The 144,179-nt window shown below is 33.8% G+C and overlaps 6 protein-coding genes and 2 long non-coding RNA genes across 8 annotated transcripts; 4 read left to right on the top strand and 4 right to left on the bottom strand.

The window, feature by feature from the left end:
- Positions 1-10,257: 10,257 nt before the first annotated feature.
- Positions 10,258-12,503, top strand: LOC123669606. Its single transcript, XR_006745778.1, has 4 exons — positions 10,258-10,720; positions 10,878-10,979; positions 11,650-11,779; positions 11,896-12,503. It is a non-coding gene; the product is annotated as an uncharacterized LOC123669606 (long non-coding RNA).
- A 31,142-nt stretch (positions 12,504-43,645) lies between these two features.
- Positions 43,646-46,641, top strand: LOC123668064. The gene is made up of 4 exons (XM_045601861.1): positions 43,646-43,656; positions 43,850-44,079; positions 44,245-45,550; positions 45,660-46,641. Exons 1-4 carry the CDS (start codon positions 43,646-43,648, stop codon positions 45,958-45,960), a joined length of 1,848 nt encoding a protein of 615 aa, XP_045457817.1. The 3' UTR covers positions 45,961-46,641.
- A 3,260-nt stretch (positions 46,642-49,901) lies between these two features.
- On the bottom strand, positions 49,902-58,727 carry LOC123669604 (WD repeat and FYVE domain-containing protein 2). Its single transcript, XM_045603203.1, has 9 exons — positions 58,500-58,727; positions 58,084-58,264; positions 56,591-56,757; positions 56,062-56,175; positions 53,985-54,110; positions 52,973-53,169; positions 52,575-52,716; positions 52,175-52,283; positions 49,902-50,920 (listed from the first exon to the last, which is right to left on the bottom strand). The coding sequence occupies exons 1-9, from the start codon at positions 58,658-58,660 to the stop codon at positions 50,861-50,863; spliced, it is 1,257 nt and encodes a 418-aa protein (XP_045459159.1). The 5' UTR covers positions 58,661-58,727; the 3' UTR covers positions 49,902-50,860.
- Positions 58,728-61,280: 2,553 nt separating this feature from the next.
- LOC123669603 (nucleolar complex protein 2 homolog) lies at positions 61,281-65,728 on the top strand. The gene is made up of 6 exons (XM_045603202.1): positions 61,281-61,484; positions 61,559-61,779; positions 62,411-62,597; positions 62,928-63,757; positions 64,317-64,532; positions 65,169-65,728. The coding sequence occupies exons 1-6, from the start codon at positions 61,430-61,432 to the stop codon at positions 65,703-65,705; spliced, it is 2,046 nt and encodes a 681-aa protein (XP_045459158.1). The 5' UTR covers positions 61,281-61,429; the 3' UTR covers positions 65,706-65,728.
- A 301-nt stretch (positions 65,729-66,029) lies between these two features.
- Positions 66,030-119,135, bottom strand: LOC123668055 (hydrocephalus-inducing protein-like). Its single transcript, XM_045601851.1, is given in 78 exon segments — positions 66,030-66,217; positions 66,538-66,718; positions 68,955-69,100; positions 69,754-69,975; positions 71,318-71,542; positions 71,735-71,902; positions 72,054-72,206; positions 73,103-73,238; positions 74,095-74,240; positions 74,496-74,628; positions 75,610-75,779; positions 76,636-76,816; positions 76,947-77,193; positions 77,785-77,972; positions 78,541-78,707; positions 78,835-79,056; positions 79,355-79,547; positions 79,672-79,964; positions 80,064-80,232; positions 80,510-80,699; positions 81,194-81,473; positions 82,119-82,229; positions 82,376-82,553; positions 82,750-82,859; positions 83,274-83,464; positions 83,988-84,172; positions 84,423-84,526; positions 84,656-84,798; positions 84,868-85,189; positions 85,266-85,514; positions 85,594-85,885; positions 85,974-86,153; positions 86,237-86,479; positions 86,639-86,838; positions 93,266-93,492; positions 93,597-93,765; positions 93,849-93,972; positions 94,056-94,187; positions 94,271-94,436; positions 94,509-94,743; positions 94,820-95,074; positions 95,243-95,442; positions 95,544-95,615; positions 95,690-95,730; positions 95,811-95,972; positions 96,178-96,410; positions 96,553-96,728; positions 97,065-97,271; positions 97,368-97,508; positions 97,590-97,687; positions 97,753-97,815; positions 97,901-98,050; positions 98,121-98,338; positions 98,434-98,575; positions 98,699-98,838; positions 99,134-99,343; positions 99,559-99,741; positions 99,986-100,156; positions 100,232-101,043; positions 101,981-102,191; positions 102,262-102,704; positions 102,781-103,046; positions 103,181-103,374; positions 104,084-104,233; positions 104,767-104,953; positions 105,572-105,693; positions 105,933-106,166; positions 107,352-107,572; positions 108,406-108,473; positions 109,117-109,321; positions 110,075-110,312; positions 110,500-110,708; positions 111,307-111,489; positions 115,936-116,060; positions 116,714-116,852; positions 117,047-117,245; positions 117,809-118,018; positions 119,040-119,135. Coding segments are annotated over 78 exon segments (14,880 nt in total). The 3' UTR covers positions 66,030-66,082.
- LOC123669605 lies at positions 115,150-115,713 on the bottom strand. Its single transcript, XR_006745777.1, has 2 exons — positions 115,668-115,713; positions 115,150-115,443 (listed from the first exon to the last, which is right to left on the bottom strand). It is a non-coding gene; the product is annotated as an uncharacterized LOC123669605 (long non-coding RNA).
- A 6,371-nt stretch (positions 119,136-125,506) lies between the features above and the next one.
- Positions 125,507-138,596, top strand: LOC123669601 (E3 ubiquitin-protein ligase lubel). Its single transcript, XM_045603200.1, has 20 exons — positions 125,507-125,711; positions 126,633-126,781; positions 128,101-128,187; positions 129,083-129,400; positions 129,598-129,925; positions 130,280-130,711; positions 130,797-131,311; positions 131,410-131,538; positions 131,623-131,805; positions 131,956-132,306; positions 132,411-132,534; positions 132,635-135,108; positions 135,204-135,401; positions 135,499-135,726; positions 136,003-136,143; positions 136,757-136,908; positions 137,003-137,198; positions 137,314-137,456; positions 137,639-137,807; positions 138,443-138,596. Exons 1-20 carry the CDS (start codon positions 125,522-125,524, stop codon positions 138,470-138,472), a joined length of 6,537 nt encoding a protein of 2,178 aa, XP_045459156.1. The 5' UTR covers positions 125,507-125,521; the 3' UTR covers positions 138,473-138,596.
- LOC123669602 (pre-mRNA-splicing factor CWC25 homolog) lies at positions 138,595-142,882 on the bottom strand. Its single transcript, XM_045603201.1, has 4 exons — positions 142,635-142,882; positions 142,315-142,521; positions 140,612-140,899; positions 138,595-139,567 (listed from the first exon to the last, which is right to left on the bottom strand). The coding sequence occupies exons 1-4, from the start codon at positions 142,650-142,652 to the stop codon at positions 138,707-138,709; spliced, it is 1,374 nt and encodes a 457-aa protein (XP_045459157.1). The 5' UTR covers positions 142,653-142,882; the 3' UTR covers positions 138,595-138,706.
- Between the last annotated feature and the right edge of the window lie 1,297 nt (positions 142,883-144,179).

Genomic DNA, 144,179 nt, shown 5'->3' with positions numbered 1-144,179 from the left:
ACAAAATCGATCTATTTTTTGCATTAGATATGTAGCTTAATTACGAGTGTTAAAGAAGGTTAACTACTGGTACTAAGCTACAGTATTATGGTAGCGGAGCCCTACCGGTGATTTTAGGAGCGACTCGAACGCGTTAGAATAACATAATGGACGTATGACCTTGTGAAGTACTCCAACCGTATTTTAGCCCTTTATTTAGTGTCGATCGTCTTGGGCAACCAATCAGATTAGTAAAAATGTCGATTGTCAGGAAAAACTCGAGCGTGTCAGATTATTATGCAAACAGTTTATCTTGATGTTCTCTTCGTACTAACCCAAAATGTGGAATGAATTCCTTAATCTGAAGGTTTGAAAAAAAATCTATTCCTTGTACAGTCACAACCACCAAACCGGCAGATTAATATTTTTCCGTTATTATCCGGTCACCTGACTCACCAACAGGAACATAACACTGCTTGAAAGCAGTATTATTTAGCTGTGATTTTCTGTAAAGTCGAAATACTACCCCAGTCGGGCTGCTCCATATTTGAGCAGGAAATTTCCTGCTGTGCCCCACCTCAGTCAAAATATATTATTAGGCAAATCGTTTCCCCGTTGAATCACTATGCCGGTTTTCTGGCCAAAAAATGCACTAGCCTTCTTGTCACAAGTGGAGGTAATAAGATGATTATGACGAATGGAACATTCTAAAGATTGCTTATATCTCAAAACCTAAGATTCATTTGATCTGATTTGTCATATAAACCAAGAACTATATATATATAAGCTAGTCAAAATGAAACGGCTCCAACGATTTTTACGAAATTTAGTATGCAGGGGAGGAGGAGATAAATAAATCTGGCTAGGATTCATTATTAGAAAATGTCGTTTTATCCCAGTTTTTAGACAATGAAAAAATGGCTACAATATCGTTAGAGTACGAAGGTAAATTTCGCGATTGTCAGTAACGTTTTAATAGCTCAAGTGGGCCGGCCGGTCGCGATCGACTGAAAAGACCATTGTTCATTAGTTTATATTAGTTTTTCTTTTTTTTCTCACTTTTATTGCACTCGTTATTTTTTATTTAAATAGCCAGTTCTTATTTTTTAATCATTTTTTAATATCATATCAAAATTGACCGCTCCAGCAGGCTCTTATTTTTTATTATTGTCGGTAAAATCGAAAAATATTATTCATATTTTATCATATTTACTAATTATTTTTTATTTATTTATTATTTTTTATATTTATTTATTTTTTATTATTGTCGGTTAACAAAAATATTATTCATTTTTTATAAATATGTAATTCGTATTTAAATATGGTTTCCAAAAAAACACGATTTACTAAATACCGAGCTATGCTCGGTCACCCAGGTACTTAATTATTAAGATTGGTATAATTAATAAACTTCTTTTGTTTTGGTTTCTATATAAACTTACTGAACCAAACAATTATTTCCAACAACAACAACAACAGTTTTACAGCTTGGCAAAATTCGCGACCTTAAGAAAGAATATGTAATCATTACATACCTACTTAGTATAAAACAAAGTAGCTTCCCACTGTCTGTATGCTTATATCTTTAAAACTACGCAACGGATTTTGATGCGGTTTTCTTTATTAAACAGAGTGATTCCAGAAAAATATTTACTTTATATGTATAATGCATGCATAAAATAGTAGAGGATCACTGATAGTTTTTGCAACCGTGCGAAGCCGAGACGGGTCGCGAGTATAAATATATGTATGAAACGTATACGACCAATTTATAATTTCTCTACTAAGAATTATTAGACGATACGTTTAGAGTTATAATCGTTCTTAGACATTAATGATAACAAGTGTGATCATAACACATTACGTAGTAAAAACTAACAAAAGTATAAAACAGGTATCTGTAAAATTAATCCACATAAACGTTGCATGATGTAGAAAAACGTTAATCAATCTATTTTAAGATATTAAATCATCACGTTTGTCGTTCAGTCATCATTGCATCATAAGTGTACATAAATTCTTTTTTTTAAATTCAAATCAGCTATCCAAAGAATTTTATAAGAGCTTATAATAATTATATAATTTTAAAAGTAAATTTGTTTTTTTAATGAATTATTAAACCCAGCCTAAAAAGCAACGCAAAATTTAAAATACAGAAAAAAAATTAATTCGTAAATAAGCCCACTATAATTTATTTATACGCAAAGTGTGAATTATTATTGACATAATTCTGTTTTTTAACCGACTTCCAAAAAAGGAGGAGGTTCTCAATTCGACTGTATTTTTTTTTTTTTTTTTTTTTATGTATGTTACATCAGAACTTTTGACCGGGTAGACCGATTTCGACAAAATTTATTTTAATCGAAAGGTGGTGTGTGCCAATTGGTCCCATTTAAATGTATTTGAGATCTAATCACTACTTTTCGAGTTATATCTAATAATGCGTTTTTACTTGACGCTTTTTTCGTCGACCTACGTTGTATTATACCGCATAACTTTCTACTGGATGTACCGATTTTGATAATTCTTTTTTTGTTGGAAAGGGGATATCCCTAGTTTGGTACCATGATAAGGAAACCAGGATCTGATGATGGGATCCCAGAGAAATCGAGAAAAACTCTCGAAAATCCGCAATAACTTTTTACTGGGTGTACCGATTTTGATAATTTTTAATTAAATCGAAAGCTGATGTTTATCATGTAGTCACATATAAATTTTATCGAGATCTGATAACTACTTTTTGAGTAATCTTTGATAACGCGTAGTTGCTTGACTATTTTTTCGTCGATCTACGTTGTATTACTTGTCGATGTAATTGAAGTCGGTTTTTTTTTTCGTTTGCGAGCAAACACAATTATAATGTCTTTTAAAGGCTTTTTTTTTAAACAATGAGTTTTTCTATAAAAACAAAGTAGACAAAATTTGTTTGAATCTTTGAAAAAAAAAATGTTGGTTTTACTTTCGTTTAGTTTTTTTTTTTTTTTCATTCAACCATCATTCGTAAATGCTCGTACCGACATTTTTATAAATTAGGTATAGTTTTTAAACAAAAAAAAATTGAGCCTTATTTAGTAACTATTTGTTTATGTTCATTTTTCTTCACTGTCAACGTAAGTAAACATTTTAAAATTCATACTTTTAAATACCTTACATTTGAATGCATCAAGGGTAAAGGATTGTTATAAACGGAACGCATGTTCACCGAGGCAATGAAAGTAAAAGGAGTCACTGCATTTGTATAACGAATGCAGGTGTTGAGCATTCAATTGTTAGGTTTCTCGGGACTGCTCAAAAACATTGCCAACTTCCTCACAATGTCGAACAATACTCCAATAATTAGGTACGTTCCGTTTGTTTTCAAAACAATGAAAGTACTCTTTAAAAAATACACGAGTTAATTTTGTTTATTTTCGTACCAATGGTCGGTTAATTTTTGTTTATTTTCGTACCAATAGTGGTTAAACATGACTTATACAATATTTTAATTTAGTTATTAGTTATTAAATGTTTTCAATGTATATTCCTCTATCCCGTGTATATTCTTCTTTCCCGTGTACCTCTCCGTAAAATTTTCAAGCGCGGAAGGGCAAAGTGCGTCGCTGACACATTTGACGTGACTAGTAGTCGTATGGTAGTAGTGACCGACCGGAACGAATCGTATCGGAAGTCCTTTATCCACGGTCGTTCACTCGGGTGGAGCATTGACATCTAATAGGATTTAGAAAAGCCCTATAAATTTGTGTCCATACCGTTCAATGTGTGTTTTGAATGTAACAAATAATATCAATAATACCATTCTCGTTCATTTTGTTTTGTTAAATGTTTGTAAATTACATAATAGTAAATTAAAAGTATAAAAACCATTCTTAAATAATATCTGATGATGATCTTTCATAGTCACTAACACTATGTGAAACCGATTTTTTAACATGTTTCTTGGCGGTAGGAAAGTTTGAGTTCCGGAATTTTGATACTATTTATTGCAAACGCCAAGCGCAAGAATTGTTGTTGTGTTTATACTGTTTAGTCACTTACCATGAACGTCACATTATATCTAAACGAGTTGCGCGTGTCTTCATAACCTAAAGTATGCCCAAATCGAAAGTTAACTATTTCACAATATTTTAAAACGACCTAGGTAAGAGATAAACCTTTAAGTATAACAACAAAATATATTTGCACAGACCCAGCTTGATAGATTTTATTTAATTTGTCGGTTCATTGGTAACAGAAACGTTCCATATTTGTCACAAGCCGGGCCGCTATGTAACGGAAAGACGAGTTACTGAGACAGGTTGTTTAAACAACCTCATAGTTTGAAGCCGTTCCTCGCCTTATCACCGCTTTGAATAAACAATGCCGTGACGATAGGAGAAATCTCATAGGACTTACTGTGCCAAGGTTGTATAGCTTATCGACTGTAAAATCACTTTTAATTTTTTTTAAATGACATTTTTAAAGGCTATTATATATTTAAAGTAATAATAAATTAAATTGTATATAACCCTAATAACACCTATAAGACATAGCAAATAAAAAAAATAATATCATTAAAAGTTGTTTTTATAAATGTTGCGAAATAATTGTATGTTTTATACAAGAAAATACACTTGTTCCTCCTGTGATGAGTGATATAAGTAGAGTTATACTCTTGTTTACGTTTTGTACCTCCATTAAAAAAATCGTCGTGTTATTTTTACGCAAAAATAAATAACTACCTCCACTACCTCCACTGATAAAACCCGATGGATCACTAGCCCACACCGCTGAGGAGAAGGCAAACTTGTTTGCAAATCTCTTTGCGGAATCCTCGCGTCTTGACTTAGGAGGCGCCACACCTCCAACTTCTTCGATTCGATGCGAGACGTCTATGTCTGAAGTCCGAATCCGTCAAAAAGAGGTCCTTAAAACCTTGCGCAATCTGGACGTAAATAAAGCTAGTGGTCCTGACGGAATACCTGCCATAGTACTTAAAACTTGTGCGCCTGAGTTGTCTCCAATCCTGACACGTCTGTTTCGTCTCTCTCTAGCGACAGGACAAGTGCCGAAAGCCTGGAAGCAAGCTAACGTGCAGCCTGTGCCCAAAAAGGGCAGTCGAGCTGACCCTGTCAATTACAGACCTATTTCCATAACGTCCATACTCTGTAAGAGTATGGAGCGTATACTGAATAACCGGCTCCTGGCACACCTTGAGAAGAACGATCTCCTTAGCGACCGACAGTTTGGTTTTCGCCGTAATCGGTCCACGGGTGATCTTCTGGCGTATGCCACTCACATTTGGAGTGAGGCTATCGAGAAACACGGGGAAGCCATTGCGGTCTCGCTCGATATTTCGAAGGCATTTGACAGGGTCTGGCATGACGGCCTTATTAGCAAACTTCCTTCATACGGCCTACCCGCTTCTCTCTGTGTTTGGATATCTGACTTCCTGAGGGATCGATCGATCCGCGTAGTCATAGACGGTTGCGATTCCGATCGTTTGGCCATCAATGCCGGGGTTCCTCAGGGGTCTGTACTCTCGGCAACGCTATTCTTGCTGCACATCAACGACCTGCTCAAACCCGGAACCTTTGGGTATGCAGATGACAGCACCGTTGTCGAGCGTTACGTGTCCAACGCACGAGCGAGTGGGTCTGAGATCCAATCGCTGAGGGAAGCTATGATTCAGCGTCTGAACTTGTCCCTTAAAGCTATCTCCGATTGGGGTGACGCAAACCTGGTCAAGTTCAACGCCTCTAAGACCCAGGCGTGTCTTTTTTCGGCAAAGCGGAGTCCTTTCCATCTGACTCCCTCTTTCCGAGGTGTACCCGTGCCCATAACCGGCCGCCTGGAGCTTCTTGGCGTTACTTTGTCATCCACCCTCAATTTCGGCTCATACATAGAGACAAAGGCTCAAACAGCTGCCAGAAAACTGGGCGTCCTCTCGAAGGTGAGACAGTACTTCACTCCGGAACAGCTTCTAAATTTATATCAAGCGCAAGTTCGATCATGCATGGAGTACTGCTCTCATCTTTGGGATGGCTCAGCCAAGTACCAGCTGGAGCTTCTCGAGTCGATTGAGAGACGAGCCAGGAGGCTCATCGGTGATGATGCACTGGTCGCTGCAAAGCTGCAAAGCTTGCATCATCGACGGAGGGTGGCCGGCCTGTCGGTATTTTATCGGATACACTTCGGAGAGTGTGCGCAGGAACTCCATAACCTGATTCCCCCTACCCCCTTCCATCATCGTACAACCAGACGCTCTGCCTTACGCCACCCTTATATGGTTGACATTCCCCTTATACGCACTAAGCGATTCGCTAATACATTCTTGATCCGTACAGCCAAAGAATGGAACTCTCTACCAGCGTCTGTGTTTCCGGAAAATTATAACCTGGGGATCTTTAAGTCGCGAGTGAATAGGTTACTTCTAGGTAAGCGTGCTCCATCTTAGACCGCATTTTCACTTATCATCAGGTGAAATAGTGGTCAAACGCAAGCCTATCATTGTATAAAAAAAAAAAAAAAAAAAAAATAACGGTACTTTTTTACTGAACTTGAAGATGTAATCAAAAAACTAATACCGACAAAATGTACAAAAAATTACTTTTAAAAATTTATTACCTTAAAACTAATAGACGTAATTAGACTAAAATAATTTTTAGTCGGCGCCAAGCAAACAAGCGAACTGCGTAATGCATAATACTTATTATTTATGGCACCAAGTTAGGTTTTTTAAACAGAATCTCACATATTGTTCCTTACTTTGTTTGCATTATTTTGCCAAAATTTAAGCTTTATTAAAATAATAATTTTAATTATGATGTACTAAAACTCACAAACCGTACCTGCGTAGTTACAGAAACAATATTATAGGTAGGTACTTACTTGTATGACAGGAATTATAACAAATATTTATTAATTTGTTAACTTAGTAGGTATAGAGATATGCGTAGCAAAATTTTGTGATTCGTTTTAATTTAAATTTAAATAACTTTACAAGTTAACTTTTAATAATTTTCAACTATAATTCAATGAATTATTTTAATCGGGTAAATTTTTTATAAGTTTTAACTATTCATTTAATCATATCAACAATTATCTTACATATGGCATACCAACAGTAGGGCAAGGTGGGGGCATATATTGTAGATTTTAATAAGGAAATTTTAGGTAGATAAAACCTCCGCAAGCTAATATTGAAATAGTGTAGTAGATAGTGGACGTAAATGAAAAGTTTTAGTAAATATAAAGCATTTTTTATTTATACTACATACATGGTATATAGTTTTTGTATTTTTCTGTTTGTGCCCCACCCTCACATAATTCTGGGTAACAAAACAACAACGGTTGGACGTATTTTTAAAATATTTTGTAACATTTTCGGCAAAAATCCTATAGAAATAAAGACTGTATAATAAAAATGGACTGGTTAATAATGCCTGATCATACATAAAATACATAGAAGTAAATAAGTCGAATTCTATACACAAATCTTCTATCGTCATTAAAAATGAATAAATCAATTAAAAATAGTCAATCCCGGGTTGAAACAATGTTAGCTGACATTTTACATAAGCATTTGCTTTGATACTGTAACTTTTGTCTCATAAGGTCCATAAATTTACATATGCCTAAGTGTCCTTATTTACTCAAGATCAAAGATCACAAAAGTATTTAATTTTCTAGTTCTTCATTTCTTGCATGTTCCTAAACTTATTTAATGAATTAACAAATATTTCTATTATAAACATAGTTATTATATTAGTTGTGAACAAATCGAGTGTTCGTGTCACCTGTCGGCAGTGCCTGTTACGGGTGAGCGGGAATGGTCGTATGCGTGAACGCAAGTTCCCTCGACAGCATTTATTACGCATATTTAGACAGAAGTTTGGAATAGGGACATAGTTTATATTTAAACAGATTATTGATTCCTGCTCAGTTTGTGTCGCGTGGTGTCGGCTGAGTAGAATAGCACCACCTCCTTTCTTCCCGTGGGGGTTGTAAAAGGCGAGCGAGGGATAAACCTGGCTCAAAATCATCAAGGTCCTGAAGAAGGAAAACTTCATTTGAAACCCGGAATGGGGTCTCTGTCAAACATTCGTGGCATAGCTCTAAAATGCGAAAGACTTTTGCAGCCGAACTGGCTCCACGCGTATCGACTCGTCGTTCCTGTGGGCCTAGCCAGTGAGGTCGAGAGGGTGGTGCAGAGAGCTTAGGCAACTCTGTGTTTTCCTGAAGAGTGCCCTAGGTGACACAGTCTCTGTCTGACACTGTCTAAATCTTCTGCAATTAGACGGACTATGACCAATGACTCAGATTAATGTTTCTATTGGTCATATGAAGATTTTATGATCTGGTTATTAGTGTTATAGTTTGGAGATTTGAGATTATTTCCATTCTCCCTGTGGACTGTTAAAGTAAAGTCCGTGACATTAGTTTAATCATATTTTTTAATCTTATAGCATATTTTAATTTATTTTTATTTTAAAATTAAAATTCTGCAAATTTCAATCAAGTAATTAATATCGTAAAATACTTTATTTCTAGGAATTTTTGAATCAAGTTTATGTTCCTTCATCAGTAATACATTTTTTATCAGAAAATTTAGTCTATTTATTCGTTTAATTTGTAGATACTTTATTCAAATATGTCCAGTACTATGCATCCATATAGGGCAAAAACATTACAAAATACATACCGCCTACTAGACTTGTAACACTTCGTAGAATAGCGGAAGAGTCAACGAAACACATTGCTGCACATATAAGTTGGTGTGTATGTGTATATATGTGTACATATTTTTTACATATTCGTCCATTGCTCAATATTAATGTGGTTTCATTTAAATTCTATATGATACACCGATAAACCTTTTTGAATATTTAATCAATAATATTACAAAAGTAATTCATTTAATCTACATTGATTTAGCAATCTTTAAATAATATACACTTTAAATCTCAAAAAAAAGCTAGTGACTCCAACTTACTCGTAAGCCGACATTGGAGTTATTTGGAGAAATTACCCTATCAATTGATCGATTGAAAGCCCTCCCTTGAAGGTATTTACAATATTTTATTTTATTTATTACAATTTTATTGCACACAAAATAAGAAGATACATTTTAGAACCATTAGAGACAAAAACAAATAAGTATGCAAAGGCGGCTTTTGTTGTTTATAACGATCTCTTCCAGGCAACCTATAATGAAAGTAGTATAGGAAAAATATGTCGGTAATATAGTGCGCAATCAACAAGGCAAGTTTATTACATACACATAATTAAATCAATTTATAATACTAAACAAAATTATATATTATAATATTCATACATTTAAACGGTACATACCTACATAATCATATACTCATACACACACCAACATACACACACACACTTCAGCCTATTCAGCAGTCCATTACTGGACGTAGGCCTCTACAAGTTCGCGCCAAAAATAGCGTGAACTCATGTGTTTTGCCCATAGTCACCACGCTGGGCAGGCAAGTTGGTGGTGGTGAAGTGGTTGGTGGCTTTGTCGCACCGAAGACGCTGCTACCCGTCTTCGGCCTGTATATTTCAAAGCCAACAATTAGAGGGAGAGAGTTATCCCGCCATCGGTCGGCTTTATAAGGAATAATATTAATAATCATATACATACATATCTAAATACATAAAAAATATATGTAAACAATCATACAAATAAAAACAATACACCAATAGAATTCATATATTTAAGACTACTTTGAGAGATTTATGTTATGTAGTATTAGTGCAAACGATTCTAAAAAATATTTATAGCCTCTGCTTGACGGATATTAGTGGGCACGGAATTCCAAAGCTTGATCACTTTAATAGTGAAGGAATTAGCATACGCATTGAGCGACAGAGGTTTTATTTATAACTTAGCAAAATAATTTTTGTAGGGGAATACTTTCAAATTCAAATTTATGTTACTGCGAAAATACATATAATACTCGTAAGTATATAATAATACGCATACAAATTCATAGTACAAGTACAAGTATGTATAAGCTACATTCAGCCGAGCGCTACACGTATTATCGTTGTTAAGGGGCTACCCGGCCGAATTTACTGTTTTTACATTCCTTATAGTATGCTTGAACGTTGAATAAACAATAAAGTTCTAAAGACAATATTTTAGCTTGATAATTGATCTGTAATTGTGTCTACTGATATATTGAAAAATTTACCTTATCACGAGAAAATGAATTTTTCGTGAACGCTTTTCTTGGTCTAAAATCCGTATAAACTCGCTAATTATGCAACGCATAGACATGAAACTTTAACCAGTAGTGAATAATGCATTACTCTTCAATACTGTCTGCCAATTTTTCAATTAAATAGATAATTTTTGAGAAATCTGTAATATTGAATTTCGTAAGTAAACCGGGCAAGCGGGTGTCTGCGCGGGCGACGAGGAGCATTCGCCTCTCGGCCGTTGTATGAGGAGCTTGTGTCGTTTGATGCGACGCGCGCGCATTTATTGTTTATTATTTTATTTTTATTGACCCCACAATTTTGACATTTGTGTGATAGGACACTGTAGACACTTTAGTTTTACAAGTGAACGAAAGGACGCATTTACTTATTTGCTTGTGCAAATACTGTTTATTTAGTTTTATAAGCGAGCGAAAGGACGAAATAACTACCTATTTGTTTACTTGTGTAAATTGAATATGCCGAAAGTATCAAAAGTGAAATGATATCAGCAACAAAGGCTCACGGAAATAAAAATCGCAGTGTAAGTACTTAATTACGTACTGATTTTTTATCGTAATTTTATATTGTATTGTAAGTTTATTACAATACAATAGAACGTATTAATAAAATTAATATAATATCAATTAAATTTACTAAAATTTACAATATAAATAATCATCTTATTATTTTATTTACAGAGCTCAAAGAAAAAGACAGGTACTACAACAACTCGATGTAAATATAGAAAACCAAGATTTAACTTCAGAAAATTGTCAACTTCGAACTTGCGATGTCACACAGTAAGTAAAATATGCTAAGAGTCACACCGCATTATTAGACACTTCCTGACTGGGCTTTGCGGACTTGGTGCGGTTATAAAAAAAGTAAATCGGTATGTGAACCCGACTGCTTAAATCGCTGTGAGTGATTTAAAATCAAGTCCAGTACTCAGTATAGGAATCTAGATTGAGTACTGGACTTGTTTATCTTTCTTTTCAGTTTTTATGCAGTCGGTTTTTATTTATTTCTTTTAATTTCCTTTTTTTACTTAGGATTAGTTTAAATGAAAAATGAGTACCTAGCCAGGAAGTGACATTTTAATCGTAGGCATCGATTACGTAATAGTATAAGTTTTGTGTGTTATATGTATGTGTGTATGTAATTAAGTATGTATGTATGTATGTATGTTATATTGTGTATTCTTTTTGTCTTTATTCATACTATCTAATGAAATGACAGACCTACTTATAATCGACGAATAAAGTATTTGTATATGTATATTATTTATGAATGTATGTTTTAGTGTGTCAAACATACCTATATAGTACCAAAAAAAAAATGCAGCAATAAGTGTACTAGTATTTGTTTGCGTGGATGTGTGTGTAGATATGTGTCTTTGTGTTATCTTAATTCAATGTGTACAAAATGTAAAATATGTTATTATCTTAGTAAATGTATATTTTTTTCTAGGACTACCTTCAAAAAAGTGCCACAAGGTCTAGATTTAACTACGCCTATGGCACATAAGAATAAGTTTGCAGAGTCAACTAATGGGTTTAATTCAACCTATTGTCATGGATTAGAAAGTGAAGAAAAAGAGGTATTTCCATTTTAGTTATCACTGTATTATTTTACCTTTCACATTTTCATTCTGGTAAACAAATAAAATATGTGTTCAACTTTTTGTTCTCGATTCAGTTATTTTTTTAATTTCAGTATACTGTTACTACGGAACCGGAAGAAATTATATCCGATAAACACGTCGGAAGGAAGATTGTGGCCATATCTCAATTCAAAAATTACTCAACTTTTGTAAACATGGCCATCTAGCGTATTCATCGAATGATATAATACTAACAGGAGAAAATCAAAATAGTCTGATATCATTATTTACTTTTCAGTGTAAAATGTATAACGTAACTCTTACAATCGAAAATGATATTATTATGAATTAATTTGAATGCATGTGCAGTAGCTGGTACCATCGCAATAGGATGTGGCCGGTCACAACTTGAAGAAGTGTTGTCAGCTATAAATTTGCCTAGTTTCACTGAAAATACATACGACCACAATCACAAGGTTATTGGCAAACATCGTCATCTCATTGAGGTGAAATGTCCCATTACAGCGCATAGAATCGGCATAGACGAAGCTATCAGGAAGACAAAAATAACCGTCTGGAAAATAAATAAGAATGGTCAATACCACATTAACAAAAATTGGTATTACCAAATTCAAGGTCAATTACATGTAACACAAAGCAAAAAATGTATATATGCGGTATGGGGCAGTGAAAATGAATCGCTTAGAATCGAAATTATTAATAAAGACGATAATTTTTGGCAGAAGGAAATAAAACAAAAGTTGACAAAATTCTATATTGACTGCATACTTCAAAAACTGATTGATCCGAACACATTATTTAAGAAATATACTCAAATAAAAGCAAAAATGTAACCGATTCATATTTAAAAATAAAAATCACAATTTTAAATCAATGAGTGTATGTTTAATCATGTGTACTCAATATAATAATTGTGTTTGCAGGCAAACGAAAAAAAACCGACTTCAGTTATATCGACAAGTAATAAAACGCAGGTAGACAAAAAATTAGTCAAGTAAATACGCATTATCAAAGATTACTCCAAAAGTTGTAATCAGATCTCGATGAAATTTAAATGTGACCACATGATAAACATCGGCTTTCGACTAAATCAAAAATTGTCAAAATCGGTACATTAAAAAGTTATGCGGATTTTCGAGTTTTCCTCGATTTCTCTGGGATCCCATCATCAGATCCTAGTTTACTTATCATGGTACCACACCTAAGATATCTCCTTTCCAACAAAAAAAAAGAATTATCAAAATCGGTCGATAAACGACGAAGTTATCCCCGAACATACATAAAAAAATATATACGGTCCTCCTCCTTTTTTGAAGTCGGTTAAAAAGAGTAGGATTTTTTTTAATTTATTCGGCCCGCTGACTAGTGGTCTCTTTACAATCGACTATTTGGCTAGTCGGCCAAAGCTATAATCAGCACATCTATACTAATTAAATTACTTACCAACAAATAGATATCCAGGTATTTCTTTTTAGTCCATCCCTATTTGCAAATTAACTCTGTAGCGTATTTAAATAATTTGCAAAGTTAGTATTCACATATATTTAGAAGTGAATTATAAATAAAATATATTTAGGTATTTTAATCTGTTTGCGTTATCAACTCTCGGCCTATAAAATCGATTGATGATTGCGCGTTGTAATAATACGCAACAAATCCGCTAGATGTCTTATTTTACCTCACGCGCTTAAATACGTAAAAGTTGTCAGGTGAAGAGCGGGAAGGGGGCGGTCAAGCGAGTTGAAACGCGCGAGGTCATTCAGATAGGGTACGCCCTTAAATATTCTATACTAGCGACCCGCCCCGGCTTTGCACAGGTGCACACAATGCAGATACTATATATAAAATATAAAATAAATATTTGCAATGCAAGCGTAAAAAATGTGTTTATTTACGACAATACATTAGAAACCTCTAAAACTATCAGTGTTCCTCTACTATATTATATATGCATGTATTATACATATATTATACCTTTCTCTGTTACTCTATTTACCAAAGAAAACCGCATCAAAATCAGTTGCGTAGTTAAAAAGATCTAAGCATACAGACAGCGGGAAGCGACTTTGTTCTATACTATGTAGTGATAATATTGAAGGTAACATAAAAATATGATTATTGAATAATAGATGCATAGAATATAATTTGCGCTCCAAGCATATCTTATTTATAGATAGTAATTATAACGGGCAAAATATAATGAAGTTTTACGAAACAAATAAAAACTAAAACTGTAGTTTTTGATGTCACACATCACACTTAAATAAAAAGGTAAGATTGTATGTGTAGTTTCCTTGTGGAATAAGCAATTTCTCAACGTGTTTTGAAAGAAAACGGTAATTATTTAATTTATTATTTGTTCGTTATACCGCAAGCCGGTGAAAGCATATTATAGCAGAGAATACCTATTTTAGAAAGAAAGTTTGTGTGTGGGATTTTTCTAGGCCTCCAGTGAGTTTCTTTTAGATCAATAAGATTTTAATTAACTTGTTATGTGGTACAATGAATGGTAAACGTGACATTAAAGGAGATAACTGTTTACTAATTTAATATTTTATTATGAAGATGTTATCGTTTTCGTTTTTAAGACACTTATTCTCATAAGAACAAGTGTTCAGTAAAAATTACACAAACAATTTAATTATTGTACTGCAAAAAAATTACAAATTTAAATAATTAATTACACAAATTTTTGTATAAAATTATTATAAAAAATATTAAACATATTCTGACTTAGATGACATATTTTTAATTTTGTAAATCAAATTAATAATTTAAAACATCAATTTTATATTGACTTGCTTTAGATACATATGTAGGATGTAAAAATAGGTACTGTTCATTTATTGTGTATATTTCTTACATCCTACATTTCATACATAATTTACTAGACTGGATGATAAGAAGCAAAGATTATAGAGCTCCCTTGTAGAGTAAAAAATAGGAACAAGATACACAGAAGATACAACAAAGGTTTTTTAAATAGCTACTTATATTTAGATGCATGAATAACTACGTATTACATTTCACACTATCGTATTACTTATAATAACAAATATTCCCGTCTTTGGATTTAACTCTTTGTTGAATTCTACCTTAATATAAAGTATTAATTATCATTGCTAATATATAAAAAATAAAATAAAATATTACACAGCACTTCAGCCTATCGCAGTCTACTGCTGGACATAGGCATCCCAAAGTATCAGCTGCATCCCCAAGTTCGTGCCAAAAATGGCGTAAACTAAGTACTCAGTAAGTGCAACACCAAGAGTATTTCCAGTTACTCCTGACCTTCTCAAGAAGCTCTGGCGCTTTCACAGGAACACAATACTTGAGATCAGTATTATTCAGCTGTGACCTCTTAATTGTAACACTAGTATTTCCCCAGTCGGGTTACTCCAAACTTTGAGCTTCATATTTCCTGCTGTGCCCCATTTCAATAACATTTTGTAAAAAGTAAGTAAACAAATCAAAAATACAATGTTATTTGGCTATTATATATCCAAGGCAGTTTAAGAAACAATCGCTTCAGCCTGTAATATGGATAAGGATCAGAGCTTAATCCGCAAGGCTGCTTTAATGCAGGTTGGCGGATATATTCCCTACTATGAGTAACGATCGCTATCAGGTGTACATGATAACAACCGGGACTGACGGCTTAACGTGCTCTCCGAGGCACGGTCGTGAGACCCACAAGGACTGCTCAAACACCCAGACCACGGCAAACACCTGTATGGCCAATACAAATGTTTGTCATGTGCGGGGATCGAACCCGCAACCGCCAGCGCGACAAACGCGGCAGAAGTAAGAAACAATATAAAATGAGAACTATATTATGTGAATTTAATGTGAAGTCCAATGCGTAAATATAAGTTTATGAATTAGCATTAACATGATAATTATGTTTTTATGCGACCGATATTGCATACAGAAATTCAATTAGCTCGATATGTTTGCATATTTAATAATAGTGTTTAATACAATGTAACGAGACGAAAAAATAGTATAGTAAAAACGCGTTATCAAAAATTACTGAAAAAGTAGCCAGTTCCAGATCTCAATCAAATTTAAATGGAACTAGAAAACAAGCATCTGTTTTTGATCAAACTAAGAATCATCAAAATATATAATACATCTTACGTCGACAAAAAAATAGACAAGTGAATACGAATTTTTAGATATAACTCAAAAAGTGCTCATTTGATTTCAATTAAATTTAAATGGGACCACCTGACACGCAGCACCTTTCGATTAAATCAAAAAAAAACCGACTTCAATTACATCGACGAGTAATATAACGTAGATCGACGAAAAAATAGTCAAGTAACTGCGCGTTATCAAAGATTACTCAAAAAGTAGTTATCAAATCTCAATAAAATTTATATGTGACCACATGACAAACATCAGCTTTCGATTAAATTAAAAATTATTAAAATCGGTACACCCAGTAAAAAGTTATTGCGGATTTTCAAGAAGTTCCCTCTATTTCTCTGGGATACCATCATCAGATCCTGGTTTCCTTATCATGGTACTAAGCTTGGGATATCTCCTTTCCAACAAAAAAAGAATTATCAAAATCGGTACATCCAGTAGAGTTATGCGGTATAATACAACGTAGGTCGACGAAAAAAGCGTCAAGTAAAAACGCATTATTAGATATAGCTCGAAAAGTAGTTGTTAGATCTCAAATAAATTTAAATGGGACCAATTGGCACACACCACCTTTCGATTAAAACAAAGTTTGTCGAAATCGGTTTACCCGGTCAAAAGTTCTGATGTAACATACATAAAAAAAAAAAAAAAAAAAAAATACAGTCGAATTGAGAACCTCCTCCTTTTTTGGAAGTCGGTTAAAAATTATCAAAATCGGTCCACTCAGTCAAACGTTCTGACAAGAAATACTGATTTAAAAAAAAAACAATATAATTGAGTATCTCCTCCTTTTTTGGTAGTTCGTTATAAAAATAGTTGATTTATTCTCTTTCCTTCCAGTATTTCGTTAATAAAACAGAAAAAATTAAATAATAACAGTTTCAGTAAACCAGTACGAACAATGAATAACGTAAAAAAAAATACTTTGATAATGAGATAACTTTTACATTGTGATGCATCCATACCGCAGTTAATCTTTATGCAAAATACGTTATGTAACATTAATAACATTTACGAACAATACGAACACCGGTAAATGTTGGTTTTTGAAAAGGGGTTGGCGCAGTGATCACAACTGGCTGCACTAGCGGTCGTGGGTGACCACATTTATCAAAAATATATAGTCTATACAGACATAGTATATAGACTACAGATTTTTCAGGTGATAACATCTAATAAATCGATGAACGCCGGCGGCACGCACGAAAAAGGATGACTCATCGTAGCGTTACGCTCATTGTATGCTTGCGCTGCATCTATCTCTCTTCCACTCGATTGGCCTATGCGTGCGAGGCGATGTTTTGTCATGACGTTGTCACGTTAAACTATCGTCCGTAAACCAACATTACAGACAACCTATTCTTTTTTATATATATCTAGGTCGGGACGGCACGGTACGGCTCAGGCTAGCTATGCTAGCGATTACCGTAGTCTACCTGCAGAAGCATTGCAAGCGTGCATCAAATATTAACGTCCAATGGACAACTACACTAGTATATTGGTACACATGACAAATCGCGTTTGAAGTCTAGTATTATTAAACGCATATCGCAATTATGTTAAACTACACCTGTGTTACTATGTGAAAACGTGTTGCGTCAATGCAGCGACGTTAACTATTTACATACACTGATAGTTTATGCATGTAGTTATCGTATCTGAAAATACACTAACTGCGACTAAGATATTACAGCTTTAAGTATTAAAGATGGATATTTAATTACAGTCAGAAAAAGATAATACATTTCTTAATACTTGTTTTCCAATAATAATATGTAATATATTCATTTAATAATAATAAATTTTGTAAATATTTTTTGTAATTATTATTATTTTGCTTATCGGTACTGATAACACGTGTTTATTAGATCATAATTTCATGAAAAATTAAAAAAAAAGAAATTTATACACGAAAAAGTTAAAGCACGGTGATCTTTTCTATGTTTAAAAAAATACTTTTAAATTTAATAAAATTGTTGTTGTGAATTGTAAATAATTTAATTTAATTATTTTGATACTTTAACACCATGTTACGTTACGTGAGAGATGAGCAAAAACAAAAAATATCGTTATGAACAAAATAATCTTATAAATTTCAATTATACCAATTACAATTTACGATAACTGCAATTTTTACGTAAGTTCCGCCATGTAAGTGTGTATACAGGTTAATGTCTAAAATTTGGCTATAGAGGATGGATAAATACTTAAAGATTCACATTAATTTATATTCTTTAATTTCTTTATTTCATTAGATTCATGTGAGCTAGGTAAACGTTACATAAGAATAGCGTGATATAAATTGTACGCGAATTGAAAAGGAAGAGAGACACCAGTACTTAATATTTTTAAAATTGATAACATTGCCAATAGCAGCGCCAAATTATCTTTTAAAATTTAAGTTATGGTATTACATGAACAATTTAAGATATATATAAACTGATTTTCTATATGAAATCCATTCGAAATGAAGTTCTATGGGATTAGTTTCTCTTTTTGAGGCTGTAAGCTATGGCGGGATAAAAAGTAATTAAAATGTTTCAAAAACAATAAACTTTAATAATTGCTTTCCTTATGACCCAAAAGAAACAAATGGTACTATATGTTTCTACCCTCGGTATGATTACAATTGGTCAACCGATTCTTTTACATGTGTGTACTTAAATATATACTTAGATATGGGAGTTGCCAACGTGTGTATTATAGTGGTTATAATTACCACACATTTTTTTTTTATAGAAGAGTAGGCAAACGGACAGTTGGCTCACTTGATGGTAAGTGATAAACAATATCCACAGACACCGGTACATCAAAGGATTAGCAGGCGCGTTGCCGGCCTTTCAAAAAGGAATATGCTCTTCTTTTGAAGGTCCCTAGGTCGTATCGATTCGGAAATACCGTAGGTGGCAGCTGGTTCCATAGAGGGGTCATGCGTGGCTGAAAATAGCGCAAAAATCGAGCTATCGTAGACCTCCAGACATCGAGGTGATGTGGGTGAAATTTTGAATTTTGACGCGATGTCCGGTGTTGGAATTCTGCTGTAGGTATTAGTCCGAACAATTCCTCAGAACACTCCCCGTGGTAAATACGGTAGAAGATGCAGAGTGACAAGACATCTCTACGCAGCGCCAAAGAATCGAGCCGATCGGAGAGAATCCTGTCGCCAACGATTCGAGCCGCTCGGCGTTGAACACGGTCAAATGGAAGGAGCTGGTACTGGGGCGCCCGAGCCCATAGGTCAGAGCAGTATTCCATGTGGGGCCGGATCTGTACCTTATATAATTATAGGCGGTGACAAGGCATGAAATACTGCTTCGCCCTACTGAGCACACCAAGTTTCTTCGAGGCTAGTTTCGCCTTTCCTTCCAGATAACCACGAAATTGCACATTATTTGTATATATTGCTATGTAACACGAAGGTTTCTAAATCATTACAAAAAAAATAATGTATTAACATTTGTTCTAGTAATGAACCTCGTCATGAATTAATATCAAGTACATTATTCTTACAATTAGTGTGCAATGAACCAGTATTAAAACGCATTATTACAAGATATGCATTGGTCAATTTTTTTATTAATATTAGGTAGAAAAACGTTGCAAATTAGCCAGCTGATGGTCAGTGGCGTCATTTGGTTGTAGATATGTTATAATATCATTAGTAATAGCTATACTGTTATACATTATATTACTCAGAGATGACTCAGTACAAATATTAGCCAAATGATAAACAAATGTCAGTGGTTTAAATCCGGAATAGAGACATTTCGCTTCGGTTTAATTTTTCCGTTAGTAATCAGGCATGTGAGGAGAGTATGTGTTATAATGCATCGACGAAGTAGTCCATAAGTTAAAGCTTTCATCTAAATAAAGAAATAGAAGATCAGGCACAACAACGTGGACCAATCACTAGAATATTACGGTACATATGCGAGAATATTGTATTGGCGTTGTCAATCATGGAATCTAAGTTCTAATCTAGTTGTTCGTAAGACCTGTGATTAAACTTGCTCTCTTGACCTCACGCGTCAATCATAATTCTGAATTTTTCTATACAATTATTATTTAATTAACTTATAAACTTGTTCAGTTACTTATGCGAATATACAACATATAAGCATTTTATCACAGAAGATACGTTTTACAGTTTTATGTTTATAAATTCCATGTTTCAGCGTCTTATTATTATTTTTTAATTTCCTGGTAATATCTTGATTTTCTGAAGATCAAATTTTTACAAATATAAAAAAAATCAAGATTTTTTTGATTGTCGATATCGTTAAATCAAATTATTATAGTTAATTGTAATGGAATTAGATTTTACGGGTTTTGTGGAATGAGTATTATATTTTTAGTTTAGTTTGACCTTAAATAATCTGTGTATTAGATGAATTAGGTGTCATTAAGTAGGAGTAAACGAAATACTCGGAAGAAGCCTCACAACTGCTATCGGATCGATATCACGAGCAGATTCCTGGATTTAAGTCGCACGCTACCCAGATGACAAACCAGAACCCTACCAGCTACCCAGATGACAAAATGTAACCAAATATAGTATTTCATAGTGCGTGCTCAAACTATGAAAATCATATGATAGGTATATGAAAATTGAGTTCATTGTATTTTATTCCTGCAGAATTTTAAATTGCCGTTTTCGTATGAATCTTAATAACAATTCAAGTCATACTGTCATTTGTTAAAGAAGTGAAGAACAATCGACGTACATTTGACCCCGCGACCCTCTTCCAGCGAAAGTCGAACCGCGTTGTAATTGATCGAACATTTTTATAATTCCCATCGCTATTCGATGGAATTGTTTAGTTTCAATAACCATTGTTTGTTCGATATCTGTTGAATAAAGTAACAACGAGTTATGTAAAATAAAACTATTCAAATATTATAAATCAATTTAGTATTTTTTAATTAAAAATCTTGAATAACCAACTAAAGCATAAGGTGTACAACATGAATGAAATATCGTAGCGACTGGTATCCATAAATATCAATACCTACACAAATCTGCATGGAACGAATGGTCATTACTAAATGACATAACGTATAATATAATATAGCATATTTAATACAACTAGTGGTCGCCCAGTGGTCGAAATCGAACTATAATTAAAAATTTAATTTTAAAAAAATAATGAAAATAAAGAACCTTTTTTAAAAAAATTCAATTTGACTACAGACTTTGACAATTAACAAAAAATTATAATATGAATGTTGTGTTAAATAAATGTTAGTGTGTGTAATGTTATTTTTTATTGACTTATTATATTTTAATGCATAGTTTTAAAAAAATATTAGCATTCTGCACTCCTTCTCTATAATAAACTATAAGTATACGAAATTTCATACTCCTCGGTCCGCGCAATTTTCGTAAAAAGGTGTACAAAGTTTTTGCTTCACGTATTAGTATATAGATAAGTAATTAGAAATTAAATATTGTATTTTCTAATAAAAGCAATATGCATCGAAATAAAAGAAAGAAAAAAGTACTTTTTATTCCAGGCGTTAATTTCTACTATAAATTGTGATGTGTTAATTGTAGAATCAATGAGGTTTTTTATGGCGACATAATTACATGTTATATTTTTTTTTTCAGTTAATTGCTATTGTATACTCTACTTAAGCTTGACTAGTCCGACAGCGCAATTTGTAGTGATTGTGGTTTCTGCTCCGAGGATTGTGAGTTCGAAACCCGTTCTGAGTTTTTAACAACAGACACGTATTTATATATTAGTGGACCCGACAAGCATTGCCTTATCTTGTGAACTATCCATACACGTACCTTGAAATGTGCGTTACGTTTACGAAATGTTACTGAGCAATTTTCTTAATTTATATTTCCCTAAGACCTTCACCTTCTAGAAAATATTAGAAAGCAAAACTTTTAGAAGTAAAACGTCTTTGCGTACACTTGACTTGGAATAAGCTGGTGAATGCGTGACGAAAGTGTTATGAGAAGTGTGATCGGGCGAAGTGAACGGAAGTTAAGAGGGAGATAGAAGTTAGTGAAGATAGAAAGAGAGAGAGTTACGTTTCGTAAGCTTTACTTCAGTCGTGTGGTCAAAAGCACACTCGTTTTATATTATTTAGATCTATTATTTATATATACAGGCTACAGACACAACTGACATAGAATATGATACACAATTTAAGGTGCGCACTAAGCAACTCAAGGCACGAAATGTAACTGGATTCTAATGAGATCGCATTACAACCTGACTATTGGCTTTATTCATATTATTCTTTCACTTTGTTCCTTTCAAAATATTGCAATGATATTTATGGTTAAAGAAACACGCAAGAAAAAATTAAACCGGCGTCGACGACCTTATTTAGAGTGAAGTAATAACGCGTTGATATCTTTTATATGGAATTTTCTTAGACGTTTAATATTCAATCCAAAATATTTAATCTGTTAAACAATTAAATATAAGTGTATAAATAAATATTGACGAAAAATATACATGAAAGAAATAGTATAAATTTACATAGCGTTGCTATTTATTTTACTTGATAAAAATTAGATCATTCTTAAAAAGTTGAAGGTTATTTGAAATTATTATTAAAAGATGATTTTCTTCATAAAAATTCTACGTTGAACATTAGTAAAACTCGTCATGTTTGGTGAATTCAAGAATATCGTATTTTAATAATCCACTGTAAGTACAACTGGTGAACTGGTATCAAAGATTTGGTATAATTCTCTATTGTAGAGTTTCTATTTGAATGGATTTAGTACATACTTGTAATGTACTTTGTAGAGAGTTTAATTAACTTATTTATATAAACGAGGTTGCATTACGGTATCAACTAAAAGTAGTCTGTTAAAAATTCATTGCCTTTATATTCTAAATGGGCAATACAAAAAACTTTATTTTATATGAATAGTTTTTGAATGTTCCGCTGAGTCACACCGCCGTGAATAAATATGTTATAATAATTTTAACTCTCGGTATAGACACATTGTTTCTAACTATTCTCAAGTAATTAGATGTTCTGTTTTTACATCAATAAACAGTGATATATGAACGTCAAACTAACACCAATGTAAATAGAATATATCAATGAAATTGCAATACGATTCTTACGATTAGACGAGTGAAATTTAAGTATGTGAAGTTTTCAAGAAACATGCGTTCTCAACTTTCAGTAGCAATGGTAAACTTCGGGTCTAGCTCGAAAATTTCGAAACTACGATAAATGTAACATTACTCGAGAAATTAGTGTTGACTTACGAGTTACAGCCTCACGCGCATCAACTATTGGTGTCATAATTCACGTGTAAACACCGCTACGTACTACGTGGAAGGTACTTCGGTGCCCACTTTTCTATAATATGTATTATAAAATATATTAAACAATGAAATATCCCTCGAGATAAGCACGACGCTGCTGTAATATATGGACTTCAGTCACCTGACCGCAGAGTAAACAGCGACAGGTCATAGTGTCGGTTAACAAAATTTACCGTTAAGATCCACAGAGTCGCACGATCAAATGCCAGCACCCGTCGTCATATCACAATCACTTTGTAAACTGAACACTGTTGTATCACACACGATCACCGGTCACAAATCCTCAGACATTTTATCGTTAACGTACGATTTCGATGTTGGAGCCGCGGCGAAGAGCGCACAGGAGCACCAAATGCGACGGACCGTGAATGTTAACCTACCTGTACCGCTTGCGTGTCGCCTATCCGTGCCGAACCGGAGCGCCTGCTTTACCGACCATGCGTGCTACCATGTTTATTACAACCTTAAACATAGAAGTCATTAGGAAATTCTAAAAATATATAATTATGCGTCTTTTACAAAATTTGATAACTTTAATCATTTTTCTAAATAACTTAATTTATAAATAGTGAATTCAGAGATAATAAGTAAAGGATTAGTTGTAACTGATTTACCAACACATGCAACGCCATCTATTATTATAAGTATGAACCTGGAAAATAGTTAAGTTGTAGTTAAGTAATATCTACAAAAAATACAATTTTTATGATATATATGATTTGAAAAGTGGTAAAATTGGTTCAACTTTAATATTTTTTTGTAAATCATATTAATTGTATCTTATCGAATACTTATCTATTCTTCATCTTTTTTTAATTCTCGAAACATAAAAAACCAATGAAAGCCTTCAAGTTATCAATTGATGTAATACACACATTTTCCGCTAGATGGCACTATTACATTTGAGGCTTAATAAAATCGCACAGTCAATGTTTACATTCTTCGACTGTTCTAAATTCTTTCTGTGGCACGTGTGACCACTGACGACTACAAGATTAAGTTTACGACATGTTAAAAATATCAATCACAAGATCTATTACACATCCGCATCTTATTTTGCGACTGATGCTCAAGACACTCGATGATCAATAAAATACTTAGAACCGTATATCCGCATATAAGTTGACAATTACATGTGACGACATTTATATAAGTATTCTTTAAAGGAAACTTTATAGAGTAATAACAGCGTATAGTTGCTAAATGGTTACAAAATAACTATCAAGTTTTTCAATAAATATTTTATAGAACAAGAGCCCTATTTGCTAAATGAAATAAATATATTTAACCCTTGATATACCCGGTGACTTCATACATACACAATTTACCTGGTGGAGTCCCCTGGACTCCCGGAAAAAAAATCGTAATTTTAACATGAAATAAATACTTTTTTAAATAAAAATGCTTCTTATATTTATTTATTATATATTTGGTCTAACAATAGCATAAGTTTTTACTTAAAATTATACAATGACAGCCTTTAATTAAGGAACTTCTAGAATATGGCACTTTTTGTAATAAAATTACGAGACCTAACTTCTAGTCTCAACATTTCAAAAACAAAACAATTTTTCAAAGTAGATTTTTAAGAAATATAACAAAAACATAATAAATTTTTATAAAAAAACAAAAAAAAGAACATGGCCCGAACAAAAACAAAAAACGTGCAAGACCTTTTAGTCACGGTTGGTGACACAGTCATTGCTTTTTTTTTTTGCACAGCTAAGGTACACAGGCTTAGTACAGCTATGGCAAATATATGCAGTTTTCCTTTTTAGACGCGGTGGACACAGGTGACAATACTTTCTCTCATTTCGGGGCAGTTTCTGCTCATTATTGCTCTCTACAGGTAAGTGAAGTGGAGTTGGAGTGCCTGTTATCTTCGAAATGATAGCGCGTAACTGCCGAGGAAGTTTGGTATTATATTATACAATCTACTTTTTAGATTGCTTTCATCGAGTTCGGTTGTAATAGCTTTGATGAAATCGAGACAAGATAATTTAGGTAAATGCTGCTGCGATTGATGTACTCCGTAGCAGAGTTGTGGTCTGAGAGCTCGCAGTCATCCTCGGATTCAGACACCACCTCGTTAGGTTCTAGTCTCCTAGTCTGGTTCAACCATCACCATCCGTGTCGCTGTCACTTACTTGTGCGAGCCAGTTGTTTATTACAGACTCAGCGTCATCGTCAAATACGTTTATCGTACTGTGAGACACCATTATATCATCTGAAAAAAAAACAGTAAAAATACTGTAAATAGGCTAAAACAATAATAAATAAATATAAGATAGATATGTATATAGGTACTAGATATAGATATAATACTTATATTCTTTTTTTTGTAAATATATACTTATAATACATAGTAAACACCCAGACAAACACAAACGCTAATGTTCATCACAGTAACATTAATACCCCGGTGGAGTCCCACGGACTCCACTAGCGTGATTACTTACCGATTGGAGTCACGTACATCAACGTCCACTCTCCCCCGCGTTTGGTGCGTCACTGTGTGAAGGTACTGGAACGCACAATTTCAAAATCCAAAAACTAACGATTTTATGAGCGCGTAAAGTTTTCAATGGAGTCCCAGGGACCTACCGGGTAAATTAAGGGTTAAATCTAATGCAATCACAATACCTTATAAAGTTTTTATATCTTTTACGGTTTATAATGTCGTAACAAGATGAATTTTTATCAGTGTCTGTTTCTTAATATTCTTTTAATTCGTGTAATTCTATGAGGATTTCACTCTCTTCTAGTATTGTGAAGGAGGGCAGATTGAAAGAGAATGTGAAAAATCAAATCGATACGAAGTATATTTTATTCAAATATTGATCTAAAAGCACTTTAAATTATCTTCTAAAACAAGGCGAGTATACTATAGCTAACGATAAATACTATCAAATCGAATTGTAAATTCTGCTAACAATAAAAGAAAGAAACATTTGTAAATAAATATCCCTCTAACGACTTTACGAAGTATAAAATTTGGGGTTAGAAATTTATTCTACCTTTTTGCGTTAATCTAACACCCGAATCAAATGTTTTTATCATGATTATCATAATAATAGTAATAGGCATTTGTGATAAGTACCTGCGGCAAATAAGGCCCAGCTAACTTTAAAACTAAAAAACTCTGAAAATATTTTATAATCGTAAAAAAAATAGGTTCAGTAAAAAGATTTTTTTTTTAATTTAAGATGAGAATAAAAGATAAAGAGTAATATAGAAATCAGCATGGAAAGAAATATTTTTTTTTTTAAAACTCTTGTCATGGGCCTTATTAAACTACCACTGTAAATTAAGGCCCAAAAATAATTTTTTTTCCTTTCTTATGAAATTATCAACAAAACAAAGTATTTGGCATTTTCAGCTAACTACTCTAACATTTTTTTTTACATAAACTTAAGAGATAATGAAAATGGGCCTTTTTAACCGCTAGGGGGTAATAAGGCCACTTTTTAAGTTATCACAAAATTTCTTATGTTATGACTTAAATAACGTATTCTAAATCAAACTTTCAATTAGGAATTTCGAAATTATATTCATTTATTAGTAGAAATATTGTACTTCAACGACTAAGAACTTACGAGTAAACAATCAAAATGCTTCAGTGACATTTTTACGAAACTGCCAGCTGGTAAATTGTCACTAAATTCGGGCTTCTGCCTCTTCCCTTTAAATATTATCATTAGCCGAATAACGTTCCTGACAGAGCATTGACGAACATTGCGATCGATACATTTTCAGCATGCTCTGGTGCAATTAAATGTACTCGTCGAGCTCCTTTTTGCACCAAAACAGTCTGTTGATTATGAAAAGTTATCCCTTTTCGTCTACATTGTAAAGTTTTTCCGGGTTTGTTACTATATCCAGTTCGTCATATAATTTTTTAACATATTCAAAGTGTTGGCTTACGATTGGTCTGTTCAATTTTTGTGCACTGGCTGGATTCATGAACTGTGTCTTTCTTTTTGAACGTTCTGGATGCCGCTTCAAAAACATATTTAGCCAGACTTTGCCAGCAAGGCCAACGTCTTTGGTGAAGTTATGTTTTAGCTCATATTTATCGCAAAAGATGAATGCTTGTCTGCGAATAAGCTTAGAGGTTAGTGGTAACGCAACATTTGCAAATATTATGATTCTGTTGACAAGATCGCGTTCTTGAGCTTCATTTATTATTGAACTGCGTCCTAAACGTCATATTATATTTCCACTTTTCAAGTGGGTTCTCAGCGTACGTCTAGGAATGTCATATTGGTCTGCTGCACCACACTGCGTCAACAGCCCTCGTTCTACTGCTGCCATAGCAGAACGCAAGTTTTCATGTGTCCACTGAGCCCGTCGTGGAGGCATATCTATTAAATCTGTTTAACAAAAGTAAATTTAATACCTTGGTATGCATGAAGCCTATAGAAAACACAAACACTGGGTTATCTATTATTTTCCTGACATAATTCCCAAGCTGGCAGGTGTAAACAGGTAGTTTCTGTAGTTACTTTGACCCACATATTTAATAAATAAATCTTACATCAAAATGAGCGCTATTCCATTTTGGGTTGCCTGCTAAAAGTCTGATTCGAATGATATTTCAGGTTGTGCTTAACCTCAATTGAACAACCTAAGTAGGTAATTTACTATTGATTTTCATTTAATGAGAATATGAAATAATGAGAGATACTGTTTATGTGTAATGCTTATTTTAAAAATACATCAATTTCATACATACTTATGACAATAAATAATAATTAAAGGTTTTTATATATACATTTACTATGTACATACCTACACACGAAAACTAAAATTGTAAGTTATGAGAAATTAAAAAAATCTCGTCGCCGTCCCTCATCAATCATTTATTTGGTTTAAATGCTTCTAATGAGGCCTAATAAAGAGCACATAATATGAATTTACTAATACATATTATGTATACGAAATAGTTTGATCGTTGTGGTCGAGGAGGTTGGAACTTAAAAAGCCGACCGGTGGCGGGATAACCATCCAACTGCTGGCTTTGAAATACACAGGCCGAAGACGGGCAGCAGCGTCTTCGGTGCGACAAAGCCAGTAACTGCGGTCACCAACCCGCCTGCCCAGCGTGGTGACTATGGGCAAAACACGAGTTCACGTTATTTTTGACGTAAGCTTGTGGAGGCCTATGTCCAGCAGTGGACTGTATAGGCTGTAATGATGATAATGATTGTGGTCGACGCTGTATAACTGTCGCTAAATTATTAAGTTATTTCGCTTCAACCTGTAATATCCCACTGCTAGGCACAGACCTCTTTCCCCATGTAGGAGAAGGATTAGAGCTTAATCCACCACGCTGTTACACTTATTACGCTGTAATAAACAATTAGGAATCTAGACTTTACTGTAATTGTATTACGTACTCTCAATATGGTGTATACTTTGTTGGTGTTCCAAAAATAAATAAATAATAAATGAGTAGAAAGGTTCGATAGCACAAAAAAGATAGATAATATAAACTGAACAGGAAAATCCTTTGCCGGAACAATAAAACGTTTCTGGCCGTCTCTTTAACTTTAGTTTATTTTGCATACATTTAAAAATACGCTTAATTAAGACTTTTCATGAAAGTACTCAAAATACATAGATAATTCTTATAATTTTGATTATTTTGTCTTAAGAGTTAATATTATAATTAAAACATGCATCATCAATGAATGACGCGAATCTTACAGTCATAAAACTTAAGCACATGTTCCAAAAATACAGAATATATGTATACGAAACAGGATGTAACCATATTAAGCTCGTACCATATGTAAATACTATATGTGATGCTGAATTATTACGTTATTATAATAAAAACCAGTTTAATGGAGCTTCACAAATCATAAGTTTTATATTACTACTTAATTCATTGTATACAAGATCTGCCTGCGATTTAAAATTAAATAGACGTGACAATATTTTTTAATTTGTGTTCAGTATGTATAGCTAGCATAATTTAAAGTTGATGCTTTTCCAAAATGTAAGATTGTTGCAGAAGTTACATCTAGACTTCCTTTCACGATAAGAAAAGTCACATGCAGATCACAACAGACATTACATTTCACGCTTGTTTCGTCATAAAGAAATTAGAAGAAATCACACAATTTGTATTTTCATTTTTCGTTTCAGCCAGGTAGGTAGACACCATTTTTTGGTTGAATCGTTATTTCTATTTCCTAGACTAGAATGAACAATAAGCTATCCTGCCCGCTGAGATGCTGATAATAAATATAAAACTAAACGGGTTAATTTTAACTACTTATGTACATATACCACTTGATCGAAGCGTTCTACGAAGGTTAGATAAAAATAAAACTAAAACGACTTTAAGCTTATAAACAATCGAGATATTATTATTTTATTATTTTTATTTGATTTCACTAGACTTGTCGGCAACATGAGATCCTTCCTTGTATGTGTTATATCTTCACATGAGTTGGTCAATTAATTATAAAAAAACAAAGAGTCAGCCGGTCTATACTCGCGATATGATTAGTCACGAAACTTACGATTGTTATGCAGATTTATGCAACATATAAATATATATAGCAAGTTGTATTGTTGTGCACCATGAGGAACCGGGTTGAGGTTACACAAGTGTCAAGATCGCATCTTTATTGTTTAAACTGTAGTGTGTAGAGTACAATATTGTAACGAAACAAAAAATATGGCATATTTTATACATATATCTTATGATTTAAAAACATAAAGGCATTTTAAACATAAATGAAATAAGAATTCAATCAATTAAATAATTGATCTGATTCATAAATATGGAAATCCGCATGCAAATTATGTTTGGTCAGTGAGAATCAATTAAGTCTAACAAGAAATATGCTGGTGATTAAGCTAAATCGATCTATTTTTTTTATTAACATTAATAATTTAGATAAATCAAGAGTCGTTTGTCAATTATTATAATAAATTAAAGATAGATAGACTTAGTCACATATCCGCAATGATTAAAAAAAATTACACCACCTGTTTTTTTATAATGATTTTTTTATTTATTTATATATCATAATATTGCCTATATTACAATAAAATATATATTTTTTTTGAAATACAAAAGAGTACATTGACAAGCGTATATATACAAAATTCGTAATTAGAGTTCTGAGTTATTCAAAAAAGTTAAAACAATTTATATAATTGTGTTTGCTCGCAAACGAAAAAAAAACCGACTTCAATTACATCGACGAGTAATACAACGTAGATCGAAGAAAAAATAGTCAAGTAACTACGCGTTATCAAAGATTACTCAAAAAGTAGTTATCAGATATCAATAAGATTTATTACATGTGACCACATGACAAACATCAGCTTTCGATTAAATAAAAAATTATTAAAATCGGTACACCCCGTAAAAAGTTATTGCGGATTTTCAAGAAGTTCCCTCGATTTCTCTGGGATCCCATCATCAGATCCTGGTTTCCTTATCATGGTACTAAATTTGGGATATCTCCTTTCCAACAAATAAGAATTATCAAAATCGGTATATCCAGTAGAAAGTTATGCGGTATAATACAACGTAGGTCGACGAAAAAAGCGTCAACCTCCTCCTTTTTTGGAAGTCGGTTAAAAACGAAGTAATACTTACACAAATTACAATACTAATACAAAACACAAATCGGCTGATTGAGTTTATTTGACGCTTTAGTTGATAATTTCCGGCCTAGCATGCATACAACGAGATATCTCTTGACGAGAGAGAGAGATAATGTCTACATCGAGTATTTTCTCGATTACCCTAACATGCGCACTACGAGAGACAAAATTCTCTTCCGAAGACTTCGCCTTGTCGAGTAGAGAAACATTATCAACCATAATCACAACTGAATATCATTCTTATTTCTTATGTCGTAAAGTTGAATTTACAAGGTTATTGACCAATCGTGCCAAACCGGGATGAGCCAACGTTTGTATAATTTCAAACGAGTGACACATGTTTTTAACCGACTTCCAAAAAAGGAGGAGGTTCTCAATTCGACTGTATTTTTTTTTTTTTTTTTTTTTTTTTTTTATGTATGTTACATCAGAACTTTTGACCGGGTAGACCGATTTCGACAAATTTTGTTTCAATCGAAAGGTGGTGTGTGCCAATTGGTCCCATTTAAATTTATTTGAGATTTAACAACTACTTTTCGAGTTATATCCAATAATGCGTTTTTACTTGCCGCTTTTTTCGTCGACCTACGTTGTATTATACCACATAACTTTCTACTGGATGTACCGATTTTGATAATTTTTTTTTTGTTGGAAAGGGGATATCCCTAGTTTGGTACCGTGATAAGGAAACTAGGATCTGATGATGGAATCCCAGAGAAATCGAGGGAAACTCTCGAAAATCCGCAATAACTTTTTACTGGGTGTACCGATTTTGATAATTTTTAATTTAATCGAAAGCTGATGTTTATCATGTGGTCACATATAAATTTTATCGAGATCTGATAACTACTTTTTGAGTAATCTTTGATAACGCGTAGTTGCTTGACTATTTTTTCTTCGATCTGCGTTGTATTACTTGTCGATGTAATTGAAGTCGGTTTTTTTTTCGTTTGCGCGCAAACACAATTATATTTAACAATGTTCTCGGCCTTTTGGCTAAGATAAAAAGTGTATATCTAATTTAAAAAATCTAATATGGAAAATAAAACGGCGTAAGTAAATGAATTTAATTATATATGTAAAACAATATGCTCGTGTTGTGCTTTATATCTTGTCGCACATTAGATAATTGTAATTCTATCACGCATTGTTTTTTTTTAACCGACTTCCAAAAAAGGAGGAGGTTCTCAATTCGACTGTATTTTTTTTTTTTTATGTATGTTACATCAGAACTTTTGATCGAGTGGACCGATTTCGACAAATTTTATTTTAATCGAAAGGTGGTGTGTGCCGATTGGTCCCATTTAAATTTATTTGAGATCTAATAACTACTTTTCGAGTTATATCTAATAATGCGTTTTTACTTGACGCTTTTTTCGTCGACCTACGTTGTATTATACCGCATAACTTTCTACTGGATATACCGATTTTGATAATTCTTTTTTGTTGGAAAGGAGATATCCCAAATTTAGTACCATGATAACGGAACCAGGATCTGATGATGGGATCCCAGAGAAATCGAGGGAAACTCTTGAAAATCCGCAATAACTTTTTACTGGGTGTACCGATTTTGATAATTCTTTTTTTGTTGGAAAGAAGATATCCCTAGTTTAGTACCATGATAAGGAAACCAGGATCTGATGATGGGATCCCAAAGAAATCGAGGGAACTTCTTGAAAATCCGCAATAACTTTTTACTGGGTGTACCGATTTTGATAATTTTTAATTTAATCGATAGCTGATGTTTGTCATGTGGTCACATATAAATTTTATTGAGATCTGATAACTACTTTTTGAGTAATCTTTGATAACGCGTAGTTACTTGACTGTTTTTGCGTCGATCTACGTTGTATTACTCGTCGATGTAATTGAAGTCGGTTTTTTTTTCGTTTGCGAGCAAACACAATTTTTTTTTTTTAATTTTTAAAATTTTTTGAATTTCTGAATTTTTTTTTTTTTGATTATTGGTTTACTTTTATTCTATTTAATTTAATTTTTACTTATTGATTTTTTTAATATAATTTTGTTTTGTTTTTTATTCTGAATGTTGTCTTGTCTTGTTGTACTAACCCAATATGGACTTATACTTTGGTCTGAAATAAAGTATTATTATTATTATTATTTAGAATAAGAAGCAACAGGGCGCAAATACGTTTTTTGTGTCATTATATGGCACACTTCACTCGACTTTTCGCATTTCCCGCTCTTCGTATACCGAAATTATATAATTATAATAGGGAAACGCCATGGTATACAAAAAATAGGCACCCGGTTTTATTTATTTTTTATTTATCGTCTTTCTCGTCGATAATATTGAAAACGAGAAGTTTCTCTTCCTAAAACGACAAAATTCGACAAAATTACGATGTCATGTTAGCTTCCGTAGAGATAAATATCACAGATCACTAAAATTTAATGATTATCTCTTCTATTGACGTAACGAGAAGAGTATCGCGTGCACGCATGTTAGCTACTGTAGACATAGAGAGATAATACGAGAAAAGGGGTAGACAAAATTTTGTCGTGGCGCGCATGCTAGGCCTGCTGGTACACTCACACTCCTATTACAATTAGTATTAATGATATTTAAAATTTTACTTTGTAAGATGGCGATACAAAGGTGCTTTTGAAGCCTATTTGAATAAAGCTAATTTTGGTTTTGATTTTAATTTTTAATAGCGCGTGGTGACTATGGGCAACACACATGAGTTCACGCCATTTTTGATGCGAATTTGTGGAGGCCCATGTCCAGCAGTGGACTGCGATAGGCTGTAGTGACGAAAAACTCGAGTATCTAAGATCTTAGAATTGCACTACTGTTATTTTTTATATATATTAATACGTGAAGCAAAAACTTTGTACCTCTTTTTACGAAAATTGCGCGGACGGAGGTATGAAATTTCGTACACTTAGATATAGTTTATATAGAGAAGGAATGCAGAATGCTAATATATATTTTTTTTTTAATTATGCATAATAATTTATTAAATCAATATAAAAAAAACATTACACACACTACATGTATTTGACACACACGCATATTATACTATTTTGTTGATGTCGAAGTCTATATCAAATTGAAATTTTTTATTAAAAAAGTTTTTTATTTTCATTATGTTTTGATTTTTTGTAATTTAAAATTTTAATTATGGTTGAATTTTGACCGCTGGGCGACCACTATATAGTTTTTTATAAACGACAGAGCAGATGTTTATCTGCCTTTTTAACCGCGTCAAAAAAAAGAGGAGGTCCTCAATTCGATTGAATTTTTTTAATTCATTGAAAATTTAAAATTAAATAAGAAGTCAACGCGTTTCAGATGCCATATCACGTTTTTTCAAGTTTCTTGTAGTTGAAAAGTGAGAATAAAAACCAAAATTGTTGCGTAACTTCACGTATAAACCATAACTGCTACGTAAAATTAAGTAAATATATCAAAATGCCAAAAAATTATTTACATATCTCAAAACGTAACAATCTGCAAAAACTTAACTACAATTTCGTACGTATTTTTCGTAGAAATGTAACTAATAAGCGATCCTAACCGCATACGGATGTGAACTTTCTTGCGTGTGCTCATTGCCTAATAGTGTGATATCAATGATAATGAACCTTTACGCTGCGTCTTCGTCTTCCTTTACTTTTCAATTACCTTTAGCTGCTTCAGCTTCAGTACACTTCACCGCTTTAATCTATTTCCACCTGAGCCATCTTTAAAGATTAAATCATCTTATCATTCCTTTATCTTTTTTTATTTAAACGTGAGTTACATTATACCTTACGCTTAACAAATAAAATAAAATAGAGATGCTCTCTGTGAAATAGTATGACTGTACATATTTTAAACTTACATACTTACTTTTAAGCTAAATACATGAACATAGCATGAAATAGATGAAATATCTATGAGACTATAGTTTCTATACAAAATCTTATGCTAATGCTCTAAGAATTATCGGGCTTATATTAATAATAAGAATTATTTTTTGTTTTGTTTTATTTTATTTTGAGTGTATCGTTACCAATACATAATTTAATTTAATTTAATTTAATTTTGATTATAAATTTATTTCTGAAATAAATGACTATTGTTATTATTAAGTTTAAATAATTATGAATCGTTCATTTATTGATTTTAAGCCCGCTAACGTAATTTTTTAGGACTGATTTTGTGCTTCAGCGGTTTAGTCATTAAATAATAGTTCTGACAAGCCCGTCTCTTATAACATATAAATAAGCTCATTATATCGCAACATCTCAGCTACCTCGCACTTCTGTATTAATTTGTACATCTCATGTTTGGATGCGACGCTATTAATACCTTGACGTATATGGAAGGCTAGGTCATATACAAAAACGAACAAGATCCTGTTTTACGTTTCGTGGAGTTTACACTTTTTATTAAGAATTTGTAGTGACAGCCGAATGTTTATAACATCAGCAGCATTAAGCAAATATGTATTTGAGAAAAGATTGGAGCTTCTCGTTTCGAAGAAGGCATAAAATAAACACTTTTCTTTTATTAATTCAATTTTTTTATTAGACAAAACATAGTGTGCCTGCTTAGATTTAAAAAGGTAAAACCAGCTCTGATGTTTATAACTACGTACCTGTAAATATATAATTTTCACGTGCATAAAGTGTAGAGAAGCATTTATTTCATTTTATACACACGAGTAGGTATGTACATCCAAATAGGTTAATATTACCAATTATTTATCTAATCATCAATCTTCAACTAACTTTTAGTTATACATAATCTGAATAGCGTCCTGTTTAAGAAAAAATAATTAAAGGAAATTATAAAACCTCGACAATTTACTTCCAATCAACATTCGATAGAGTTGGTAGAGTCAATCAAATCATTTCACCAAATCATATTTCTATGCAAATCTTTATCATCATAAAATTCAATAGATGTACGTATATAACATTACATGATACACATATATAAAATACTTTGTGACAGTGTAAAAAAAGTAAAATTAATATTTTTACCATCTGTTCTAAACTGATTGGCACATAAATTATACATTTATATTTGAATTATAAATTGATTATTAATAGTCTTAATCGATGCAGAATTTATTCAATATATAAGGCGACAGGTAATCAACGACTCAAGTTCATATTTTGGTATAATTATAAATAAACTAGACAGCACGTCGCTTCTCTCAAATCCGCGTTCAAACGACAAAAGGTCACTCCATCGGATGTCGGACTTTCAATTTTTTGTTATATAATTAAAGCTTGTTTATTCTACCATTTTCATGTTCTGATGATTCCACAAAGTTTTTTTTACTAAAAAAAAAAACAAATATGTTATAAAAAATAGCAGGTTTCGCTTAGAGTTCTACATGTTCGAGGATAAGGTTAATCGAAGTCCTTAGATAATAATTTTGTATAATTATGTAATGACTTTAGGACAAGCGGCCTCTTGTGTGTCAGTAACATGTGAATTTTAAATATTAACCCGGATCAGAGCGGTAGTTGTAGATGCCTCGGAGCGCGGAACCTCGCAGCATCAATATTTATGAGTTAGGAATGCGCATAAAAACGAAACATCCGCGATATTCCGACTAACACACCGTGTACTAGATTATGTTATTATTTGACTCTTGTTACCTATTCATAGACGTTGTCGTAATAGTTTCGAATAAAGCACACGCTAGTAATAAGTCGAATTATTTTTTTTATTCAAACACTTTTTAATCGTCATTTTGCAATTTAATATATAGGTATTTATAATATGACTCAAAAACTAAATCACGTTGTTAATGATTATGTAACAAGTATTCCGTGAATATAATACACAAAAAAATTATACCTATTCATAACAGATATAGCGCGTTCTGATATTTTTTACACTATGTAAATCTAGCAATTATCATCTCACCATTTACTATTATTATCTCCTCTTCATATTTTTCTACATTTTAATGACTGTGTCGTTATGTCTATATTATGTAACACTATTACAAAACCAAATATATTCCGTATTTCAATGTAGAACTTTGTTTACGTTATAAATCACTTTAATATCCTATAACAGACACGAGTCATTGTAACAATGTTTATTTTATTTATTTTTTCCTTAAACTAGAATAATTTAAATATTAACACAATGTGGGTAGATTGCAAAATATTTTCATGAATTATTTTATATCAAATGTATTAAAACAATATAATATTAACAAAATTATAAAAAAGATAAGGTCATCAATTTTATCTTTGTTTGTAAATGTAACTTCGCTGTTTTCTTCGCTTGTATTATACAAGTAATTACCTAAATATTACATTTCTCGATCATATTTCTAGATGATAAAGTGACTATCATTAGGTATATGTCACTCGCATAAAAAATGTTCTTTGATTATATCACAATATTAAATAGCCGTTGACAAGAGTAAATAAATATAAATAATATCTAATATATACAATTCTCGTGTCGCGGTGTCTGTAGTTAAACTCCTCCGAAACGACTTGACCGATTCTTATTTGAAGAAATTTTGTGTGCATATCGGGTAGGTCTGAGAATCGGCCAACATCTATTTTTCATTCCCCTATGTTATAAGAGGGAGGGGGAGTATTGAGAAGGTTAATAAAATATGTGGCAAAACAACGTTTGCGGGGTCAGCTAGTATCCTATAATATATCCTATCGCCTATTCTATCAGCGTTGTCGTTCTTAGCTTTGATTTCAAACCAGTTCTTAACTTGTAACTTTTTACTAAGGCCAAAAAACTATGTACACCTATAATGTCGAGTTGAAAGAACGGTACACGACATTTGTCGCAATGGTATTTGACAGCGCAAAACTAATACTGTACGATGATTGAGCTTCACGTGTTACGTGAGTTTAACGACCTTGTGCTAACGCTGATAGTTAATCCGGTCCGCACATGAGCTGCATATATGCAATTTATTTCGAGTAGCATGTTCATGAATAAGTCGGATATATGAATACTTGCTCGAGGCCATAATGAAATTATTAAGATTTCGATCTCTATTCGTATCACATATCTGATCAGAGAACGTTATCGGAATTGTTACCGGATATAGGAATCCTTCAAATAGTGTTTATGTTTTTTTATTAAGGCTGTCCGATCTACTACTATCTTATTAAATGTTTATTAATGCGCCTATAGGTACATCGTTTTATTTAAGACTAGCTGCCCGGACAGACTCCGTTCTGTCAACTAATAATAGTAAAAAATTTTTTTTTTTTAATTATTAGTTTTTCTTTTAGTTTTAAAACCTCCCGTGGGCCTTAAGAAACAAGAAAAAACAAAAGTTTAATATATACACATATATACACATAAACCAGTGTTGTTGCCTCTAAGATGTAAGACACACGGTTATTTTCTTCACAAACCTGTCACTAACGCTATATATTATTGTGTACATTTATACAGAGCGATATTGTATTTACTTAACCGTTGATTCAAAAGGGGTAGTTAACAGTCGCACTGAAGTTATAGTAGTTAGTATTTTAATTACGATTCATATGGTGAGTGAAATCTGGACCTAGACTGACCTTCAGTATGTAACTCTTACTTTTCTATTGTTTCTTTCTTTTCTGATATTTCTTTTTTTCCTACATTAAGATCAGTTATCTACCATTACCTAACCAATTTGATGATTTTATGGAAATAACTACAATTGAATATATAATTTGCTAATTAGCTTCAAGAAATTATTTCTAGAAGAAATGTTAAGTTTTATTGTCTTTTTCAGATGGTTTGATATATTTTTTTTATATGTAAGCTGAGTGGCAAACGTACCACCAGTCCGGGTCCAATAGATGTTTACGCACGTTCTATTGATTTTAGCGTAATATTTAAGAGTCGATTAATCTCTGGGATTTTCCAATATCGATAGGTAAATACTTGGTATTGCCGTTGACACAGAAAACATTTAAATTTTCATATAAGTAGCCTTGATCGATACGTTTTTTAAAAGATTAACTGCTGAGTTCCTAGCCGCGTCTTCTCGGCTGAATTTTACACCCCAAAGCGGTAGTAGATTCATAAATTGACTATCATTATTTTGTTAAAGATTAATTTTAATATATAATATAATTTTTCTGTACGTGTGTTGTCACCCAACTTCTCCTAAGCTGTTGGACCGATTTGGTATGAAATTTCGCGCTGCTGTCGGTATGTCACAATCTTTGGTAGCTGCTTTTCCGGTTAGGACAAGGTCTGTCGTGTCCATTACTATAATTTATAAAATTACTATTTAAAAGTGCCTTTGAAGCCTAATTGTATACTGATTTTTTTTTTTTAATTTAAATTATTATCCTGTTGCTGAATATATTTGTTTGTAATTGTCCGCATTTAGATTTAGTTACATGTTTTAAATATTAAATTCTAGATTTTATAATTTTTTAAATTCATGTATCTAAGTGGCCAAAGTTCAGATTTTTCTCTACTTTCTTCATCTGCGCCGACGTCTACAGCTAGAAATATCTTTATAATACATGTTTCGTTTAATTTAAACAAACATGCAACCAGATCAATCCTGTGCTATAAAACAAAACTTGCATTAGTAGAGAAAATATTCAAAACACATTTGTCAAAGTGGAGCAGTACAACGTTTAATCCTACATATGTCGAATAAATTTAGACTGAAATCTGTACAGCCTCTTAGTCATACATAATTATAATGAGTATAGTATTACTATCACGGCATTTAATATGATCGTGGAGCTCGAGTCTCTCTGCGGGATGTTTTTCATAAAGTAGACATATTAACAATTACGTCACAATACGTTAACAACAATATTATGTACATTCACAAGAATATCGATTGTTTTAATATAAATAGTAATAATCGCAGCTTAAACACGAGAAGGAATAACAAAATTGTAACTACAAGTTTCCGACAGCACTAAACAAATGTATGTCTCTTTTTTGGTTTGTTTATTTTAATATTTTATTCGCATGTATAATAAAATCCCACAAACGATATTGAAATCGGCTGATAATAAATTTAAAATTTGTATCAAAAATAAATTAATAGCTAACCCTGCTGAAAATTCCACATAAAAAACGATAATTTGTAATGGAAGCTATTGTAGATAGATAGATCTGATATCTGCAGGCCTAGCATGCACGCCACGACAAAATTTTGTCGACCCCTTTTCTCGTATTATCTCTCTATGTCTACAGTAGCTAACATGCGTGCACGCGATACTCTTCTCGTTACGTCAAGAAGAGATAATCATTAAATTTTAGTGATCTGTGATATTTATCTCTACGGAAGCTAACATGACATCGTAATTTTGTCGAATTTTGTCGTTTTAGGAAGAGAAACTTCTCGTCTTCAATATTATCGACGAGAAAGACGATAAATAAAAAATAAATAAAACCGGGTGCCTATTTTTTGTATACCATGGCGTTTCCCTATTATAATTATATAATTTCGGTATACGAAGAGCGGGAAATGCGAAAAGTCGAGTGAAGTGTGCCATATAATGACACAAAAAACGTATTTGCACCCTGTTGCTTCTTATTCTAAATAATAATAATAATAATAATACTTTATTTTAGACCAAAGTATAAGTCCATATTGGGTTAGTACAACAAGACAAGACAACATTCAGAATAAAAAACAAAACAAAATTATATTAAAAAAATCAATAACTAAAAATAAAATTAAATAGAATAAAAGTAAAATCAATAATCAAAAAAAATTCAAAAATTCAAAAAATTTTAAAACAAAAAAAAAAAAAAAAAACAAACAAACAATGCGTGATAGAATTACAATTATCTAATGTGCGACAAGATATAAAGCACAACACGAGCATATTGTTTTACATATATAATTAAATGCATTTACTTACGCCGTTTTATTTTCCATATTAGAGTTTTTTAAATTAGATATACACTTTTTATCTTAGCCAAAAGGCCGAGAACATTTTTAAATAAAACATGTGTCACTCGTTTGAAATTGGTCAATAACCTTGTAAATTCAACTTTACGACATAAGAAATAAGAATGATATTCAATTGTGATTATGGTTGATAATGTTTCTCTACTCGACAAGGCGAAGTCTTCGGAAGAGAATTTTGTCTCTCGTAGTGCGCATGTTAGGGTAATCGAGAAAATACTCGATGTAGACATTATCTTTCTCTCTCGTCAAGAGATATCTCGTTGTATGCATGCTAGGCCGGCTGGAATCCAGATAGCCCAGAAAAAAACAGATAAAAATTGTATGAAAATTTTGGAATCCTTGTTTCAAACACAAAAGTTTACAGTAACTTCCAATACAAATCATCTTTTATTTATTTATTTAACAATTTATGTACACTAGGATAGCAATAGGAAATAGCTCTTATAAACAATGCTGGTACAAAGGCACTACTTATCCCATGATGGAATCTCTTCCAGTAGTCCTGCCACAGGAAAATTATACAACAGTCGCAAAATTATCGTGTACAATCTAAACATATTGAGAATAAAAATATAATATATAATAAATAAGTACATTGAAGTATTTTGAATAATGATATTTTTGATTTTGATTATGACTTATCTATTCTAACATATATTGCTTCATTGGCACTAGAAATGCGCTGTACAAAAAATTGTATGGATGTCTCAGACAAACTTACTAAGTTCTGGGCTATTGTTATTAGGTTAAATAAGTTACTGAAAATTCGATGATTTTCACATCCTAGTGAAGGCGTTTTAATATTGACCGGTGATAGTTACAATTAAATAATGTAACGTTTTAGCCCTGCGGTCACCAACCCACCTGCCTAGCGTGGTGACTATGAGCACCACACATGAGTTCACGCATTTATGGCGCGAACTTGTAGAGGCCTATGTCCAGCAGTGGACTGCAATAGGCTGGAATGATGATGATGAATAATGAATGTAACGTTTTAGGCTCTAAAACTAGAACTGGAAATATTTCAAAGAAAACTAAAAAAAAAATAAGTGAGTGCTTAAGGACCAACTTTCATCTTCTTATTCTTATTTATAAAAATGTGTTAGTAAATGTGTTAGTAAGCGCATAACTCAACAACGCCTGGACTAATTTTACGTTTTTTACGGCGAGAAAAATTCGAATAATTTCCGTGAAAACCCTAAAACCAGCCCTTTTCTTTTTCCCATACAAACGTTTTCTAACTAAAATGTAGAGTCAATTTAAACTTTATTGCTATTCAATAAAGGTCATGCTAAAAAAATATATTAGGGCGCATTTTACGTAAGTTATTAATGATTAAATTGATCATATTCGTAGAACCACATTTTAATTTAATTTACAATACAGTAAAAATGGTATTAACTAGCTATTTCACATTACTTATTATATTGTTGCGGGGGCGTTAACAATGGAAAATTCCCGTTTTTAAACTATCGACTCCAAATTTGGTACGATGTAGTTGTTGGTATGTGATGTAGAAATGATCGATGAGCGGATTTTAGGATAACTCATACCCAATAAGGATTACGGGGGTGGGCGTTAACAATAAAAATTTTAAATGCATATAACTCCGCAACAACTGAACCAATTTTTATCAAATTTTTTAACCATCTATCATTTGGTCCAACTTGGGAGATATAGGGTAGTTTTTATCTCAATTGAACCCAGTTGGTGGCGTTGCTATTGGTATATAACTCCGCAACAACTGAACCAATTTTTATCAAATTTTTTAACCATCTATCATTTGGTCCAACTTGGGAGATAAAGGGTAGTTTTTATCTCAATTGAACCCAGTTGGTGGCGTTGCTATTGGTATATAACTCCGAAACTACTGAACCAATTTTTATCAATTTTTTTAACCATCTATCATTTGGTCCAACTTGGGAGATATAGGGTAGTTTTTGTCTCAATTGAACCCGATTGATGGTGTTGCTATTGGTATATAACTCCGAAACTACTGAACAAATTTTTTAACAAATTTTGTACGCATCTATAATTTTGTCCAACTTGGGAGATAGAGTAGTTTTTATCTCAATCGGACCTAGTAGGTGCTATCAGTATGTAACTCCAAAACTACAGAACCAATTTTTTTTTTCAAATTTTGTAAGTATCTGTAATTTTGTCTGACTTGGAAGATATGGTAGTTTTTAGTTATGAACTCAGAAACGAGAACGACAACTAAAGTCGAGGTAGTTTTAATATCCTCATAGAAATAGCAAGCACTTGTTAGTATTAAAATAGAATAATATCAAAATAATACTAGATGACAATCATGAAATACCGATCGATAGATAAGACTTTATTGCGACATCCGCCACCCGCAGAGGACGCCCGTGGTGGTTAGCACTTATATAGCATATCAGATAGCATTCCGAACATTCTTGTATGTGATAGAATATCAAGTTTCATCTTACTGGCTTTACGTCGTAATTGTCAACGAAAACTTTTATGTAATGAAATATATAAAAAGAAATAGTAGAAACTGCCCAACTTGCTTCTATTAAGTTAATCCATTAAAGCTGTCCTAGTTTTTGATTACTTCCGTGAACAACTCATACGATAGACACCACGACATATAAAAATAGAGACCCATAATCTTCATCTTCACAAACCGTAAGTATATTATTAATAAGTAAACTAGTATTAGGTATTAGTTTCATATAAGTTACTTATTTATAGTAAAATCATAAACAAGTAGATGAGTGACGACTGGTGTACAATTTCTTAGAGAATCTGCTTCAATACCAAGTACTCATTATATATTTACGTGACGTGATCTTTTTTACAAAGATTCCCACGGATGCGATCGTAAGATGATAACCAAGTAATTGTTAAAATAAAAAAATTATGGATGCTCTCTGAGTTTAAACTTAATAGCTTCAGATATCTTTGAGAGACGTTTGAAATAAAAGCAGATGAAATAGTGAATAGAAAGAAGTGAAATTTTCCCATTTATCTTACATAATATATGCAAAGGTCATGGTCGCAGAGCTATAACTGCGGTCGTTTTCTTTCAGAGGCAGTCGCGAACAGGGCGTGTCTAGATTCCTAGCTCGAAGGCTGCATCCGGGCCACCGCAGGGATCAAGTTACGGCAGGGGCGTGCGAATGTCAAGGAACCCTATACGCGGTGCGTCACTCTCGATGTTCAGTCGCAGCCGACATGTCTGCGCGCGCGCTCGCTTGCGTTTGCCGCCTCGCACTCGTTGCCAACCTGCTCGCCGCCGCTACCGCCGCGATACTCTCAAGTAAGTCTACTATTGATTCTTAAACGTAAAGTAGCTGGAAATATGTATAGAGTCTAAAAAAGTCTTGTACGTAAAGATTTAAGAAATAAGCTTAAAAGTGGAATTATTATAATGTCATACAAGTAAATGTAAAAAATGTTATATTAAAAATAAAAAATATTCCAGGTGGAAAAGACATCGCATGCGTCAAGGACGGACTCTATGTGGATTATGATACCGAATGCCGTGAATACATACGTTGTACAGCTGGCTCAGTGCGTGGCCGCTACGTCTGCGGTCAGGAACGAATATTCAGTGAAGCTGCAGGAGCGTGCGTACCGCGCAGTAGCCATCCGTGTACGCGCCTCGTGTGTGCTCCGGAAGACACCCTCGCCTACGCGACCCCGGGGACGACGTGTCGTCATTACTACAGATGTGTTAATGGGACAGCTATTGATCATGCATGCCCCCCCGGATCGTGGTTCGACCTCGTGACACAAGCGTGCTCTCGCGGAGCGGGAACCTGCTATGAGCCACTGTGTGCAGGGCTACCAGATGGAAACTACCCGGACTCGTCGCATGAATGTCATCGTACGCTGCACTGCCGTGGTGCAGAGCTACGCGCGGTAGTGTCCTGCAACGGAGTGTGCGTTAACACATGTCCACCCCCACGTGCCGCCGCGGTACCGCTTCCCGCCGGTGATGCCGATTTTTGTTCAGACGAAGCTTGCTCATCTTTGTGTCAGAAAACATCGGACGGCACCTATGCAGATCGCTCGACAGGGTGTCGCGAGTACTTTGTATGTGAATCTCATCGAGTCATCCGGCGAGGTGTTTGCGAGCCTGGCTTACTCTTCTCGGGGAGTGGCTGTGAGCCGGCACAAGAAACACTCTGCCCACCCCCGGGACGAAGCCCTTGCTTCAACAGGCAGAATGGCCTGTATAGAGATTGGCGTGACTGTTCATCGTGGTACGAGTGCAATCGTGAAAGAGTCACGTCTCGAGGATCATGCGAATCCGGTCTCGTGTTCGACGGGGTTAAATGTGTTCCAAAGCAATCATTTTATTGTGAAGGACCCAGACGATCCTCAGAATGCGAAGGGATGCCGAGCGGAACTTATCAAGATTTAGGTTCAAATTGTACTCATTATTTTCACTGTGAAGGGCCACTAAAAATAAGTCTAGCTTGTCCACCCGGACAGATTTATGACGGTGCAAAGTGTTCTCCTGCTTCTCAGTATTTATGTCCAAGTTTAGAACGTGATTCGTGCTATGGTCGAGCCGATGGTCGGTACCGAGCCGCCGACGCCGGTTGCCGAGGATTCTACTCATGTGTCAATGGTGAAAAAGCGGTATATGCGTGCCAGCAGGGACTCGTTTTCGATGGCGAATCATGCGTGCCAGCGCATCCATCAATCTGTCCAAGCGAAGATTATTCGTGCTCTGGCCTTGCAGACGGTTACCACGCAGAGCTAGACTCAAATTGTCACAGGTATTTTAATTTACTTTACTATTTATTAATAGGTATTTAAATTAACTTTTTCTTTCGATGTTTTTTTTTCTCGTAGTTTTTTAAACATAAAATTAACTGTTATTTACAGATATTTTTACTGCGAAGGTGGAGATCGACTTGCCACCTTATCATGCCTCGGAGGAAAGATATTTGATGGTCAGGCTTGCGTTGAATCTACGATTCATATATGTGGGGCGGCTCGAAAATCTATCATAGAGAACGGTGGACAGTATTGTGAACGCGATGGTTTCTTTGTGCAACAGGGAACAGAATGTAGGAAATACTACTTTTGCGTTAGCGGCGTACGGACGCATCTAACCTGCCCTACAGGGCACACATTTAATGGCCAAGTCTGTGTGCTCAAAGAACAGTATACCTGCCCCGGCTGAATGTGAGCTAATACAAGCTGACTTAAAGCTGACGCCGGAGACTCGGCGAGGACTACGGGAGAGAGAGAATACTCGGGGAGTGCTTAAGACGTACCTGATTTCAAAGGCTGATCATGTCATTGACATATAAAACTATTGTATTTAATATTTATTATATTATAATGGTTGTGAAAAAATATTCACAGCCTTATCTTATGTTACATTCAGAGACGGTAGGCCTCAAAGTAAAAAATACAAGTAATTTATTCATCATTTTATTGGCATAAAAACTTTAAGCGATCTATCTATGTAGATATATCATATACCTAATAATTACACAGTGACTTTTATCTTACAGTGTTAATTTACAAACACAAATAAGCTCAGTGAATAAAAAAATATTTATCTTTTAATAACATAAATGTAGTTTATTTTTAATATATCTTTTATCCAAAACTTATATAACAAAACACATAATACATAGCGTACCTACATATACAGTATAATATCTGAATTATAAATATAGTACAATAATATTATATAAATTTCAATATAAACGACCAAACTACGAGTAAGACTAGTCCAAACTAAGAATGTTTCATTAAAATTTAGAAATAAAGAAAAAAAGTTTTAGGCGACAATGTAAAATGCGATACATACTATGATTATATTTAATATCAAATAAATGCTATAATTATTAAATGTATTTCTTTATGATTAAATTATTTATAAAGCCTAGTACATGCAGAATATCACACAAAAATATTTTTAAGGATCAAAAGTATGACGCAACTGTCATCGGTATGAACGCAACTTAACAGATATTAATAATAAAATAACGCACGGACATTATTCCGGGTGCAAATATAAAACGATTTATAGAATATTTTTTATTAAGAATTTAATTAATCGTTTGGTCCACACCGATTTTTTTTTTATCAATTGCATAAAAACTGAGTGAACGTTTAATTTTAATTTAATTACATGTTGTATGGTTAACTTTGTAATCGACTACCCGGTGAATGTCAAGTCATTTATATTTTTTATTTACTTATAAATCACATTTGTTTTACCTGTTATATAAGGTGTTCGACTCGTAATCGCGTTACTTCAAATGGGGGGATCTGTAGGTGTATTAGATCACGTTCCGCGTGAAAAAAAGTTAGTATATCATTTTTAAATTCGATTTTGTTTAAATAGACGAGCTAGTTTGATAGACTCGTTTCGCATTATACCTTTTGTGAGCGCGTAAGCACGGCTTTAATTTTTCACGTAGAACATGATACATAACACTTACATACAAAATGCTAATATATTTATTCCAAGATTAATACTCGACGGAATGCGCGGTTTTAAATGTGACTGCAATTTTTTTAATTCCAATTCATTAAGGATGACATATTTGAAATGATTTTTTTTTTTTTTTTAAATATAGCCATACTGAAAATACTATTTCTCAGAGACACAGTTAAGCATAATAAATAATAGCAACATATAACTAAAAAAATTTCAACAATATAGATTTCTGCCAATAAAAGTAACGTCACCTGATTTTAAAAGGTTCATTATTATTAAAGAAATATACCTATATTCTTTGTTAATAAATTTTATATACTTGTATACACGTAATATATTTTATCATAATACATATAAGATTACTTCTATGAAATTTTACACATTTTGACATTTTTTTTTAAAGACAAAATTATACTTATTTAAACCGGTTTCGGTTCGTTTTATTTACGAACAGTTTAATTTCTAACACGATATTTTGTGTCTGGGTACTTACTATCTCGAGAAAACGGTTGGTTTTACGAACTGTTAATTTTCGAACAAGACGTTCTAAATTTCGTTAAATTTAACAATCCGTTGTTGTTGTTCAATCTCGAGCATATCGTTTTTGAAGTTGAACGTATAATGAGAAAACGAAACATTTTTGACTATAGGAAAAGGGCTGTAACCGAAAGGTGTATTGCAACCAAGTTTATAACACGTAATAAATATAATTTTATCGTAATAATAATATATTTTAATACGAGAAAACTTTTACAAACTTACATCAATAAATAGTAGTAAGAGACCATATTTTATTTGGTCTAAACACGTATCCGCGACAATTAAAACCGTCGCGTATGAACACATTAACAACATTAAATTTTTTATTCAAACTATATTTACCTGTACCGGTTATATTACATTAACATTTAACAAAGACTATTACGATTGTCTTTTATTTAAAAATTTAAGCTGTCACCAATAGCGACATTTACAGAATGTTTTCGAGTTTTCGAGTATTTTCAATAAATTAACAATCAAATATACTTCTGAAGTTTGACTGATTATTAAAATACTCTGAACATACATTTACGCGTTTGTTTAGATAACCATATAGATTGTTATTCTTCCATGAAACAGATTGAAGGCAATTGAAATTCTATCGTAAGAATTACTCATATACTGTACCTATACTAATAAGTTACATACACACCTAGTATCCAAGATCTCCTTATAAATATCCTGAATGATTCAGTCTTAATTTAAATAGCTGAAGAAACTAAATTTCACCGAAAACATTCGTTGGACCGTAATACAATATAATCTACTAAGGGGCGATGTCACCGGTTGTGGGTACAGTTTATCTTGCACATAAGTTACGAATAGACTTTAATAACAAGAGGTAGAATAAACCGTTAGGCGATTTTTCTCATCATTTAATAAACAACCAATTTTAAATTCTCAAAATCATTCATAACTTATAAATATAGTGAAAAACGATGGTAAAAAAGAATATTATATCATAAACTTATCTCTTGGATTAACAATTATCCGTCAAATAACGTTATCCACAACCGGTTAAACAGACCCTAATAATTACAAATATATATTTAATAATCAATTGTTCGCAAACTGTGTTCAAGCAATGAAACGACTACATATATTAAAAACTAGCGACCCGCTCCGGCTTCGCACGGGTATAAAATATAATTATAGCCTATATCATTCACTGAAAAAATGATTAAAATCGATCCAGTAATTATGATTTATTCATTACTGCCCGTGGCCCGCTCGCGTTAACTTTAGAGTAAAAGCCGGCCGGAACCGCCGCAAACGCTGCGTACCGCAATTTTTAAATCTGTAATATCTTCGAAAATATTCATTTAAATCATATGCTGTAAAGGGACATATAGATCTATATTAAATCAACAATGTATTTAAGGTATTTAATTAGATAAGGATTAATGCTGTATTGGTTAAAATCGTTTTGAAAATTAGCCATTATTTGTCGTAAAAAGTAAATGACAAAAAAATGTTATTGTGGGATATCCATAAGAGATAGGTATATACCATCGCGGAGTTTTCTGTAGACCTTTTCAATGTGTACAATACTTAGTACATTATTTTGATAAATCTCGTAGGGTTCAGCCTGCGTTTGCAATTTAAGCGAAAAAAAATTTATTATTTACGACATAACATTAGAAAACTCAAAAATAACAGTATTTCTCCACTATTTAATGATGTTATTATACATATAAACCTTCCTCTTGAATCAATCTATCTATTAAAAAAAAACCGCATCAAAATCCGTTGCGTAGTTTTAAAGATCTAAGCGTACATACATGTGCAGGGACAGAGAAAGCGACTTTGTTTTATACTATGTAGTGATATGTCGAAATAACTAACCGAACTTATTAAAAAAAAATTAGCTTTTTTTAAACTATTAATTTTATGATACTTTCAATGGATCTTATCGGATTTTATTTTGGATAATAAGAAGTAAAGGTACCTGTAAACGGTACCTTTAATCCTTTTCGAATTTGATTTACAGTCAACCCAACAGTTGCCATATGTAAATATTTCACAAATTGATAATACCCATTAAGTATATCAATATAAACTAAACACGAAACCGTAAAATTTACAATTTTAAATGACTACAGATCTGAAATAATATATAATGCAAATAGGTTATTAACTATTTTATATATTTACTTAGTTTATAGACTTCTAATGGCGCCAAAACAATAAAAAGGAAACAATACATGTCGGTAAACAGATACAGACCAAAGAATAAAGAGATACTTAAGGGGATGCTGCTTTAGAAGGCGCAAAATTCATTTTATTTATTATTACATATAATAAGAATGTATAGACAAAGTTATATAGGTTAGTTCGAAATATTTTCAAAGATACAGCACTGAACACAATGTTGTATGGAGCAGGTATAGAACGCTCGGGTAGTTTCGCACTCCCATCCCTCGGTCGAATAACTCTGAACTATAATAATAATAATATTAATAATAATAAATTGACAAAGATTTGACGATCGTTCCAAATATTTTGAATTCGTAGACGTGCTTTATACCTAAACTTTAACCCAAGCGAAACCAGGAAAATGCAGATTTCACGGGAATCGATTACGAGTAAATCGGACAGTGCAAAGTACAACGAGTGTTTTTTTTTTCTCCGTGAACAGATATGATATAACATAATCTAAAAAGATCGCTAGAGTTGCTAATTTTTTTTTAACCTAAAACACTCCCCACAAAACGCTTTTTTGGGCCCCCTAAAGCAGAATCCCCCTTAAAGATCGCTGTTTTAAAACTTTCAACATTTTTTCAACAGTTTCAAAAACAACAGAACATTTCAGATCCGTCAATAAAGTTAGAAATTATACAAATTTCGAATAAAATCACAATTAAGAATGTTTTTACGTACATATTAAAACATAGAATATCTTTTAACTAAGAAATAAATTAATATTTTAAACATTTATACTTTCAATTTTTTTTTTTTTAATTTTTTTCACCTCCACTTAATTTTATTTAACTTAGCACAGATTAAACATGGATTAATGTTGTTATCAATGGACATTTAACATGTTTGATTGAATTTCGATGATGTGTCGTCGCCATAAGGTTCACTATTGCTCGCTAGTGCCCGGCTTTGGCGCAGGTGCAAGCAACACGCTTATATCCCATACCTTAACAAAAAAAAAAAAATCTTTCGAGAACTATTATATATTAATACGCTAAGGTTAAGATGTTTCCCTCCCTTTTTAGAAAAAAACCTCACAATTACTCGACGTAAACTATATATCATTTTATAGATAATTGCTTGCTCTACCGGCATCCACAACTATTTTTTTTTTTATTGCTTTTGTAATTATAAATTAATAAATTATCAAAATCAAAATTATACATATGACGGCTTTAATTTTGAGACAACGTCAACATGATTGACGGTCGGTAAATTTTTTACTAATTTAGTGCGAATTATTCGCACGGGTATTGCTATTTTTTTTTTTATAATTGATTGAAGAACTATATTTTTTTTTAAATATCTCTTTTAGTATATCTGTCTTTTAGTATACACACACATTCGTATGTTTTTTTTAAAAGGCAATTTAATGCCAGTGTCATAGGTAACAGGCGACAGATATAGCATTTTTTTATTTGGTGATAAATATATAAACATAAATAACACAGTATGGATGTAGGGCACAGCAGAGTATTTCTGCTCTAAATCTGAAGCAACCCGTCTGGGGAAATACCTTATCAAACTTACAGAAGATCACAGCAACATAATAAAGCCTTTAAGTAGTGTTGTGTTTCTGTGGTGAGTAAGGTGGCCTGGAACTCCTGAGGAGGTTTGTAGGTAGCGTAGACAACGCATAATGCTGCTGGTCTTATAGGTGTCTATAAGCTACGGTAACCGCTTAACATCATGTGGATCGTAGACTTGTTTGCCAAACTAGTCATATAAAAACTTACTCGAGTCGGCTACTGCTGTGTGGTTACGGTAGTAAGAATATAGCCACCACCTCTCTTCCTGTGGGTGTCGTAAGAGGCGACTAAGGGATAACACAGTTCCACTACCACCTTGGAACTTAAAAAGCTGACCGATGGCAGGATAACCATCAAACTGCTGGCTTTGAAATACACAGGCCGAAGACGGACAGCAGCGTCTTCAGTGCGACAAAGCCAGCCCTGCGGTCACCAACCCGCCTGCCCAGCGTGGTGACTATGGGTAAAACACATGAGTTCACGCCATTTTTGGCACTAACTTGTGGAGGCCTATGTGCAACAGTGGACTGTATTAGTACGAAGTGATGATGATGATGATGACTCGGGTCGGGGTGCTCCAAGTCGTTCTTCCGACCGAGTTGCAGAGGGAACATAAACTAAGTTCATTGTAAACTACGCCAACGGTCTAGTCATATATAAACAAAACTGACCTTAATGACGCGATCTTTGCCAGCAGTACACATGCGGCCAGTCGCCTCGTCCACGAACAGCGACGCTACCGCGTGCTTCATGTCGTGGAACGACGCCAGCGACTCGCGCCTAAGAAACAACAAACACACTTAAAATAGTCTATAAATCCAATAATTTTAGAGGAAATCGTTTCGTTATTATATATGATTAGGTTTCAAATATTATCTGGCAAAAAATCAAAAAAAAAAAACGATAGGCAAAGCCGTTATTATGCCCACGCGCTGCGGGAAATCGAAGCCCATGACGGGTAGAGTGACGCTACAGTGTGACGCCACAGTGTGACGCCACAGTGTGACGCCACAGTGTGACGCCACTGTGTAACGCTAGTGTGACGCTACAGTGCGGCGGCGCAGTACTCACGGCTCGTGGCGCAGCGTGTCGTAGCAGGCGGAGCACACGCGCTGCGGGAACTCGAAGCCCATGACGGGCAGCGGCAGGCGGTGCGGGGAGCACGCGCCGCACACCGCCGCGCCGCACCAGCGGCAGTGGTGCTGCCGGAGACCTGAGGACATTCGATCATACTAATGACGTACGGAGTTAGTTGGAAAATATAAATATCGATTTTTTTAATACGTTATTACAATGTGTTTGTACATCATTACAAATTTTTTACATTTAAGCTTTAACTGCTTGTTGTAATAAGCAGAAACTGAACTTGATGTGTCTCTTCCGAATATATATATTCAAAAAGTATCAACGAGACCAAAAACAAAACAATTTTCTTAGAAAAGGCGTCACAAGGAAGAAGCGTCACGCACCCAGCTGCTTCTTCTCCATCATGGCGCGCACGTTCCAGATGAAGGGCGCGCGGCACAGCTGGCACAGGTCGGCCTCGCGCCACGCGGGCGTCTCCCGGCGCGCCACGCCCATCTCCCACACGCCCAGCGCGCCGTCCTCGCCGCACGACACCAGCCGCGCGCAGCCGCCCACGTACCACAGACCCGTCACCTTGTTGCTGGGGAACACCGTACGTTATGACATTAGAGATGTAGTAAAGGCAATTCATTGGAATCCGAGTCGGAGTCGAAGGCAGTTTAAAAGAGGTTGCAGAAGAGAGATTGTTAGCATTTGATTTAAAGACAAATAAAAAATGGTCCTGTCAATTAAATTTTAATTAGAAAGTAATAAATTAATAATAACACGTTTCCAATAACAGTTAACAATTTAAATCTAATAAATTGACTCCCAAAGTAGTATATTTTTTACGATGTGATTTAGACTGTAACATCCCACAACTGGGCATAAACCTCTTTTTCCATATCGGAGTAGGATCAGCGCTTAATACACTATACAATATGCAGTGGAGCTGTATGGATTGGCGGATATACTCCCTACTATGAGTAATATCAAGTGTATATGATAAGAACTAGGACCAACAACTTATTTGGGAGACTCCAACTATTAAGGACATACAACCAGACTGGAAAGAAATATTTGCACAAATACAAAAAACTCTATTAGTAATCTTATGCATAATAGCGTAAACCGTATATAGTGGATTCGTGGATGATTAGTATATTGTAAATTATAAAATGATTTCAGGATTTCGTTTATTTGTATTTAATTTTAAATAAAGTCTCTTTTGTGGGGGCCAATCATTTCGAGGCCCCGGGGCTGTAGACCCGGTCGCCCTCCCCTAAATCAGGCCCTGCAATAATTACTATTTTATCTTAAACACAAAATTAGTTATTTTATTCACATTTGAAGAAAAATAACAATAAATAATATACATCATTTTGAAATAATCATCAACAGATTATTCGTATTTACCTATGACCTTGAAGTTCATATGCTGTTCCTTTCTGACCGCCAATATCCCACACAATAATAGTCTGATCGAAGGAACCACTAAACAGTAGCTGCGGTAAGGGAGCCCAGTTTAAGACACGCACAGATCTGGAAACAGCACAAAATATATTAATATCACATTTACATGTAAATAGAAAATCAACGAATATTATAATGACTCAGCATTTAAACATTTTATTTTAAAACAGTTTGTTTATAGTGAGTGACGCGAGAATTCCGTATTTGTTTTACTGTTTGTTTATTACTAGCTGGTACCCGCGACTTCGTCTGCGCAGAATTAGTACGTACTTCGAGTAGCTTATTATCTTCTCAATATCTATCTTTATACCAAAAATAATCAAAATTGGTTCTGTGACATAAAAATCATTTTGTTACTACCAAATGTGCATTAGAAATATATTATCATTTTTTATTGTATTTATGGTTCACTGTTTTTGCGACAATGGCTTACTCATAAAAAATAGAAATATGCTGTCGCGGACTTTTTTGTAGGACTAATTAAGATAAACATTTATCTTATACATTATATACAGTTTTTGCAGCGTACGCAAGAATATCTCGCAAATGGCTGATTTTTTTCCGACTAACTTGACAATTATCATTATATTTTGGACAATTCACACACTATCTTTTAAAATTATTGTCTATGTGTTATTCTAATGTATAAGCTATATTATTGTAAACTTTCATTAAAATCCATTCGGTAGTTTTTACGTGAAAGAGGAACAAACATCCATACATCTATACATCCATACATACAAACTTTCGCGTTTATAATATTAGTAGAATGTACAAAAATAATTTAATTGAACATTTTTAAATGATAATATTTTAAAGTAGCTAAATGAACTATAAAAATACACTCTTTACTGTAAATATAGATACCGACAACAGTTCTATGCACTGAATATATGTACTCAATTAAGGATCTTATTAAGTACTAGCTGACCTGGCGAACTTCGTATCGCCTAACACAAACTTTATCGTATGGTATTAAAGGTCAAATTGACTTTTAAGTATTATCACAAATCTTTTGTATGGGAGTATAGAAAAGTGTTGTTTTTAGACATTTTCACGAAATTTAAAATTTTTTTTTTAGAATTTTTCTCTCCGTGAGAACCATCCTCGTACTTCAAGGAATATTTTAAAAAAAGAATTAGCGAAATCGGTCCAACCGTTCTCGAGTTTTACGCTTAGCAACACATTCAGCGACTCATTTTTATATTATAGATTATATTAAAGTCTATTGAACCACCTTATTTTAAATATATATTTAAATGTTCAACAATTAATAAAGTCCTATTTAAAACCTACTTCTATTATTCGTTAAAAAGAATGATCTTGATAATATTACAAATACTTGATAGTTTATAAACTTCCTTAATAAATTAATATATAACAAAGAAAGATCTGTTTGGTGTAATAACTACTTATCATCACACTTAAATGAATAAACAAACAGTACTTATTGAAGAAGAAAAAATGCGAGTCGCCGAAAACAGTATCAGTAAACTGACCTTGATAAAACAATTGATTAATATTCATTGGTTAATACCACTGAACTAGGTTTTTATTAAGATTAATACCTTAATGAGTGATACGAAAACCAGAAATAGACAGTTAACATTTAATTTAAGACTTTGTTTATTTAGTGAAAAAAAAAACTTAATAAACTAACTATTCGAAACAAACTTTAAAAAAAGTGCGATCTGTCCCATATGGGTACTAATAAAATTATCTTGATTTCTGCAAACATTATGGATCATTTTATCAATTATGTTGTTGCGTGTTTTTTAAGCCCATGAAAATATAATGAAATACCATTAAATATTCCCTTAAACCTGTAAAAAAGCATTTCACCAGGATTTAAGGTATCGTATATCCTTTTTAGAGTTTCGAAGCTATGTGCATAGTAAATTTAATGGCGGCTAGTCAAAAGGCAGAGCCGAAAAGGTAGTACAAACAAAGTTACATACATATAGTATTCATAATTTCACATATTGTTACAAAATACAATAGTAGTAATATTGTCACCCACCCTGTGTGTCCTTTCAACGTCGTGACTAGGGTTGCACCATTATTATCTAATTTTAACATTGTTATCTGGCCACTGTAATCTCCAATAAATGCATATTTTGACTGCGAGTCAAATCTTTTAAATTATATAGGAAATGTTATCAACAAACAAAAACACAAAAAGGAATATAGATAGATAAATAATTATATACACTAGTACTGCTTAAATTAAAAAAATTTTGTAATCTATGCCACAAAAAAAGAAAGGCCAGAATAAATCTTTAAAAATTGCAGCCAAGAAGCATCTTGATTGCATCAGCTTGCAAACGAAAAAACTACACTATAATCAGTTCATTTATTTAAAAGCCACAGACATAAAGACACATCTGCAACAATACCCCTTGTGTCAAGGCTTAAAAATTACATATTAATATATATATATATTCTTATGCTTCATGTAAGCAATGTGTAGTTGAAGCCATATACATTAAAATAATATAAGAAATAAGAAGATATATTGTACTTTTGTTCTATTAATATTAAAAGGATACTGCAAAGCAGTGCACCAGGCTTCAAACGAGTAGCCACCGATCCTGCGACCAGTTTCACTGCAGTGATAGGAGAACAGCTTATCACGACTGACTGAGAGCACCCACTCACAGCTTAGGGAAAACACCACAGCTGTAACGCGTGCTGTATGTGCTAGATATTCTCGTGTCTTAAAAAAAGAAAGTAAGGTATAAATTATATTGACAATAAAAATTAAAAATATAGAAAACTAGCAACATTATTTCTTCGTTATATATCTACAGACATGACATAAAAATTTTAGTACATTTAATTAAATAAAAATAAATATTTTGATTGTAATGTGTATAAATGTTTCACTTAATAACAACTTTTTTTAATTGTTTGCCGTCTTATCTGTCTTGTTGTTTTAGCTAATCTCTAAAAACAACTGGATCTCTTTTGACAGGATTTTATTATATTAGATGATTTTTCACTATTAGCTGACACTAAAGGACAAATTTGACTTACTTTTATTATCAAAAATTAATAATGGTATACAAAATAATATTACACAAATAAAGTTAGCAGCATCAGCTTGTATAACATTAAACATTTTCTCTTTAAAAAAATTTATATAAATAAAGCCAACAAGGTCAACAACAATGTTATTTTATTTAAATGCTTTAATATTCAATTAACATTTAGCTGATTAAGCCAATTTAAAAAATTAATTATTTACAGTTGATGATTAGAATAAGTAAGTCTGGTACCTACGGGACGGATTAGGACCCAAGGTTCTAAATTGGGAAATGGAAGAAAGACCTGAAAATGATTCTAAGGCTGTTTTTCCTAGGAGTGGCAGCAGACAGAATACAGTGGAAGACATTGGATGAGGCCTATGCCGTGAGGCACACAAAAGGGGCCCCTTTGTAAATACAAGTACCAAAGAAATATATAAACTTTACTCCATATATAAAATTATTTATTGAGTGAAGGCTGTAATATTATTAATTAAGCCTGCATTATATAAGATTATCTCAATTGAGTATGAAATGTTGATAAAACGTACATTATATATTGTTTTAATTCTAATCATTTTTGACAGGAAATGATAAATTTCATTACTATGGCGCTCATTTCTGTTATAATCAAGATACTATTGCACAGTATTACATCATTTATACTGTTTAAAGATCTGATTACAGAAGTGGTGTAAACTGATTACTTAGGTTACTGTGTGGTCATAATGAAGTGTACACAGGGGCACTATATATTGAACAATTAAACCTCATAGGACATATGTTGGATTATTAAGCAATATTTTACTAGCTTTGTTTCTTTACAATTTACTCTTTATAATTATAAATAGATACTGTTTTGTACATTTTTTTTTTTTACAATAACGACAAGATATGTCACATAATTTTTTTTATGGAAAACTTAAAAAAATTAAATTTTTTTTTTTACAATAACGACAAGATATGTCACATAATTATTTTTTTTTTATGGAAAATTTAAATAAAATAAAACTTACAGGATTTATCCTATTGCAGTCTTGTGCCAGTACAAATTCAGAAATGGTTCCATTTTCTTGACCGATAAATAACTGCCTTGTTTCGGGAGTATAAAACATCGATGTACAACCAGAAGGCATGTACTGACAAATACTTGGCCAGTACTGACCTGAATCTCTCTTCAGCCATACTCGAACTGTCCTTCAAACAGTATAATAATTCGCATAAGATCCTTCCACAAATAACGACACACATTACTTGGTAACACATTACTTATAGCAAGTCGACTACCACCTACTTAATCTGAATACTGAAAAACTTTATGTGGGTATATCAACCCACTTGCAAAGGAAGATACTTAAATATATACATATATAACTCAATGACTTTGGTAATTATGTTTAACAGTCAAACAAACAGCTAATTAAACTCTTACTTATCATCACAAACACTAATAACTCCGTCCTCGCCAGGGATGACGACTGCAGCGTTAACATCGTCGGTACAACCTTCTAATTTGCTAAGAAGAGCCGGTTTTTTAGTTGTGGAAAATCTATCGTTAGGTGTCCTTGGTGCAGGCTTTATTTCAGCAGCCATATTTTTAATTTTAAATAGCAAATAAACACTTATTCGTCACTTCTTACTGAAACGAAAACGAAAACGTCATAATAATTTTGACATTCCGGCTTGTATTTCATTTTTAGTGTTGTACCGTGTATGTAGAAGAATCTATAAATCAATAGTAAAATAGTTGTGATTTTTATAGATTATACAACTTCTTTCTTGTATTTCATTTGCAGTTCATTGTAGAGCTTGGTAACGTTACCAATTATATACAATTAATATAATACCGTCAAATAAAGTTAATTTTCTGACACCTTTTATACCATTAATATTTATAACGGTAATTAAGAAACGGAAACGATCGTTAACGTTGTTTTACTGGTAAATAGAATTATAGAGAAACGTTACCTCTGTTTTCACTAAATGACAATATTTTTACTTCTTCAACGCTGCCACTTTGCAACGCCCAGGAATCCCCGTACCCCGTTAAGCCACACAGGGAAATGATAATAGCGGCAACAGCGCACAGCATTAAATTATATTATTGTAATATAGCGTTATACAAACTAATCATACAAATAAATAAATGAATAAAAATAAATAAAGTTCGTAGTTTCGTACTGAAGCCGTTTACTTACACTTAATTCGAACATGAATATTATAATATATAACTAGCCTATTCGCGAGCTCATAAGAGTACAAAACGAGGGTTTTTTTAAATTTCATTTTATAATTTTATTTTATGTTAAGCCCTGGTATATTAATTAATCTACTTTGTACAATAGTCTTGAAAAGTGTATAATATAGACAATTAGACATTCTCTTTGTCTTTGTCATAAGTCTGCTCTTCATTTATTATTACTAACACGGTCTTATTATACAGGTCGAGCAACTATAGTGGTGGGGGTTCGTCGGCTTAGCGACTTACAGCTGCCAGAGGCCTGACGATCGATGGGTAAGCTGTACAACGAAGACAGAATAGCATTCTCGCTCTTTATCTATCACACGTTCCACATTTATGTTTTAAAATATAACAATTACAATCAAACGTTGCCCAATATAACCAATTACAATGAACCGCCACTCGACCGATGTGCACAGAGCGCACTCTACATGACCGCATACATCAATAGCAGTGACGTAGGTACAGCGACTTTGACGCGAACGAAAAGTAGTGATATTATTGCACTAATCTCTCACCGTTGAAATTAGGCTTAGCTTCCTGGTCTTGGTTTCAGTTGGTGGGAGACGTAGCGGAGGGTAACCCACTCCCCGCCCGATTGTCTAGACACTTACCATTTAGCGGTCCCGGTTGAAGATAGTAAGGAAACAGTGAAAGGGTCTGTTTTGTAAATAAATTTTTGTTTAATATTTGTGGTTTGTTTTTTTTTTTTTTTTTTGAGAGAATATTGTCATAAAAAATGAAGGTGTAAAGAGAAAGAGATGGGTGAGTGATAGCAAATAGAAAGAGAAAATATGAAGAGTAGATAGTGAATGAACTGAGAAAGTGGATACTAGGAATACTATTTCGCGAGTTTTTGAGTTATTAATCCTTAGCCGGCAACACCGTAATATTACGAGTACATTCAGCGTCATAATTTTTTCGTCTTTAGCAAAACAGAATAAATCGAATGTCGATTTTTAAGGGTAAAATATTGATTCAGTACTACATATCGATTTAAGAAATCGATTTATTTGGTCCGAGGAATCGATTGTCGATTAATCGATATCAATTCCTTATGCCTATTGCCTGGTTCATAGTTTATAAGTTTATACAACATTACTACGAGGTTATTTTAGCTAGCTACTAGTCTTGGGCTTAATCGGACGTTGTCAGGTGCGCGCTCCATTCGTACAATTCGAAAAATGTACTAGTACACCTTATTAGTACTATTAGTACTTATAGTTTCTGGCTACAAAACAGTGTACAGTTCGAAATACTTTTTTTGGAACGAAGTTCCTTCCGGCAGGCTTGACATTTGGCTGGGCGACCGAACTGAAAAAAATGTGATACTAAAACCGTAAGAAAAATATATAACGGAAGTGACGTAATATCAGTCACACGACTGTATAATATGACGTTTGTAAAACTAAAATATTATTATTATTATTTTGTTTGATTTATTTTATTATACGGTATTTGTTATTTTCTAAAATACTAAATTTCCTAAATACTTTTATGTACTTAATTAAAAACCAATCAACAAAATTAAAAAAAAATCAGGAACTAGAAATTATATATATATACTAGCTGACCTGGCGAACTTTGTACCGCCTTCTTTATTTTTTTCTTAAATATAATAATTAATATATCAAAATAAAATATAGCCTATCTTTCAAGTTGGATCGAATTGCACATGGTGTGCGAATTTTATTATAATCGGTTAAGTGGTTTAGGAGTCCATTGAGGACAAACATTGTGACACGAGATTTATATATATTAAGATATATATATATAATTTCAACATTTTTTTTTCAAATTGTGTTGCTTCTATATTATCCAAAGGAACTTCGTTCCTACCTGGTGTCCCATGACAGTGTTAGTGTTACAGTGTACGATTAGGTCCGAATAGCGATTGACATTTGGTACTTTTACAATTCGTAGTTCGTACCTTACTAAGTAACGTAACCTAACCTAACCTAATACAATCTGTGGGTTATTTTTAAAATTGTTGCACGTGCTCAAAGAGTACTTTGTATATCTAGGACAAATTTATTTATAAAATTTATTTATGATTTTATTAAATTTCGTAATTTACATTTGAAATAGTTAGTATATTTCCTAACACGAATAAACCTACAATGAAAAACAAAAAATCGACGAAACCTACTAAATCGCCCTCGGAAATCGGATCAGGTTAGTAAACGCAGACATTTATTTACGTTTATTTGTTTTAAAGTGGTATTTAATTTGTTTTATCACTTTTTAAGATTCGGAAGAGGAGCTATCGCCAGAGACGCATAAGCAGTCACTGGAAAAGTTAAAGAAAATCGATCCAGATTTTTACAATTTCCTTGAAGAAAACGATGAAAATCTATTAAACTTTGAAGCTGATTCTGATGAAGATGCTTCAGTTAATGATGAACATAAAGATGATAAAGTACACGTACCTGGACCCATCACCGGCGACAGTGATGAAAGTGACTTTGAAGTTAGTATTTATACTATGTGATTGTAACATTCGTAAGCTACAGAAACTAAGCCTACATAAATTTGTTTAATTTTTAAATATATAAAACTTAAAATTATACAGCTTTATCTCCTAGACCAGAGTTCCTATTCGCTGGGTCGCAAAATTCCCTCATTGTTTAAAAAAATAATACCTACTAACGATTTTTACTATTAATGCGTATCATTTTAATTATATTATATATATTAAAATATATTATTTTAATTATAATGGAACCAGTTTGGGTTTGAAAGTATTAAGTGGGTCACAAAGAGGTAGGATAAAAATTACTGGGCCATGGCAGAACATTGTTTGGCAAACACTGTCCTAGACAATAGTACCATAAAACGTAAATGTTACTATGTAACTGTAACAAAAAAGTGGTGTAAAAGTTTTGGATAATTTTGAATATTTTTCTTATTCTTCAGTCAAGCTGACACACGAATTTGCATTGTCACACTTGTATTGTTTATTTCCTTCTCGTACTTTGATAAATGCTAAAATATCCACAGTAAAAAGTAATTTAATTCAAGAATATCTTTAGCATTTATAAGTATGCAAAGATACATTTTAAAATGCATTAAATTTAAACAAAATATTTTAATAATTTCAGGACGAAAATGCCAAAGTTGTGCAGGGTAAAGTTACCCTTAAAATGGTATCCCAGTGGCAGGCAGAATTACAAAGGGAGGGTAAAATAAAGTTAAAGTCTTTGACCACTGTTATCAAAGTCTTTAATGCTGCTATGTTGAGAGTTACCAGTGAAGATGGCACTTCAGATGGAGAGTTTAAAGTTGAAGGTGAAATTATTGTTGTACTTTATTATAATAACTTGCCATAATCTCAGTACTTAACATAAATGTTCGCCCCCTATTCTTTGGTTATAATGGCTTCCAATTGTGCCAAGACAGCACAAATGATTTTGATAATATCACATTGAAAAGATCCTAAGGTTTGAAAATGGTACAAATTATATTTATTTATCCCTTATTTACTGGTCCCTTATTGAATTGTATAAAATTTAAGCTTGATGCACTAAAAATTAAAAATCTTTTTGTAAAGCTTTTTGCTAACATACTCTATGTACATGGTTGTACAACATAATAATTTTAATTTATATATTTTTTCAGGTTCCTCTGTTTTCAATGCTGTCATACAAATGTGTGTTCTGTATCTACCTAGTGCAATTAAAAAGTATTTAGGTATGGAACAGTCTGGTAAAGATCCACAGAAATGCAAACACTTCATAAAAATAAAGGGACCCTTGCTTGCTTACCTCAAAGATTTATTGAAACTACTTAGTGGTGTAACTTCCGACAATATTCTGACCGTACTTCTCAAACATTTACATCAAATGTCAGTTTATGTAGCCTGCTTTAACAGCATATCGAAACAGGCTCTAAAGAAGCTTATCACATTATGGAGTAGTAGTGAAGAAACTGTGCGAGTCCTAGCATTTTTATGCATTTTAAGAATAACTAGAAACCAACAAGCAGCTCTTTTAGATCTGGTTCTGAAGGCTATGTATTTAACTTATGTTAAAAACTGCAAGTTCGTGAGCCCTTCAACTTGGCCAGGAATTAATTTCATGAGGCGATCATTAGTTGAAATGTTTACACTTGATTTGAATGTATCATATCGTCATGTCTTTTTATATATAAGACAGCTTGCCATACATTTGCGTAATGCCATTGTAGTACAAAAAATAGAAAATAGACAGGCAGTGTACAATTGGCAGTTTGTTAATTCACTGCATTTATGGGCTGATTTAATATCAGCTACATCGAATAAACCTCAATTGCAACCTTTACTGTACCCACTGGTGATGGTCATAACAAACACAATAAAGTTAGTGCCGACTCACCAATACTACCCATTGAGGTTCCACTGTGTTGAGATACTCATCAATCTTTCAAAGGAAACAGATACCTTTATTCCCATACTGCCGTTTATAGTTGAGGTGAGTGTTTTATTTCATCTAAAGCACATTATTTATTACAGGACATTTACATTCTAAAGATTCTTATACGCTTAAAAGATTCACCTTTTGTATATTATTTCACATGTAACAGACAGGGCTAACATATTGTTAAACAATATGAAATAACTAACTGTGCCTGCGACTTCATCTGTGTGGACTTAAAAAAAAATTCAGTTCACAGTTACAAAATAAATATCTTTCTAAAATTATAGTAGCCTAAGTTACTCCTTATTACATCGGCTATCTGCCAGTGAAAGTCTCATCAAAATACGTCAAACCGACTGTATACATCCATATGCATTCAGTCAAAAGTAGTTATTTTAATATTACAACAAGACACTCCAATTTTATTTGTTTGTATAGATATAGATATATAATTCTATTATTATATATTTACTCCAATAAAATACTTAAATAACTTCCATTTATTTTTATTCTATTCATTATCGAAGGTTAATGAACTAATGATATATTTAAGGATTTTGTCTCAAAATGATTGAGTGCAGATATAATAACAACTCACTTTTTATTGTTTCAGGTATTAACAACATACGATTTTAACAAGAAGAATAAGAAAGTGTCTATGAAGCCCCTTGATTTTTCATGTATTTTAAGATTAGCAAAATCTCAGCTAATGGAAAATGGGTTTAAAGACTCTGTGATAGACAGAGTTTATGGGCTTTTGTTGGAATATATGGCAAGCATATCACACACCATTGCATTCCCAGACATTTCACTATTAGCTGTTATACAGGTATGAATCTAATACTAGTTTAAACATTTTTATAAATAAGTAGAAAATGTTCAATTTGTACCAAATATTGAGTCTTGCAGTTTGGATTAGCACAGTTAACTTTTAAGTACTACTTATGTTTAAAATTAATCCGCAGAAAAAGTATATTGTAAACAATGTAATCTTTTTTTAGAAAAAGTTCCGAGTCTTATTATGAGATTTTTTTTTTTAAATCTATTACAATTAATAAAATGGTAGGAGAGTCAAAACTGTACATTGAATATATTTTTAAAAGAATACTTCGGGTGTGATCTACAGTCGATACCGAAACCAAAAATATAGTTTTTAGAATTTTTGACTGTTTGTCTGTATGTATGTCTGGATTAAACTCAAAAAGTACTGCATGGATTTTCTTCAAATTTTGCACGAATATTAATAAGAAGTCGGGTCAACATATAGGCTCTGTAACAACGTGTAATCTAACGACGCAAATTTGAATGTTGTTGTTATTATGTTTTTAACCATGCTATAAGCTAGCTTCACATTATAAATAAAGACATTCTTTAGTATATTTAGTATCAGCATTGCAGCCGAGGCGGGTCGCTAGAATTTATTAAAACTAATATAAAAATCTAAATTTTATATTATTATTTGCAGATAAAGCAGTTTCTAAAGACATGTTCAGTTTCAAATTACACAAAAAGATTACGTCAGTTACTGGAAAAAATTGAAGAAAATTCGAAATTTATAGAAAAAGAAAGAGCTCAAGTGAGCTTCGCATTAAGTGACGAAAAAATGGTAGCGGCGTGGGAAGCGAGAATTAAAACAAAAGGTACTCCTTTGCTGACGTTCTTTGAAAGCTGGAACAAAGTAAACAAGATACAAAAACGTAAAAGGATTACCAAGAATGATGAAATAGCTGGGGAGCTGCCCATGATCAAGAGGGCGAAAATAGCTGAAAAAGAAGACAAAGCACCCAAACCTGAAAACAAAGGTCCATTAGTTCTATTCCCATCTGATAGTGAAGATGAAGAGACCAATTTCAAGTTAGACGAGGAAACAGAAAAACCGAAAAAAGCTAAATTAAAAAAGAAAGCTAACAAAAAGAAAGAAAAAAAGAAAGAAACAATATCGGAAATTAATATACCAGACAAAGAAGATGTAGTACAGGATTTCAGTGTCAGTGACTGGTGAAAAATAAATTTTTACTATATGTACATACATTTCTTTCAATAATTTAAACCCTTACCATTAACACAAATATTCCACAAAATTTAAAAATATAAAATCATTAAATGATGTTTTTACTAGAACCTAATTTTATATCACAGAATACTTTGGTATACATATACTGCTATTTCATACTCACTGCATTAAGTATGCATATTTAATATAAACATTATTACGAAATACTTGTAATTTTTTTTTCTCATTTTCGTAAAATAGGTTAGGTTTAAGGTGAATATCTTAAGCAGTTTCCTAGTAGTAAAAAAGAGAAAGGAAGAGAACAAAAACACGTAGACAACAATATTCTGTAATAAAATTAAAAAATTAAAATAAATGTAAATAAATCACAAGACGCCTTGAAGGAAGTACATCCACTGAACTTTTGGCTCCGGCGGCTCGTAAGTCTCGATCGTAAGACAGCCAGTTGGCGGCGATGATAATTTTTGTAATTCGTTTAAAAATACCGTTATTTTCAAATCCTGTAATCAGAACGATATGATTTTATTGTAATACAGACAAGTCAAAACTAAAACGCCTAAGCCTTGAAGAGTTTTTTTAACCCCGTAGGAATTTTGGTTTTAAAATTAGGTAACCACTAATATTATCAAGACCAATAGTAGAATTTAGTTCTTACAGAAATAGTTTTCTACATAATAAATTTTGTATTATATAGTAGTTGTAACGTAGCAGGGTAGCGTAGCTACTAGACATCCTTATTAACTTTTACATTCTATGTATTTATGCCGATTTCTAAAGATGGATGTAGATGATAGGTAAATAAAAAATAGCTCTATATTACCTTCTTAGATTTGATTAGCTCGTATAAAGTTTTAACATGAAACTCCTCTCGATCAACGTAAATCTTAAACATTCTGGTTTCTTCAAATACGTTTTTAAATGTAATCGTTGTAAATCCACCTACTTTTACGTCAAATGGTCCTTGGGGTCTTGGATCTGTTGCCACTCCCTTAATGCTAAAACTGAAGTAAAAAAAAAATGAAACGGTAAAACTTCAAAGTTCCTTAATAATGTATTTGAAATGGTTCCCTTATATTTGTGTTTTTACCTTTTGCATTGAAAATTATGACACGTTCGTCACTTTAAATAGCGTAAGTAGGGGAGATGTAGTTAATGGGGATCACCTAAGTGAGAATGGAAAAAAAAGCAAAACTATTAATCAACTATTTCTTTGTGCTGTGTGGCTACGGCACTAAAGAATTTAGCCACCCCCTCTCTTCCCGTGGGTGTCGTAAGAGGCGACTAAGGGATAACAAGGTTCCACAACCACCTTGGAACTCAAGAAGCCGACCGATGGCGGGATAACCATCCAACTGCTGGCTTTGAAATACACAGGCCGAAGACGGGCAGCAGCGTCTTCGGTGCGACAAAGCCAGTACTGCGGTCACCAACCCGCCTGCCCAGCGTGGTGACTATGGGCAAAACACATGAGTTCACGTTATTTTTGGCGTGAACTTGTGGAGGCCTATGTCCAGCAGTGGACTGTATAGGCTGTAATGATGATTATTTTTCTGTTCTTATTACAAACTTTACTTTCTAAACTATCAATTGAGATCAACTTTCATTACTTTGGTTTACTAATTTTGGTATAATAAAACATTTAAATAAAATTAAGTTCGATCACCATTGCCAACATCGGTTGGCAATTGTAATCAGCATGTGGGCAATGGTGATCAAAATATATCACACACATAATTGTCCGCAGAGTCCCATCTAGTACATTCGGCATGAGCCCAGAGCCCATAAGAAGTGCACCGGTAGCATTTTTCATTGTCTCGTCCGAATTCACCACATACTAGACACAAGTTACTTGCATCTCTTGCATCGTCATTATCGTCATCCTGGCATAATTCGTCTGAGTGCACGTCTGACGTTGAAGTGTCATTGGAGTCCTTCAGAATTTCCTTCTTAACCTTCTCACGATTAACCTTCTGTGGCTTGCTCTTCTTTCCTGCTCCTTTTCTTTTGTTTTTCATAGCTTTTGTCTTCCTTTTATTTTCTTTTTCAATTAGAGTCTTTGATTGGGGTAGATGTTAAAACCGTTGCGTGCTGTTTTTTTCTTCCTTGTTTTGTCTTGACAACAGTTACTTTTTGAGGCATCTGAATGAAATTTTGAATACTTGGCAGATTCGTAGATGTTGATGGTGTATCAAAGAGAGACAACGATGCAATCGCTGGTTCAGAAGTAGTAGAACAAAATGTGGATGTATTTGGAATATTAATATTTTGTTCTGGTTCAATAGTAACATTCCTGGTTATAAAGCCATCAAATCTAACTCGACCAGCCAATCTTGAACTCTTATTAAAATTGTGTTTCAGCATTTGGGCTTCAGCGTATTCCAATGCCGCTCTTTTTATTTGGTATGGGGTGCACCTGTAGAATACGTTGGCCATTTTCTTGATTATACCTGCTAATTCTGTTTCCATTTCAGGAGTGAAGACAGTATTACAGCCGAGACGAGGTGCCTTAATTGTATTTTTTTTTGTACCTCTTGTAAAGACTGGCCAGTGGGATGTTCATGGTCTTCACGGCTTTCCTTATTGAATGATTTTGTTCATCAATGAGTTTTACAGCCTTTTCCAGGTGGTCTATAGTCCAGTTAGCTTTATTAGTCTTTCTAGAACGAACTTTCGGCATAACAAACTATAAACAAACAACAGTATTATTACACTGGTTCATCGAGGTTAGGTAATGTGGACAATGGGTATCACTATGTAGGTAATCGGGATCACCTGATTCCGATTACCTACATTGGCAAAGACACAAAAAAACAATTCTTGACGACAAATTTTAAGTTATCATAACAATATGGCTGCTGAATTACATGCTAAAATGCTATGATTATTACATATTAAAAGTACAAAAATAAATATTTGTTATTTTGTGACTTACCTTCGTATTTATCAACTCGAAAAATTACATTAAACTGACGTAAAAGCTTTAAACACCCACTACTCTCAAGCGCGTCGCGTGAACTGAGGCAGGTACCGGCCGCACACGGGAATGACGTAATACTAGCATGTAGGTATATTAGCGTCGCTTGGTTGCGTTTGGTTTTTGTTATTTTGGGGTGATCACCATTGCCTACTAACTCCCATTGCCTACATCTCCCCTACACAAGAAATCAGTGATGAAAAGGATATTTTAAGTTACATCTTTTTTACAAGTGCATATTTTTAGTTTTATTTATAACTTACACAAATTCTCCAGCTACAGGTGAATCAAAAGATACTATACAGTTTTGGATACCGAGTTCTGTGGGTTCAAACCACGCTTGGAATTTTCCTTTCTCGTAGGCAGCTAAACTGTATTCTTTTTCAGTAATTATTGATGGATGAGTAACCTAGATCAAAAAAGTTTGTTGTATTATTGTCTTATATAAATATTAAACATTCGATATATGAACATTTTGTTTTATATGTTTAAAAACCAATGCCCGCGTAGGAAAAATTACCTAAATACAAAGTTAATTTCGGAAAAGAAGTGTAGGTAAATATGTCTATCATCATCATCATCATTACAGCCTATACAGTCCACTGCTGGACATAGGCCTCTACAAGTTTACGCCAAAAATAACGAACTCATGTGTTTTGCCCATAGTCACCACGCTGAGCAGGCGGGTTGGTGACCGCAGTACTGGCTTTCTCGCACCGAAGACGCTGCTGCCCGTCTTCGGCCTGTGTATTTCAAAGCCAGCAGTTAGATGGTTATCCCGCCACCGGTCGGCTTTTTAAGTTCCAAGGTGGTAACGGAACTGTGTTATCCCTTAGTCGCCTCTTACAACACCCACGGGAAGAGAGGGGGTGGTTATATTCTTTAGTACCGTAGCCACACAGTACAAATATGTCTATATGTTATTCAAAATTCCCGAATAACTACGTAGATACCAAGTTTCGTCACAAAGGGTTATGTAGTTTTAAAAGAGTAATGACAAACATGAATCCATCTATCTACATCTATAAACATTCACTTTTTGTATTTAGAAATGAAATTTACCGAAGCAGTAAAATCGGCCCGGACATCAGATTTATTTTGGACCCTTAGACGTAGTGGTATACAACACCCGAGGGGAGTTGTAAACTCTAAGTTTTTGACTTTCGAGGGTAAACACTTTAGCATTACGCTGTACACGTAAGATCCGACCAGGTCGTTGCTAACTTCCAAAATATCCTGAGATTCACCAACAACTAGGGGTGAATATATCAAACCAACAACCGTCTGAAAATAACGAAAAAAGGTAAGAGAGTTACGAAATCATTACCTATCTTTTAAATTTCTGTTATTATATTGCCTACCTTTCTATACTAATATTATAAAGCTGAAAAGTTTGTTTGTTTGTTTAAACGCGTTAATATTAGAAAGTACTGCTTCGAATTTGAAAACTCTTTTTGCGTTTAGTCAGTTTACCGAGGAAGGCTATAGGCCTATATATATTTATTTCTTAAATTAACGCGTGTGAAACCGCAGGCATAAGTAATAAATAGGCTAGTATTAAGTAATAAAATAACTATCATCCTTAATGCTTGGTGCATAAGGAAGGGAAGGGGGAACGACCTTTTCACTTTTTGAAATCACACCACCCCGGCTTTTTGAGAATAAAAATACGTGCTTTTTCCCTTTTTAACCGACTGAACCAAGGAGGAGGACCAAAAAAAGGAGGAGGTTCTCAATTCGAGTGTTTTTTTTAATGTATGTTTCATCAGAACTTTTGACCGGGTGGACCGATTTCGACAATTTTTTTTTGGTGGTGTGTGTCAATTGGTCCCATTGAAATTTATTTGAGATCTAGTAACTACTTTTCGAGTTATATCTAATAATGCGTTTTTACTTGACGCTTTTTTCCTCGACCTACGTTGTATTTATACCACATAACTTTTTCCTGGGTGTACCGATTTTAACAATTCTTTTTTGTTGAAAAGGAGATATCCCTAGTTTAGTACCATGATAAGGAAACCTGGATTTGATGATGGGATGGAAAAGTTATGGGAAGATCGAGGGAAACTCTCGAAAATCCGCATAACTTTTTACTGGGTGTACCGATTTTGATAATTTTTAATTTAATCAAAAGCAGATGTTTATCATGTGTTTGCTCGCAAACGAAATCAAACAGACTACAATTACGTCCAAAAGTAATACAACGTATGCAGACGAAAAATAGTCAAGCAAATACGCGCTATCAAAGATTACTCAAAATGTAGTCATCATATCTCGATCAAATTTAAATAGGATCACAGTAAAAACGCATTATTAGATATAACTCGAAAAGTACTTTTCAGATCTTAATTAAATTTAAATAAGACCGAGTGACACGCACTACCTTACGATTAAAAAAAAACATCGAAATCGGTCGTCCACGCATGTCAAAAGTTCTGAGGTAACATACATGAAAAAATACAATCGAATTTAAAAATTAGTAACTTTTATCTTGATGATGAATGAACTAAAATGAACGGTACACTAATACAGCTATACCTACCTAACCGAATTTGTTGAAAGTGGTGTAGGATAGGTGTCTACAAAACAGATAGGTTTGGCTATATGTACATGTATAACAACATACCTCAGAGTTCCCGGTAATCTTGACGGTATCAGGGCAGTTGAGTGAATGACAATTAATGTGAAACTCCGCGTCGTTCGCGAGTGGGTTCGCCAGCACGAGATCGCGCCGTTCAGACTCGCGAGCACGACAACAGAACGACAATGTGTCAACGATTTCGCTTGCAAGCACCGACACATCTATGTCGTAGTATTGATATTCCCGTGTAACTTCATTGATGAACATCACCTAATATTAAATAAAATCATTTTTGATACTTAGTGTCTAATTTACCGTTTGTAGATAACGCAATTTGACGGAAGACGGTACAGTTAAAAGTTTTTGATATATGTATCATTCTTTTTATCATCAAATTCTACTATATTTACGAGAATCTAAAAGTTTTAGTATAGTGCTAGTTAAGCAAAAAATGATTCTCACTTTAATTTGCATTTCACATTCTTCATAGCACACAAATGTCCACCGGCAAGTCGCAGCCGCTTCACCCCATACTTTAATATTATCCGGCTGCTTTATTTCGTAATATCCTTCAAATTTATCCGGAATTATTTTTACAACTTCTGAAGACACGACGTAAGACTCTGGGCACTGTATACATAATAATGTAATGGTAGCTTAATATATAAGGAAATGCGTGATAATAATCTCACCATCATCATCATCAATTAACGTCCAGAATGAATACCGCAGAAAAATTTTAGTTGGACGCTACGGTCATGGGTAAAGGCAGAGTTCTTACCTCAGTAATGTTGTGTACGAGTAGTTCCTCGGTGTGTGGTCGCTTGGCGCGCACGGCGAGTACACGCTGCCCACTGGGTCGGGGCGGACCGCTCACGCCCGACAAGCTCACGAATAGTGCGCTCTCGCCCAAAGGAGAATATAGTACTTGACTCTGTTATAAGTTTATATAAATTTCATACAACGATTATTATTTATATTTTTTAAATAAATATTAACTTAATAAGTAAAACGTAACTACTCTTATAATAATAATAAGTACTTAAAACATTACTAATAACTAGAAAAAGACGACGCGTTGGTCTTAAGAAGACGACACGTTAGCGCATTGGTCACAGCACTGGTTTGTGGCTGTGACCTAATAATGTGTGCTTTATAAAAAAAATGATTTAACAAATTTACTGTGTGCTAGTCATTATATTATTAAGCCATCGATCCCGGTTGTTATCATGTAAACCTGATAGCGACCGTTACTCACATTATATATACATTGGATCAGCGTGGTGGATTAAGCTCTGATCCTTCTCTTGCACGGGGAAAGAGGCCTATATAGGCCCAGCAGTGGGATATTACAGGCTGAAGCGTACTAAGAACTTAGTTATAACATGTTTTAAACTGTAGATTTATTATTATGAATACTATATGGAAAAAAAATTGCACTTGGCATCGTTCTGAATGTTGGGACAGTGCTATTAATGTTTTTTTACACACTTGCGGTCTTTAATGTGCCGATTACTATTAAGAACAATTTATTACAGTAATTTTGCTAGGACATATAAATCATAAAATGATTTCATTACGCAATTAAAATAAAATTCGTTCATTTACTTTGTATGGAATTTGGGAAACAATAAAAGCGTAAATAAGTAAACAAAACACAATAAAAGCATAAATAGGTAAGTAAGCATAAATAACACTATCTAAGATTAGTAAAATCAAATGGAAGATAAATTATCCTATTTGTAACTATACCTATATTTTTATTTATGTGGGTTATATGGTAGATTATATTTGTAAAAGGACAAAATGATTTAAAAAAAAAAGGCGCACCTCGTGCTTGCCCATAGTTTTCGGCTTAAAATATATAGGAATATCAAAAGTAGAGTTGGGCTCTATATGAAATTCCTTCAACGTTTCAAACGGTCCGCCCGACACTTCGGAGAGAACCAGCCACATGTCATCGGAACTACAATATTGTAATTATAATATACTTTAACTTAATAATATCGTTTTTCAATCTTCGATGAATTAGATTTTTTTTATCAACCTAAGTGAGAAAGTCAGAACATCATTCATCAATCATTTCATTTCAGCTAGCAGATCAGGTACAATACGAGTATTAATGTTTAAATACGAGTACATAGTAATTTGATAAATAAGGAATTTTATAGGTAATCACTACCTACATACTAAGCTCGCTGTAATATATTTTTAAATAATTTGCATGCTGAAGATCAAGTGATGCACAGCTGGAAATTTCCTGCTCAAAATCTGGAGCAGCCCTACTGAGGAAGTATCTCGACCTTAAAGATGATCACAGCAAAATAATACTGCTTTCAAGCAGTTTCAAGCAGTATTCCTGTTGGTGAGTAAGGTGACCAGAGCTCCTGGAGGGATTGAGGATAGGCAACGCGCTTGCGATGCTTCTCTGGTGTTGCAGGCGTCTTTAAGTTACGGTAATCATTTACCGTACCGTATTAGGTGAGCCGTACGCTTGTTTGTCGACCTAGTTGTATTAAAAAAAATGGTTGTGTGTGTCGGTTTACGGACGATAGTTTAACGTGATAATGTCATAACAAAACATCTCCTCGGACGCATAGGCTATGGATACGCGTAGGCAAGTGGAAGAGAGATAGATGCCGCGCAAGCGTACAATGAGAGTAACGGGACAATGAGTCATCTTTTTTCGTGCATGCAGCCAGCGTTCATCGATTTATTAGACGTTGTCACGTCAAAACTGAACTTAATAATACGATGTCTATTAATAATAATAAAAAAACTAAGGGCTATTATCGAAATACAAAATATTATTGAAAACTTACGGATTAGTGACGACAACGTATTGTGTATCGACTTCTCTCACAGGACATTCGAAGTATAATGTTTTGTTCTGCACATTTCCAGTGTCAACACACGTTGCGTACAACGCTAAATCTAGTGGAGTGTAGTTTTCAATATTACAACAAGCCTAAAATAAACACGTTGTTATTTTGATAGGCAGTACCTACTTTACACTTTAAACTACGTGTGTAGTTACGTATGAATTATGTTTTTAAATATTATAATTAGTATTTTAATTTCGCATTAAGTGTACACAATTAACTTTCTGGTCGATATTAACTTTTTTATCAAAACATCAATTTTAAAACGTACACTGCGTTTTAAAATACAACGTTTAATACTAAATACTTACTACAAAACTACAATATATTATGACACTTACCCAAACTTTAATAAACGGATTATGGTTTAGCGGTCTAAATGTCACTGTGAAAGTAACATTAGTATGCGCGGCTATATTTCCCTGCATAGGCGATATTGTAAACTCATTCGATACCAGCGGTTGCCACCAAAACCTAGTAGGGTATAATTATTAGTGTCCGACCAAAATGGTTTTTCAGCTGAAAAGCTGAAATTGAAACCGGCCTTGGTCTCAGTTTCAGTATTTTAACAGACTTCAAAACAAGGAATTCGGAATCTGTCAGCCCCGGTTGTTTTGTCATCGGTTGACACCTGATCGCGATCGTTACTCGTGGTAGGTAAACTATCCGTCAACCTGCAGTGGAGTAGCGTAGATAATTAAGTTTCGATCCTTTTCCTACATTGAGGAAGAGGAATTTGCCTAGAAGTTGGTTCAGTTCAAAAGAAAAAGTAGAGACCGTGCATATTGTCACAGCTATTGGACAATATTGACGATGCATTGGCGCAGCGGTCACAGCATTGGTGTCACAGCGCTTACGGTCGTGAGTTCGATCCCCACTCATGACAAATATTTATAGCGGGTATGGCTATGTGCTGTGTGGCTACGGCACTAAAGAATTTAGCCACCCCCTCTCTTCCCGTGGGTGTCGTAAGAGGCGACTAAGGGATAACAAGGTTCCACAACCACATTGGAACTTAAGAAGCCGACCGATGGCGGGATAACCATCCAACTGCTGGCTTTGAAATACACAGGCCGAAGACGGGCAGCAGCGTCTTCGGTGCGACAAAGCCAGTACTGCGGTCACCAACCCGCCTGCCCAGCGTGGTGACTATGGGCAAAACACATGAGTTCACGTTATTTTTGGCGTAAACTTGTGGAGGCCTATGTCCAGCAGTGGACTGTATAGGCTGTAATGATGATATAAATGTTTGTCGTGGTCTGAGCGTCTGCGCTTGTGTATTGTGTGTGTTTCCGAACCCCGACAAAGGAGAATCCTACTAATAGTGGTAATTATGAGGTTCGTTGAGTGTGTAGCGTTTATTTATTTATATTAAACCTGTATTAATATTTTTTTCTGATAATAATGGTTTTATATTTATATTATCGCAGATTTCGAATGTCCGGGGGTACGCACCTGGCACCTACATCGCCACTGTTGTGCAGCATAACCTTGAGCACCTTGCAGCCGCGGCGGCGCACGCGACCGAACTGAAGCGACGTGCGCCCGAGACGGAAGCACGCGCCCGTCGCGCGCCCGCGCACGCGCACTAGCGCGCGACACTTCTCCAGTACCGTCATATTTAGCTATACCGACACAGCCAACGTTAAAAGTTCAGTTACTATAAACTAGTAGCTACATAAAAAAATAAATAACAAGTGCAGCAGCCCAACTGCAGAAGTACCTCGGCCTAAGAAGATCACGTCTAAATAATACTGCTTTCAAGTAGTGTTCTGTTCCTGTGGTGAGTAAGGTGACCAGAGCTCGGAGGGTAACTGAGGGCAGGGCCAGCAACGTGCTTGCGATGCTTCTGGTGTTTCAGGTGTCTATAGCCTACGAAATTACCATCAAGTGAGCTGTACGCTTGGTCACCGACCTAGTTGTATAAAAAAATAGGTGAATAAATATCTTTAGCGTATCTGCATGGTCATCTGGTACCTAAGATTGGCAACGTAATGCCTATGCTTTGTTGGTAACGGCCCTCTACTGATTTAGCTATATATATTTTGTGCGATGAAATGTATATACATATAATTATTACATTTACTGCACAAAGGCTCGAAGCGAGAATCGAACCCACAATCACAGACAAAACCTAACCAGAAGGAAGGGTCACTGCACACTGAGCCAATGGGCTAGTCAAATTTAATTAGGTATAAAGTATTCAATTAAGTGTAGTAGTCCAATTAGTACTTTAAATCTTCGCTTTGGTCAAACCCTTGTTTTCGCCTTCACCAGGTATATCACAGATTTAGACTTTTTGGAATATGAATCAGAAAGTGGTATAAGGTTGACCTAAGAATATATATTCTTTTTTACAAAACTTACTTTCATTATTTCACAAATTGGTACAGGTATAAAAGCATTAGTTAGAGACAGTTTTTTTGGCAATCTTTCTAACGAGTAAAGTAATTAAAAAGAGTATTTATTAAAAAATGTAACCTGAACATTTAAATTGCTTATCATTCCGACAGGCTTGAACTGTATTTTCAGAGGCACTTTCATGTATGGTCTAATGGTACATTTAGAGGGGACCACTTTCAGCGATGATAATGAATTTTGAGAATCCATCGCGATCTGTTCGCGTATTTTATCATTCTTGTATTGTTGTAGCATTTCCCCTCTGGATTTATTTTAAATATTTTAAATTAAGTTTTGCTTTGAATAATATTTAAAGAGATATAAAAATCAAAAATTGAATAATAATTTAGTTACAGAACAGTTTAATTTACAACTACTAATATTAAAACTACCTGGATGGCTCCAGATCAGTCACTTGAAGATTCGTAACACTAGGACTAAGGCAGACGCTCGTCCCTTCAGAGTTCGTATTGTCTTCCACGTTAGGAGTCATGACTTTAAACTCGAAATTTGCATCTATCGGCACTTTACTGTGGTTCATCACTTCGATCTGACGAACGATTTTTTCACCCACTTTTACAGCACCAAGATCGAAACTTTTCTGGCAACCTTCGTAGAGGTCAAATAGGAGAGGAACACCTTAAAGTAATCAAACTTTAATAAATAGAATGTTGGCTGGCTTAATTGTTATTGTTTTATCAAAATATTTACGACTGTACTACTGTAGCCTGTAGTACTAGTACTGTAGCCTGCCGACTGTAGTACTAGCTGTTCCCTGCAGTTTCACACACATTAATTTGTGAAAAATATAGTCTATAACCTTCCTTGATAGCCTATCCAACACAAAAAGAATTTTCCAATTTGAACAAGTAGTTCCTAAAATTAGCGTGTTTAAACAAACAAAAAACTTTTCAGCTTTATAATATTATTATATTAGTCTAAGATGTTACGATATTTTATTTATTAAGAAGTTTTATTTGTTTTTTTTTTTTTTTTTAATTATAGACCTATATAATGTATAAATGTAGACTTTATAAATTATAGAGAATAAACTTTTCATAAAAGAACCAAAAAGTTGTTCTCCTTTTTTATGCAATAAATGAAGAGGCTTGTGCTTAACATTAAGGCTTACAAAACGGTACCTGCAAATGTGTGAGTGGCTAAAAACATGGCACCCTGTTACCAATTTTTTTAAAGGCAAAAGTCCTATTAAAATATGAGATCAATTACCTTCTCCCTTAATCCGCACAATTTCTTCACACAATGAGTTCACCCAAAACTGTAGTTCAAATTCATATTCCTTAACTTCTTTCGGTCGAAAATAAAGTGTTATTTTCAATCGTTTCTTCGGTTCGATGCAGCTCTCTTTTTTATAAAACACGACCAGCTCCGGTAAGTTTGAAAAGTTCAAATCTAAACTGAAAGAGTGGAAGTTGATATCAATAAGACGCACAATGAAAAGATAAAGAATCAAATGTAAAAAATATATACGGAATATTTAAATCTATTACATTCCAAGCATTAATAAAGAGTATACGATCACACAATATTCATTTTTAAAACTAGTATTGCATTGAAAAGATACTTTATCTGTTACAATAATTTCACACTAATTTGTAAATGAGCTCAGAGGATATAATTATTCAACAGCCATGGACAACAGGATTGTAGATATTGTTTAATTAATTACATCAATCAGTCTTAACTGAAAATTACTCATGATAGGTGTGTGAATGCATTTCATATTATTAACGATGACTTTTGGAAAAATAGACTCTCGCAGTTAACCATTGTACCACCACAAAAACTCTCTGGTTTATCTTACTAGCGATAGATTTTTGACACAATTTGTATGGTGCCAAAATTATATCTCTAGTATTCAAATTCAGACATAAATAGAGTATTGAAACTGGCCGTTAGTAACACTAAGTTAATACTTGTGTTAAAGTAAATATTTAACTACAAAAATTTGCTATTTTTACATACTTTATAGGAACTTTATCATTATTCTCAAATGATATGTTTTTCTTGTACGTAAAATCAGGTGCGTTAACGATACACCGACCAAAATCGTACTCCATACATGAGAAATGGTAAAGCGGCTTCTCTATTTCAGCGTGTAGATTTATGTTGTATTCTGGACCGTCAGAAATCTGTAGAATTTACGTTAAAACATTTTTGGTATAGTTTTATTTTTATAGGTCGCTAATAGGTACTACGTGTTTTTATATTTGATAAATCAAAAAAATAAAACCCTACATAATAAGTTAAATATATTACCGACAATCTAATAGGAAAATCTTGCACAGGAACAGTTCTAAGTGTGAAATGAAGGACGCATTCCATTTCATTTGCAGGCGACACATGACCACTTTGTGGCTCCACATTCACTTGAAGATACTTCTTTACTGCACTAGCGTTATAGTGCCAATCGAAGAAAAATGACGCAGAACCATCGTTTTTTATTATAAATGGTATTTTACGTTCATAAGTTGAAGCAGTCTATTCAAGATACATGAAAATATCTTAGTAATGATTGGTAAAACTAATTCGAATTTTTTGGACTAAGGGCCTATAAAGGGATGTTTTTTTTTATCATCATATTCCAGTTTCCAGTACTTGTGGGATATTTCTAATCGCAAAGTGCAAATCTAATAGTCGTAGTTTAACAATTGAGGTAAAACAGGCCTTTCGTGGTCTTTTTTAAAATTTACTTTTAAAACCTATTATGAACTTATGTGCAGGTTAAACTTTATCGACAACTGGTTAAACAGGCTCCTAAATATCAAAGTTTACTTACTTGGTCTAAATGTATATTTGTAACAGCATCGCTACTAAGAATATGTTCGTTGCCTATTAAATAATAAGATATCTTTGGTTTTATTGAATAGCTCAAAGCATTCACACACAAAGTGATCAACTTGGTCAAATACGTAACACTACAAAATATCTTGAAGGATAGCGGCCCATCTTGTATTGGTGTGTAAATTATCCTATAAAGTTATTTTTATATTCTTTTTAAGTAGTATTTAATATATAATAAACATGAAAATTATATTACTATATATTTTGTAGCACTTTACATTTATTACTTATTGACTTTTGATAATGACTCACTTAATGGTCGTATCTGATCTCGGTTTCAGTACACCGCAATCAGGTTCCACAATAACCGGAGTTTTTCCTGATTCATTACAAAGAGAATTTCCTTTAAATTCGAAATTCAAACTTTCGTCCTCCTTGTTCCTCAGTACCACTTCGTTATTCGTAGTAAAACCAACCAAAGAGTTTCTAATGATCAGTATTGTAGGAACGAAAACTACTTCTGGCTCACGGACAATACCAACAACTAGCAAAGTCACTACCAGCGAGTGTACGGGTATGACAAACTTCCACTGTGATTCGTATACCTATAAAATAGTTTTTTTCATCATCAATCGCTTGATGGGTAACACTCGTAAAACAATCGTAGGTATTCCGTGCAGTAACGTAAATGTAACAATATTTACCCCAGGTGCAGTAGGAGAGAATGTAAAAACAACTTCAGTCGAAGTGCCTCCCTCGACATAGCCCTTTAACAAGTCACAGTGCACGGGCACCAGCTCTTCCTTCTCGGACATCACCATTTCAAAAATAAATTCATAGCCCTCGCACGTCGGATTTATTACGTCAAATGCCCTTTAATATAATAAAAAACTGAAGCAATTTCATTTTTTCCAGAAATGTATAATACCAAATGACGCTACTTTCTATAATTTACGTCAAATTTTTCAAAAATATTATTATGATGCAGTTTACGTTTCATTAAAATTCGCTTTGAAAATTTTATATCCCTTATTCATTAGAGCTTAGGATTCTGCTATATACGCACAATTACATATTTTGAAGTCTAAAGTACTACCTACTGACATCAGTAGCTTTAACCTAGTATGTTTTTGAAAGATTGATACCCAACTTTTTGTAACAACCCGATCCCAGAACGTTAAACTCAAGCACGGTAGTGTGTGCCGGAAGCGCAGTCCCTGTTATTTTCCGTCTATCAGACGTCAAATAATCACTCTCTTCAATATCGAGGTGGACATACGGGACTAAAGATTTGGCACGTATTTTGCAAGATATATTCTGGTCGTATGGATCCAAATTATCTGTTTAAAGAAGAAATATTTAGGATATAATCTGCCATGCTGATCAGTTACGGGCTAGCAGACTTTTTTTTTTCTTTTCTTTTATTTTATCACTAGATCGGCAAACAAGCGTACGGCTCACCTGATTACCGTAGCTTATAGACGCCTGCAACAACAGAAGCATGGCAAGTGCGTTGCCGACCCAATCCCCCCCCCCTCCCCCCAGGAGCTCTGGTCACCTTACTCACCAACAGAAATACAATACTGCTTGAAAATAGTATTATTTTGCTGTGATCTTCTGTAAGGTCGAGGTGCTACCCCAGTCGGGCTGCTCCATATTTTGAGCAGAAAATTCCTGCTGTGCCCTACCTCTGTTCTTGATCAAGAGTTTTTCAAGAGTCTTTACTATTAATTATTGTAGTGTTTATTGTATAACACTTGGGAACAAATTGGAATAAGACCTTTATAAGCGATAACTATACGTGTACTACTATTTTTCAGAAACATTTATTTACCAATGGAACTCTTTAGTCTAACATTAAACTGGAACGCTTCTAAAGGCGCAAAAGTAACTTTAAACTGTGTACTCTCATTCGGGTTAATGCACTGCTTCGCTGGTTCGATGACAAACGGAAGGTCTGCTTCAAACCAAGTATCTACACTCTCTCGTTCTGAACTGTAGCTATATAACGTCATTCTGCTGGGATCTAAGTTAAATCAAATAAATATTGATTAAATAATTTAACGAAAATATTTATTTGAAAAACGCACGTTGTACGTATACGTTGCAGTAATCTATTTTTTGTTAATTAGATTTTTTTGCACAAGAATTTAATTGCTTTTAATTTCTAAACCTTAAAATAATCTTAAAATAACCTTAGTTTTTATATTCGTGTCGTTTTTATATTTAGAAAAGAGTACACGGCTTCATTGTTATATTTTATTACTTTCTTAATAGTAGAAAAGACAGATAAAAAACTACATGCTTATGACTACATACGATTAAGCCGTATTTTATTTAGCTATTTAATTAAATATTTTAGAATCTATAATAGTATTGTGTGAAACTGATCGTGACGCCTATGTAGTCCGAGCTGTCAATTCCCCGATCATAGCGCAGTAACATATTTTGAAGATGATTTTTAAATTATAAAAATTATTAGAAATAATTTCCCTCATATATATATTATTGCTATTCGTTAAAATTAGTTAAAAGTATTAAAAAATGACTAGATAACCGGTTACAACAACATTTAATTATTTATTAGAGTAAGCCTCTTACAGAATATTTTTTACATTACCGTTGTCATCAGGTTTTTCAACAAAAAGTTGTTCTCCTTTTTCTTCATTAGTCTCAGAATTATCGTCAAGATCCTGTAAATTGCATATAGTCTTAAATTATAGAATATTTACTTTTGTTTAGAGATTGAAAGTACTTACGTTATTTAACTTATCAATTCTAGCCGGATACTCGTCATCTATCATAAAGTTCCATGTAATTTTCATTGGAACTTTACCAATGTTTTCTGCTTTGAAAGTGAATGTTCGTATCTAAAAAGAGTTTTCATTACTAATTAAATAAGAACTAATAAAAAATACTACTATTTTGCCAAAAAATAAGTGAATCTATAAGAATAATTTAAATTCTAGAAAACGATTAAAAAAAATTGCAATTTGTATAAAAACCGAGAACTGACCTGATAAATAAAGGTGTCCTGAATATTCATTTCTCCTTCTAAATCGCACAAATATTTAGTGTACTCCGTGGTGGCAGAATAAATAACAACCATTTGAATAACATCCGATAAATATCCAGGAGTCAAATTAGTCTGTTCATTAACACTGGCTTCATATCTTTCATTTAGATCTACTTCTCTGTAAGAAAGAAAATAGTTCGAAATAAACTAGAAATATGTCTATTTCGTCGAAATCTAAAATTAAAAAAATATTCAAGTAACATTCCAAAAAGACAATAAAATTTCGATACATAAAGAAATAAAAATTTCTTAAAAAATCATCTTAATTACATTCCTTTAAAATCCTTATACAACAAAGATTTAGAAAAAGTTACCCATTGTGTTCGAAAATTGTAACAGTTTGCCGATTATCCCATGTACTTGCTTTGATATCCAAAGTGAAAAAGTCGTCACTTATGGCAACACAGGTTAAATTTAAAAATTCCTGTAAAATTTAATTTTAAAATTAATCTTAACCATTAAAACTTGCTCTCTATTTTACACACTGAAGCCTACACCTAATTAGCTCCCACAACTAAGAAAACGAAGTTGTGGAGAGATTGCGCTAAGCAGTTGCCATTTTTTAACGTGTCACTGTTTGTCCTTGCAGCCTTTCCATTGGAAAATTATTGAGACCCAGCCATAAAAAATCGAAACTCGTTAGAGCACAGAATGAACGTTCGTCCTCAGGGAGTCTCCTAGCGAAATTGCACCTTGGCTCATAACGTCGTCAGAATGCACGCATGTCGAAACTATTATTTACAAAACCTTATCAAAGCTTTGCTTTTCAACTAACAGTAATATAAAATACTTCGTATTGTAGAATAAATATGTTTTCACTTTAAAATGATTAATCTACCTTTTTTATTACAACTGGTTGTGGACAGAAGAAGACTATCTCTATATCCTTCTCTTCTCCCGGCGATATAAAACCAACAGACGGCTTTACAATGATGTGTTCAACGGCATCCCATTTAAACTTATATACTTTCTCGGAATTGTTTACCATAATCACGGATCGTCTATGAATAACACACAGTTCACAGCCACCTGAATGCCATAACGTCGCCATTAGGATTTATAAAAACTAACTTAAAAATAAGAGTATTTATTTGAACATTTCAAAGAAATAACAAAGTAATTTAGAGACTAATTTATGTATCATGATGTAGGTGTAATCATAATTTTCTCTGGCTTGTCATTACAACATATTTTCCATTACTTTTTAAATCATTTTTTCTATACAATGTATTTGAATCGTCGAAACATATAAACGCATATAAATTCCAAACAATTGTATAATTCTTTTTTTGTGTTCGTCATTGTCAGGACAAGGTTTATATTAAAAAGAAATTAAAATCTCTGCTCTTGTACGTCCTAAGGTTGGCTGGTAGAGAATGCTTTTAGCATTAAGCCCGCCTTTTGTACGATTCTTTAATATATTGTGCAATAAAGTATTAATAAATAAATAAATAAATAAAAATCAATCGATAAAATCACCAAAACAAAAATATGAAAAATGAAATCCGCCGGATTCAACTATAGTTCAAAATAAAAACTATTGATAACAAACCAAAGTTCAAGACATATTTGAGTAGGGAGTGTTCGAAGCTCGTTGCCGTATCACTTGCTTTCACAGATGCTTGTGATGCTTTTTTAGCCCTCTTGCTTACAAGTTGTCTGGATTTTCTCTTCTCGATTGGTGCACTTCTACTTTTCTTCCTACTACTATCCATAGTTGACACCGTTGACAAGGTCCTTTTCATAATAGAGATAATTTCATCAAGTTTCATCACAAGATAAAGTTTTGACGAACTATGTTTTTTTTTTTTTCAAAAAACGCTGCACATTACAAAATAATTATCATAACCAATACACTTAGAATTTAATAACTATTCAGATGGAATTAATTTAGCTCATTTAATTATTAATTAATTATATTATTTCATCGTTCCGATAGATAACAAAAAGTTCTACTTTTCTCTTCTAAGAAACTCTTGTAATTTACCCATCAGCAGAAGCTTTATAAGCATCTAAATCGATGTCCATAGAGAGCATCTCCAATCCTAACAATATGACATCTTCCATAAACGCCTCCGCTTCACACAGAACCTGAAGTATTATTTATTTAAATATACAAATAAGAAATTGAAAGGTAGTTGTAAATAGTAAACAAAAACATTTACACATAAAAAACTTTCACTAAATTTATAACTGTATTAAAACTAAATGCTTATTAACCGTAAAATATTCGTAAGGATTTTCAAAAATTGTAAATTTGATATCGCAAGATGTCCTTCCTTTTTTACTAGGGTTATAGTGAACATATAACGTTGCAGTTTCATCTGGCTTCAAAACAACCTTCATTGTTGTATTCATATCATCTGAAAAACTTAACTGTTTAAAACAATATTACATCAAGATAAAATGCATACAACTAAGCATATGTTTACCATTGTTTCCCAAAATAACCATGTGATCGCTAACTGGTGCTGAAGTTAGCCAAAATATAGACCGATCCTCATTGATTGGAAATAATACATCTGCTAAGACTACAGCTTGCACTGAACTGATATTTTTAAAAGTTATTTCTTTGTATGATATTGAACCTAAGCAAGTAATAGGAAAACGTAGTACTGCCAATCTTTGATGTCTCAAATTTGGAGTAATCAAACCAACCCTCGGTATTACACCTTCACCAATCAAACAAAGCTTAAAAGACTTTTCTTGATTTTGTAATAATTTTAGTCTAATTTCTAAAACTGCCCTATATTCCTAAAAATAATTATATAGTGAAAACTTATTAAAATACACATAAAATACATTATAAGATTAAGAATTTTATTATTACCTCTAGAGCTTTAGGTGTGAATATAATACCTAAATTTTTGTGTGACAATGGTTCAATGTGAGTTTGATATTTATCCAGTGAAAATATGTCTGGACTAGAATTACTCTGATAATGCAGTTTCATGGTCAATGCACATGCAACTAAACCACTGTTATAAAGATCAAGAATAGCCACATATCTTGAATTTACAGTGACACAGAAAAAGTGCAGCGTAACAGAATCTTCAACAAATACGCAATGAGGAGACGACTAAAACATATTTATGTTATTAGTTTAAACACTAAGTAAACTCATGTTTTATTTTTAATTTATGTGCAATATTCGGCACCTCATGAACTTTATATTCCAAAAGATTTTTGACTATCAAATGTTCACGGAAAGTCGTTTCCAAATTCCAAAGATCTAACGTTGGCATTGCTCCAGTTCCAACGAGTTTCAACGGGACTCCTTGACACTCAGCGGGGCAAGTATCGCTTATTATAAAATTAATTGTTTCCTCAAATGTTGTGGCAGACGTGGCAAAAAATTGTATCTGTAGAGTCCTACTAGTGCCAGGCGCAAGAAGGTTATCATCGTTTACGATAAGAAAATTTCCACATTTTAATGGAGGATTCTTTAATCTGTTAAATAATAATGGATTAATTAAATTAATTAAAAACTTCAACAAAACTAAATGTAAAATAAGTAAAGAGTTAAAAAGTAATTCACTTATTATCTTTTAATTTAGTCTGTGGTTGGTCTTCTGGATTGATTCTATATTTTGGCGGAAGAATTATTTCGTAAGTGATGGGGCATTTGCTTGTATTGTTTAAAATAACCTCTCTTGTTACTCCACTTCCCACGGGAATTATGTGGAAATTTAATTCTCCAAGAGGAAACAACGTAAAGCTAAAAAATATTTTCAAAAACATGTATGAAGTATTAATAGAAAAGTAAACTATCATACATCTGTACAATATAACTGAACTTACGTGTTGTAAAAAGACGCGATTGTAACACAAACTGGAAATTTTGCAACAACGACCTGCTTCTTGCTGCCATCCAATAGCGAGCAAATATACGCAGGTACGTTTATCAAATTTATGGACGTTGTAGGAGTACATTCAAATTCTATAGTTACGAGTTTTAACGATGGTGGGATTATACCATATTCTGGTGTAGCGTCAAACGATCGCAGTAAAGACGGTTCAGGGAAATTTTTTACTTTTTTTAATCTAGAACAACAATAATAATGAATTGTTTGTACGCAGATTACAACTTTTGAAATATATTTGCAAAAGTCCTTTTACAGTCACATCAATATTTAGACGAAAGATTATTTTGTGATGTACTTGAAAATAAATATTCAATAACGTTAAATTCTGTGCACTAACTTGTAGTAGACATTATATCTTCCTCTATTTAATAAATACATCTCTCGATAGGCAGTCGAGTTAACTTTAACATTGCCGTAGTTAAGGAAGTTCTCACTGGGGTTCTCGTGAGCACATTCCACCATCACATCATAGCATTCGGCAGACAAAAATAAAGAATCTGTTAACATTGGATCTCCGCGACCTTCTGCGTCATATATCTAAAAACTTACTTCCCCTTAATATTTTTAATGGCTTAGAGAAAAAAAAACTTTGTACCTAGGTTTTGCCTATAAGAACCCATAAATTATAACAAATATTACAAGTTCAATGTGGACTAACAGTTGACATAACAAGTGCTAGGATTTATAATTTTTGTTTATTTTATTACTAGCTGACCCCGCAAACGTTTGTTTTGCAATATATGTTATTAACCCCCTTAAGTCCCCCCTTATAACTTCGGGGTATGAAAAATAGATGTTGGCCGATTCTCAGACCTACCCAATATGCACACAAAATTTCATGATGATCGGTCAAGACGTTTCGGAGGAGTTTAACTACAAACACCGCGACACGAGAATTTTATATATTTATATTAGATCTTCTTATATAAATAAAAATGAATGTTGCTAAGCGCATAACTCGAGAATGACTCGACCGATTCCGCTAATTTTTTTTATATGTTCCTTAAGTCCCACAGGCTTTTATAATAAAAAAAAATTAAAGTCATCACTCGGAAAACGTTACATTTATTTTATACTAACTATTGACAGAACAAAGTCTGTCTAGGCAGCTAGTTAATATACGAAGTGCGTTTTTAAGTTCGCGGAATGAGAGGGTTGGAGGGGGGTAATTAGGCTCATTAGGATCGTAATCGATCGAAAAGTGAAATATGGAAAAAACCGAATATCGTGCCGTTATAAAGTTCCTTACCAAGCAAGGAAAATCAGTTGCGACCATAATGGATGAGATGTCATCGGTTTACGGTGACTCTTGTCCAGGAAAAACTATGGTGTACAAGTGGCACAGTTTGTTTAAAAAAGGAAGGGAATCCCTGGAAGACGACCCGAGGCCGGGCAGGAGCATCGAGGCGACCACGCCAGAACTTATCCAAAAAGTCGAAAAACTTGTACTCAACGATGCTCGACTAAAGAAGAAACAACTCGCAGAAATGGTTGGCGTATCCGATACAACCAGTTTTAAAATCCTGCACGATCATCTTGGCATGACTAAGGTCAACGCAAGATGGGTACCGAGAATGCTCACGCCGCCGCAAAAACAACAACGCGTAGAGTGTTCACGTGCATTTTTGGACCTCTGCAATGAAGACAAGGATGGTGTATTGAGTCGAATTGTTACTGAAGACGAAACTTGGGTTCATCATTATGAACCTGAGTCGAAACAAGACTCTATGCAGTGGCATAAAAAGGGCACAGCACCCCCCAAGAAGTTTAAGGTGTCACAGTCAGCTGGGAAACTCATGGCAACGGTCTTTTGGAACTCAGAAGGAATATTATTGATCGATTATAAAGATAAAGGTGTTTCAATAACCGGAGAATACTAGGCTTCAATATTAGAGCGATTAAAAGAAGCCATTAAACAGAAAAGACAGGGAAAATTGACGAAAGGTGTGCTGTTTTTGCCTGTCCACAAGAGACGCGTTGCGTTGGCTGCCCTGTTTAAAGTGGGCTTCGATATTTTGAACCACCCACCCTACAGCCCAGACCTGCCCCCGAGTGATTATTACCTCTTTCCAAAAATGAAGAAAGAGCTGCGGGGTAAAAAATTTACCACCGATGATGAAGTTAAGGAGGCAGTTTCAGCGTATTTTGAGGACAAAGACAAAATATTTTTTTATAGAGGGTATAAATAAATTAATTGAAAGATCTGAAAAATGTGTCCGTCTTGCAGGTGAATATATTGAAACGGAAAAATAATTTGGTTTTTTTATTTCAACCCCTTACCCTTCATTCCGCGAACATAAAAACGCTCCCTCGTATAAATGTAATATAACATACATGTATTAATCTATATCTATCTATCTATAAGCTATAATCTATAATATATATAAAAGCGAAAGGTCACTCATCACGAAATCTCCGAAACTATAACACCTACGAACTTGAAATTTGGCAGGTAGGCTCCTTATAGGACGTAAACATCCGCTAAGAAGGGATATAAATGATGAGAAGGTGTTCAAATAATGTATATTTAGAAATCAACTCCCTTTTGGGGCTAAAACGGGGGATGGTAGGTTGACTCACTCATCACGAAATCTCCAAAACTATAACACCTACAAACTTGGAATTTGGCAGGTGGGTTCCTTATAGAGCGTAGACATCTGCTAAGAACGGATTTTACGAAACTCGATCCTTAAGGGGGTAAAACGGGGGTTGGATGTTTGTATGAAAATCCTATGTTTTCGAAGTAAGAGACTTGAAACTTAAAATGTATGCTCTATAGAATGGTGAGTAGGTGTCCAAATAATGTATCTTTAGAAACCAACTCCCTTTTGGGGTTAAAACGGGGGATGGTAGGTTGACTCACTCATCAAGAAATCTCCGAAACTATAACACCTACATACTTGAAATTTGGCAAGTAGGTTTTGTATAGGACGTAAACATCTGCTAAGAACGAATTTTACGAAACTCGACACCTAAGAGGATAAAACGGGGGTCGGAGATTGTATGAAAGGCCTATGTTTTTAAAGTAAGAGACGAAATTTAAAATGTATGCTCTATAGATGGTAAAAAGGAGTCCAAATAATGCATCGTAATCTATAAATATAAATAAGAAAGGTCACTGACTCACTCATCACGAGAACTTAAAAACCGCTGGATGGTCCATCCATCCAGGATGGACAAAGATGAAATTTAGCAGGGAGGTAGATTATAGTTAGTAGACGTCCGCTAAGAACGGATTTTTTGATATTCCACTGCTAAGGGCGTTTGATTGGGGTTGATAGTTTGTATGAAACATATACAGCAGCTATAATTTCGCCTACTAGGTTATTTATACTGCAGCCTGAAAATAAAACTAAAAATGTGGTGTATAGAGAGGTTTTATAAAAATAACTAATAAATTATACTAAATTGAGCCTTTTAAAAAATTACTCAGCGTGATTAGCATTTCAAGTGACTGAAATAAAAAAAATAATTTGCTTAAACATCTTGATAGTAATGCATATCTTCATAACCACGCAAACGTAGTCGCGGGCAACAGTTAGTGTATTATTACAATAAGTCCCCAAGTGTATGTGATCGATTCCCTCAAAATTTACTGAACGACTTTTCATGCGGTTTTAAAAAAGGATGCTTCAAGAGGAAGGTTTACGGAACGATTAAGCCGATTTTGATGAGATTTTGAGTTTCACTGGAAGTTTGCCGGGAAAACTTTGTGACTCACTGATTTAAACGCGGGCGAAGCCGCGGGCACAGCTAAATTATATATAAATATATTGTTATATTGCAGAAAAGCGGGATGTCTTGCGCAAACTCAGTAAGACCTTTGTCCAGCAGTGGACTGACTGACTGACTTGATATAACGCTTAAAGAGATAGTCGATTCCGTGTTCATTATCATAATCATCATCTTCACTTTAGCTTGATACAGTCTACTGCTGGACATAGGCCAAGTACAAGCTCCTCATGTGTGTTTGCCATAGTCACCACGGCGGGCAGGCGGATTGGTGACCGCAGGGCTTGCTTTGTCGCACCGAAGACGCTGCTGTCCGTCTTCAGCCTGTGTATTTTAAATCCAGCAGTTGGATGGTTATCCCGCCACCGGTCGGCTTTTTAAGTTCCAAGGTGGTAGTGGAACTGTGTTATCTCTTAGTCGCCTCTTACGACATCCACGGGAAGATAGGGGGCGGCTATATATTTTATTGCCGTAACAACACAGAGATTTTGTCCAAATGAAAGTCCAGTAATAAAATAAAAAATAAATAAAACAACTACCGCAGGTTAGCTGTAAGAGACTTCTTCTAGAATTATCTCTACCGGCTTTCTACATATAAATTATATAATGTGTATAACACCTGACTGAGCGCAGTAGTCAGTGGTCGTCGTCCGGGCTACATCTGACGCCCGTTAGCAATCGTTTTCATTCATTACTTTTGTTTCATTGCATATTGGAAAATTACTAAAATCGGAAACATCGACATTTTTTTTATTGTCCGCTTAACTTAAACACGCCAATACGCCAACACGCCACATACCAAAACTCCAACACGTCAACACTCCAACACGCCAACACGCCAACACTCCAACACGCCAATGCGCCAACACGCCAATACGCCAACACCCCAACACCCCAACACCGCAACATGCCAAAACCCCAACACTCCAACACGTCAACATGCCAATACGCCAACACGCCAACACGCCAATACGCCAATGCGCCAACACGCCAATGTGCCAATACGCCAACACGCCAACAGTCCAACACGCCAACACGTCAACAGTCTAACACGCCAACACGCCAACACGCCAATACGCCAATACGCCAATGCGTCAACACGCCAATACGCCAATACGCCAACACGCCAATACGCCAATGCGCCAACACGCCAACACGCCAATGTGCCAATACGCCAACACGCCAACACGCCAACAGGTCAATACGCCATTACGCCAATGCGCCAACACGCCAATGTGCCAATACGCGAACACGCCAACACGCCAATACGCCAACACGCCAATACGCGAATACGTTAACACGCCAATACGCCAACACGCCAATGTGCGAATACGCCAACACACCAACAGGTCAACACACCAACAGGTCAACACGCCAATACGCCAACACACCAACAGTCCAACACGCCAACATGCCAACACGCCAACATGCCAACACGCCAATACGCCAATGCGCCAACACGCCAATGTGCCAATACGCCAACACGCCAATACGCCAATGCGCCAACACGCCAATACGCCAATGCGCCAACACGCCAATGTGCCAACACGCCAACACGCCAACACACCAATACGCCAATGCGCCAACACGCCAACATGCCAATACGCCAATACGCCAACATGTCAATACGCCAACACGCCAATGTGCCAATACGCCAATACGCCAACACACCAACAGGTCAACACGCCAATACGCCAACACGCCAACATGCCAACACGCCAATACGCCAACACGCCAACACGCCAACAGTCCAACACGCCAACATGCCAACACGCCAATACACCATCACGCCAATACGCCAATGCGCCAACACGCTAACACGCCAATGTGCCAATACGCCAACACGCGAATACGCCAACACGCCAACACGCCAATGCGCCAACACGCCAATGTGCCAATACGCCAACACGCCACACGCCAACACGCCAATGTGCCAACATGCCAACACGCCAACACGCCAATGCGCCAACATGCCAACGTGCCAATGCGCCAACACGACAGGACGCCAACAAAAATAAAAAACCTGTTTAATAACGAACCGTTATTATGATATTATATCTGTCCAGGTCCGGAAGAAGCCACTTCGCCATCTAAGGACATCGTGGCAGGATAGGAAATTGACTTACCCTTTTTGCGCTTGATAAAGCTCCAAAAAAGTTTAGGGTTTGAAGACAAAGTTGTTTCCAGGCTATTCAAATACAGTTTATAGTTTAGATTATGAAGCTTCTCGCAACGCTCCCTGAGCAACTTAAAAGTAATTAAATCACGAGGGTTGCCATTTTTACAATATTTAAATTTTTCATTGATGACTTTTATCAGTGCTGCAGAAAACCATAGCGGATATTTACTAGACCGTGTTGTGGATTTGGGCACATGTTTAGCAATGATAATTCTCAGAACAGCAATCATAACTCGACAATTTCTTCTCCCAAGAATATTATTCAGGGCACTTGTAATTTTGTCATAGTCAGCTTTGTAGAAGCGGAACCTAGCCCCAATACAAGATTCGAGCTTTTCCTGAAAGTTAATTTTAACGGAAAACTCAATAGGAGGGTGTAATGTTTCTATCCCGGAAAGAGGGTCCTTGCTTTCGCTCAATTGGGAAATAACCAGAGAGCTAATTACTAGGTCTAAAACGCGATTTTTATTATTTTTTACAACAGTTATACTGTGTAAGAGCATTTAATGACATTAAAACAGTAATCATGTTATTCAACAAATTATTCGTTGTTATCGGAGTCAGTGCAGGGCCAGTCGTCTAGTTATCTAATATATAAAATTCTCGTGTCGCGGTTTTTGTAATTAAACTCCTCCAAAACGGCTTGACCGATTCTCATGAAATTTTGTGTGCATATTGGGTAGGTCTGAGAATCGAACAACATCTATTTTTCATCCCGCTAAATGTTAAGGGTAGTCAGCCCCAATTTTTTTTAATTTTTAGAGAAATTATTCATTTTTTATTTTATAATGATTTGGCGTCGAAAAATACATACACCCATAAATTTTCACCCTTCTACCACCAACCCCTATTTTTAAATAGCGCTTAGCGGCAAGACAGCGTTTGCCGAGTCAGCTAGTATTAAATTAAATTTGAAGTCAAGGTGTTTTCAAGGGTAAGTAAGTATTAGTGAATGAAACAGACATGATTCTAAATACATTTGAATTTTCACAGTAGAGTTCGAACACAGTTAAATAGAAACTGCGAAAGCGGGTCGAGATAAATTTAACTAACATCAATAGTTAGTGCTTTATTCGATATAACGCCCACTCTGGAAGCTATGTAGGTAACTGGAACAATCTGGTTGTCGTTCCTCGCTACTACTCCGGTCTTTTGAGCTATTAAAAAATCTTCTACGAAATCTTCTGCATTGCGAATTTTCCACTTAATGGGGAGAATAGAATCGTTTTTCACGATTAATCTATCATCTTCGCGACGATACAGCAAATGCTTTCCAAACTCTGCAATGTATTAAACTATTTTTCATAATAAGGATTTCTACGCAGTAATATTACTAAAATAAAACTAAACATTAAAATGTATTTCTAATTGTAAAATTACTTACCAATCATTTTAGTTAGTGGAAGAATTTCGACATAAGGAACTACTCCGCTACAGTTTATTGTTATCATAACTATTTCAGGATTGTCTTTGATGCAGAACATTAAAACCGTTGTATGTGTCCCGACTTCAGTCGGAGCGGCTTTTAATACTAACTTGCCTCGACATCCTGGCTACAAGGCAACAGTTTTAAATTTTAACCACGGTAAAATCAACGTTACGAGTATGTTATCGATTTATTTAAAATACAACTCACTTCTAAACTTATAAAAGTTTTATCAAGTTTAAAAATAGTTGTTTCCTCAATAAACTCTATTTCTATATCTGTTGTTATCAACGAAGCATTCCGTAAGTCTATTGTGTATTTTTCTTCATATATCCTGTACCAAAATTACGAAAAAATAACAAATTAAATATTATGTGAACACCTATCTCTATGTAGTAAAATTTCATAATCCTTTACCTGTTACTTCCAATAAATATAGGCCCAAAGTCAAACAGTTTGTGGTCGTCTAAATATGCGCCTTTGTAAACTTTATCTTCTGCAGTTCTCCTCACAAAGTTTTCGAACATTTTCTTTGGGCGCCTATCTAGCCTTGTCAATACAAATTAAAATTTATCAGTTTATAAATTATTAATAGTAATAAATATCGTAGTTTCGTAAAATTTTTGAAATACCTCGGGAGATCGCATATACCAGATACTGTTATATCAACACGTGATTCTGGCCAACCACTAACTTCAACAAATCTCCTTACATTGAAATTTCCTTCAACTTGAGGACTAAAAGTATATTTACACCTGACCAGATCTCCAGGGTTTAATACTATACGTGTATCGCGATCTAAAATAATCCGGTACTATAAACAACTTCTTCATTGAATTATTTTTACAACGGACATAGACATTCGATTACCAGGTAACGATTTTACACTGTGCAGAGGTAAAGGATAGTTTACGTCTATTTGACTTTCTTCTACCAATACTCTTTCTATTGAAGTAGATGGTATTTCGCTTGTAGATGTTTGGGAGGACGTCACCTTTTTACCGCAAGTACAATGCCATTTCGATAATATATTTAAAACGTTATCTTGATTTGTATCATCTAATAAATTTAAATCATTGACCTGATTACACTCACACTTTTTGATCTATCAAAATAGAAATGAGTTAATATTAACAAAGGTTATTTTTTTTCACAATAAGATAAAAATCTATATTTCATACCGGTTCTTCATCTAAATAGTACCAACGTAACGGTTCTTCGTGAATTATAACTGGAAATATTTTAGGTAACAATAAAGAATATGTTTTTTTAATAACAGGACATTTTAGTATATCGTACTTTTCTTCTTCTTTAAGAGCGTCTTGAACGAGGACTGATCTAGAGAACATGTTGACCAAAGCCTGCTTATACCGCAGACAAGCACATGTTACTATGGTTAATGGAAATCCTCTTTCAGAAAAACTGACATCTGAAATCTGTGAAAACAGAACGTTATAGGATTATTGTTTTTTTTTTATCATTCACAAGTCATTACAATTTTATTTTATCTCTCCAAATAAATTAAGATATTTATGACTTTTAACGCAAACATATTTAAATAACACTATATACTGACATATAATGGTACCGAACTTTTTTTGTACCTGTATTTGTACTTCAGATTTTCTCCTAACTTTCTTTTGGGAAGAACCAAGTAATTGTCCATTGAAACCGTATAACGGACTGCCGACGTCCCCGAGGTCAAACACCCAATTGTTTGCGATATTTATTAAATTTTCATATGTATTTTTGAGATATTCGTTGTACCTTATATTCATGTTTAAGTATTCACTTGTTGGTTTTGCTAAAACAGGAGTTATAAATTATTGATAATTTGTTAGTAGCAACGAACGAATGAAAAATCTACATATCAATTCTAATGAAAGTTATTTTCTACAGACTTACCTTTAACATCATCTTTTTTAATTTTCTTTCTAGATTCTGATTTATCCATTGCTAAAACTGATTTACTGTGATCTGAAAAAATTATTGTTTATTTGAATAAGCGACGATATTTTGGTAAGGAATTTAAAAATAAAGAATCAAGTTACCTCGAGCACTTTTATCTTTAGATATTACACCTTTAGGATGACTGAAATAAAAATTAAAATGAATTGCACCCATTACCATTAAGTCTAATCATAACTAAATAAAAAGCAATTCACTATGTACCCGACTTTTTCGTAATATTTGTTACGCCTTTCTTCCAATCCATATGTTATATAAATATATTTTAGTTCTGAACTGGAATTTTCAAATTCTTCTCCGTTCATATCTTCAAAAATTTTTACAATATCAGCTATTTCTGTTTCATCGTAAATTTTGGTCACGTCGCTAAAATATACGCGTCGCTAATAAATAATTTAAATAATTTACAAATAAAATTATTATTAGTTGTGATACTAGTAATTTACAAGTTTTAGTTAAAAATAATGAAGAGCAAAAGTTAATTTCTTCCGATGGTCAATAAATATAAAAAAGCGTTATCACTCATAAAAAGATACATATTAAGAAAACATTTTTATAAAATTTCACTTACTCATGATTTAAATCAGCATCTCTCTGACTCTCTTCATATGCCTGAGCCCATTTATTAAAATCAGACTGACACAAGACCATGTGGATATTCCTTATACTGTTTTTACATTTAATTACAGTAGTGAGAACAAGAGGAGCATTTTTTATAACGATACTCGTTAATGTATCGACTACAAAGCCTCGATCGAATCTAGGTAGTTTAAAAAATTCTGTCAAGAGTTCTTGTACTAAATCCTGTAAAAATTACATTACTATACCTAATAATCGAACTTTTATAGAATTATTAAATTTAAAATAATTGAAAATAGGTCTAAATAATTATTGACAGAAAATCGTAGTCACAAGCAATATTAATTAGTAATGTTTATTTCTCTACCATTTGAAACATTGTCGAAGACCCAATTGCTCCTACAGCGGTGTGTGATACAACAGAAGAGGTCGGCGACCTTTTCTTCTTTTTATCGCTTACTTTAGATCGCGGAGTAACATTTTTATTGCTAGCCAAAAATTCTATCTTCTTAAATATTACTTCAAAGTTATCATCGTTTATATCTGAAGAAGCTGCAAACATAATGTAAATCACATTAATTTATAATTAGTTAAAATAGTCCGTACATTTGTTATTTAATTAGAATAAAATTCTGTTTAATAGCAGATTAACTATAAAAGTTTCTTATATTTAATACATCACTACTGGAGTTCCCTAGTGTAGCCATTTAGCTGAATCTATCTGGACTTATTAAGATTTAGATAATAATTAACATTTCTAGTACTAGATGTGAATTAAAATAACCTACTTTTGAAGTTTAAATAACGATTTAATTTTTTTTATATGATGTGATGTCAAAAAAAAACTTTTTACAGACAGTCTTTATTATCCTTAGATACCTTCAGCTTCTGCTTCCTCTCCTTGAGAATCAGTTTTTGTTACATTCTTACGTGACATTTCATACATTTCGTTTATTGCTTGAATTAGCACACATTTCGCAGAACAATTGCAAACGCATAGAGCCTCAACAAAGCACGAGTCTACGTTAATTGTTGGCAGTCCTAGAGCTTTACCAATTGTATAGGCCATTTCTTGACACTGTATTTCTAAATTGATTTTTTTATCGTTAAATTCCTCAAATTATTCTGATTGTAAATAGAGGAAGATTGTAAATAGAGGAAGAATAAAATACAAATAACAACCTTCACAAGGAGATCCGTGCATAAAAATTAATATTCCAGTAGAGCGTTTAACTGTCCCACTATCCGTCGATGGAATGTCAAAAATCTTCAAACATTCTTGTAATGGATCGATATTTTCTTCCTTCATTTCCTTAATAACGTCTGTAATATATCTAATAAAATACCAATTTTAAAACATAAATTAAAAAAAAGAATAATAAACTAGTGTCAAGATACTTAAACCCATTATAATTTCATTTTCAGTCCGACATATTTTTGGAGCTGCTGCTTCCTTTGAAGCTGTAATTGTTTTAGGAATGCTTTTTGGACTTTTTGTTTTCCTGCATTAAATATAAATTATTAAGCGAAGTAAATCATTTACATCATAACGTATGTAGACTCTTACCGTGAAGAAGCCGAAGCTCGAACTGTTGATGGCTTAGAAGATTGAGCTTCCTCGTCTTTGCACCTGAAACAACATTAATAATTCAACTGATTTTACTCTTTTCATTTGATCAATTCAGTCGAAGCTAACTTATGAAATCGTAACTAACTTTTTCACTCTTTCCCTAAACTTCTTGTAGAAGTTGACAATCTCTGCTGGTATTCCAGATCCAGGAGTTACAGCTGGCAATAACATCTCTTCAGGCTTATTGTAATATTTATAAAGTAATTGATATATTTCTTCTTCATCTTTCCATTGCCTGTAAAGAATTTAAACAATAGTATTTGCTTTATATTAAAATAATAACAAAATAAATTTAAGTATTTTACTTGTCGCTATGAGCTATTATAAGTTCAATGGGAAATGGACAAGGATTCGTTAAACCAAAATAAATTTCACTTCTTTCCGCCCACGGTAGTGTCGGTGGGAAGCTGACATTCGGTCCAATAATGTGCACTTGAGGTACAATGCCTTGACCAGTTATGGGTATGATTAATCTGTTGGGGTTCATATGAAATTTAAATATCAATATACCCTCATACAGCATCTGAAAACGGAACGATTATTACTATCAGTATTTTTTTGCTAATATTTCCTTGGTATCTTCAAAAAAAAAAATAATGTAAATATAAAACACATTACCTCTATTGTAGGCTTAAAAGCAATACTTAACCAGCCTCCTTCACCAGGTTCATATTTTCCAGAACTATCATAAACAGTCATAACGTTGGATCCGGGAGATTTCAGTTTTAAGGTCACAAACCAGATGCACGTCGGTTTTCCACTAAAAATTTTAATTTTTATCTGCGTTTCGTGACATTTTTTTTAAAGTATTAAAATTAGCTAATGTCATAATTGTAATTCAATGTATATATATATTTTTTTAAGATTGACTGAGTGGTCTTACACATTTTTTAAAGAAATGGAGCATACAACTTTGTCACCACATCTAACTGAACCAAAATCAATTTCGTTGACGTTTGATGCTAAGTAAGGTACTGCGCATAAAGCTTTAATCCGAACTGGGATCGTCACTCCATAAGGAACCTTTTAGAATAAATAATAAAAATGTAAGAATATGTAGACATAAATGGTATATTTAGTGCATCCATATTTTCTTTGTTTCTTATTCTTTGGAGAGTGACGAATTAAATTAAATTAATTGATTTATCCCGATATCAAAAAAACAACTAAATAATAGAAATTTGTAATAAGTGTTTCATATTTTACCATAAATAATTAGGCAGATAAATTAATATATCGAATAAGATAGGTCTATGGGATCTATTCCATTTATACCAATTTGATAAAAAAAAAAAAAAGGTACGTTAACGATATTTACCTCTATATTAAAGGATGTTTCGACATTTTGCTCCAACTCAGTGATATCGGCTGATGTTGGAGCAAATGTAACTTCAAGCTTTCCTCTTTCTCCGGGACTCAATTTTCCACATAGCTTTAATCCTAACCAAGATGGAATATACGTTCCTTTTGCAATATGCAACTTTGTAACTATAGGCCCATAGTTAATAACTTCAATACTACATTGAATCTATAATATAAGAGCATATTTACACTAAAAAGAATTTTAATTTTAGTTGCAATTTTCACAACAACTTAGCCAAAAAAAACATGAAAAAATGTATTTTAGTAAACAAAAATGTTTACGTTAGTGAGTCCGTTATAAAATATATTTATGATTTGTGTTCAGTTGCGATCTAAATTAAAATAAACAGCACTTTATTGTTTAAATAAAGATAAACTTACTGTGCTACCAGTTATTACAACACCATAGTCAATCATGTAAGGTATCGTGCTAAAACCAGGAATGGGTCCGATTTTTGAAGTTGTCTGTAATGTGTTTATTAATTCTTGGTGTAAAGTTATATAATTTGTAGCTAGCATTCTTTCTATCGACAATTCTATGTCCATAATAGAAGGATATGCATCCTGAAATAAAAAAACGCCTAAATAAGTGCCTACGTTATCAACATAATTTTTTCAACGTCTTGAAATCATTCAATAAATGCGAAAACTCAAAAGCAATATTTGTATTACCATCTTTATTATTTTAGCTGATAGACGCAAAATTAAATAAAGTGACAACTTTAATTTATCATCAATAAAAAATATTTTAAACATAAATGTGATGTTAGATTATTTAATATATTTAAACAATTTTTTAAATATTTACCCAAGCAGAACATATATGCCAATCATATTGAAAATGTGGATCTTCAAAGCATTCCTCTACTAAAGGTGTATTCAAATGTTCCGATGCACACTTAGAAAATACTTCATGAATAGCTTCCAAATAATCAGACGTGAGTGTAGGTATTGCTTGATAACCCAATTCATCATCGAGCTGAAATTTGAGTTGAAGAAGTAAAAGTAACAAATCATTTCATTTATTAGATGATTTAAATTGCAAATAGTTAACCTGTAAAATATCTGGTCTTGGTAAAGATAAATACACTTGTGGAATCACTCCCCATCCAAAAACTTCAATTGGTAATATAGGGAGATGGCCAATTTCTAAAATAAATATTCGGTGGAAATAACCCATTACACCGGGTCTCATTTCAATTTTAATTTCTGTTTCCTGTTCTGGTTCTAATACTTGTTCAGAGGGCACTATGTCGATAATCCTACTGTACAGATTATTTTTTAGGCTTGGCTCATTTACGTACGTTTTATATTCAAACGGCAATTGCGCTATATTTGTTATTAACAATTTCTCTGTAGCATTTTCATTATAGGAACGAATTTTAAAGTTTATTTTATGATTATTTATTTTATACAGTAATTCAGAACTTTGACCACTAACGATAATACTTTCCGGTGGTCCTCCTAATACTTCGCATTCTAAAATTGCGCGTACATTTATATTACATTTTGGTCTAAAAATAATGTTGACATATTGTACTTCATCAGGTTTTAACATTCCAGAATGAGGCACGAGTTGGAAAACGTCATTTATTCTGACATGCGATACTTTATTAACCTTTGGAAATTTATATATCCACTCAAATCGGGAATCATATCTTGTATCCAACATAGGTGCAATTTTCTTCATTATAATATTTTTGGACAAGTCTGCTTCATCATTTTTCTCATGTGGAATTTCAGAATGAATACCAATTAGATTCTGAATAATCGGTTTACTGTCATTACCGTGTTTCTCTGTAGTCAAACCCACGGTTGATCCCATTGGAGTTCGACACGCTAAAATTTCATGAAGTTCTCCTCCATCTATTGGATTTGATACATATAATATTACATAGAACCTTTAAGATACATATTTTCATCATTCTAAATAAAACAGTTGAACATACCACTACGTTGAGTTTCTGTTGTAGAGGTCTTGTAAACGCTAATATTACTTATTGTCTTGAAAATATCAGGCTGTTTAGGAAAATAAATATTTCTTTTATTATTATTATTATGATTATACTACTAGATCGGCAAACAAGCGTCCAGCCCACCTGATGGTAAACGATTACCACAGGCCAATAGACAGTTGGAGCACCAGAAACATCGCAAGCGCGTTGTCGACCTTACTCCGAATCATTCCTAGGAGCTCTGGCGGACTTACTCACCACAGAAACACAAGACTACATGAGAGCAGTATTATTTAGCTGTGATCTCCTGTAAGGTTGAGGTGCTTCCTCAGACGGGCTATTTCAGATTTTGAGCAGGATATATCTTAAGAACAGACGACCGTATGTATATGTTAAAGATATATATTAAGTACCTAGTGGTCGGGCGCGCGGTGTGTGCTAGCCTCAGACAGGCGCCGCAAAGCGCGCTCGCTTCCCATATAAAATATTATGTAGATATTCAAATCGTAAATAATATGTATTTTTAAAATAAAATAAATAAATAAAAAATAACCAACATTTTTTTAGTTGGTTAAGGTTGAGATGTAGTACCTCAACCTTACAGTTAAATAATGAATACTACTCTCAAGTAGAGTGCTACTGTAGTGAATAAGGTGACCAGAGTTCCTGGAGAGGGTCGAGGGTAAGGTTGGCAACGTGCTTACGATACTTTAATGTTTCATGCGTCCATAAGCTACGGTAATCGCTTACTATCAGGTAAGGTGAATAAACAACGATAGTTCTTACATATTGTCTATTAAATACAAGAGTTATTTATGCTTTCAACATCGACGGCAGTTAAAAATTAATTTGTCTTATAACGTTAACACTGATACTGACTATTGATGTGATACTGCATTTCTTCCAGTTGAATCTATAACAAACCAAAAGGGGTGTCACGTTTTGAATTTTAATAATTCTACTTTCAATACTTCCGTTTAAAACACATTGAAAATCAACTCTTGGAGACAGGACCGATAAGTTGGGGAAGTTAATCTTTCCTATAAGTTTTATGGCATCCTACAAAACATAAAAGATTGATGTTTCGAAGTTAGATTACAAAAATTATTTATTCTCGTAATTCGCATACTTTATTTTTATGTCCTTTAAATTTAATTCTCATCAAATCACAATACACTCGAGACTTAAGTGACAAATGCTTCGTCGTGTCGAATAAAATCTGAATTTTCATTACTTCTTGGTCTTCTAAGCGCTCCTCTATCAAATGCGTAAGATTAAAGGCCCACTTAATTTTGTTAATATCTTGAAAGAAGTGCAGAGGACCTTTTCGTGAAGGATCAACTGGTTTAGATGTTAGGTAATCTATAAACATTTTCGATTGACGTGGTCCAATCTCATTTAAAATACTTGGTATATTTAAATCAGATTCGTTGTAACATACACAGCCACAAAACTCTTCTTCTTCCGGATTAATCTTGTAAGAACCATACTTTTGAATAATCGCAAACGGAGGCTTGACGCTAATTTCGAAATTCAAGGGTAATTTGGACACATTCTTAATCGTAACCAAATCTAAAACAATTCACTGACTATTTTATTTTATTATAAATTATTAAAACAAATTACAAAAACAATTATAAATAAGCACCTGTTAATTTATAAAATTCACTGTATGGACCATAGTCATATTGAAATTCAATAACAGACGCTGACATTTCAATTTTCGGATCAACGAATTCTGCAACGACCTGACACTCCAAAAGCAACTCTTTCTTATTTATGCCTTCTACACTTCCCACTAAGTACCACATTTCTTTAACAGTCGTCACTTTATGAGACAAACCGGTTATAGACAAATCCATTTTTTCTCCTGGTCCCATTTTAAATATTCGCGGATTCATATTAAAGAATCCACTGCTAATAAACACAACACAGCATATTATAGTTTTATTTCAAGCAATAATAGGAAGAAGACGCAAGAGGCAAAACTACAAGATATACTTGTAGATAATATTCATAAACAAAAAAAAAATTGTACAACTACTAACCTAGCATGTTGTTTAGTTTTAGGAGCTTTGTAATGTTCGCTCCACTCCAGCGCATGCATGCGCGTTCCACAGTTCTCTATTATCACCTTGCAGTTTAATGGTATTTTTGTGAAATGGCGACCAAGTACCACTCTATCTCTAAGATCACCAACTATAATACTCGTTCCAACTCCAGTCGCTGATAGTGGTACTAGCTGAGAATTACACATTGAAATTATACATAAATGAGGGGTTTACTAAAAATGAAGTTATGTCCTGAATGTGAAATATTTCATTTAAATATAAATAATTTATTTAATAACGGTTGACGGTTGATGGGCAGGAAAACGAACGTTTGGGTAGCTTCAATTTTCGCTCAAGGAAGACATTTGTAGTTAGACAATATTTGGTTCAGAATTATATTTAGTGTGAACCAAATAATTTACTTTTATTCCCTTTTACATTCATAACTGTTTCCGACTGCGCAAGGTAAACGTCTCTTTTTTGGGTTATGGTATTCGCGTGTATAACAAAATTCCACTAACGATGTTGAAATCGTCTGAGAATAAATTTAAAGTTCATATTTATTAAAAAGGAATTAAAAGCTAAAGCTTAATAATTAGTGCAGGAACATAGAATCACAGATGATAAAGATGTGTGGACTTAGTGACGCTGTATTTCATTCAAGATATTACCAAATTAGTATAAAAACACAGTTATATATTTTTTAAGAGTAACTGTGTAGTTTCTTGCCTTTTCTTTTCTGCATAATCTGCATTCCGAACTAGTGATAGCTTCACTTTTAAAAATAGTTAAAGTTTTAATTTGAAAATGACGATTCGAAGGTACTTTGGAAGCCTATATGAATAAAGATATTTTTGATTTTGATAATAAATAAGCTGCACATAAATGAACAAAACTCACTATGTCTTTAACTTTCTCCAACTGTATAACGGCTTTGTTCGTATAACTGTCGGCATCTATTAAATACAGAGTTACATTCAACTCCGTCTCTGATTCCGGTTCTATTTGTCCTTCTGTTGGAGATATTTGCCATCTTCCATCGCGATTAAGCTGATCGCCAGGTTGAAAGTGAATGTGTCAATTGCAGATAGTGGTTAAGGTTGAAAAAAGGTTAAGTTAATAAATAAAATTTCTATCCAAACATTCAAAAACGGAATGGAATATTTAATATCTTTATTTTATGAAAATTAAACATATATAATAAAATGAAACAAAATAATAAAATAAACGCTTCACACTCAACGGCCCCCAGCAGGATTTTTTTTTCTGTGTCGGGGGTCCGAAAACACACAATGCACAAGCACAAACGCCCAGACCATGACAAAAATCTACATGGCCAATACATTTTTATTTTGTCGTGAGCGCTGATCGAACCTGCGACCGCTGGCGCAATAGCCAGAGTTATGACCGCTGCACCAACGCGCCGTGGATAATACATAGCAAAATACTAAAATAACCATTTTTTATCTACATCAAGCCATGAGCAGGCTGAAGTTAACAAATTTAAAAAGATTCTGTTATTCTACTTATCCCATCTTTACCCAAAAGAAAAACATACTATCAATAAAAGGTGAGTTCCATACCAAAGAAACTTTAAAATTGACAATGACTGGGGAATCATTGCACAGCGTGAGAGTCTTATATGTCCTTGTCAGCAGCCGCACTTGACCCCAATGCAACACGGCGGGTGCGCACGTCACTATAGGCCGCACGCCGCACCCCGAGATACGACATACTTCCACTTGCTCCGTGGAGCCGAAAAGATTTAACCTTGGCCAAACAAATACTTTTATTTCTTTTCATGAAAATGTTGCTGACTTGCCTCATAACAATTTTTTTTTTTTTTTTTTTTATATCACTAGTTCGGCAAACAAGCGTACGGCTCACCCGATGGTAAGAAATTACCGTAGCTTATAGATGCCTGCAACACCAGAAGCATCGCAAGCGCGTTGCCGACCCAATCCCCAATCCCCCCAGGAGCTCTGGTCACCTTACTCACCAACAGGAACACAATACTGCTTGAAAGTAGTATTATTTAGCTGTGATCTTCTGTAAGGTCGAGGTACTACCCCAGTCGGGCTGCTCCATATTTTGAGCAAGAAATTCCTGCTGTGCCCTACCTCAGTTGTTACTTTTTTTTTATTAGACAACTTAGCGTAACAAACATTAATTGAAATGTGTATCATTCTAAAATTAGATACAATATGAGGGCTACTAAAATGTAGTAGTAATGCTATCCACGTAAAAGTGTTTCGCAGCAAAAGAAAGTTTAAAAGAAACCTCTAGCCAATAATAATCCTAAAGGCTAATAACAGAAATTTTTACCAACTTTTAGATATTTTCAAATAAATATTACATTAAACTTTGGACATAAACAAATTAATTTACCGAACAACATGTTTTTGAACTCCGAGAACGCTCGTTTTTATCGCTACAGGTAGAACAAGAGTACTGTTTGGCTTAATCAGTCCTTCTTTTAATGCTACATCTACCTCCAACGTGGATTCTGTCTAAATAGTTCAAAATTACTTGTATTTCACTTAGTTAATAATATATTATACATATCTGCCTTTTTATATAAAAATCACTTTAAAGAGATTTTAAAACATAATTATGAATACATAAAAATGATGCAAACTTTACATTTAAGGTTATTTTATTTATTAGCGAAATGATTAGTGATCAATTGGAATATATTATTTTAGGTTTTTGGATACTTAATGTTATGGAAGCTACCAGTAAACTGTACCTCAGATTCATCCATTGTAAAATATCCCCAAAAATCTTTACATATTACATGAATCTCCTGCTTGTAGGCAAAATCTAGAAAACACGCTCTCAGTTTGATCTCCGGAGCCGGAGTAATAATGGGTATGTTGGCGTTGAACGTTATTGGAAGAACTATCGGTGGACTATCAGATTTATCCAGTTCCAGTTCAAGAAAGGTCTGATTAGCTCGTATTAAGTTAGCCGTCAATGTTACCTACAAAATAAACATAGGGATATTTTTAGTTGCACATCAAAAAAAACATTACCCAGCAATATAAGTCCGTCGTTTAAATCATTTTTACATAAAATATTTCATACCAAGTAAAACTATTGACTATCAAAAGTAACACCACAAATATTTCGAAAAATAACATCAATAGTTGCTTGTATTTTTTTCTCACAAGGTAGACAAAAACAAAATATCAAATATACTGTTTGCAAAGCAAATTAATTATTCTTGCAGAAGATAGGTATAAATATAGTTGCAGCATATTTCCAATTAGCGTATAAAGATATGCTAGCATAAAATATTTAAAATTCCAAATGCGTTGTTTGAATAAGTGGATACGATTGGATCACTTTTGACAATTACAAATTAAATTTATTCTTTTGTAGTATTCTTCAATCTGTTCTTCTGTCACCTGCTCTTACAATTCAATAATATTACAGATAAGTATGCTAGTATGCTAGTATTTTCTTACTATTCGTATACTATTTTATAATTCATTGTTGATAGTAAGGTTTAATAAGTAATTATTATTTTGTTTTTTTTTCAAATAAAATGCTGTTCCACTTAGATAAATTGCAGTTTCTGATAAAAAAATAGAACCAAGGGTTCTCTATAAAATAATGATGTAACAAGCTTACTGTGTGCTCGGCATTATTAGAGGTACGTTCATTAAAAAGCTTTAAATTTAAATAAATAGCGATTTATTCACCTCGAACATTAATTGTTGCTAAAATAATAATATTTGTTTTAAAACTGATTTGTTCTTAGTACAAAATGAACATTTTTTGATTTGCAATTAAGTACCATCAATAAACAAATTGGACGATTCATGTAGAGCATACTAACTAAAACTTAATAAACGTATATCTACTTTTTGAAGTAAATAAAATATTCAATTATTTTATATTTTTCAACACCACGTAAGTTTTTTTATGCACGTATGTTTTTAATTTATTGAAATGCTTCCTTTTCTTCTTTGTTACCCTACAAGTCATCTACAGTAATAATCTCTGCAATTAGAGTCTTAAAATTCAAGTCCCAAAAATTTTAAATTGTGTTATATTAATCATGCACCTGACATTACTTTAAAATTATATTATTTACTTACTAATTATACTGCAAATTTGTCCGTATTAAATTAAAAAAATCTCAATAATTAATATTTAGTACCTGTAGTGAAATGCTAGATTCAGGTGCAATACTGATTTTATGTGGTTCGATATCAAACTCTTTTGGCCACTGAGGTAGCGGTGGTTTAGGTTTGTCAGCCACAGAATAATCTCTTAGCGTGATACTTCGCATTTCAGGCCCGTCTGAAGATATCTTCACATTCGCGTCAACGTGAACAAGGGATTCATTTATAACATCCAGTTCTAACGTTTTAGGTACACCTAATTACAGAATTTTATTTTCAGAATAGAATTTAACAAAAAAGTTATTACTCAGTTCGCCGAATTATAAAATAAATAAATTTATAAAATAAAAGTACTCTTTACTTAACCTTACCTTTTTTCTTTACTTAACTTTACCTCAACACTTACTTTTACTATTTTTTTACGCCTTAAGGTTGACTGGTAGATAAGGCTGTACGGCCTTAAGTCCGCCTTTTGCGCAACGTGCTATCTTGATGTGTTGTTATGTTGTTTTTTTTTTTTTTTGGAGTTGTGTAATAAAGTTTGAATAAATAAATAAATAAATAAATAAAAAGTAGCCTAAGTCACTCCTTGGTACATCAGTTATCTGCCAGTAGAAGTCTCGTCAAAATCGGCTCAGCTGTTTTAGAAATTAGCCGGAACAAACAGACAGACAGACAAAAGTTGTAAAATATATTATTTTGCTATATATACCTGTGTATACATCCATATGCATTTAGTATAAAGCGGTTATTTTAATATTACAAACAGACACTCCCATTTTATTTATTTATATAGATAACTTCATTATTCTAATAACGATTTGCAGACTTCAACTCAAAAGGTTGAGCAAAAAGCCAAAGATCTTCTAATGAAACTCTACTAATTACTCCTAATTTCGTTTTTTTAATTTAATTCGGTTCTTATTTTAAGCGGACATTTATCTTTAAAACACATATGGAGAAAATATAAAATTACAGTAAAATACAGGATATGTGGAGACAAACAAAATTTATATTTTGATGTTATGTATATTCACCACAGAAATCTAAATAATATTATTTAGATTTCTGTGATATTCACCGACTTACCAAGACTAACATTTCCAAAATCGAGGCAAGGTTTGCTAAACATCAGTGAAGGATATACAACAACGCCCCTGAAAAACATTAAGCGTTAGAAATAGTTTAACAAATCTTAATATGCCCGGAATAGTGTGAGAGGAATAGTGTTTGCGAAACGATAATTTTGGCAATATTCGCAAATGTTGACGTGTAGGAAAAACTTTTTAAATCTTAAAATACACCTCTATATGTCTTAGATACTCCAAGACTGAAATCTCAGGAAATTCATAGTACTATATTGAATAATTCTGTTATTAATTAAAAACGAGTATGCTTTAGATCACACCACTCAAGTAAAACTTTTTTAGCTTACTCTCCAAGTCAAGCGTCCGTAAAGAAGTTTGATTTTAAATATATTCTTAAAAATCAATAACATTATAATGAAACAACGTTTTCGGATTATATCGCGGCTTATTAAGTTAAGGATACTTAACAGCAACTATTATCTCCCGTGACCATGGTTGCATTAAAGTATCCAAAACATCGGGAATCTAAAAAACTTAGTAAACCGCGATGAAATCTGAAAAAAATGTTACATTATAATAACTGAAATTCGAGTAAACATTAGAAAACAATAAATCAACAACATTTTAAGCAATATATATAATAAGTTTCAAACAAGAAGATACATTCCTAATTTATTATACGTTGTACTTATTTGAATATTGTATATCTTACTTTAAATAAAGTTTTATAACAACATTAGTTTCTCGGATAGCAAAATGCAATTCTTCAAAGAATGGTCCTTGATTGGAGTTGCAGAATGATATAACAAACATTCCTTTATCACCAGGTCGTAAGCAATGAATTTCAGGATTACAATTTATAATGCTTCCGAATAAAGGAGCCACGTGTTTATAAACGATCACCCCGTTAATATGACCTATTAAAATGGAAAATAATATGATTATGCACATTTGTTCATTAAATTTACTATGCTTAATCTTAGAGATTAGGATATCAACGGAAACGCGTTCGCTAAAAAAATATACTTATCAATCATTCTTAAGAAACGATATTTTATTTATTACAAAACTGCGCTGCTTAATTTATTGTTTTTTTTTTTATGAAAGGGCTAAACATAGAGATTGAATCAGACCTATACATCGCAGGTGATATTATATATGTCTACAACATAGACAACAGAAACAGTCAACAGACACATTAGAAAAGTAGCGATAAATTCTATCACTGGCGAAACTGCGATATATATCTAATTTATGCGATGTCCTAATTTTAAATAATAAATTGGACTTTATTGGACTAAAAATACTGTACAATTTCATAAGCCGCCAAACTGCGTGACAGTTTATCGGTAAAATATTATTAAGAGATTAATATTAAGAAACATATGTATATATTTATATATGTCATCACTTCAGCCTATCGCAGTCCACTGCTGGACATAGGCCTCTCCAAGTTCGCGCTAATTTGCCCATAGTCACCACGCTGGGTTGATGACCACAGTTTTTTAAGTTCCAAGGTAAGTGGTGAGGTGGAAGGTAGTGGAACTGTGTTATCCCTTAGTCGCCTCTTACGACACCCACGGGAAGAGCATAAATTACACAATATGAGCTAATGATAAAATGATAATTTTTTTGTAGTCTACAATTAATATTATGCAAATCTACGTAACCTTTGTTCATAGCAACAATTTCATAATTATAAGTTTTGTTTATATAAACCCGGTCCATATCAAGAGTTTCCAAGTTCAGTGTTATATGAGGTGGTAGCGAGGTACCGACTAATTTTAGTGGTAGGCGGTCATTTACACCATCCACATCTAAATATACCGTCGTCTCAAATTCTCCAATTTCTTTAGGTGCAAATGTGATAGTAACTTCCGTTGTTTTATTTGGCCATAGCTTTCCTTTCTTAAAATAATGTATTAATGTATAATGTAAATTAGTAAAATAATGTATATAATCTAAAAATAATGGTCGTTTCATATCTATTGTGTCATATTAACAAATGTTTTACTTGACGTTTGAACAGTTTAATTTAGTTAAGTTTTTTTTAAACATCATATTTTTTAGAGATATTACAAACCTCGCTACTTACAATAGGTACAACAGACATGTGCGTATTCTGAAATTGCAAAGATTCGTCCGCAACTAAAGCCTGTATCTCATCGTAGAATATCCTCGTGTACACTCGCTCGTGCTCAGCACTGGTCAACACATCGTAGTGAACCAATTTGTTAGACTTGGCCGACTCGCTTTGTTTGAAATTGTAAAATATTGTAGCCAATTTGACTTTATCTTCGAAATCTATATATCACAAAAGTTTTTGAGTAATAGTTAACCACTTAACATTATTAATGTGCGTAATTCGTAGACCTGTTACGTTATAAACTGCAGTCTACGAATGTTACGTGACGCTCATTATTGACCTTTCTACTGTTTTTTGTAAAGTATAACACCTATTTTAAATCCATAATACCGATCATGATTTGGTCTCAAAACGGTGACAGTTATTAAAAAAAAGTATATAGTATACAATCAGTCATCAGTGAATTTAGTTTGATTTTCATCTATTGGACATATTGTGTTTTTGTATGATGACGTAATTGCATAACTTTTCAGAAAAAACGATCTAAGATTTTTTATAAACTCATATTTGTTATTTAATTTTTAATACACGTATATTCAAAATATTCTGGATGAAATATTTCAAACAAATAACTCTTTTTGTTTAATGTGAAAAAACATTATACTTTTAATTTTTACAATTTATCTGTAATTTTAAGATAATAAAATTAGTACATATTAAAAGAAGGTCAAAAAGTGCCGAATTGATGGAAAATAGGTGAAAAAATTGTCTTAACAATTTCTATTACAAATGAGTTAAAAAAATATGACTTCTAACCATTATAAACGCTGTTGTTTTTCATGCACATGTATGTTAGCGTGTGGTTAGATTTATTAATTATTTTAAAAGTCTGCTGTCTTGCCATCGTGTTATATGTGTCGGGAAATCTGACGACTTGCTTCTCTAATTCTACACTTACAGTATACGATGAACCCGACACTTTTATATCAAATATTTCACCTGGTAAACACAATAATTAGTGCATTTACAAATTTAGTCATTTTATTTATTCGACAGTGTAAGCTAAAAAAAATAAGTTTTATGTTAGCGATAAAATGTTTTCAAACTCTTATCTATATTAATATTATAAAGAGAAAAGATTGATTGTTCGTTTGTTTGCATTGAATAGGCTCCGAAACTACCGAACTCATTCGAAAAATTATTTCACTGTTGGGAAGCTATACTATCCGCGGGTGACAAAATTAGGGGAAAAAGTTATTTTGAATTTTTTGTTAAATACCCATGGAAAGCTGGGGTGGGATTCTAGTGGTATAATAAATTAGTTTTATATGCCCACGCCCAACTAAAATTATTAATCGGTGGCATTTTTAACAAATTAACTGTTAATTTGTTTGTCTTCTTAAACATTATTTTAAAATTTTCTTAACACTACTTTTAGAACAAATTAAATATGCACAAAAAAAAAGTGAGTAAATATATCAGAAAAATAAAATACAAACGTACTACTTCTTACTTATACGATCTTTTTTGCAATTTGAATTACATTTTTTATGACTTCAATACCCAAAACGCATACAATATAGGGGAAAGGCGTACAAAATTTTTTTTTTTTTTTATTTATTTATTTACAGAAAAAAAATAGATACAATTTATGTGATAAACAGTGCAGCAAAAACAATGAATAGTTTAACAGTGCACTGTGTTTCTAAAGTAATAATACTAAAGTACATACGATATTATATACTAACATAAAAAAATATGATATAAAGCTATACAAATATAGATTATTATACATGTGAATATAATTGGAAAGAAAAAAAATAACATTAAGTGGTTAAAAAATAGTAATAATCATAATAAAAATAATAAATGCGGTCATGTCAATCTCTCTCTTTAAGTTGGTCTAAAAAATGACATACTAGTTACTAAATCAGGCATAATATCTTTATTTATTAATCATTTTCAACCTTTCATATATATATTTATAAATTCTTCGGTTCATTACCTAGTTAGAGTTAGGGAGATCAATCAACTTAATGCAATAATAAAATAGTTATTAAGCATTTCATCTTAATCATCAAGCAGAATTGGGAGTATCTTTTGTGGGTGTGGATTTTAATGAAATGGTTAACATGTTTTACAATTTTTTGCATGAAATTATTCGGGGATGTATCCCATTACATAAATCAAGGTAATAAGATGTTTGAAAGAAAAGTATACTTTAAGACATGGTTACAAAAATACAGTAATCCCATGAATCACCTTCAGCTAAAATTAGTTAACTGTAAGCGTTATCAGAAACTTGCCATCTCATTGTATAATACTTATTTTGAATACAAAGAGTGAAAATCAAAGAAAATCTAAAATTGTTATGTACGCATACAGAGAAGAAACGTGGTGGTACTAGTGCTTACCCTAAAAGTATGACTGACGGATTAAGGGTATTATCGGATAGCGTTGAAATATCCAACCTATTCGCGGACTAAGGACTACTTTTCTTGAATGTTTTCCGCTTAATTGGAAAAGGACGTCACATGCTCAGATGATTTCTTAAACTCACTGCGCAGCAACAATCAAGTTTTAGACATACCGAACACAGGTTCAGGCTTAAAGAATTGTGCGAAAGAGACTAGAGGGCATTGACTGTAGTAAGGGCGCTGTCTCTAATAGGATTTCACCAATTTCCATTAATTCCTGTGTATCAGCTCTTGCACTTCTCTGTCGTCGGGTATATTTTTTACTTGGATTTTTGCATGTGGTGTTACCCTATAAGTGGTTGCTGTATTTGTATATATATGATATATATACAAATATCCATAATAAATAAATAGCCATAAAACCGCCTCTTGTACTGCTCATTCTTAAGTTGATAAGATTCAAGCTCATTCTTAAGATGATAAGATGTACAATAAAGAATAAATAAATAAATAAATATATTCTTAATGCTAATATAATATATAGTTAGATCTTTAAAACTATGTAACGGATTTTGATGCGGTTTCAATAGATGAAGTGATTAAAGAGGAAGGCTTATATGTATAATACATGCATAATAAAGTAGAGAAAATCTGATAATTACAGAGGTTTCTAATGTGATGTCATCTCTCATTGCAAATGCTGGCTGAACCCTACGAAATAGATCAAAATAATGTCCTACAGTATTGTACACCTTAAAAAGTTCTACAAAAAAGTCCGCGATGTTATATGACTATCTCTTAGGAATAACCCACAATAACCATTTTTTTTTTCTTTACTCTTTACGAGAAATAATGGCTTACTAGCAAGACCCGTTGAATTATTGCACTAAATAAGTAAAAAATTTACCGACCGTCAACCATGTTGACGTTGTTTTAAAATTAAAGACGTCATATATATAATTTTAATAATTAATTAATATATAAAAACAAGAGCAATAGTAAATTTTTTAGTTGTGGATGCCAGTTGAGCAAGCAATTATCTATAAAATGATATACTTTACGTAGAGTAATTACTCTGTGAGGTTTTTTTCTAAAAAGGGAGGCAAACATCTTAACCTTAAGCTATGTATTCATTAGCAACATTTAACGCGTAACACATGACGCTCAACATTCATTTCAACATGTCGAGCGACGACGCGGAACTTTTGCTTAGCAACGTTGCCTGTCTAATGGATGGTTCAGTCACTAACAACATGTCGCCTGACGAGCTAGTGTTGGTCTCAGCTGCGTTTTTTATAATATCATCGCATAAAAAAAAGAGGAAAAAACGTTGGTGGGTTAGAAATTACTTAAGAAAGTTCCACGTCGTCGCTCGACATGTTGAGATGCGTGTTAAGCGTCATGTGTTGCGCATCAAATGTTGCTAATGAATACATAGCTTTAGCGTATTAATGTATATGATTTACGAAGCGATTTTAAGCAATACAGCATTAATCCTTGTCCAATTGAGTACCTTAAATGCATTGTGCATTAGGATCAATACGGACCTTAACAGCATGTAATTTTAGTGAATATTTTCGAAGATATTACATATTTAAAATGCAGGGACCTAATTTGATTATTAAACTGCATTTATAGTAAGTACATTAGGTTGGATAGAATAAGACTAAAACCATAATTTATCAATTCAAGAGTAACCTTTAATGAAAAAATGTTTGGATTGACTAATGACAAAAAAGCTGTAAACGTTACATATGAAGACATTCTGTAGTATATTAAGTATCAGAATTTCACCAGTGCGAAACCGGGGCGGGTCGCTAGTACCTTGTAAATAAATAAATAAAAATCCAAAAATTTAAAATAAAACCGTTTTGTTCACCCTGAGTCGGTAAAATGACAGTTTAATAAATTGTAAACTTCTTTTATGTGTACAATAAAGAGTAAATTAGTATTTTTATTATTATTATGTTGTTAACAAAATGGCATACCAACTTTGTGTTAAAAGCCAATTATATGCAGAGTTTACTAAACCTACATAAACACAAATATATTTTGTCTTTTGAGGAATATCTGCATGTGATGCATGAGCCCATCTTTTGCAGCTCATGCACTTTAACTAAACCTCTTTTGGCTTAGACCTTGAATAGCAGTCATCGTAATATATTCAAGGAAAATCTTGATCACCAGCCAGCTTGATTGTTATTTCGTATAGAAGGGAATTCATTTTCACTGAAAAAACCTATTTTTTTAGCTTTGTTTATTTTATTGTCACAGGTACAGAAGCCGATTTTTCCTCAAATTTGGTACTATCATTAACTACAAAATTAAATAATATCATCCTAATATGTGGGTAACACAAAAATAAAATCGTACAAACTACAAAGTTGTTGGTTTCTTAAGTGCTTCCTTTTCATAGAAGTTTTATCCTAACCCTGTCGGTTTCTTTTTTAAGTATAGTTGCGGGGTATTTTGCATGTACGACGTACTATGACATTTTTTCCTACCAAGCACCATGTCATTTTGTTCATTGTATAACCTAGAGTAAAAATAAACCATTACACATAGTTTATTTTTAAAAAGAAATTAACATAAAAATACATACACTTGCGAAGAAAAAATCAATGTAATATTCCAATATGTGTAAACTCAAGATTTCAAAAATCAAACCATCACTCGACTGAATGGATGCGTCTGGCGACCTCTACCTTATTAATATGACTGTATAATTTTATAGAAAATACAATTTTCCATTTTACCCACCTATATAATTTTGTACGCCTTTCCCCACCAAAGCACAAGAATAACTAATTAAGTCACTTTGAATGAATAAAATAAAAACAAAATTATTACGTAACCAATTTTTACATATATACTACGAGCATGATAACCAAAATTTCCACAGCGCGTTTTCGTAGCCGCATACTACTGGTAGAGTTTAATGCAAATTTTATGTCGGCTGTAACTTTAATTTACCTATACGAGATCTAATGAGGAAACAGTAAAATACAGAGTTTAACTAAAACGTTACCAGTTTCAAAAACAACGTTTATATTTCCTTGTGTTTCACCAACATGCATCGTTTTGAATCCAACTCTGATATCTATTTTTTGGTTTGGATTAACATAAGCTGATTTGGGTTGCACCGAGAACGGACTAAAATGAAAAAAATATATTGAATATTTAATTTGTTAAAATAATGATAGTATAGTTATAGTTTTTTTTCCATTATGAAAAAGAATAATTTGATTTCTAGATAAAAACGGAATGGAAAGAATTTGTATACGACAAAATATGAACAAACATACTAGCTACTAACTACACTAGATTTTACGAGACTTATTTTCTCTCATAGTAACCCAGTCTTTTTTACTGGACAACTGTAGTACACAACAAGATATTAAGACTGGTAAAATCTAATATATATAAATCTTGTGTCACAATGTTTGTCCTCAATGGACTCCTAAACTACTTAACCGATTTTAATCAAATTTGAACACTGTGTGCAGTTTGATACAACTTAAAAGATAGGCTATATTTTATTTTGATATATTATGTTATTATTCAGAAAAGAATAAGGTGATACGAAGTTCGCCAGGTTAGCTACTTTACTATAAAAAGTGTTTAGCATATCAGTATTTTGAAAATAATGATCAAATGCCTACCATTGTAATGATATGGTTATCTAAATTCTCAATTTATACAAAATTCATGTCTATAATTGAGTATTAAATCCATTAATCAGTCGGGATTATTTTTAACACTTCGCACCCACTATAGCTATCTTTAATACTTTGTATCATACAAACCATTTTGTGCGAATAGTAAAACCCGCAGGTACTACTCCAATATTGTGGATTGCCAAAAACACATTATTCTCAATTTTTAGTGGCACTTCAGGTATTTGCACGTGGTCCGGGAAATCGAATACCGATCTTGGTCCCATAGCTAGAGTTAATATAATTTACGGTTAAAATAATTTTCTTAACTATCAAAAAATAAACTGACAAAAATTAAAGTACGGCACCAAAACTAAATTCAAAAAATTTATAATAAAGTGAAGATGCAAGCAAAATTTTGATGAATGTGTAGCAAATCTAATGTCTTTTATTATTTTTTTTTTAACATTAATAGTGTCTCACCTATCAAAGGTAGGACATACTGATCAACGTCTGTATAAAAACTGACTTTATGCGTGTAGTCTTCGTATTGAACTGGTTGGAATGTGACAGCGAATGTCACGCTTATTCCAGGAGCGAGCCGTGACAGAAGCTGCCCCCCACATGGTTTTATAGAAAAATACGAAGATTCCTTGCATACCATATTTAAATATGTTGGAGCCTATGAATGTGAAAGAAAAGTAATAAGATTTATTTATTTGAAAAAAAAAAACGAATTTCCACGTTTTATATATATTTAAGGGTAAATAAAATATTTAAGGCATGTGGATAACCAACAACTATACCTAAATATTAACTGATTTGATAATGATTGAGATTGCTTGTGGCAGCTTCAGTAGACATAATGCATGGGATGCGATGCACCCGGGTGCCGGTTCTTGCAGGCCGCCGAGAGCCGCACGCAAGGATACAAACGCGCAAATCGATAGATATCGTTGATATTTGTAATTAACGAAATATCGATATTCGACGTTTATTTTACGATATTCCAAGTGTCATTTTATAATACTTTTCATAAAAAATTTAAGCCGAACGTTTAGGCTAACCTCTTTTTTTTTCTTAAAGAAGGCGCTAATTTAGTTAACGAAGCTAAGGCGTATTGAATTGCACCGGGCCCTACACATCGGCTAGATGATTGATTTCTGCCGCCCCTGAATATTTATCCCAGTACATTTCAATTTCCATAGTAGCCACAGTAATGTAGAAATATCAAAATAATTTTACCTTACATATATTCTTTACAGAAAACTTGGCAACTATTTTATCGTTTGGTTTAAAGTTCTGAAATATTATTATTCTTGGTGTAAACGATAGAACCACTTTGCTGTTCGTTTTGTCACAACCTACAAGGTTGTCCACTACAATAGTATTCAAACTTTGTAAACGCTCTTCAGTGGACATACTCATTTCCTTTTTATATTCTGATGGAATAATCTGTACAATATATACGAATATTAATAGGTTTACGTTCTTTTATTATATTGTATTATACATTTCGCGTTTCGTTAATTTTACTAGTTAAAATAATTTTATAATAATTGTGTTTGCAGGCAAAACGAAAAAAAAGCGACTTCAATTACCTATATCGACAAGTAATAAAACGTAGATAGACGAAAAAATAGTCAAGTAAAATACGCATTATCAAAGATTACTCCAAAAGTTGTAATCAGATCTCGATGAAATTTCTTTGCTTTTGATTAAATTAAAAATCATCAAAATCGGTACACCCAGTAAAAAGTTATGCGGATTTTCGAGAGTTTCCCTCGATTTCTCTGGGATCCCATCATCAAATCCTGGTTTCCTTATCATGGTACCACACCGGGAATATCTTCTTTCCAACAAAAAAGAATTATCTAAATCAGTTTATTAACGACGAAGTTATCCCCAAACATACATAAAAATAAAAAATAATAAAAAATAATAAAAAATATATACGGTCGAATTGAGTAACCTCCTCCTTTTTGAAGTCGGTTAAAAATAAAGAATTGCTATATCGTATGACAGACGAAAATTAAACCTAAACTAAATAAGAAATTTGTACACGGCTACTTTAAATAACATCAACAATATTACTTATAACATAACAAGAAAACATATTACCTAGCAAATTAGAAATAATTTTTGTCTTGTTTTTCAACCCCTTCGCTACATTTTTAGCAAATAAAAAATCTATGCAAATTCACTTTACGGGGCAAAAACTATGTGCCAAATGCATGCAATTTAAATGTGTTCTTAAAGATTAATTTATTGGCAATCTAAGATTGTTTTTGTTTATGTCTACACATGAAGACATCGTATAATGAAAACCACTATTCACGATTACACTTCAGCCAATTCTAAACGTAATCAACTTTGATTTTATTATTATTTTTTATTTGCATACATTGCTATCACTCCACTCGCCGATCTCTCGGTTTGCACATATATTGATAAAAGTTGAAAAATCAAAAGTTACCTTGTCTGATGAGTTCGAAAGATGTTTCTTGGCGAGCAAATGATACAAATCTGCCGTGAAATAACCATTTTGTTTAAATTTATGCAAAATCTCCATTGTTTAATAACAAACCCTTTCATTTGATAAACACATGTCACATTGATGTAACAATATTTAAAAACATTTTATTTATGTAGTTCGTTGCTAAGGACGTGCCAATTAAAACGTTTTAAGACAGTTTAAAAAAAGAAATTTTAGTTTTAAAAAGTATAAACTCAATAACTCGTAATTCTACATATAACTCTGCTAAAAATAAACCGCTTTTGCTAATAGCTAAAAAACTTATAAAATAGACCTAATGTGACAAAAAAAAATGGCTGACCCACCTTTGGATACTTAGTTTACAACTATACACAATTAAAATTTAATATTTTTGTGAAACTATTTTAGTATAAGTTATTGCGTTTAGGGGGAATACAGTTAACAGGGTAACCTAAATGTTTTTATATACCTAGCCTGACGACCCATCAGTTGTAATGGTGCGTGTCCCGTTTTGGCGGCGCCTAAACACCGACGATCGCAGGTTTGATTCCCGCTCGGAGTGGATATTTGTATTTATACAAATATTTATTTCCAGTTTAGCTCTTAGTCCTAAGGAGAACACGTTAAGCTGTCAGTCCCGATTGTTAACATGTACACCTACATGTAATAGCAATCGTTATTCATAGTAGGGAATATATCCACCATCACGCATTGGATCAGCGTAGTGGACTAAGATCTAATCCTTCTACATGGGGAAAGAGGCCTATGCTCAGCAGTGGGATATTACAGGGTAAATAAAGCTTATACTTAACCTACAATGCGTATCATAATCTAATTCTCTACTATTCTTATAAATTTCTATATATTAATATATATTTCTGTACAGTTACTAATAGTTCAGAAAAAATATTTTCATAACATACGCCTAATACATATGCCTAATAAGGATTATGTTTATATAAAAATATGAAAACGACCACTTAAAAAACAAATTTGCAAGGTACTTGACGAGCGCATTGAGTCGAGTGCGGAAATAGCAGTGCGTAGTAATTTTAGTAGAATCAGGGCAACGCGGCCGCGGACAGAAATAGAGGAGAAGGCGGCGCACGCGTCTTCGCGCTGTCAATTTCATCCGGATAGGGCGCCAGATTAGCGGACACCCGGACGCAGTAGAGTCCGTGTGGCAGCGCCGCTCAGGGTGCAACACCTGTCGCGAGTGCTGTGCTCATCAATCTGTGATGGTTTATAATGTTATAACCGATAAAAATTCAGTGTAGTTCATTTTAGTGTGTTCTGAAGACATTTTCCAGACACGGTACGTATTATACTCATTCGCCAATTTATAAAATTATAGCATTATTGTCTAATAGCATTATTGCAAAATGATTTTCTAATATTTAGTACATATATTTTAATGAGTAAGTAAATGCTTTCGATATTTTGGGATATGAGAGGCGGAATAAATGGGTCGACGAGCGCTTGCGACGCGGCAACGCCCGCTCTATCCCGGTCACAGCTGCCATTTAGTTTGCAAAGAAGTATATTATGCTATTATTAAAATTTATTTTATTTTATAACAAAAATTTTATATTGTTTTATAAGAAGTCTTTGCCAACAGGAGAATATTTACTGACTCTAAACATTTAAATATTATCGATTACGATTCAATATATTGTAAAATGATTTAGCCCAAAATAAGTCTAATAGGATCTATCACTGTCCACAAAAAGATTCGTTGTAAGTACAGTGTAAAACAAATCGTAATGTATTCTGTGAACCGTTGGGCAATTTTTGTATTTTTACCCACTATGTTGATAGTTTCTCATGTAAGTGACTGTTTGTTGTCAATGAGAAAATAAATATTCTTTAAACCTAAAGAATGATTCTATTTATAATACAACGTTTTTTTCTTTTCGTATTTTATTACCACGATTTAATCGGCATGTGAATAGTGAAATTTACTAAGTATAACAACCGTAACGGTACAAAACGTAACATAAAAGTAACGAACAGTTTTTAAAACAACTCGTATCGCTTGTTTTTCATGTGAGCATTTCTCTTTCACAATTATCTATGACAATTACTAGAAAACATAAAATTCTTTAAGAACAAATGAAAGCATTAATGACGAACATTCGAAGAGCCGTGTATATTTGTGCTATTTATATACTTATAACGATATTTTATCTACCTTTGATCCAAATTCATAGTTCAAAATACTATTTTGAAACACAAAGAAATTTCTGTTTACTTCTTACGTCTTATTAAACTTTAAATAGCAACCATTTATCGTCATTAATTACTTTGATTTGCTTCATATACATAGTTACTAAACACACGTAAGCTTTTTCTTTTACTTTAATACAACGTATAGTGCATTAACACCTTTTTTATGAAACAAAATATTTTATCGCCAATTTTTCAACATCAGAAGAGATAATTAATTTTTTTCCATTATTTTAAGTCATGAATTCATTTCAGTTACTAAAGAGATCAATGACCTTAGAACGCTAATCGCTAATACTAATAACACTAATACTAATACGCTAACTTGTCAGATCTCAATTAAATTTACCACAAGACATTACCACCTTTCGATTTAAAAATAAATAAAAATCGGTCCACCCAGTCAAAAGGTCTGAGATAACATACATTAAAAAAATACAGTGAAATTGAGAACCTCCTTTTTTGGAAGTCGGTTAAAACATAAAATATTCCAATAATGAACACGTCGGTCATTTATATGAAAAGCACTTTTTAAAAATATAACGTTATTGCTACAACTTGAGACAGTCATTAGCGACGAATCATTTTACAGAAGCTAAGTTGTTTGTTCATTTTTTAACTGTTGACATTGGAAAATACAAAAATAAACCGAACTTAAAATTAAAACACCAACCAAATATTTATATTACCTTATATGCACACAAAATTTCATAAAAATCGGTCCAGCCGTTTCGGAGGAGTATTGTAACTAACAATGTGACACGAGAATTTTATATACAGTATGTCCGGTCACAACCTAGCGATAAAATTGAAGGTTACAAAATATATCTAATTTCATCGACTAAAACACCCATATTTAAGGGGTTTACCCCCCCCCCCCCCTCTCGGAATGGCCGCCATTTTAATCATATACAGGTGTCCGGTAATTAATGGATAACCCCGCAGGTGCTTGTGAAGGGGCACAGGGCCAACCCAGAAAAAAATAAAAAGTAATCTATCTGCAACGATCTAAGGTAAAAAGTAAAGTTTGAGCACCTGTGGTATAAAAAAACGTAGGAGGACCTCGGTGGCCTATAGTTTAAAAAACATGCCTACTTCATGAAGTTTCTTAAATGGTATTTTACTCAATTTTTTTATTGTCAAATTACCGAGTTATTGCTACCTGTGTTTCTCTAGCCCTATTTTTCTTATAACCAAAACAAATAATAAAATAAGAATTTTATTTCGAAAATCAGTGAAAGTCTATTTTAGGGTGGTTGGGATGTTGTTAATAATTTAAACAACAATTTCAAATACGTTGTTTTATAATAAACGTTCAAATTGTTTGACACCTAAATACAGGCTCTACATCTTCTTATGAACGACTTTTTAATAGGCGCGAATACCAATTTCTCGAGCCACATCCAAAACACGTCGTCGAAGTTCCTATATTGTGGCAATTGGTTTTTTGTATACTTTTTCTTTAAAGCAGCCACAATAAAAGAAGTCTATTGGGTTTAGGTCGGGCGATCGTGGTGGCCATAAAATAGATCCTAAGCGGCCGATCCATCTTTTGGGATACCGCTCGTTCAGATAGCTCCGTACGGGCGTAGCGTAATGTGCTGGGCACCCATCATTTTTCACCACGATCATCACATCAGCCTATCGCAGTCCACTACTGGAAATAGGCCTCAAAACAAGTTCGAGCCAAAAATGGCGTGAACTCATGTGTTTTGCCCATAGTCACCACGCTGGGCAGGCGGGTTGGTGACAACGGGGCTGGCTTTATCGCACCGAAGACGCTGCTGCCCGTCTTCGGCCTGTGTATTTCAAAGCCAGCAGTTGGATGGTCATCGCGCCATCGGTCGGCTTTTAAGTTCCAAGGTGGTAGTGGAACTGTGTTATCCCTTAGTCGTCTCTTACGACACCCACGGGAAGAGAGGGGGTGGTTATATTCTTTAATGCTACAACCACACAGCATCCGTAACCACACAGCATTTCACCACGATCGCCTGTTGACCCGCTGATTCAGAGCGTATATTAGAGTAGGTGGCAAACAATCTGAACGTTTATTATAAAACTACGTATTTGAAATTATTGTCTAATTTAAGTAAGAAATTGACTGCTTTTTTATTTTTCTTAACATACCTTAAAAACTGACTCATTGATACTAAATTTTTAATACTATCCTAATACTTAAGGATATAACTTACAAATTAACATTAAAATTATTATTTGTAATTGCGTAACTTGAGAGTTATGGCTGATTGAATATGACCCTTTTGCGAGAGAATAAGCGCTATTAATTATCGATAATGGATTACATAATAGTAGATTAGTAGCCAAGGGCTGTAAGGCATCAATTGCAGCCCGAGATATTTAGGCGCACGAGCGCAGCGAGGGCGTCTATAGTTCGAGGGTGCAATTGATGCTTACACCCGAGTTAACTATTCTGCTTTTTACCGGCCGGAACCGGACCGGAATTACAAGATTAAAACATTTTATCATTAAAAACACTTTTTTTTTCAAGATCGAAATTAAGCTTCGCCGTTCGATATTTAAAATTGATGACTATCATACTCACACGAAGACAAGGCTGAATAGCAAAGTGACCTCTTTGGTCATTGGGCTGAATGCATGATGTCTATTGCCAGTATGATGGTTAGATATTCGCGAACTTTTTTTTATTACTTACCGCCCTAGGGCTTTTCTAGCTACATTATTACCCTAGAGCGCTAATTAGTCACCTACAAGCAACATTTGGAGTTAATAAGAACCTACTTACCGAACATGGGAGATGTAAAAACACAATACGTCACTAACGACTAAGCGCCGACGCAAGCGACAGCTCTGCTTCTAGTCGTGGCGACAAATCGCCCAGTTTGCGGTGGCACTAAGATTTACTTCAGCCTTTTTTTAAAAATTTCTGCTGGAAACTGGAATACTAATTTATTTAATATGCAATCAAAATCCAAAAAAAATTCTTGCTTCTAACTTACATATAACGGCCATACTTTAAGATATAGGCGGTAAAATTCGATTAAGACTGGAATACCTATTTATTTATTAATCAGTAACAACCGGGTTTAATAATAAATCTATAACAATAAAATCAGTAAAAAATAAAGGTTTATGCAACTTTAAAGTTCAAATGCGCTTTCACACATAATGTCAAGCCTTGTTTTACCATTTTAAAAATTGAACTTCAAAAATACTAAAATTCATGTATTTATCATCAAAATCCTAAAGATCAAATTTTATACTTTTAACTCCCGCATTAGCGCACTTTCAAATTAACTTATATACTAATATTATCAAACTATAGGTTTCCACAAAGCCTGGAACACACTTTTACTCATGATGAATCAGTAGCCCCAAAAAACAAAGTTTCGTATTTATAATATTAAAACAATTGAACAAACTTTTATAAAATCTTCAATCCCTAAGTAGTTCCCTCTTCTTTAAGGGTAGAATTTTCGAAAACGCTTATAGGTACATGTATTTATTTCTTTTTGATGACAAATCCTTAAAATAAATTTCTATACCTTTAACACAGAAAGTGACGAATTTCTTTACACATTTTGATTCCTTATTTTACCCACGTGAGGGTAGAATTTCCATAAAAAATAAAATTTTGGCTATTTCATATCTATTTCCCGCGAAAATTCTAATCAGGCGGAAATACCAGGATAAAAAGTAGCCTATATGTTGCTCCACGACTGCTTCTATCCTTCACTGAAAGTCCCATAAAAATCGATTCAGCCGTTCCAAAGATTAGCCCGAAAAAACACAACGATGACGATGAGAAAATGAAAAGAATATTTACTAAGCATCTACAATATTTTAGAAAGTTGTACTATCTTCTTTAAATTATTTAATGATTGATTTATTAGATGTTTATTCATTGCTATTTTAAAATAATTTATATACACATACATAGAGAAGTAGGGAAGGGGCTAGGAGGGTCTGGGCCTTACTACCTATTATTTCAAAACAATTCTAAATCCAACCACTTCCCAACCTCAGATTGCCCGTAATTTTTTTCTCCTATCATTTTTGTTTTCCTATCATTCTCTTCCTTTTTTCCAATGTGTTTTATTCTCGTATATATATTTTTTTACTTTTTACCATTTTCAAAGGCATAAGCTCTGGTCTAGTATCATTTGATTAATATTGTTGTGCTGTACCAGAACAATAATTACTTTATAGTTTTGAGTATTTCTATAAGTTGTTTAATTATATGTTTGGTTTCACAGATGCTGAAGAATCGGGGACGAGACCCACGCTCGGCAGTGCCGAGCACGCCTCTGTCCGTCCGTTCTGTCACTTCCCGATCTCCTATGGCGAAGCCCGAACCAGACTACGAGGTTGTGGAGTTCCCTTCTGACCAATATGTAAACGCAAACATGCAAGCACCACCGCCGCCTCCGCCTAGACCTCCTACTGGTAAAAAATTAAATACTGTCTAGAATTAGACAAAATACTATGTCATCTAAGAAATAGATTCATATTTGTATTATCATCTATGCTAATATTATAAAGCTGAAGAGTTTGTGTGTTTGTTTGAACGCGCTAATCTCAAAAACTACTAGTCCGATTTGAAAAATTCTTTTAGTGTTAGATAGCCCATTTATCGAGGAAGGCTATATATCATCACGCTAAGACCAAAAGAAGCGGAGCACCAACGAAGAATGTTTCAAAATCGGGAGTTCTTTTTTCCTTTTAAGAGTTTCCGCTGCATGCGCTGTGAAAACAGTTAAAATTTCGTAAAAATCATGTATGGCAGAATTGATCCTCTTTAAATGTTCAAAAAAAAAGTTCGCAACAGCATATCTTTTAAGGTTGGCTCACTATAACCTTTTTTATGCTAACCAAGTTTGTTCTAAAATAAAGCATTATTTGTGAAGATGTTTTTATAAACATGATACGAGTATTAATCCTTATCTTAATAAATACGTTATTCATCACAAGTATGTAATTTAAAACAAAACAGCCTTTTACATAATTCGATTTCAATGAGTATCTCAGGAGATATCGCAGTTTTAAAATAACATCGCAGCAAAATAATGAGCAGCACGCGCCTCTGTCCCACGCGGATGAAGTCGCGTGCAGAAACTAGTATGATATAAAAAATAGTGCCTACTATCTTAATTAAGCGTAAAATGTTTATTACTTAATTTAATAAACCAATAAAATCCAATATTTTTATTATGTAGGATCAAAACCAACCTTAATTAACAAACATCAGATTTAGAAGATATACCAACGTGCAACTTCAATAAATAATTTTACAATATTATGTTCAGAACGAGTTTGAACTCGTAAATGTTAATGTAGTCATAAATTTTACGTAGTCTCAAATTTTAGGTCACCCAACAGACGCGGGAGCCTCCTGTGGGCTGTGTGGCGGAGGAGGTGCGCGCGTGCGATGCACTGAATGCGGTCGACGTGCACTGTGCGCCTCGTGTGATGACATGTACCATAGGCACCCGAAACGGAGACATCATCAACGTCAAGTGAATATTGTTGTTTTTTGATTCAATGTAGATTTTATTTTAATAGGAAAATAAGACACGAAACTGTATAGTATGTGCCAAAATCCTTATTATTTGTTCACTCCAGCCTGTAATAACCCACTGCTGGGCATAGACCTCTTTCCCCATGTAGGAGAAGGATCAGAGATTAATCCACCCCGCTACTCTAATGCGGGTTGGCAGATATATTCCATACTATGAGTAACGATCGCTATCAGGTGTATATGATAACAACCGGGACCGAAAGCTTAACGTGCTCTCCGAGGCAAGACTTGGGGAGACCCACAAGGATTGCACAAACGCCCAGATCACGGCAAACATCTGCATGGTTAATACAAATGTTTGTCATGTGCGGGGATCGCACCCACAACCACCAGCGCAACAGCCACAAACCAGTGCTATGACCGTTACGCAAACGCGTCGTTATTATTTTTTACTGCTATAATAAAAATAAAAATAAATGAAACGTACAATTCATTTATTTTGTCGGCATTTTAACCAATATTACCTAAATTTGTTGTATAAAATATTGTTTTGTAATTGGGCACTCGTCACTTTTAATACTTATTTAGAATTAGGTGGAAAATAATTTATATTTATACAATTAAAATAAAATTGGAGTATCTGTTTGTAATATTAAAATAACCGCTTTTTACTAGATGCATATGGATACACGGTACATATACCAAGAAAACATATTTTACAATTTTTGTCTGTCTGTCTGTCTGTTTGTTCCGGCTAATCTCTGAAACAGCTAAACCGATTTTGACGGGATTTTCACTGGCGGATAGCTGGTGTAGTAAAGAGTAACGTAGACTACTTTTACTTTAGAAATTTATTTATTTTATAGCTTTGAAGACTGAACAACAACTTTTTTGTCCAATTCCACGCGGACGCAGCTAGTTTAAAATAAAAATAAAATTATTATATAAATATTTGTGAATACAAATCGGTCGATCGGGGCGCATAATGTATTATTGTTAACTTTATAAATTAGGATTTAGAATTACTCAGGTAGCACGTAGTTAGCACACTCGTGCCTCTTAATAGAGACGATTAGTTCTAAATAAATACTCGCGTCATAATGTTGGCTAGATGCCCGTGATTTAAAATGTTATGTATACAATGTGACGTATATGTAAATAACAATAGGCACAATGAAAACAATTTATTGATATTTATTGGAATCCTCATCCGTACCATCTGTACCTTATATGTAGGTATCTATTTAGATGAAATATTTTTAAACGAGACATTTAGGTCTGAAAACAGGCTATTACAGATTCGCTAATTCATTACAGGCTTTATCACATTCACAAATTCTTGATGAACGACCCCCGCTGCCACCGAAGGTTGCCCCTCCGGTCCCGCCGCCACGAAGACATAAGGTATCGATAATTTTTCACTAAATAATATCTATTTTAAACTATCATAAAGCAATTATTTGTCATTTTTTGTCGTGACAATGTCTAATAAATCGATGAACGCCGGCTGATGGCCGGCTGCATGCACGAAAAGGGATGACTCATTGACCCGTTACGCTCATTGTACGCTTGCGCCGATCTATCTCTCTTCCACTCAATTGGCCCATGCGTCCGAGGAGATGTTTTGTTATGATATAAAGATATGTATATGACGTTGTCACGTTAAACTATCGTCCGTAAACCAAATTTACAGACAACCAATTTTTTTGTTATTTCTTTCATATATAAACATACTATGACATAATTTTTCTTAACCGTTGAAATTTTTGGGTTACTTAAGGTCCGTAGTCTGTATCCGGAATTGTTAAATAAAATACGTTTGAAAACCACGAGCGCCAAAGTTGAAAAAGATACATATCTCTTTTTTACCCATAGAGAGTTTGTTCATACATTGAATTGTCATCCATATTCGTAGTTCCTAAAGATTAAAAAACACTATGCAATACTTTAAATGAATTGCTTTATTTATTTAAATAGGCCACCAGCAGTACACACATGATAACATTTTTGTAATAGAAAATGCAAATTAATTCTGATGTGTGCACCTTTGCCGATTATCGAGTCCTAAGTGCAGGCATTTTAATGAAGGCTAGGCGCTGGTTGTAAGGGTTTCTGTGAGTGATGCCGCTGGACGTATACGCTAGATGTCGAGTAAAGGATCTCGGGATATTCTCTATTCATTGCAAGTAAACCAAGTAGAAGGGGTTCCAAATTGAACTGACATATTACAGACGACTTCACGCCATGCCCTTAAAAAATAGTATTTTGGTGCTATAATGAAAACCTTTATCTTTCACAGATAAGTGGCGAAAGAACAAGCGCAAGTCCTCGACCACAAGTTTTGGACCAACGACGAGCTACTCTTAACATATCACAGGGAGCGCATAATCCAACAATAACTAATACCAATCATTTTGCAACACAACGCGCTCATATCCAACACCCGCAGCCAGCAGTAATGAATATGACAGCACACATGGGCAGTATGCCATACTTGCCTAATGCAGTCCATCATGCAAACGCACCTGTTGCTAGTCAAGAGCACACTATTGGACAATTCTCTTCTTGGGGCAGACCACGTGCTTCTCTTTCGGGATTTAACATGGCTCAAAATATGGTAGGCACATTACAAAAAATTATAGGAGAGATATTAAACAGTAGAATGTAAGATACATAGGTACATAGTATTGATATACGTACACGTATATTACGTACTTTAAGATTATATGGAAGTATTTAATATCCTCTTTACTACGACTAAGTTTGATGAAATGTGGAAAAATATATTACTGTTTTACTTACTTTATTCTACAGGTGCAGCAACCACATCCACTTGAGCCATGGGAAGGACAAGAAAATTTGACTACCCAGAGTTGGGGACGCCCGTTAAGGCGTGGAACATCTGTCATGGAATTAGGTGGAGGACCAACAGGTTGTTCTGGATGCGCTCACTGCGCTGGCAATCCCTGGCGTTATGGAAGTTGCGCCAACTTAGATCACCAGTGGCTTAGTCCAGGCCCAGGGCCTGGTCTTGCTGCCTGGCCGCAAACTTGTTGTAATCCACACGTAGGCACGCACAACCCTCGAATGCTTCCTCAAGCACATATCCATCCACCACAAACCCCACAGCCATATCGTAGAAGTAAGTTATGATGCCAAAGTGTTAATATTTCTAATGTTAAAACTCAATCATATATGAGAATATATCAGATCGAATATGTCAAAACATTGACAATTTCTTGTAACTTATCCTCCGCATTTATTACTTCTAAATAAATTATAATTATAATAATATGTATACAAAGCTTAATATACTTAATTTATATAGAACCTACCTTTCCAAATTTCAAGTTTGTAGGTGTTATAGTTTCGGAGATTTCGTGATGAATGTCCTTTCTCTTTTATATATGTATAGATTAGGATTATAGTCGTAAAATATATATACGCAAATTTTTTATCTTAGTACTTTCAAGCATAATTAAATTAATATTTCCAGTCGAGAGTCGAGCATCACGTGCAGCTTCACGAGCAGGTTCCCGAGCTGCCTCTCCAGCTTTAAGCGTACGATCTCGCACGTCACGTCGGTCTAAGCATCGGACACCGTCTCCACCGTTACCATCAAGTGATGCTGACTCTGAGAGTGAAGTAGAAAGCGATCACCCAGATATACAAGATAAAGAAGAAGAGAACCTGTTAGGCCCCGCTCCACCACCAGCAATTGCTTCCTGGCAATGCGAACATTGCACCTTTGTAAACGAGCCTGGTGTAAGAGTATGCGCAGTGTGCTGCCGAACACCAACTGTAAAACCGAAAATTATTGCCGATGTTGTTAAAAACGGTGTTACTAATCTTAAAATTGCCGAAAGAAATTCACATTCTCCTACCTCACCGTCTAACCGTGTAGCTGAGCAAACTCGAATAAAAAATGGTACAATTACTTTATAACATTATACTATTAAATTTTTAGTTTTAAAGATAACACAAATTTGAAAATGAAAACTTTTTATTTTCAGATAGCAAAATCAACAATACCAGATCTACTAAAGAACGTACGTCTACAGGATGTGGACCATCTCCTCCAAGAGAAGATAAATCAGTGTCTAAAACTGTAAATAAACAAACAACTCCTCTCGTAAAGGAACAAAGTAATGATCGAATAGAATCAAAGCGAATTCGACATGATATAGCAGTAGGTCCATCGCCTCCAAAAGAATTTCAAGATAGACAGAAAATATCTTTATCAAAAAATAATACAACAAATCAAACCTCAAATAAATTTGGATCTTCTACGAGACTTGATAGTCCTGTAGACGTACCTATAAAGTCACATAGCGTTTCTGTAGGTCCCTCCCCACCAAGAGATAGTCCCAAGCGTACAATGTCATCTCACCAAAGTAACTCCATAAATTTTCAAAAAAAGTCCGTTGGAAACTCGCCTCCTCGAGAAAATGATGATATTCGACCTTCATCTAAATCTAGTCGTACTACTACTGGAACTTCTCCACCACCACAGAGTATTTCAACACAAGTAAGGTTCATGATTTTCTATTGTAACACCTAATATGCTATCAATATTGCCATTGAAAAAATGGAAGAACAAAAATTATCAATTCTACATTATTACAGACTTATGAAGTCCCGAGTAATTGGGAGCGAGCTCAATCAGTAACAAGATCTCGATCGAGGCGACGTTTACGGGATGAGAATCGGCGAGAAAGATCACATAGTAGACTTTCTTTATCTAGTGATACACGCGTAAGATCAGTCAGCAAATATTTAGATTTATGAGAATTTTTGTATATTTTGTGTATCCGAATATCTGATTTTTTAAAACTCCAGGATAGCGAAAGAAGTGTTCGCACCACTGGTGGCAGGTGGGAATGGCGAGAGCCCCGTGACAGTAGTCCAAGTGCAGACTGGAGCGAGAGCGAGCGGCAACGAGCCACCCGTCTCACACGACGAGCATCACATCTCGATGTCCGACGACGACCGGCACGACGCTCAAGTGTTTATGGATCTGAGGTAAAAAAGTTATGTAATTCTTCAAAAGCATTAACTATCTCAAAAAAATGTAATACTTATTTAAACCCTATAATACAGAAATCTAAACTTCGTAGTTGATTTTATGTAACCTAACCTAACCTACCCAATCTTTGTTTTAAAATTTTATAGGCTCCTTCTCCCGAACCGCTGTCGAATAATCGCGCAATATCACTCGAAGCACTAGCTGGCTCGAGGCGTGAAGCTGAAAGGGGCTTAGAATTGGCACGTTTAATGACAGAAGCTGAAAGATTAGGTTTTAGTGCAGCTGAAGTTCATGCAGCGTTAGCACAAAATCCAGTAGCTCCACTCGCGTGGCTGAGCGAGCGGTGGCCCAGTCTTGTCGCAGGAGTACGCGCCGCCGCTGCCCGGCTCGCACCAGGAGTTACCGTCACGGATCTCGAAGCTCGCGCGTCTTTAGCGAGACATAGAGGAGCTATGTGGCCTGCTGTTAACGAATGTGTTGAGAGATATCGCCGACAGGTACGATTTATTTCTATTTGTTTTGTAACACTTCTATATTCAAGGTATGCTGACAAATATAAATATAAATCTAATTTCTTTATTATTTAAGAAAAAATTTTTAGGCAGAGATGATGGGTGTCGGTGAAGAAAGTAGAATGCGGGGTCACGTGTGGGGCCCACCTACAGGTGCAGATGACGAAGGAGCGCCCCCATCTGCATTATCCGGCCACATACACCGCACTCGCGGTAATCTAAAAAAGACCAACAAAAACTAATAACATTACATAAATCAAAAATCGCCATAACATCGAATAACGTCATCATAACATTAACGTTTACATTTCAGCAGAAGACAGTTCAGATGAATTTGAAGTAACTACAAAAAAATTTCAAGACGATGACTGGATGTACTTACCATTAGAAATAAATACCATGACGAATTATGAATTAGAACGACCAATAATAAAAGAACACACAAATGTAACAAACGTAAACACTGGCGTTAACAATAGCCAAGACATAGCGGAAAAATTAAAGACTTTACTAATTAAAGCTGGTATACCTTTAGGCGATGAAAACTTACTTCTCAAAGGTTTGTTGGGCAACCGTTCATCAAATTTGAAGGGTAAAAACTTAACACTCACTACAACCTCTACAGAAGACCAGCCTAATGTACCAGATTTAATTCAATCAGAAAATGACTTTATTGCTGCGTATAATGCATTAACAAGATCGAGCCCATTACCAAGATTAAACAATGATGTTAACGGAATAAACGAGAACTTAAAACAAATTATTACTGAAAATGACCAAGAAAATATTGATAATACATCAGCAAATCAAATAAAAGATGCAAATATAATAAACAAGTCAAAAGATACTGAATCCCAGTTAACTCCTATTGATAAAATGACCAACAAAAAATTCAAGGAAATTCATGAGAAAACAAATTTAAATGAAAAAAATATTTCAAGTAAAAATAATAATGAAAGTGAAGAACTTGTTCAAAAAGATCATACAAAGAATGTAAATAATAAAACAACTAACCTAAACGACATAGTAGACAATACGCAAAAATTAATTCAACAAATGAAAAAAGAAATCAATTCTGATATTAATTACATAGACAATAATAGCATTACTCAAAGTGAAGTAGGTGACAGCAGTAATGATATGCATTCCTCATCAGAAAAAGAGTCTAGTTTTAGTGATACGCATGGTAATGACACAGAAGACTTATCATCCGATGAAAAAGATACATCAACTAGCGCCGAAGAAGACCCAAGTAACCAACTGAACACTCGAATATCTGTCCAAAGAACTAGTTCGGAAGATAATGATAATTTTGAAGAAGCTATGGATCATGTCGAGAATGAGCTCGAAGATTTTAAGCAAACCAACATTGAAATGCTAAATTCTATAGCTAGAAGCTTACAAGAAGAACATACTATGACAATAGAACTCAATGAGCCAAAACAACAAACAAGAAATAGTCAAGATGTAAATAACAATTTATTTGCTGCAGTAAATTCTTTTGAAGAAATCTACGCTGAACTTAACAACAATGGACAAAACAATGAAAAAAATAAGGTGCATAACTATATTGATAGAAATTACAAGAAAAATTCTGTAAATAATGATAATGAAACTAAAGTAACAACAAAATTAATTCCTGAATACACCAGACACAACATTACTACCTTTTATTTTAAGCCTGATTCACCTACTAAGTTAATAGTTACTGATCAAATTCCCCAATTTTTTACTGCATACGTAGGAAATTTGGTTGATTCATTAAATGTGGAAAACAGAATCTCCCTTGAACCAGATTTTAGTGATCGAGCAAAAGAAATTGTAGATGAATCTTTGCAAGAAGTCTTAGAAAATAATATACCCGACGAAGATATACAATCAACGAAAGAACAGAACGTTATTTTCAATAACAAAGTTGAAACTTTAGAAGAACATAAATCAGTTCCAGTTATTATATCGACATTAAATACAAATAGTGAAAATACAATTACGGAAGATTTAAATCAGACAAGTTCTCTTAGCCCTAAAGAACATACCATTGAAAACACATTAATGGATCGAAATGCCGAAATTTTCGACAACAATATTTTAAGCGATCGTAGACACCAAAATATTAGCGCTCAAACGGGAAACGAATCTAGTTTTCACTCACACAGAAAAGAAAACCCAGACAAGGTGCCTTTTGACGGTAATGAAAAATTAAAATCACCTCCTGTAACAAATAAATCAAATATTCCAAAACTAATAAAAACGATACAAAGTCCCAAACAAAAAATAGATGGTAAAAATTTACCTAAACTTATAACTAGTAAAGTTCCTATTCGAAGAGCTAGCTTAAAACAGTATCCTGCACCTAATCCCCCGAAAGGTCACTTTGGAAATGTTCAAAGTGGACAGGTTAAGAAATTGCAAACGAGACTATTTAACAACAAAGTGATGAAAACGAACACAGACTCTCCTTCGATGCCGGAAGTAATAGCTTCAACTTCTAAAATAACAAAAAGGAACCCAGCTCCTCAACCTCCTCTATCACAAGAATCTAAACAATCTCAGCAGCAAGAAACATCTGTCGTAAAGAAAAAAAATGAATTTTTTAGAGAAACGTGTCGCACAGAAGATGAATGGACTGATAGTGACAAAGAGGAACAAGTCTTTCAAATAAATTTGTATAAAGAAGAAGAATCAATTCCAACACCACTTTCACCAATACAACCTGTAACTTTGCGTCAAATTTCTGGTCAACTAATAGACTTAGCCAATGTTCGTCTGCCAGAAGGTTCACCCGAGGTAATATATTTTATTCTCTTCTTTTATGTATAGTATAGTTTACAATTTTAATTAAATTTATTGCTATATGTAAAATTAATATTTGATATTCCTAGAGACAAGCACGAATGCTATTAGCAGAAGGTGCCACAGAAACATGGGAACAAGCCCAGCTTGCTGTGAATTTGATTGCGCAAGGAACAGATCCTCCTGCGGCTCTTTTGGCTGCATTAGAATGTGCAGATCTCACATCAGCACTAGTTTACTTACATCAAGACTGTGAACTTTGTGCATCTAAATTTCCAGAACACGAGGTGTGTGGGTATATCACATGTATAAAAATAAATAGCATTTTAAAATATAAAACTATAATACTAATAATATTTTAATAACATTTTTATCTCTTTGTAGATGGTATCCATGTTAAGTTGTACACACAGATGCTGTCGGGAATGTGCCCGCCACTACTTTACAGTACAAATTACGGAACGTAGTATAGTTGATTGTGTCTGCCCTTATTGTAAAGAGCCGGAGTTAGAAAACCTTCCAGAAGATGATTGGCTTGATTACTTTGCACATATGGATATTTTGTTAAAGACGTTATTGGATATAGAAGTACATGAACTATTTCAAAGAAAGGTATTTATTTATACTTGATTACTTTAAATTTATCTCACATAAAAAGGAAAAAAAAAAAACGATTATTTCATTTTATTCTATAGTATATTTTAAAAACATAGAAACGCTAGTGAATTACGAATTTCCGAAAATTGATGAGCAACATTTTTAAGCTATAAAAGTTATGTAGTTCGTTTATAAAAATAAACTATCAGAAAAATTGGAACATTATTGATATTCTTATTAAAAAAAAAAGTACATTGTACGGTAAAAAATAAAAAATAACAAATATTTCAGTTACGTGATAGGACTCTTGCAAAAGATCCCAATTTTAAATGGTGCGTGGAATGCTCCTCCGGATTTTTTGTTCATCCAAAACAAAAGAAGTTACGATGTCCAGAGTGCAAATCTATTACCTGCTCAAGTTGCAGAAAAAAGGTAAGAAAAAGATATGCCGTTTTATTACATTTTTCACTTCGACGATTCCGCAATGCTTGAAGATAAAAGTCTTTGAGCAACGCGTCCTGCCTGTATTACCGCCGAGACGAGGACACTGACGAAGGGACCGGTCCATAAGTTTAAAATCGTTCAACATGCAATGAAACCTGCTATGCTTGGGTTTTCTCTCAAAGATAGAATTAGAAATGAGAATATCCGCGAGAGAACGAAAATAACCGACATAGCCTACAAAATTAGCAAGTTGAAGTGGCAGTAGGCTGGTCCTGTGTCGCAGGACCGATAGCTGTTGGAACAGACGTGTCCTGGAGTGGAGACCTCGTCTTGGCAAACGCAGTGTAGGACGTCTTCTGGCGCGCTGGTCCGACAATCTACGTAATATTGTCCGTGTAGGCTGGATGAGGATTGCGGGAAACCGGAATGTCTGGTGCGAACTTGGGGAGGCTTATGTCCAGCATTGGATTGTGATAGGCTGTAGTGAGTTATATCACATTAACCAAAAAAGTTTTCTTTTCGATTTTTACTAGCTAAAGAGACATGTTAGATTTTCACTTGAATATGTTAGGTAATGATAATTATATATTACTTTCAACAGTGGACTGTAAATCATGACGGAGTAACGTGCGAACAATACGCCACATGGCTCGAAGACAACGATCCTGAAAGATCTATAGCAGCTGTACAACAACATTTACGTGAAAATGGATTGGAGTGTCCAAGATGTCGTTTCAAATACTCATTATCTAGGTAAATTCATCTACAACAATGACTTTTAGTCTTTAGTTGAGTAATTTTATCTATTGCTATACTGTTGACTACATTCTCAAACTGTTATAAACAGAGGGGGCTGCATGCACTTTACATGTACACAATGCAAGTACGAGTTCTGCTACGGTTGCGGAAAGCCATTTACTATGGGTGCGCGCTGCGGTCTGAGTGACTATTGCGCCAAACTTGGCTTGCACGCGCACCATCCACGCAACTGTCTTTTCTATCTGCGTGACAAGGAGCCGCACGAATTGCAAACTCTTTTACAAGTATGAATTATTTTCATTTAAATAATGTCAAATTTGATTCACAGCTAATAATTCTGCTAAGTCATATTGTAATATTATAACTATCGTTACGATTGATAATTTTTAACACTTTCAGATGAACAATGTGACATATGAAACAGAAGCAACGGAAAGTAGTAACAATCGATGTCCGATACAGTTACAACGTGAGACACCGACTGGACTCGTTGACACCACTTGTGGCAACGAAGTTCAGGCAAATCAAGCTGGACTTTGCAAGTATGTCTTAAGTTGAATAATGTAATATTATCATTAAATAAATTAGCCATAAAAAGAGTATGATGCTCGTTTTCCTCGCTCGCCTTTCGCATTAATTTGAACGGTACTGCGTCGAATGCGACCACGCAGACCAAAGGTACACAAAGGATTCGGGCGGTGGTCAGTGCGGCGTGTTTTTACAGGAACCATTACTTGGAGTACTTGAGCCGACTGGTGCGAAGCCGGAATATCGACCCGCTGCCGATCTTGGGAGTGGACGACTTAGAGACGCTAGTACGTCGAGCAGCCTTGCGACTTCCGCCCCGACCCTACGGCTCGCTCGAAGGCCTCTACAAACGGGGCCTTACCGAGGTGTGTTTACGAAGTATATTCTTACAGGATGCACTACGTGGAGTACCTGGCGGGTCTGGCGCGCGCGCTCGACCCCATCCCTATCATGGATGTGAGCGAGCTCGTGGCCGAGTTGCGGCGCCGCGCGCTGCCGCTGCCCGAGCGCGGGCCCTGGGACACTGACCCCATATACGCCGGCATGTGTGCTGAGGTACGCGCTACTGATTCGTTGGCGACAGAGCACGAACGATTCAGCCTGTAACGTCCCACTGCTGTGCATAGCTCTCTTTCTCCATTTTGGAGAAGGATCGAGCTTAATCCACCACGCTGCTTCACTGCCGGTTAGCGAATATATTCCCTACTATGATTTGCTATCAGGTGTATATGATAGCATCCGAGATCGACAGCTTTCGAGGTACGTTGGGGAGACCCACAAGGACAGACCAAACTGGAAAGAAATATATTTGTAAAAATACAAATATGCATCCCGAGCGTAAATCGAACTCGCGAACTGCCGGTGTTTAGGCGCCTACAATACAACAGAGCGGTGCCGATGTAGACACAATATAATCCAAAACAACATATTACTTACTTTTTAATAAACGGAAATATGATTTTATCATTTAATAAATTTTAATAATTTTTGTTTGTTATAGATCGTCAGAGAAAAGATACCACTCGACTGAATATCCGAATTTTACCTATCAAAGAAGAAATCAAAGAATCGTCGATTTCTTTAGCTTGCATTATATCATTAAAACTTATTTGATTTTCGTATAGAATATTTTAATTTAAATTAATTATAAAGTAGCATTTGTGTATTCATTTATTATGTCAAAAAAATAATATATAAACTAGTGCTATGAAATGTATGATTGACGAATTAAACAAAATAAAAAGTTACTTGATTTATTCCTTAACTATCTTTTAGCAAAATGTTCATTCATGTGTCGTTGGTCACGCTGAATGTTGTGTCTATTGGAATGAATTCTACTTTCAAGGGATTCGGGTAAGACACGCGCTTCATTACGAGATGAATGACGAGAAACTGCTTTCTCAGCAGCATCGTTTTCAGCCCTCTGTTCTGCGACACGGCGACCTCGCTGTACTTCCCTTTCCGCCCCCGCAGATGCCATTGCTGCCAACCTTGCCGCTTTCTCTTCTTCACTGAGACCAGTTTTTTTGCACTCTGGCTTATGCCGACGGTCACTTTCGTCAATTCTCCTTTGCTTTTTATCATAGTCGTATTTCCGTTTATCATTTCTTGATTTAGATCTATCATCACTAGAATCACGGGATACTTTGCGATTTTCAGTTTCTTTATTTCTTTTTGGTGTAAAATCTCGTCTTTTCTTTTTATATGAAAACCTTTCATCGTCACTACTATCTTTAGCTTTTCTTTTAGAGGAAAAATCTTTACTACTTTCATAGCTAGAACTGTGCTGAGATTTTTTTTTCTTTGCTTTATATTCTCTGTCACTGTCCTCACTGTTTGCTTTAGTTTCATTAATCTTTTTCTTACTTTTATTCGGCAAATCAACATCGCTGTCAATATAACATTTTTTAGAATTTTTTTTCTTTTTCTTTTGCTTTTTCTTCTTTTTCTTCTTGACTTCTTCATCCGAAGAACTTTCAGACGAACTGTCATCTGATTCAAGCAATTTAGCAATATTCATACCTTTCTCCCCACCTAAAGCGTTTATCTTTGCTGCTAACAAATTATCAAGATTTTTGTCTTTTTTCTTTGATTTTTTCTCTCCTTTATGTAATTTTTTCTGTTCCTGAAATCAAAGAATTTACACTATATTTCATAAAATAATTTGATTTTTTTATGGGTAATTGAGCCTTTCATAAACAAATTTTAAAAATTTATAATTACTTTATAGCAGTCATCATTATCTACGATAATATATATAATAATACGAGATATACGAATATAATCCATTAAGGTGATTAAGGCAAAACAGCAAAATTGTAAACGTAAAATTATTTGAAAAATCTAAAACTGCAGCTCCTATATACAGCTCCATAGACAGCACATTTTATTAAAGAACCAAATTTTTTTTAAATTCATTGTAACGTTATTATGTCTAATACCAAATTAAAATACCTACAAGTTAAATGAATTTATCAATCTCTACTAGGGATTTCCTAGAGATGGCTACACCGCATGCTAAACCATTGTATTACTTTATTTAATTTTTTTTTATTTATTTATTTGTATTTTAATTCACTTTAAAGAAAAAATGTTTTATTTAATATACATTACTTAATATAGGGTGTTTGACTCCTAACTGTGTTCCTTCAAATAGAGGCTTCTATAAGTGTTATAGATCGTGTTCCATGTGGAAAAAAAATCCTACCCTTATTTCAATTTTACTTTATCTTAATATTAAGTTTTCTTAGCCCTAAAAAATGTCAATAAAGTGAATATTGATACTAACTGCCTCATACAATTAAAGAACTGCTTATGGAAACGAATTCTTTTTCTTGTGGGATTTTTTATATTGTATTATAGCCATCCTTACGAGTTCACAAAAGGTATCATGCGGAACGAGTCTATTAAAGTACTTTGTCTATTTGAACAAAGTTAAATTTAAAAATGGAGTTAGTATTTTTTTTTTACATGGAATGTTATTTATAGCTCTTACAGATCCGCGAAGATTTGGTGGACCGCTAGGACCGGTTAGAAGTCTTAACACCTTATATAAAGATTGAATATCAATCTAATAATTAGGACAAAGGGCATAAACTGAAACAAACTGTCAAGCAAAAGGTAAACATAATTATACTTATTTATATATTAATAATAAACAAAAATGTACCTGTTCTTTGCGTAGTAACTCAGCAAGTCTACGTCTTTGTACAGGATTGTTCAATAGAGCAGCACGAGCTTCTCTCTCCCTTTCTTTCACCAAAAGCAACGGATCCTCTCTGAGTTTACGTGCCAGATCGACTTGTACATCGCCAGCTGATGTAATCATACTGGACCCGACAACTCTGCGGGAAACAGCTGGGATTTCATTCTGATCAGATTTACCAGCTTGATCAAAATTTTTATCTATTGCTTTGCCTAGCAAATAATCTTCTTGCTGGATTTTTTTATCAGGTTTCTGAAAATATTTTATAAGTTAATTAAATATAAAATTCAAGTTTGAATATTTGTTTAAACATAAGGTACCTGGGTGACCGAGCTTAGCCTGGTATTTTTAGTAAATCATATTTTTTGTAAATTGTATTCAAATATGAATTACATATTAATAAAATATGAATAATATTTTTCGATCTTACTGATACAATAGTAAATAATATGAGCTGGTTATTTAAATAAAAAATCACATGTGCAATTAGAAAAAAAAAAGGGCAAAAATAATCAACCTGGAAACGTGAGGATTTGAACCCAGGTCTATTTGTTTTGGAATTGGCTGATTCCCCACCTAAACTATTACAACTTTATAGACAATGGCAAAATTTACCTTCGTATTCTAATGATATTATAGCCATTTTTTATTGCCTAAAACAGAATGATAAATTCTAGCTATATCGATTTATTGCCCCAGAAATCCCCTGGATACAAAATTTAATGACAATCGTATTAGATATTCTCAGAATCTACTGGTACATAGAAAGTTATGTAAAAGGTATAGAATAGTGACTGAGGTACGGCACAGCAGCAAATTTCCTGCTCAAATATGGAGCAGCCCGAGTGGACCTTGGCCTTACAGAAGATCACAGCTAAATAATACTGTTTTTAAGCAGTGTTGTTTTCCTGTAGGTGAGTAAGGTGACCAGAGCTCCTGGGGAATTGGGGATAGGGTAGGCAATGTGTTTCCGATAGTTTTGGTATAAACGTCTATAAGCTACAGTAATTGCTTACCTTCTAATGAGACATATGCTTGTTTACCGACCTGGTTAAATATATATAAAAAAAGAAATGATCACACCAAAGACCTAAGGAGCCGAGCATTTAGTATTAATAAAGGTGTAACCAACAGGTTATCATTATTAGTAAAAATCTAGGTTATCTATATTAATAAAAATGAATGTTGCTAAGTGCATAACTCGAGAATGGCTCGAACAATTCGGCTAATTTATTTTTTTGTATGTTCCTTAAGGCCCCACAGAAGGTTTTAATACTAAAACAAAAAATATTTTTTACTATTAACTTTTGAGAAAACGAAATCTATCTAGGCAGCTTAATAAATAAATACAGGGGCGTAGCTACCTCCAGGCTACAGGGGTCCCAAGCGTGTTTAAGCAAAAAAAATAGTAAATTGTTATCCTATATATATCTGGATTATATAAATTATTATAATTATATAAATGGATTCCCAATTTCTAGAAGGAAGTGATAATTTATAGTCAATAAATATTTATTTTAATTTATTGCAAGCATTTTTCTTTCTTTTGTGAGCAATCTTTACCCTGTCCCTTCTTTTGGGCCCCCTAACTAAATTTGATGCACGGCCCCTCAAAACCATGCTACACCACTAAAAATATAAACATATTATGAACATTTTTTACATACATCATACATCCAATGCAAGCGATTGTCACTTGTTTCCACATTAGAATTTTTTTTGGCCAGTGCATTTAATTCCTCCCTGTCTCTCTCCTGAGCTCTTTCTCGTTCCAATTCAACGATTCGTTTCTTTTCCTGCGCCGCTGCTTGCTCTGCTTTCCAGACCCGCTCTTGATTTTTCATAGTGCTAGGATGCCAAGTTTTCTTGGTATTCTTGTAACAACACAAAGCCCAATATAAGTTCAATTAGTACTTAAGTAAAAATAATAGAAAAATACACACACATTTATTCAAATAATAAAAAAGAAAATATTTAAAAAAGTTACCAAATCACCGCCTCCCATATTTATTACTAACAAATAGTAATCTCGTTACAAATGAACCCTTTTCAATGGTTTAGTTATTCTATTTCTTGGTAATGACAAATTCAATAACAGCGCTATCGTAAGCTATCAATCAACCAAAAAGTCTATCAGCCATATCTATCATATATATCAACAAACAATATCCATTTTCCATCAAAACTCAAGAGTGACAATAGACGCGTTCTACCTAAGACCAACAACGCCATCGATCACCGCCGCTGAAATTGCCGTTCCACTAAGGCACTAACGTAAACAACGGCGCGGACTTTGTGGGCGAATTTTAAAAGTGGAACGCATATTTGGGCACTGTCAAGTGTCAGGTGTCAGCTGTGTGCTCGAAATATCCTGGCATGGTGAAAACATGCAGCTGTGGGGTTTGTGAGTGAATATTTCACATGGATTGGAGTAAAACTTAATTCAACAACGATTACCGGGAATTTATCGTTCCGTTTTTAGCGAACCGAATGAGAGATAGCATTAACAATTTGATATTGACAGTTATTTTTTTAAAATTCCCGCCACCTTTTGATGAAAGCCAACTCTGACCCACCTATATTTTGTGGGCGAAGTGGCGCGATTTGGTCACCAAAATTAACGTCATCTATGACGTCGACTGATGGCTCGCGACGACTACAGGCCTTAGGTAGAACGATAGAATGGGTGCCGCAGGCGTTGCGGACGCTTAGTGGAACACGGCCAATTACATATGACGAGAAAAGTTGACAGCAGCAAGCAGTGTTGCCAGATGGGGCGATTTGTCGCAAATTAGGCTCTTTTTAATCCTCAGCGTTGGCAACAAGTTAAAAGTACAAAAACCGTTACAAAAATATTGTTTTTTTTTAATGTCCCAATAAGCTTCCTTTAATTTTGAAATTGAGTCGATATATTTTATCTGTATCTTTTATTTTATCTTTTGTATCTTGGGACACTTGTAAGTTATTAATATTTTAAATAAATAGTTTTTAATTTCGAGTCTGTTATGATAGATCGTCATAAAAAACTGACAGACAGATCCTAGTGTATATTTAAACTTTCATTGGGCGACTGCTAAAAATATTTTGCGACTTTCGATCATAGATGGGGCGACTTGAATCAAAACTTTCTGGCAAGCCTGGCAACAAGTATAATTACGGTCTTATATACAAGTCTTGCAACGGAGCCCAATTTCAATTATGAAGCCGTGCGAGATTAGTACGGTAATTTCATAACTTTTCGGTCGTCTTAACACCGCTGTACAGCTGTACGTCACTGCTAGCGATGTGTACGGTCACGTGGTGCGGTGCGCACTGCGCATGCCGGTTGAGTGACGTGTCATTGTAATTGGTTATATTTTGAAAAATAAATGCGTTACGTGTGATAGAAAAAGAGACAGAATGCTATTCTGTCTTCGTTGCACAGCACACCCATCGATCGTCATGCCTCTGGTAGCCGTAAACCATTAAGCCGACTTAACCCCACTACTGTAGTTAGACGACCTGTGTATAAGACAATGAATGTTCCTTAATA

This window comes from Melitaea cinxia, chromosome 3, assembly GCF_905220565.1.
Source record: "Melitaea cinxia chromosome 3, ilMelCinx1.1, whole genome shotgun sequence".
NCBI classification, from domain to species: Eukaryota; Metazoa; Arthropoda; class Insecta; order Lepidoptera; family Nymphalidae; genus Melitaea; species Melitaea cinxia.
The sequence above is the reverse complement of the archived record's forward strand: the minus strand, read 5'-3'. Positions and strand labels throughout refer to the sequence as shown.

Bases quoted from the DNA above. Each gene is read 5' to 3' on its own strand.
- LOC123668064 (XM_045601861.1), top strand. The intron at 44,080-44,244 runs GTAAGTCTACTA...AAAATATTCCAG, and splicing joins TACCGCCGCGATACTCTCAA to GTGGAAAAGACATCGCATGC. The intron at 45,551-45,659 runs GTATTTTAATTT...TGTTATTTACAG, and splicing joins CTAGACTCAAATTGTCACAG to ATATTTTTACTGCGAAGGTG.
- LOC123669604 (XM_045603203.1), bottom strand. From the start codon at position 58,660: ATGGCTGCTGAAATAAAGCCTGCACCAAGGACACCTAACGATAGATTT. The intron at 58,265-58,499 runs GTAAGAGTTTAA...TACTGTTTGAAG, and splicing joins ATTAGTGTTTGTGATGATAA to GACAGTTCGAGTATGGCTGA. The intron at 54,111-56,061 runs GTGGGTGACAAT...TGCTGTTTCCAG, and splicing joins ACGTTGAAAGGACACACAGG to ATCTGTGCGTGTCTTAAACT.
- LOC123669603 (XM_045603202.1), top strand. From the start codon at position 61,430: ATGAAAAACAAAAAATCGACGAAACCTACTAAATCGCCCTCGGAAATC. The intron at 61,780-62,410 runs GTTAGTATTTAT...TAATAATTTCAG, and splicing joins GTGATGAAAGTGACTTTGAA to GACGAAAATGCCAAAGTTGT. The intron at 63,758-64,316 runs GTGAGTGTTTTA...TTATTGTTTCAG, and splicing joins TACTGCCGTTTATAGTTGAG to GTATTAACAACATACGATTT.
- LOC123669601 (XM_045603200.1), top strand. From the start codon at position 125,522: ATGCTGAAGAATCGGGGACGAGACCCACGCTCGGCAGTGCCGAGCACG. The intron at 135,402-135,498 runs GTGTGTGGGTAT...ATCTCTTTGTAG, and splicing joins CTAAATTTCCAGAACACGAG to ATGGTATCCATGTTAAGTTG. The intron at 136,909-137,002 runs GTAAATTCATCT...TGTTATAAACAG, and splicing joins TTCAAATACTCATTATCTAG to AGGGGGCTGCATGCACTTTA.
- LOC123669602 (XM_045603201.1), bottom strand. The intron at 140,900-142,314 runs GTATGTAAAAAA...AAATATTTTCAG, and splicing joins GCTTGCATTGGATGTATGAT to AAACCTGATAAAAAAATCCA. The intron at 139,568-140,611 runs GTACATTTTTGT...CTTTGATTTCAG, and splicing joins AGTTACTACGCAAAGAACAG to GAACAGAAAAAATTACATAA.